Source organism: Lacerta agilis, chromosome 16 (genome assembly GCF_009819535.1).
Source record: "Lacerta agilis isolate rLacAgi1 chromosome 16, rLacAgi1.pri, whole genome shotgun sequence".
NCBI lineage: Eukaryota > Metazoa > Chordata > Lepidosauria > Squamata > Lacertidae > Lacerta > Lacerta agilis.
In genome coordinates, this window is record NC_046327.1 from 30689678 (window position 1) to 30833438 (window position 143761).

At 46.1% G+C, this 143761-nt stretch overlaps 2 protein-coding genes across 2 annotated transcripts; one reads left to right on the forward strand and one right to left on the reverse strand.

Moving 5' to 3' along the window:
* The first annotated feature begins 20567 nt into the window (after positions 1-20567).
* On the forward strand, positions 20568-49956 carry LDLR (low density lipoprotein receptor). Its single transcript, XM_033173007.1, has 18 exons — positions 20568-20850; positions 28685-28807; positions 31063-31185; positions 32263-32631; positions 34130-34252; positions 35986-36108; positions 37599-37718; positions 38951-39076; positions 40365-40536; positions 40758-40985; positions 42163-42281; positions 43938-44077; positions 45050-45191; positions 46257-46409; positions 46780-46986; positions 47163-47240; positions 48150-48307; positions 49755-49956. Exons 1-18 carry the CDS (start codon positions 20778-20780, stop codon positions 49788-49790), a joined length of 2613 nt encoding a protein of 870 aa, XP_033028898.1. The 5' UTR covers positions 20568-20777; the 3' UTR covers positions 49791-49956.
* Positions 49957-57617: 7661 nt separating this feature from the next.
* KANK2 (KN motif and ankyrin repeat domains 2) lies at positions 57618-107417 on the reverse strand. The gene is made up of 13 exons (XM_033172932.1): positions 107275-107417; positions 84771-84892; positions 75791-76458; positions 73849-74713; positions 71368-71481; positions 69444-69546; positions 68164-68400; positions 65499-65586; positions 64463-64682; positions 62295-62437; positions 61290-61490; positions 60173-60271; positions 57618-59768 (listed from the first exon to the last, which is right to left on the reverse strand). Exons 2-13 carry the CDS (start codon positions 84808-84810, stop codon positions 59709-59711), a joined length of 2838 nt encoding a protein of 945 aa, XP_033028823.1. The 5' UTR covers positions 84811-84892; positions 107275-107417; the 3' UTR covers positions 57618-59708.
* Positions 107418-143761: the final 36344 nt, after the last annotated feature.

Genomic DNA, 143761 nt, shown 5'->3' on the forward strand with positions numbered 1-143761 from the left:
ATTATTTGCATGATTTTAATAGACACAAATGCCCTCTGTCAGGCAGCCAATTACGGTGGCGGGCCTTAATGGTGGCTTACGTGGAAGTGCAAGGACACGGGTGGCGCTGTGGTCTAAACCACTGAGCCTCTTGGGCCTGCTGACCAGAAGGTTGGCAGTTCGAATCCCCACAACAAGGTGAGCTCCTGTTGCTCTGTCCCAGCTCCTGCCAACCTAGCAGTTCAAAAGCATGCCAGTACAAGTAGAAAAAAAGGTACCGCTGCAGCGGGAAGGTAAACGGCATTTCCGTGCACTCTGGTTTCTGTCACGGTGTCCCGTTGCGTCAGAAGCAGTTTAATCATGCTGGCCACATGACCCGGAAAGCTGTCTGTGGACAAACTCCAGCTCCCTCGGCTTTAAAATGACATGAGTGCTGCACCCCATAGTCACCTTTGACTGGACTTCAGCATCCAGGGGTCCTTTACCTTTTTTTTTTACCTTTACATGGAAGCTGAAGAGCTGTGACGTGTGCTGGACAGCTTAACCCTGGCAATTTCTCACAAGACCCCGGAGCAACCGCATGTTGAAAGCATTGTGCAAAATGAAAATGAAAATCCAGACCTAGTTGCTTGGTATGAGGAGTCCAGGGCAAACATCAGGACAGCAGTGGAGAAGCGTCCTGGTAGTGCCCAAAAGTGTCCTGCGGTAACATCAGACCTGTTGTGTATGTGTGTGTGGTTGTGGGACAGGGGGAGGAATATCCTCTTAGCAATGGAGGAATCTTCCTCATCCCAAAATACTCACTAGTTCCCTGATTCCTTTCCTTCAATTCACCCTCACAGAAAAAGTCACTTTAAAAAGTAACACACACACACACACATTCCTGAGGAATGTGAAAACGATTGGGGAGCAGGGCATTTTATCTCCTTTTTAATGGCATTGAAATGAGCCAGACAGACATCCTTGTGTACCCCAGGGGAGATGATGTAGAGAGAGGGGGGGTTACTCTGGCATTTGGGGAATGTGAACAAGAGGATCTGCCCCTGGGTTGCAGCTGCTCCAGGAGTCTTCGTAGCAGCAGAATCCTGGCACCATTAAAACTGTATCCTCAAACCAAGGCAGGCATATGTTTGGTTTTGTGTTGGTAAACACAAGCTGAACTCTGAACTCAAACAGAGGACAGGTTGAGAATGGCCCGTAGAAGGAAGATCCCTTTTCCCTCAGACAAATGACCCGGGTGGGAAACAAATAACAGATTCAATGCCGGGGGTGGAATACTAATCCCCCAGACAACAGCCGAGCTCTGCAACGTTCACCTGGTGCAAACGCAAGCTCAGCAGCAACACCGAGAATGGCTTGCAGCAGCCATCATATAGATAGAATCATAGAATCATAGAGTGGGAAGAGACCACAAAGGCCATCCAGTCCAACCCCCTGCCAAGCAGGAAACACCATCAAAGCATTCCTGACAGATGGCTGTCAAGCCTCTGCTTAAAAACCTACAAAGAAGGAGACTCCACCACACTCCTTGGCAGCAAATTCCACTGTTGAACAGCTCTTACTGTCAGGAAGTTCTTCCTAATGTTTAGGTGGAATCTTCTTTCTTGTAGTTTGAATCCATTGCCCCGTGTCCGCTTCTCTGGAGCAGGAGAAAACAACCTTTCTCCCTCCTCTATATGACATCCTTTTATATATTTGAACATGGCTATCATATCACCCCTTAACCTTCTCTTCTCCAGGCTAAACATACCCAGCTCCCTAAGCCATTCCTCATAAGGCATCGTTTCCAGGCCTTTGACCATTTTGGTTGCCCTCTTCTGGCCACGTTCCAGCTTGTCAGTATCCTTCTTGAACTGTGGTGCCCAGAACTCGACACAGTATTCCAGGTGAGGTCTGACCAGAGCGGAATACAGTGGTACTATTACTTCCCTTGATCTAGATGCTATACTCCTATTGATGCAGCCCAGAATTGCATTGGCTTTTTTAGCTGCTGCATCACACTGTTGACTCATGTCAAGTTTGTGGTCTACCAAGACTCCTAGATCCTTTTCACATGTACTGCTCTCAAGCCAGGTGTCACCCATCCTGTATTTGTGCCTTTCATCCCCCCCCCCCGCAAGTGTAGTACTTTACATTTCTCCCTGTTAAAATTCATCTTGGCCCAGTTCTCTAATCTGTTAAGGTCATTTTGAAGTGTGATCCTGTCCTCTGGGTTATTAGCCACCCCTCCCAATTTGGTGTCATCTGCAAACTTGATCAGGATGCCCTCAAGCCCAGATAGAATGATCACAAACTCAAAAGATGTGCAGATCTTTGCAGAGCCAAAAAAAAGCACCACCCATTCCACAAGCAAGTAGGAAGTTATCGCCTGGCATGATGGGGGAAGCCCAAGGTTTGCAGATGTTCAAAAATATCTTTCGGGGCGAAAGCTACATAGCACTTGCCCCTCACCTCCCATTGGCTCCCCCAGCCAGCCAACCACAATCGGTTTAAAAGCTGCTCTGCCATCTTTTTTAACTTAATTGGCAGCAGCCTAGGTCCATCCTTCTGTACATGCCCGGTTTGTCTCAAAACATTTCCCAGCGCATAACTAATCCAAACCTTGTCCACATATTGACCCTGCTCAGCTGTGGAACTGGCAGCATTTCAGAAAAAAAGCTACCTTGGACATTTCTGGCTTTCAGCCTCTTAAATAGCGACCTAAATCTTGCTTCAAGGACTTAACGCAACCCTATTTCCCCACATCAGGGGTGCCAACGAGAAACACAGACACTCACTTATAACTACATCACAACCCAGCATGCGCCCGCCCTCTCTTGAAAAGGGAGCAGTTGCTGTACACCAAAACATAGCTGTCAACCTTCCTTTTTCTTGCAGTGGGAAACGGCACTGGAATAAGGGAATTTCCCACAAAAAAGGGAAAGTTGACAGCTATGCAAAAGGCTCGTTTAATTTTCCACTGCATTGTACCAAATGGGAATTGAGAAAAAGGTGAGTCCGAAGAGAAACCAGCATCTTGAACGGGAATCAAGTAACTAACCGAGTCTAATGCGCCGTTGAATCTAATGCGCACCTGAATTTTCAGAACCTTGAAACCAAAAAAATTATTTGCTGGTGAATGCAAATGTGCCATCAAATCTAATGTGCACCTTAATTTTCGCAAATTAATTTGGCCAAAAAAGGTGAGCGTTAGATTCGAGTAAATAGATTTCAGTTGGGTCAGCTTCTGAGTATGATGGCCTAGACCCGACTCAATAATTTGAAGCCAGTGGCGTAGGAAGGGCAAGGCATAGAGGATGCTGTGCCCCGGGTTCCAGGGGAGGGGAGGTGACACTTGGTGGCTCCTCCCGCCACTCCCCGCTGTGGGGCTGCCCCGTCCGTAAAGCAGCACAGACAGGGCAGCCCACAAGCTGCCGCCCATCCAGCGGCCCGCCCGGTCGTCGTGGGAGCAGCAGTGTCGGGCCAATGGACTACGCATGCACGGCATTTCCGCACATGCGCAGCCCGTCACAACATGCGTCGTGACATCACGACGCCCCACTCCCAGGGGGGTCCTCCACACGCTGCCCCGGGCAGTGCAGAGGCTTCCTCCGCCACTGTTTGAAGCGACAGTTTAATCTCATCAAGCAGTAGCACTAGCAAGTGTTTGCTGCAACATAGGAAGGGATCCTAACCGCACCTGGAAAAATTAATATTTGGCTCGCTGTTGAGGAGCATTGCCTAATGTGATGAGCTCAGTGTGGCTGCCAGGAATTAAATGTTATTTCACCACTCTTGCTCCTTTGCCATTAAGAGCAACATGAAAGTGAAAACGTAGCAGGTGAAACTTTCTCCATCACATCATCTCCCTGCCAACAACAGCATACTTGCTGGATGAAGACAGGATTGTACACTCTTCTCCAACCTGGTGCCCTCAAGATGCTCTGAACTCCCATCATCCCTGACCATTGGCTGCGCTGACTTGGGCTGAAACATCAGGAAAAGACTAGCTTGGGAGAGGCTAACCTAGTGTGTGTGGAATGCAAATACATGCCAGTTTCACTCTCCCTTTTACACTGCCATGGTGTAAACCAACTTATGCTGCTATCACTGGTACGTGGGCAGAGTTTCAGCATGTCAGGGCACATCTGAAATCCTACGATCACTCAGAAATTGCTCCTGTCCCTGAAATTGGCATAATGTTCCTCCTGCAATTACCGGTAATCAATTAATCTCTGACACTGGTGTTTGGCGGATAAAACCTATTTAACAGCTATGGAGCACAGCTATGGAGTGACTCTGTTCTCCTCCTCCACATATTCTGTTAATGTAAAGATTAACTCCCTGCCGCCACATTCTATATGAATGGGGCAAGCATGTATTTCATGTATTGCCCTGCCTACTAGTGCCTATTCAGTTTGGCCCATGGTTAAAAGGAAGATAATGCCATTAAAAACAAGAGCTAATGCTAAGAGATGGACAGCTGCACTCCCGCAATGGACAGTTGGCCCTCCCATCCTATTACTGCTATTCTTCTTCGGCCATCACTTGTAGCCGAGTAAGATGGTCTTCCATAAACACGGTTTTAATAATGAGTCCGTAAGTGACTGTGGAGTCCATTTCTGAATCCACACGTCCTTCCACAGTGGGGACATTGGTTTCCGGGTGGGAGGTGATCACGGTGTGGATTTGTCAAGCGTGCCTTCCTCTTAGCACATTTCTCCCTTGCATCCTGAGTTCAAGCGTCTTCAAAGCCCATGACACCTTTGGTAAAGGCTGTTCTCCAGTTGGAGCATTTGCAGGCAAGTGTTTCCTAATTGTTGGTGTTTATACTACTTTTTTTATTGCCTTCAGACAGTCTTTAAACCTCTTTTGTTGACCACCAGCTTTACGCTTTCCGTTGTTAAGTTTAGAATAGAATAGTTGTTTTGAAAGATGATAATCAAAGTAAGGAGGAATTAAAGAACCTTTTAATGAGGGTGAAAGAGGAGAGCGCAAAATATGGTCTGAAGCTCAACATCAAAATAAACTAAGACCATGGCCACTGGTCCCATCACCTCCTGTCCTGGCAAATAGAAGGGGAAGAAATGGAGGCAGTGAGAGATTTCACTTTCTTGGGTTCCATGATCACTGCAGATGGTGACAGCAGTCACGAAATTAAAAGACGCCTGCTTCTTGGGAGAAAAGCGATGACAAACCTAGACAGCATCTTAAAAAGCAGAGACATCACCTTGCCGACAAAGGTCCGTATAGTTAAAGCGATGGTTTTCCCAGTAGTAATGTATGCAAGTGAGAGCTGGACCATAAAAAAGGCTGATCGCTGAAGAATTGATGCTTTTGAATTATGGTGCTGGACTGCAAAAAGATCAAATTTATCCATCCTTAAAGAAATCAGCCTGGCGTGCTCTGGTCCGTGGGGTCACGAAGAGTCGGACACGACTGAACAACTGAACAACAACAACAATCAGGCATCTGCACAACTTGACCAGTCCAACGAAGTTGATGTTGAAGAATCACTGCAAGCCGTCGGGAATCTCTTACTCCCAGCAGGGTCACCCAAGGCGGTAAGGTCAAAGGGAAGGAGCTAGAAAAAGAATGATCCAAGAAGTCCTTAACTGCAGAACAGGCGGATGATAACAAATGGTATGTTGCAATTATAGCAAAAGCAGCACCTGGCAGGATTTCCCCTTCTTTGCAACTCTTAAAGATACAAGAGACTCCAGCTCTTGTGATGAATTTTCTATTGAGCAGTAGTTTTCTTGGGAAGAGGCCGTGCTGTGTGTACCAGTTCTGTAAGACATGCCAAATAAGAATCTGCATGTGAGTTCATAGCTTTCTTTAGGAATCTCTTTGCTAGGCCATTCTCAACAAGTTCATTGGATTTTGTAGATACCTTGGGCTGGACGTTTTGTGGATAGACCCATCTAGCTTTGCAAATCCTTGGAACTTGCAGCCATCAAACTGATGTGAGTTATCTGTTTGTACTACGGTAGGCATGCCATGTTGAGCAAATACTGATGCAATGAGGGTGATTACTTAAACGGCTGTCATGTTATCCAATTGAGCTACAAAACCTATTTAAAAGCTATGGATCACAGCTATGGAGTGACTTTGTTCTTCTGTTCTTCTCCTCCGTATGTTCTGTTGATGTAAAGATTAGCTCCCTGCCGCCACAGAATGGGGCAAGCATGTATTTCATGTATTGCCCTGCCTATTCAATTTGGCTCAAGGTCAAAAGGAAGTGAGTGCCATTAAAATCAAGAGCTTATGCTCAGAGATGGACAGCTGCACTCCTGCAACAGACAGTTGGCTCTCCCATCCTATTATTGCAATTATAGAGAAAGCAGCACCTGGCAGGATTTTCCCTTCTATGCAACTCTTAAAGGTGCAAGAGGCTCCAGCTCTGTGAACTTTGCAGGTCTATGCCCTCTTGCTATTTTAATTCACAAGATTAACCCAGTTCCTTTTTCCTGTGCAGTGCATTTCATTCCATCCCTGTGTGAGAGGTTTTGTCCCAGCCGCAGTTCTGCCTTGGACCTTGCTTTATTTTATTTTATTTTATTTTATTTTTGTATATAATTTTTATTAAATTTTCTGTTTTACAATTTAAAACACTCATTTTTACATCCTTAAAATACCAACGACCCCTTCTTCTCTTTCCATGGTTCATTTTGCATATCATAAATCCCTGCGTATTTTACAAAAACTAAATCATTCAGTATTCCATTGCATCCATCAAAACTTTTTTACACTGTTGAATTTATCTCAGTGCTGCCAACGTTTTCAGGTGCACACAATCCCCCCCCCATATATTCAATAAACATTTTCCAATCTTCTCTAAACGTATGTTCTTCTTGTTCTCTCATTCTATATGTTAGGTCTGCAAGCAGCAGATATTCTGTCAACTTAAGTTGCCAATCTTCTTCGGTTGGGACTTCACTCATTTTCCATTTTTGGGCTCACAAAACATAGGCCACAGTAGTGGCATACATAAATAACACCTGGGAATTTCAATCTGAATTATCCCCAACAGAAAGGACTCTGGGCTGTTGTTGTTGTTTTGTTCTACCTTGAACCTTGCTTTCTTAATGCCTCCGCTGGCCTAGTACAGCTCTATGTGCAACATACTCCAGCATGGGAAATTGCTGAACCATGGGCACTTTCCATTTTTAATAGCATGCACCACTTTGGAAAAAGTAAACATGGAATTTGATCAAAACAAAATAAAAAATAAAAAATTCCTCCCAGTAGCACCTTGTTGTTGTTCAGTCGTTCAGTCGTGTCCAACTCTTCGTGACCCCATGGACCAGAGCATGCCAGGCACGCCTATCTTTCACTGCCTCCTGCAGTTTGGCCAAACTCATGCTAGTCGCTTCGAGAACACTGTCCAACCATCTCATCCTCTGTCGTCCCCTTCTCCTTGTGCCCTCCATCTTTCCCAACATCAGGGTCTTTTCTAGGGAGTCTTCCCTTCTCATGAGGTGGCCAAAGTACTGGAGCCTCAGCTTCAGGATCTGTCCTTCCAGTGGGCACACAGGGCTGATTTCTTTAAGGATGGATAAGTTTGATCTTTTTGCAGTCCATGGGACTCTCAAGCGTCTCCTCCAGCACCATAATTCAAAAGCATCAATTCTTCAGTGATCAGTCTTCTTTATGGTCCAGCTCTCACTTCCATCTATTACTACTGGGAAAACCATAGCTTCAGATACACAAAGTGTGCATGCACATGAAAGCTCATACCAATAACAAACTTAGTTGGTCTCTAAGGTGCTAGTGGAAGGATTTTTTTTTATTTTTTATTTTTTTTTGACTATGGCAGACCAACACGGCTACCTACCTGTAAATGGAATTTGATGTCACGCTTTGCTGGCGCAAGCACAACAACTTGGTAGACAGAATAGTCCTCCCCTTCCCTCACCCTGCGCTCTATTCTGGGGCTCCTCCTGACCTCTCCAGGGCCAGTGGCAGGTGTGGTACATGACAGGAAGAGGTGGGGAAGCCCCATGGTGCCTTTGGAAGCCCTTCCGCAGGACCTCCACTGACAAGGTTTGTTAGATGCCTCCTTCCCCATTCCCATGCAAAGTCAATGCAAGGGCAGGGTTGTGGGTGTCAGATTGCAGCCTAGAGATTATTTCTGCCCTTTTCTCTTGACTATTAAAGCAGGAAGGGGTGGTTTCTCTTTCTCCAGCCCATTTTCTCTCTGCCGGTCTTTTGTTCTATGAAGCCCACACACCACGGAACAGATAGGGGAGGCAGGCAAATGAAAAGGCCACGCAGGAGAAGCTGCGATTTCTCCATCTCCTGCTTTTGCAGTCATTTTGAAAGGACAAATAAAAATATCCAGACTGCAATCTGGTGGCTGAAAGCAGACTGTTCCATTTAAACAATGCAATCAATGGGGGGGGGGGGGAAACCACCTGGCAATAATATGGAAGGAACTCAATGTTACTCTGTCATTTTGCAGGTGCAAGCATTTTGGCTTGCCGTATGGAACAATCCCTCCTCTGCACCCCCTTGTGCTGTTCCAGGGGTACTCCTGACCCCACAAGAGCCAACTTCGTTTGGTGGGGTGGGGTGGGGAGGAGAGTGGAAGAAAGCCCCATTGCATAAGCAGAAGTCCTTGAGCAGAGCTTCCATCGACAGAACTCGTGAGTTGAATCAAGGGCCAGCCCAGGACATTGTGGCACCTCAAAATGATGCCTGACCACCGTGCCAGGGAAGAAACGGGGAGTGAATATCTACATTGGGAACAAGAGTGGGAGGAGGCCAGCATCACCTCCTATTTGCCAAGGAACCGATGTGCTGCAGAGGAGCGGTGTGATCCTATCTCCTGAGTTGCCTTTCTTTGCCTCAAGAGTGAACTGGCCCTGGTTGAATCTCACCCAAGGAATTGCAATTGCTATATAATTGAGAAGACACCCGATCACAGGGGATTAAAAACAAAAACAAAAAACACACACGCTCACACAACGAAATTGACAGGCCAGAGTTTGTAATGCTGGAAAATAATCAGTGATAACCTCCTCCAAAACAGCTGAAAAGACCAAAAATGTTTAAGGCATGGAGGGCATCCCTGTGGTCTCTCAATGCTGTTAGATTCCTCTTGACCGCCAGAAGTTATCTCACTCATAACGTACTTTCCTTGAATTCCCGGGCCTTGGACGCTGCTTTCTCTGGAAACATCGCAAATGATTCAAGGGCAGATAAACAATTAAGCTCACCAAGGCTTTCTGTGATGCTGTGGCAGGTCAGGAATCACAAGGACCTTCAGATGGGTGTTGCGTACGTCCCTCCAGAAGGATTGCTAGCCTGGTGATCAAAGACAAGCTATAATTCCCCTCTGCCCTTGGCCCTTCTTGTGGGGGGGGGGGAATGCCTGCTGCAATTCTTGAGGCAGCAGCAGGATACCCCATAAGGAAAGAGGAGCAGTTTTTCTTACAACAGAAGGATATAGGAAACATAACTCGCTACTTGGGAATACAAATATCTGGAGTTGAGGGCACTACTGTATGTTCGCTACCCATGTATTTAGCTTCTCTATTTAGGCAGCATTTGCTGGTCCATAGACAACGGGTGGCGCTGTGGGTTAAACCACAGAGCCTACGGCTTGCTGATCAGAAGGTTGGCGGTTCGAATCCCCACAACGGGGTGAGCTCCCGTTGCTTGGTCCCAGCTCCTGCCCACCTAGCAGTTCGAAAGCACATCAAAGTGCAAGTAGATAAATAGGTACCGCTCCAGCGGGAAGGTAAACGGCGTTTCCGTGCGCTGCTCTGGTTTGCCAGAAGCAGCTTTATCATGCTGGCCCCTTGTTGCGGAAGCTGTACGCTGGCTCCCTCAGCCATTAACGCGAGATGAGCACCACAACCCCAGAGTCGGACACTACTGGACATAATGGTCAGGGGTCCCTTTACCTTTACCTTTAGATAGCCCATACCACTCTGCACCAAATGAGGCACTGAAATCCATGAAAGAATTGGCAAAAAGATATTTCTAAATTTTTATGGCAAAGGAAAAGACCCAGAATTAAATATCTAATTTTAATTGATATAAAAGGCAGGAGAGGCTTTTCTCTGCCCAATCTGAATTGTATTATGATGCAGCCTGCTTCACCTGCTTAAAGGAGTGGTGTATGCTGCAAGATTCGGACCTCTTAGATTTGGAGGGTTTTCATAACCGATGGGGTGGCATGCATACTTGGTCTATGGGAAAGCTAAAGTTCATAGAAATTTTTCAAATCATATTGTCAGGAATTCGTTATTTACAATCTAGGAGAAATACAAAAACCTGTTTGAGCCCAAAGTTCCTTGGTGGATTTCCCCAATAGAGGCCTATGTGGTGAAAAAGAAAAATACTCAGGGAGTCTGGCCAACATATAAAGTACTCTTAAAGGAAGAAGATAACCAATTAAAGTTAAAAAGTTTTGAGGAAATAAGAGAGTACATATCTGATTGGTTCCAATACGACCAATTATTTGAGACATTCAAATCTGACAAACAGAAGGGTTTTGCAAAAGAGATTTCCAGATTCGAATCTGATTTGGTGAATTTCCAGATTCGAATCTGATTTGGTGAATTCCAAAACTAAAACCCTCTCTACGGTGTACCGACTGGGAAGTCAAGGAGGAGGAGGTCACAACGGCTATGGTTAAGTGGTCTCAGGATTTTGTGTACACAATAACCATGACCAAGTGGGGAAATCTGTGGAAAACAAATTGGAAATTCACAGCTTGCTACACTTTGAGAGAGAATTTCCTAAAAATGCAACATCGGTGGTACTTTGCCCCTTGGAAACGCTCTAAAATGTATAAAAGTGTCCCAAGCAATTGCTGGAGATGTAAAGAAAAATGAGGTACTCTATACCACATGTGGTGGCAGTGTAAGGAAATTAAGGTGTTCTGGGAGGATATCTGTCTAGAACTGGAAAAAAAATGCTAAAAATCTCCTTTAATAAAAAAACAGAAGCCTTCCTTTTGGGAATTATAGATTCAGACATTCCCAAAAAGGTAAGAGAGATCTTTTTATACGCCACAGTTGCAGCAAGAGTTCTTATTGCAGCAAACTGGAAGAGTGACAAAGTTCCTTCAAGGTTAGAATATGCAGAATTATATTGCATATGCAGAAATATGGCTGAATATGCAGAATTAGATATCTTGTAAACCAAAGCAGGTATTTATCTCAAAATGGGAAGTCTTCAAAATATATTTGAAAAACAATTATTGTACCTTAAAATATCAGTATTTATATCAAAAGAGGGAGTTGTGGTGATATCCCTTTAAGAGGTTTTTCATGTTTGGGAGGGAAACCCTCTGGGAGTTTATATATTTGGGTGGTGCCTCAGCAAGAGGCAGACTGCAGGTGGGGGGTAGCAGAGGTCCATGAGGAAAGTAATATTAACTTTCTCCTCCAATTGTTCAATAAATTAAACAACATTAGATTGAAGAGTTCCGACATCTGTTAGGAAGGGTTAGGTCTCCACCCTCCCGGACCAAAATAGGGTGCTGGCTTCATTGGACCCTTAAGGGGTGAAGCCAGTGAGAGTTGACACCACCTTTCACAATATAGATTTTACTCTTTAAAGGAGAACTACTTGAAAATGATTCACAGATGGTATTTAACTCAGAGCAGGCTTGCTAAGAGTGGGATGCAGGTGGAGCTGTGGGTTAAACCACAGAGCCTAGGGCTTGCCGATCAGAAGGTCGGCGGTTCGAATCCCTGCGACGGGGTGTGTCCCCGTTGCTCGGTCCCAGCTCCTGTCCACCTAGCAGTTCGAAAGCACGTCAAAGTTCAAGTAGATAAATAGGTACCACTCCGGCGGGGAGGTAAACGGCGTTTCCGTGCGCTGCTCTGGTTTGCCAGAAGCGGCTTAGTCATGCTGGTCACATGACCCAGAAGCTGTACGCCAGCTCCCTCTGCCAATAAAGCTTGATGAGCACTGCAACCCCAGAGTCGTCTGCGACTGGACCTAATGGTCAGGAGTCCCTTTACCTTTAGGCTTGCTAAGATGTATAAGACTGAATCAGATGAGTGCTGGAGATGCAAAGAGGTGGAGGGAACGTTCTTTCATATGTGGTGGACTTGTAAAAGGGAAAATAAGTATTAGGAAAAGATCCATAATGAATTGGGGGGGGGGTGGCGTTTAAAAGTACTTTCCCCAAAAAATCCAGAGTCCTTTCTGTTGGGGATAATTCAGACTGAAATTCCCAGGTGTCAAAAAAAGGTCATTTATGTATGCCACTACTGTGGCCTGTGTTTTGTTAGCCCCGAAGTGGAAAATGAGTGAAGTCTGAACCAAAGAAGATTGGCAACTTAAGTTGACAGAATATGTGCAGCTTGCAGACTTAACATATAGAACGAGAGAACAAGAAGCACATACGTTTAGAGAAGAATTTTGTTGTTGTTCAGTCGTTCAGTCGTGTCCGACTCTTCGTGACCCCATGGACCAGAGCACGCCAGGCACGCCTATCTTTCACTGCCTCCCGCAGTTTGACCAGACTCATGCCAGTCACTTCGAGAACACTGTCCAACCATCTCATCCTCTGTCGTCCCCTTCTCCTTGTGCCCTCCATCTTTCCCAACATCATAGCTTTGTACAGTTGAACAGGTCCTTAAGTTCCAATACTTGGGGATCTCTTTTCAATATAATCTGAGTTGGAAATCTCAAATTCAATATTTACTTACGAAGGGCAAATCCTTATCCCATGCACTTCTTCAGTTTTTCTTTGCGGATGGGGCATTACATATCCCCTCGGCTCTAAAGGTGTTTAACTCAAAAGTAGTTGCCACTCTTACTTATGCCGCCCCTCTCTGGGCCGCCTTGATAAACTTTGCACCCCTGGAGACGCTGCAACATCAATTCCTTCGCCGCCTCCTAAAGCTTCCTCCGTGTGTGAGTAATGCTTCCATACGGTTGGAACTAAAGATTCCCTCACTAGAGACTCTATTATGGAAACGAGTTTTTAATTATCGGCTAACTCTCTGGCACAGACTACCAAACCACCATCTTGCTCAACGTCTCTGGCGTGATGAATTTATTAGTCCTTGGGCCAGCAAAATCCACGCCAAACTTTGGCTGTTTGGAATTTCTCCGTCAGGTTCCCTAAAACTAGACCTTGTCTCAGCAAAAAGACTCATCAAACAGAGAATGGATGATAATGAGTTACATCGTAATATTACGTTGGGTGGGGGAGTCTGTTCGCCTCAGAACATGGTTATTACTCCATTACATCATGGTCCGGCATACCTATCCTCTCTCGCCACTGCTTCTCATCGATTTCCGTTTATTAAAGCACGTTTATTAAATTTGCCTTTCCCTCTAATGTCTTGAGACATAGATTTTCTAAGGGTCTAGTTTCTGCTTCATGTGTCTGTGACAATAAGTCGACGGAGTCACTTCATCACATAATCTTTTCTTGCCCTCTGCACAGTGAGGCCCGGGCAAATTTACTAAGACCAATAATTCAGAAAATTGTGGGTATGCCAGCAGAGTCTCACCTTGCCCTAATTTCGCAAGACAATGATCCTTATATAACCTTGCAAGTGGCAAGGTTTTTAAACTCTGCTTTGTCCCAAAAAATGTGAAACGGCCAACTACATGACTAATAAAGGTGTTTTTTTTTTAACATTTCCCTCTAGATTGCAGTTTTAATACTACCGGATGTAGGTTTACTTCTGACGGCCGTGGTACGATATTCTGTCATTGTGATTTCTGTGTATCCCAGTGTTTTTATGCTTTGTTCCTCGTTATGTTTATGTTTATATGTCTATATGGGCTTATAGCCGCAATAAAATTTCTGTCTGTCTGTCTGTGTACAGCTGAAAACGCTGGCAGCATTAAGATAAATTCAACTGTGTAAATAAGTTTTGATGGGTGTAATAATGGAATACTGAATGGTATAGTTTCTGTAGAATATGCAGGGATTTATGATTTGAGAAATCTCTATGTGGGATAAGAAGCTACAGTTAGAACTGGATATGGAACAACTGATTGGTTCAAAAATGGGAAAGGAGTACGACAAGGCTGTATTATTATCTCCCTGCTTATTTAACTTATATGCAGAATTCATCATGCGAAAGACTGGACTGGATGAATCCCAAACTGGAATTAAGATTGCCGGAAGAAATATCAACAACCTCAGATATGCTGATGACACAACCTTGATGGCAGAAAGTGAGAAGGAATTAAAGAACCTTTTAATGAGGGTGAAAGAGGAGAGCGCAAAATACGGTCTGAAGCTCAACATCAAAAAAACTAAGATCTTGGCCACTGGTCCCATCACCTCCTGGCAAATAGAAGGGGAAGAAATGGAGGCAGTGAGAGATTTTACTTTCTTGGGCTCCATGATCACTGCAAATGGTGACAGCAGTCACGAAATTAAAAGACGCCTGCTTCTTGGGAGAAAAGCGATGACAAACCTAGGCAGCATCTTAAAAAGCAGACATCACCTTGCCAACAAAGGTCTTGTATAGTTAAAGCCATGGTTTTCCCAGTAGTGATGTATGGAAGTGAGAGCTGGACCATAAAGAAGGCTGATCGCCGAAGAATTGATGCTTTTGAATTAGGGTGCTGGAGGAGACTCTTGAGAGTCCCATGGACTGCAAGAAGATCAAACCTATCCATTCTGAAGGAAATCAGCCCTGAGTGCTCACTGGAAGGACAGATCCAGAAGCTGAGGCTCCAGTACTTTGGCCACCTCATGAGAAGAGAAGACTCCCTAGAAAAGACCCTGGTGTTGGGAAAGATGGAGGGCACAAGGAGAAGCGGACGACAGAGGACGAGATGGTTGGACAGTGTTCTCGAAGCTACCAACATGAGTCTGACCAAACTGCGGGAGGCAGTGGAAGACAGGAGTGCCTGGCGTGCTCTGGTCCATGGGGTCACAAAGAGTCAGACATGACTAAACAACAACAACAACATGATATGTAAAATGAACCATGGAAAGAGAAGAAGGGAAGTCATTGATACCTTAAGGATGTAAAATGAGTAATTTAAATTGTGTGTGTGTGTGAGAGAGAGAGATGGTACCGCCTTGTTGTCTTCTGTTTGCTTATGACATTCTAAGGTTTCCTATCCAGTGTTGCCCCCTCCTCACACAAACCTCATTCAAGCTTTCCTCCCAGCATCACGAGGAGATATTGCTCTCCTATTGCTTAGGGCACCCGTCAGGTGTGCAGCTAACGCTGTCACAGAGCCCTGACAACAGATATTCCATGACAACCAGGTGGGATATAGGGCAGGGCCACAGCAGCTTATTCATCCTTGCCAGCAGAGAAAGGATTTTATAGGGGGGGGATCCTTCCAGGTCTGGTGACCAAAGGACTTACAATTCCTATCCCGATCTCAATATATGTTTTTTGAGGATGTGTGGCTGAGCCTTGAGTGGGCCATGTGGACCTTTGATACATCCAGAGATCAACCAGCTGTGGCGGCATTTGCTTGTGTGTCTGCCTAGTTGTGTATGACAACTCTTTAACGTGCCTCTTTAACTTGGAGGCTGGCCGATGTTCAAAAATAGACACTGAAGGGCTTTTTTGTGCTCCTTTCTCAAGGACCTTAGTGTACACCGTGATCTACACTTTCAAATACGCCAAAGGATAAATGGACATAAATCTGATATCAGGAATCACAAGACAGAGAAACCAGTAGGAGAACACTTCATTCTCCCAGGACATTCTATACAAGATCTCAAAGTAGCTGTCTTACTACAAAGGAATTTCAAAAATAGACTGGAAAGAGAAGTTGCTGAATTGCAACTCATTACCAAACTTAAAACCATGGAGAGACCTGGTATGAACAAATACAATGGATTCTTATCTCATTATACAGGCGAAACTCGAAAAATTAGAATATTGTGGAAAGGTTCGTTTCTTTCAGTAATTCCACTTAAAAGGTGAAACTAATATATGAGATGGACTCATGACATGCAAAGCGAGATATGTCAAGCCTTTATTTGTTATAATTGTAATGATTATGGCGTACAGCTGATGAGAACCCCAAATTAACAATTTCAACTTTGGGGTTTTCATCAGCTATACGCCATAATCATCAAAATTATAACAAACAAAGGCTTGATATATCTCACGTTGCATGTCATGAGTCTATCTCATATATTAAACTCCAGTAGCTAATGAAAACAATTGCTTTTCCATGATATTCTAATTTTTCGAGTTTCACCTGTACATGACAAAGCTATCTTTAGCCATCTCACCCCTTGCCTTTTCCTGTAAGACCAACTGCAGTCGTTAACAGTCGTCAACAGGTTTTCCACACCCATCAGCCAATCACCCATTCCCACCACCCTTCTGAGTAATACCCCTCCTCACTCCCTCACTATATATAAGGGTCTGGCGACTTCTGTTTCAGTGTATCTGAAGAAGAAAGCTCATACCAAGAACAAACTTAGTTGGTCTCTAAGGTGCTACTGGAAGGAATTTCTTTATTTTTTTAATTTTGTTTACACTTTCAAAAAGAGTCGTGGTGTTTTCTAAACTCTGATGATACTCTATGAGAAATCTATCACTACATGGCACTACATGGAGAGGAACATATAGTTTATGCGCAGATTCTATTAACCATAGTGGCAAAAGTATTATGCCTTTTTGCTAAAGTATGCTAAGACTCCTTTGTTCCTTCCACGTGACTTGGGAGTCTTGTAGTACAATCCTGTGCATGTCTACTTAGAACAGTGTTTTTCAACCACTGTTCCGCGGCACACTAGTGTGCCGCGAGATGTTGCCTGGTGTGCCGTGGGAAAAATTGAAAAATTCAAGATAATTACTTTATATATAGTCAATATAGGCACAGAGTTAAATTGTTTAACATTTTCTAATGGTGGTGTGCCTCGTGATTTTTTTCATGAAACAAGTGTGCCTTTGCCCAAAAAAGGTTGAAAAACACTGACTTAGAAGCACACATCATGGGAGTTAAGTCTCACTGATATCAGCTGAGTTGCCATCTGAGTAAATCTTATTGGCCCTGTGCTATTTAGCAAGCTTCTCCTCTGTGGCTTACGTTTACCGAAATCTTGAAATGAATGTTCCACAGTACAAAACAAACAGGAACTTCTTCATGTCCCAATCATCTTTTTCGGATGATGTTTCCTCTTTTGTGATGATAAGTAGAGTCGGTGTTTCTTAAACAGCGGGCCTTCGGATGCTGTGTGCCTCCTCTTTGTTTGACTCACTAGCCAAACCATAGGATTTGGGTGGTGAGTAAAGAGGAGTTTTAGGTAGGGAAGGTCAACCGACTCTCTGAGGGGAAAGGGCAGAGGAGCTGTTGAAGGAAATTTGAAAATGAGATAAAATCTTTATTTATTGCTTTTTTATTGAATTCATATACCACCCTATACCCAAAGGTCTGGAGAGCCAGTGTGGTGTAGTGGTTAAGAGCAGCAGACTCGTTATCTGGTGAACCGGGTTCGCTTCCCCGCTCCCCTACATGCAGCTGCTGGGTGACCTTGGGCTAGTCACACTTCTCTGAAGTCTCTCAGCCCCACTCACCTCACAGAGTGTTTGTTGTGGGGGAGGAAGGGAAAGGAGAATGTTAGCCGCTTTGTGACTCCTTCAGGTAGTGAAAAGCGGGATATCAAATCCAAACTCTTCTTCTTCTTCTTCTTCTTCTTCTTCTTCTTCTTCTTCTTCTTCTTCGGGGTGGTCCACAGAACAAAATCAAAATATAAAATATTATATATAATCAAAATAAAAACAACTCAATAACAACACCACCCCAAAAAGAACATTTTAAAAGGGCATAGGATGTCAATCAAATCAACCAAAGGCCTGATTAAAAAGGAATGTTTTTGCTTGGCACCTAAATGTGTATAATGAAGGCACCAGGCGAACTTCCCTGGGGAGAGCATTCCACAGATGGGGAGCCACTGTAGAGAAGGCCCCGTTCTCGTGTTGCCACCCTCAGGACCTCTCGAGGAGGAGGCACACGTAGGAGGGCCTCAGAAGATGATCTCAAATAATAATTGTTATTATTATTAATTATTAAGTTCATAAAATAGGAATAGAAAGGAAAGGAGTAAGAGAGGAAGGTTGTTACAGGAGGCAGAAGTGAATGTAAAGGGATCAGGAAGGAAGAACGGAAGAAACTGGTGCGGCCGAGTGATGGAAAGAAGGTACAAATTGAGTGTGAAAGGAGAATGGGAGAAGAAATTACAGGAGATGGGTAAAAATACTTTGAGAAGCATGAGAGGGTTCTCCACGTAGAGCCTCTGGACCAGCAAATGCTGCCTAAATAGAGAAACTAAATACATACAGTGGTGTCCTCAACTCCAGATATTGTTGGACTACAAGTCCCCTAATCTCTGGAAATCGGCCATACTGGCTCAGACTGATGGGAGTTGCAGAACCCCATGTTGGCTACCCATGCAATACCCCCAGAACCAGTGTCTGTACTTGGATTGAGGAAAAACTGAGCTTTGGAACTCCTTGCCACAAGGACAACACCGTGGCAAAGAATTTAGCCATTTCCATAGGTGTGTATTAGATATCAAGAGAAAGTGGTGTCAGTAATTGCCCGCTGATGCCAGATGCTGCCTCCCTCTGCCACTATTTTGTGATGGGTTTTGCCCTACGGCACCATTTTGTGGCTGGTGGGGCTCAGTAATTTCCAACCATCTGAAGTCGACCTTGGGGAGTAGAAGGTTTGAGAACCCATGAATTAGGTAACACTTGGGCTACTGTTGGGTTCACTACAATTAGGAATAAAAAAAAAATTCTGCGCTGCTATATTGATCTATATTGATTTTGGAATACAGCAATTCCCTCCTCTCCTTTTCGTTTGTGTCCCTACATCTCGGTGCCCCTCAAATATTGTTGGAGTACAGGTCCAATAATCCCTGACCACCGGCCATGCTGACTGCAGCTATTAGGAGTTGTAGTACAATAAATACAGTATCTGAGGGTCACCACGTTGACTATCTGCACTATATGAAAGCTCTCGTAGTCAATCGGCGATAATTCACAACATCATGAAGCCAGTCAGATTTGGGCAGGAGTGATGGCACTGAAGGCAAACTCAGGGCTTGTCTAAGTTTGGACATTTGGACATTGTCCACATGAGCTCAGTCTGTAAAGCATTGAGACTCTTAATCTCAGGGTCATGGGTTCGAGTCCCACATTGGGCGAAAGATACCTGCATTGCAGTGGGGTTGGACTAGATGACCCTGGGGGCCCCTTCCAACTCTGTGATTCTGTTATTAAACCATAGTAGTCCACACCCACACCTATTCGGATTGGTAGTTGAGGAGCAGCGGCATATGTACTGACAGGGCATACCTACTTTCCTTTTTAATTGCCCTGCCCAAGAAGTGTGCAAAAAGCACAAAGTCATGCAATCGTGAGTGAGAAAAAAAAGCACAAAGTCATGCAATCGTAAGTGACGGCCACTGTTAAAGTTTCGCTATATTATACTGCAATGTTTTCCTTCCGGCCCCGCTTGTAAGACTAAAGCTGGAGCTCTCCGTTCATACCGGAGCAAATTACGAGACTCCCCGAGCCGCGCCAAACTCCTCCCCGTGTTTAAAATGAAGCAGCCTCTGCAGCTCCTCCCAGAGCCCCCCTTTTCTTGGTCCCAAAGCGCGGTGGGATAGAATCCCACAACTGTCGAGTTGGAAGGGGACCTCCCAGGGTCATCTAGTCCAACCGCCCGCCTGCAATGCAGGAGGAAAGAGCGCGGGGTGTCAAATGCGTTTTGGCGTGTTACAGGAATTCTCTTAGATCTCAAATATAGAATAAATGTTGATAATCGCGCAAGGTAAACACACATACGTAAGTATATAAACTAAAATAGTACAGAACAATCCAAAAGCCATCTTAGCTCTCCTTAAAGCCTCTCAATATTTCCTCTGCCTCCTTAATTCCCCCTGCCTGAGAACAAGTAGGCAGATAGCAATCAGGGGAAGTTTCTGAATTGATTCCTATGAACCTCCTATTAATTGTCATTGTTTGTCCAGATAATTATAATTATAATTAATTATTATTTATACCTCGACCTGGCCATCCCGATTGTCTTATCAAATGCTAATGTTTTGTGCAAACTGTGCCTGGAACTATGTGAAACTTGCTAAATCCTCAGGAACAATATCCCTTGGCTTTATGTGTGATGTAATTCCTGTTTGTAGAGGAGATGTCCTCCTCCTTCTCTATGCCAAAATGCAAATCCTTAAAAGAGATGTTTGTTTCTTTTAGGTTCTGGCGTCTCTCTTGCCTCCTTGCCAGGAGCTCTGTTGCAACAGAAAAAGATCTGCCTTGCTTTCCCTGCATCCTGCCTCCATCCCTTCATCTCCGACCCATCGGGGGACGCAGAGTCCCATTAGGAGTTGGGCAGCAAAAGCAAACCACCCCTATATTTTTTTCCCCCTAGATCAGGCGCATAGGGTGATACCAGCAGGAAAAGAAACGCTCGCGCGCGTTCACACCCACCCTGGGCGCGAAGCAAGGCGGATATCCCCCACCCCACCCAAAAGGGGCGGGGCAGGGTGAGGAGAAGGGATCGGCGAAAGAAGGGTTAACTCGCTGACGTCACATGGTGCGTTCGCAACTCCTCCCCCACGCGCTTGCATTGGGGAGGTTTGAAAATCACCCCATTGGAAGCTCCTCCCCCCGCGCCGCTTGAATGGGGGAGCCGCGCGGAGAGGATGCTACAAATCTGGTTCGGCAGGGCAAGTGCGCGCACGTGCGAAGAAGCGGCGCTTTAGGGACCCATCGCCGGGCAGCCTCCCCTTTTGCGCGCCGCGGTTCTCCCTGCGGACTCTCCAGGTGGGATCGAGGACAAGGGACGCGCAAATTAAGCAGCAGTAGCCCGAGGGAGTCACGATGAGCCCCGGTGGATTGCAAGCGCGTTTGCTAGCCTTGGCGGTTGTGCTCTGCGCCCAGGTTTCTGGAAACGGTAAGCGCCTTATCCCGATCTCAAAATATATATATATATATATTTCCCTTTGCAGAACGAGAGTGCGGGACGTTGCTCTTTAAAATAAGATCATGTAGCAAAAGGCTTCCTTTCCCACTTAAGGGTGGGTTGCCTGGCGGGGACGGGGGCCAGGGAAATGTATCTATGTACAGTATTTATCTACTTTATTGTATTCGCATCCCCACCTTTCCTCCCCAAGAAGCTCAAGGTGGCGCGCATCCTGCCGCTCCCCCATTTTACCCTCGCAACAACCCTGCGAGGTAGGCCGGGCCTTCCGTGGCTCAGCCTGCTTCTTCCGAGATCTGGGTGGGGGTGTGTGCTTTTTTTGTGACTCCGTTCCCCGCAGCCCTCCTTTGAGTCCGCTTCTTTTAGATGGGGGGTGTGTGTGTTCTAAACAAGAGCATATCCAGTAACAACCCTCCCCAGATATCGGGCTCCTAAATAACGTCGACTGGAAGCTGAATGCTTGGGTGGGCTACAAATAGTTTTCTTTGCCCCCCCCGACTTTATCTGCCCACCCCACAGCATCGTCTGCTTTTGATTCTGCAGGTATGAACTTTGGTGAGCTTGGGAGGGATTGCTGGTTACCCGCGACCCCTTCCTTCCCCCCAGCCTGGACGTGATCTCTCTTCCCTACCTGTTTCAGGGCTGGGCCCACTGGAAGGACTGGGTCTGCTTCTGGTTGCCCCGCCCTGAGCTTATAGGGCGGCTCCTTTCCTGCCAGCGCATTGCCATCCATCCTTCAGGAGCAAGACCTCCCAAGTCTGAGCATCTCTTTAATGGCTTCATTGAGGGTGGGGGCCTTAGCCTGGGATGTGTGTGTCACTGTATTCCGCATTTTGCTACTGTAAATTTAATCAATAATAATGATAATATTGGGTGGAATAGATTCCCTCCCCAGGGATGATTTATTACCTGCCAGCCTTTACGGTTCTGTTAATGAGAAGGCTTCCCTGGGGTAGGTTAAATGATTTCACAATAGGATCCTACATGATTATTTTGCTCCTCCTTTCATTATTTCCTTTCTTGTTGCTCATTTAAAGACACAAATCTTCCCTGTGGGGAAGCTCATATTCTTTTCTCTCCCCCCCATCACCGTAAGGAGGGGTCAGGCATGCACATGGAAAGAAGTAGATAAAACTTGATTTTGAGAAGAAGCAAAGACACATGCAGGGAACTCTCTGCATTAGGGTTGCTAGCCTAGGCTCCAGGTGGGACTCTTTTACCAGGAGGGGATTGTGTGTAAAACAATATTGGGGTGGGGTGGGGAGGCGGGGAAAGCAAGAATGTTTGGAAATGCTGCAGAGCGTCTTGTGTCTTTTTGAAAATGGGCAGGAAGAGGTCTGGGAAACCGATGGTGGTTTGATGGCAGAGAGGAATGGCACCTCCTGGACATTTAAGGGGGAAGACCTGGGGAAAGGAATGACCGCAGGCCCTTTTGTTTTTAAAGGGGTATGGATCTCAGGACATGCAATGATGTCATTTACCCCTTTGGAAGTAGCAATTACTTGGGTGGAAGAAGGGATAGGCAGGGGAGCCGAGTGTCAGTGTTGGGTGGGGTTTATCGGAAGGTGCGTGCTGGAAAGGGAGGCACCTCTGCTCTTCAGCGGCACAAAGTCCAGCCAACCCGCTAACCGGCCCTCGCCCATTCGTTCCCCTTCCCCACACGCTCTGCTTCCCCATTGGCTTGTGGGCGAAACGGGCCATTTGTCGGCTTCTTTGCAATCCGCCAATGGGTGTCGGAGAAAGAAACACCCTCTCGCCTGGGCTTGGGAAGGCACCTCTGGCAAACGTGGGCTAAAGTTCCTTTAATGTGAAGGATTCTCTGACTGTTTTGTTTCTGTTTGGACCCTTCAGCCTATCGGCCTCCGCTCATTTCACCTCTGCCAGCCTCAGCATGCTGGTGTCTCATTGTGACAGCTAAGGAAATGTTTTAGTTTCCTTGGTGTCAAAGAGAGCGCAAGGTGTGTGGCCTCCTGAGTTCCCGAGTTGCCCTCCTTTTTTATAACTGGCGACAGAATCCGGCAGTCCTGGGCTCATAAGGCCTATTCACACATTACATTCAACAAGTGTACAATCCGTCTTCCTATGTGCACAGTTAGCTGAGCGGTACGCTTGTAGCTGTACAAACCAATAAGTGCTCGCTCTTGCAAACATTTGCATGTGTAGAGACAGCTTCTCCCATCTGTTCGGTGTAAGAAGCCTATGATGTCTTTCCAGTTCTTGATTGCAACTTAAATTTAAGTTTAACTGGTTCTACAAGACGCCGAACCATTAATATGTTGATGAAGAAATGAATGGCATCACTCCCATTAGGAGTGACCTAGATCCTTGCTGGTTACAGGTAGGTAGCTGTGTTGGTCTGCCATAGTCAAAACAAAATTAAAAAATTCTTTCCAGTAGCACCTTAGAGACCAACTAAGTTGGTTCTTGGTATGAGCTTTCGTATCTGAAGAAGTGTGCATGCACACGAAAGCTCATACCAAGAACAAACTTAGTTCGTCTCTAAGGTGCTACTGAAATGAAATTTTTATATTTTTTATTTTGTTTAGATCCTTGCTGTTATTCCAAAAGCTTAACACTATGCAAACTTTTGATAGTTGCATGTCAGTCTTTTAATGTGAAAGGCAGCATATCTCCTGTCATGCAGCTGTTAATTATTGAGGGACGGCGTTTCTGCCCCCTTGGGAGCAAAGTTCTGAAGGACAGTAGTGCCAAGTTTGGCTGCGTCCTGGCTATTTGCTTTAAAAACTTTGCTGTGAACTTCAGTCATGTTTACAAAAGGAGGTTGTTGGACATTGTAGTGAAACTCCACTTTGAAACCCCTTTTCGCCATTCCGGTAATATGAAGGTGCGACTCCCACAGCATGGCTTCCTCTTTAGGAACAATAGGAGTTCTGAGGAAATCGTTCTCTTTAAGTCCTCTCCAGTCTGGTGCCTCCCAGATGTTTTTGGACTAACGTCTTCATCCTGAGCAGCAATAGATGTTTGCAAGTTGCTCTTGGCCAACCTTCTCTCAACACTGCGAGGAATGTTGCTAGCCCTAGAATCAAAAGAGGAAATGGATAATTGTGAAAGAAGCAGCAGGCACGCCGATCCATCTGCCCTGCCCAAACCACGTCGTGATGCAGAGACCATCGCTAACGGTGTGGCCTTCCTGTTTGCAACATCCTACCCTGCTGCTTGCATGTGGTTTGGCCTCTTATGATGCATACTCCAGCCATTTGTTGTCACAAGCGATACTTCGTAGTTAGCAGCTTGTACAATCGTACCTTGGTCGTCGAACGCCTTGGTACTCATACGTTTTGGCTCCCAAATGCTGCAAATCCGGAAGTGAGTGTTCCGGTTTGCAAACGTTCCTTGGAACCCAGTGCTGCCTCTGCGGCTTCCGATTGTGTGCAGGAAGCTCCTGCAGCCAATCAGAAGCCGCACCTTGGTTCACGAACGTTTTTGGAAGTCAAATGGACTTCTGGAACGGATTAAGTTCAAAAACCAAGGTACCACTGTGTCGCTTTGGGTAGGGCAACATCTTGGTGGTATTGCTACTTCTCGGAAGCTAGAATCCTAACTGTACTTCCCTGGATTCAAATTTCTTCCAATACCCGTGGTTAAAATCAGGCACTGTATGCGCTTATGCTGTACGTTCTTGATCTTACTCATTCTTACAACAGCCAGTGTGGTGTAGTGGTTAAGAGCTGTAGACTCGTAATCTGGTGAACCGGGTTCACGTCTCCACACCTCCACATGCAGCTGCTGGGTGACCTTGGGCTAGTCACACTTCTCTGAAGTCTCTCAGCCCCACTCACCTCACAGAGTGTTTGTTGTGGGGGAGGAAGGGAATGGAGAATGTTAGCCGCTTTGAGACTCCTTTGGGTAGTGAAAAGCGAGATATCAAACCCAAACTCTTCTTCTCTTCTTCTTCTTCTTCTTTGAGGCAAGATCAGGTGATATTTGAGCTCATCCAAGCCCAGTACACCATTAACCACTGAAAACTTCCAAACTTGGATTGGGTGTCTTGCTGCGGTCTGACAACAGCCTGGGGTCACCTTCCAGCAGAAAGAAACCTCTTTTTGCTTTAGTTTACTGTCGCCTTGTGATCAATGCAACTCAAAGCTCATGACTCTGGTACGCTTTTAAAAAAGAAACGGGGGCGGGGGCGGAAATGAACATAAAAAGCCAACTATGTATGGGCCACATGAATTCCATGAGTTTTAGTCTGGGGGTTTTTAAGAGCAACCCAGGACCCTCGCATCCACTTGTGTAAGGAAAAGTTCCCGGTCTGTATGCAAGGAGAAAACTTTGAAAATGTAAGGGGACCAAGAAGTGACAGAATTGGAAATAAATTTGTACCAAATAAAAACAGGGCCAAATGGATTTGGGTTTTCCACAGTAGTGTTTCAAGGGTAGGCCCAGGTGTTTTAGGTTTGAACTCCCTCAGGAGTTTTTAGGTTTGAACTCCCTCAGGTTTACCAATCCAGTTCCCTGAGGGACCTGGGAGCCAAGCCTAATCTAACAAGTTTTCTCTCCTTCCCCTGCGATTAAGGAGGAATGGCTGGATTTAGCAGTGCATTTTGTTATAGTTGCCAACTCCACTTGTTCGAAATTACTGAATTATCCTTGGTACTTCAGTCTTCGCTAGAGATAAGGGGTCTCGAAACCTATTACCCTCAAGCCCCACATGAGAGGACAGAAAATTACTGAGGCCCACCAATCGCAAAATGGTGGTGGACGTTCATGAAATGGTGGCAGGTGGTGACTTGCAAAAGCAGCTTGACGTTACTGATGCCATTCTTCTGTTCATATCTAATCCCTCTTTAGAATTTGCTAAACTCTTTCCCACAACAATTTCCTCTTGGCGGAGAACTCATCTTTCATATATGTGCACAGACCTTGGTTTTTGGGTGTATTTTGACTTGGCCTCTCCATTTTAGCTCTCCTTCACCCTTCCTCTCTGCTCCTTACACCATTTTTTTCTTAGAACACCTTTCTTCTCCTACATGTCTAAAGTAGTACAGGAGAGCAATCCAAAAGTCACCTTGGCTCTCCTAGTGACTCTCAATATTTCCTCTGCCCCCTTAATCTCCCTTGCCTGAGAACACAGAGGCAGACAGCAACCAGGGGACGTTCCTGAAGCGATTCTTCACCTATATCTATGAACTTCCTTTGTATTAATTGTAATTGTTTGCCCAGATGTTCTGCATTGAAGGATGTCCAACCTGGGCATCCCAATTGTCTTATCAAATGCTAATGTTTTGTGCAAACGGTCTGGAACTCCAACTAAGTTTGTTCTTGGTATGAGCTTTCGTGTGCATGCACATTTCTTCAGAAGTGTGCATGCACACGGAAGCTCATAGCAAGAACAAACTTAGCTGGTCTCTTAAAGTGCTACTGGAAGGAATTTTTTTTATTTTTTATTTTGTTTTGACTATGGCAGACCAACACGGCTACCTACCTGTAACTGTCTGGAACTCTCCGAAACTTGCTAAATCTCCCCTTGGCCTGCCTGAGCCACAGTGACCTCACCTTAGGTGTGATGTAATTTCTGTTCGTAGAGGGGATGTCCTTTTTTCTCTTGGAAACCCTTAAAAGAGAAGTTTCTTCTTGGGTCTGGGTCTCTCTTGCCTCCTTGCCAGGAGGGAAGGGAACTCTCTTGCAACAGAAAAATGAAGATCTGCCTTGCTTTCGTGGCCTCCTGCCTCCATCCATCCATTCATTTCTGACCAATCGTGGACTTATGGGACTCAGAGTCCCTTGGGGAGTTGGGCAGCAAAAGCCCTATTTTTTTCCTAGATCAGTGTGGACGTTTTAACTACACTTGCCCTGACATATTTCTCCTATTATTGAAGTTTCTGACAAACAGTTGCAGCAAATTCTTTCGGGCTTTCTCTTGTTGACTTTTTCTCTTTCCCTACATCTCCTCAATAAAGGACAAACATTTGCAGATAACGATTTAGAAAACATTCAACACATGCCGTTCAAACGGATGTTGTTGTATTTAATGTTGGTACAGAACTGGTCTGTATCTGAGCACCAGGGATAAATAAGAACAGGAAGGATCAAGCATGCAGATGCTTTGAATAATGCCCTCCCCCACAAAACCACCCTTGTAATTCAGCTGAGGCTTAGATGCAGATGTGTAAAATGGTTCTCTCGCTTTCAGAATCCATTGTCCAGCAAATGTGCAAAATGGGTGAGGCCCGGTTAGTGATAAAGCTGGGTGTGTCCCTATATGGTTGCGTGTGCTGCTTGTAGAGAGGATATCCTTGTTTGTCCTTTTTAACTCTCTTGGTGGAGAGAGCTGTTTGCTGAGCAAGAGTCCTGTGCAAATACCCATGAAAGCTGTAAAAGTGTTGGGGCCTCCCATCGGCCTGTCAATTCTCTGTCTTATGCTAATAGCGGTGGGTGGAGAGAGGACCGAATCTCCTCCTCCTCCTCCCTACTTGCGTTGCTGACACTGGCAGAAAACCTTGCGCAAATCGAATGGTTTTTAATCGCCTAAAAAGAGAGCGACCAGTTTAATTAGTTTTCCTCGTTTTGAGATGAGCATGTTTCCTGAGCCGTGCATCCAGTTTTAAGGATTATAGCTTGCTGGTTTTCTTTTCTTTTTTTTAAATAATAATATTTATTAAGGTTTTTACAACAAACATACACAAAAGAACGCTACATAAACAACAAATAAAAACAAAACATAATAACCTACATTATTTCTTATACCTAATATTACTTCCTCACATTGTGATGGGACTTCCTTCTGCCCCCTCCTCCTGCGTCCCTTGCGAATACCTTTTCGTAACTTCTTAGATTCCCAAACATTCATAATCTACCTTCTAATTACTAAAATTCCTTAATATCTTATACCTCTTAACCTATATTATAACATTGCCTAGTTAATTAAACTTATATCTTATCTTAATCCTTATCTTCAAACTTATTCATCTATCTTCTACTCTACAGCCTATTTTATCCTCAAATTATATCTAACTTTCAAGATATATAGCTTGCTGGTTTTCAACGAAACAGAGCATTTTTGTAAGCTAAAGGCACAGTTCTGAACCTTGAGGTATTGCTGTCCTGAGCCATATTAGGTCAAAACAAGCACTTTGAAACAAATTGGCAGCCAGTGCAGTTGAGCCAGGATCGGTGCAATATGCTCAAACTGTCTTGCCCCCCCAGTGAGCAACGTGGCTGCCGAATTCTGCACCAGCTGAAGCTTCTGAACTGTCTCCAAAGGCAGCCCTACGTATAACGTACTGCAGTAATCTAACCTAGCGGTGACCAGAGCATAGATGGCAGAAGTTAGGCTACCCCTGTCCAAATAGGGGTGCTGCTGGTGGAAGGCATTCCACCTCACTGAGGCCACCTGACACTCCAGCAACACAAAAGGATTCAGAAGTAACCCCAAGCTACATACCTACTCCTTTAGAACAGAGAGTAACCCCATCAGGAGCAGACAACCTCCTAGCCATCTGGGAGCACGACCGGTTTGCTCGCACCAGGTGCCGAACCTCCGGGGCACCTCGACCGGCGCCGCAGTTGCGACGCACAACAGCAGGCGAGAGGCAGGGTGTGTGTGTCAGAGTTTGGCGTCGCAGAGGGCGCCACTGAAATTTGAGGCGCTGCTGCGTCTGTTCCAGGGCACCACCTACAAACCGTGCCTCAACCTTATCAGGGTTGTGCCTCAGTTCGTTGGCTCTTATCAAGCTATTATGTTGGCACAATTCACCCTGCGATTGCAGCAATGGGAGATCCTATGAGATCATTGTTTTACTGGCTTTTCTGGCAGCTAACAATATTGCTTGCTTCTCTCTTGCAGGTGTGGAGAATTGTAGGAGGAGGGAATTCCAGTGTGGGAATGGCGAATGCATCCCTTACAAATGGATATGTGATGGCAAGGCTGAATGCCAGGACGGCTCTGATGAATCCTTGGATGCCTGCAGTAAGTTGACTAGCAGTGACTCCTCCCCTCTCTCTCCCAACTCATCCTACGTAGGACGGAGCTGAGGGAAAACCTCTGTGTCCATGTAAGAAAACACTCCGGGTTTTCCTTGACCCTGCCAATACTGGAACACTTAAGGGCTTCTAACCTTGTAGATTATGCTCCAACCTCCTTAACCCTTTGAGCAATCTCTTCCGCACCCCTGTGGGATCTAGAGGAAGAAAGCAAGACTTGGACTGAGGGTGGGTGACTAACTTAACTGCTAGGTGAAATAGGGATTTTTGAAAGCCAAGTGTGGGGAGAGACCTGTTAGCTTTACCTTACTGGGAACGTGGGTGGCGCTGTGGTCTAAACCTCCGAGCCTCTTGGGCTTGCCGATCGGAAGGTCGGCGGTTCGAATCCTCGCGACAGGGTGAGCTCCCGTTGCTCTGTCCCAGCTCCTGTCATACTAGCAGTTCGAAAGCATACCAGTGTGAGTAAATAAATAGGTACCGCTACAGCGGGAAGATAAACGGTGTTTCCGTGCGCTCTGGCTTCCGTCACGGTCCTCTGTGCACCAGAAGCGGTTTAGTCATGCTGGCCACATGACCCAGGAAGCTGTCTGTGGACAAATGCCGGCTCCCTCAGCCTGAAAGCGAGATGAGCGCCGCATCCCATAGTTCCCTTTGACTGGACTTAAGCATCCAAGGATCTTTTACCTTTTTTTTTAACCTTCTACCTGAAATCACACTAGGGCAGGTACACCTTGCCTTGGAACGGACTTAATTCGACAAATGAGGCTGCAGCCCTGCGGCTAGGGAGCCCACTTTGAGCGGCCTCACCACACTGTGAAAACTCTAAACCATGGGACATCAAATGCTAGGCAGATGGATTTCCATTGGACGTTCGAGGGATTGTTGAGACATGTGGGCTATGTGCTATTGACCCAAAGCAACAGTCGATTTATTAGATCAGTTTCCATGCCCGTCCGTTGCAGCAAAACAGCAAAGTGTCTTGTGGCCCCTTGAAAGTCATGAGACATTGGTTCAGGTGCCTCAAGACCAGTGTGGTGTAGTGGTTAAGAGCGGTAGACTCGTAATCTGGGGAACCGGGTTCGCGTCTCCGCTCCTCCACATGCAGCTGCTGGGTGACCTTGGGCTAGTCACACTTCTCTGAAGTCTCTCAGCCCCACTCACCTCACAGAGTGTTTGTTGTGGGGGAGGAAGGGAAAGGAGAATGTTAGCCGCTTTGAGACTCCTTCAGGTAGTGAAAAGCGGGATATCAAATCCAAACTCTTCTTCTTTTTGTGTCAAATGGATCGGTGCCGAAAGGTCTTTACATTGACCTCGGCATCTCTCTTGGTCAGCAACCTGCTTCCGTTCAGACATATAAGGAAGGAATAACAAGAATGATGGGCATTTCTTTTCTCTCCCTCCCCTCGCAGTCAAGAGCGAGCCAAGCAAGCATTGATGCTTTCCTTATAAATGCAAAAGTGCTGCTTCTCTGATATTTTCCTGCTGTTCCCCCTCAAAGTCGAGAGTTAACCTTTCCAGATGCATCGGAGGGTATTACCTATTTTATGGGTTTCAGGTTTTCCTGTCCCGGCTGCCCCCAAGGAACTTGAGAATTGACAACTTTGGGTCTGAGCCAGGACTTGTTTGCAGTAGGGGTTCCTTAGGAAACAGCCATTCACAAGGTTGGCAAGGGAGCAGAAATGAATACATTGCTTTGTCTGTTGTGTGGACACTCCCTAAGGCAAAGCAGAATCAATCTGATCAACAGCAAAGTTTGTTTTTATCCCAGATGGTTTAGTATTAGAGGGTTGAGTGGAGATGCGTGGGGGGGGGGTTTAAAGTCCCCGAAGGAAGGGTGCAAAAATCCTGCCAGAAATAGGGGGAATGTATCCACTTGCTGTGTTTGGATGCAACAGGAAGAAAATCGCCCCTCTTTTCTTCCCCTGGCCCAGTCACAATATATAAAATACATGGGGTGGGAGTGGAATTTGGCAGTTGTGTGCTGATGTGGCATGAGGATTCTGTTTCATATTATGTGAACCTTGGACTTTTGGCACATCCTTCCTGTAGCTTGCACTTGCCCCTTGACACTATTGGTTTTCTGTCTTCCTAGCCTAGCAGAGGCTGACCTATAACGGACATTGTAGTGCCCCATAGCCGCTTGATGGTTCTGTGCCATCCATCCAAGAGCAAGCACAGAGCCCCAGTCCAATGCTGGCGATAGTGAGGTGGCACCTAAATGTTCTGACTTGTCTTTTCCAGAGTCCGTGACCTGTGAGCCAGGGCAGTTCAGCTGTGGCGGCCGCATCAATCGGTGCATTGATATGTCCTGGCGGTGCGACTCGCAGATCGATTGTGAGAATGGCTCCGATGAAGAAAACTGCCGTAAGTGGGCTTTGCAGCTCTGTGTTAGTAATGGGGCTTTACCAAAGTGTTGCACAGGGTCAAGGGGGCGGGAAATGGTGGGCAAAACTCCTGGATTCTGCTCCTCTGTCTGGATTCCTGCTGAGTTTGGAGACTAGCATTGTAAAAACCCATGCTGCAATAACACTGTGAAATTTGAAGCCATTGACCAGTTCTTCTACATCAGTAATAATAATAATAATAATAATAATAATTAATAAATGTATTATTTGTATCCCGCCCATCTGGCTGGGTCTCCAGGGATAGGCAACCTAAGGCCCATGGGCTGGATACGGCCCAATCACCTCAATCCGGCCCACGGACGGTCTGGGAATCAGCGTGTTTTTACATGAGTAGAATGTGTGCTTTTATTTAAAATGCATCTCTGGGTTATTTGTGGGGCATGGGAATTTGTTTATTCCCCCCCCCCAAAAAAATATAATCCGGCCCACTACATGGTCTGAGGGACGGTGGACCGGCCCACAGCTGAAAAAGGTTGCTGAGCCCTGTTCTCCATCAAGGCCTATTGCCTGTAACTGAATTGGCAGCCTAGAGCCCCCCTGCGTGACCAGTAAAGTTTACGGCAAATAGAAGAGCTGCTATCTTTGCCTGTCTGTAGCTGCTCAGTTAAAGCTTTCACATTGGTTTTCAAGAGTTGCTTCCATAGCACAGAACTTCATCTATTCTGTCCTGTTGTAGTCTAGGGAAACAGATATAGCAGCCAGACCTCCAAACCCATGATTTTCCTTTTGGGGTACTTTTTTTTTATTGATATCCTATGCCCTTTTAAAATTTGTTTTTTTTGGGGGGGAGGGGCTATTGGGTTGTTGTTTTTTATTTTTATTTTGTAATTTGTGTTTTTATATCTTGATTTTATTCTGTGAACCACCCTGAGACCCCTGGGTATAGGGCAGTATATAAATCCAAGAAATAATAATAAGTCCTTTGTTACTTGGTAAAAGCCATTTGTGTATTGATCATGCTGTTTTTAAAAGGGCAGCACACCGTAGCCTGCATGCACAGAACGTGACTTGATGTTCTTGTCTTTCGCCCTTGCAGCCCCTAAACATTGCGCCGACAGCGAGTTCCAGTGCAAAGATGGGAACTGCATTGCTTTGAGTTTTGTCTGCGATGAAGACCGCGATTGCGAGGACGGCAGCGACGAAGAAAACTGCTCTGGCCCGACCTGCAGCCCCGAAATGTTTCACTGCAACAGCTCGGAGTGCATTCCCAAACTCTGGGCCTGCGACAAAGATCCGGACTGCAAGGATGGGTCGGATGAGTCGCCCGAGCATTGTGGGAAGCTGGAGAAAGACAACCCTTGCTCTCCGCTGGAGTTCCACTGCGGAAGTGGCGAATGCATCCATCAGAAATGGAAGTGCGATGGGGGTTTTGATTGTGCAGACAACTCAGACGAGGCAGACTGTGGTAAGTTCTGGGTGCCGCAGTGTGCCTATATTTGCTTTCCGAATGGGTTAATAATAATAATAATAATAATTTATAATAATTTATACCCTGCCCATCTGGCTGAGTTTCCCCAGCCACTCTGGGTGGCTCCCAACAGAACATTAAAAACACGATAAAACATACGGTGAATTAAAAAAGATAATGGGGATTTCTTTTATTAAAAGACCAGAGACGTTCCTATTGAGATAGATAAAGAAATACCAAATAAATTGAGAGAGGTTTTCTTGTATGCACTAGCAGCGGCCCGAATAGTAGTGGCAAAGGGATGGAGAGACCAGGAAGTGCCAAAAATCACTGGCTGGCAAAGTAAATTACAAGAATTTGCTGGGGTGGCCCTCCTAACAACCAACCTAAGAGGAAACACAAAGCAAATATTCGTGGAAAAATGGGATGTCTATAGGGGAGATGTGATAAAATACAACAATAGTTTTGTTTCCATGCCAGCATTTGAGAAATGAAGGAAAGGGGGGGAAATGGAGGAATGAATGTGGAGGCGTAACTTTCTAAGAATGTATTGGAGTGTAGTATGTATATGAGATTTTATTGTGTTGTAAACATGCAAATTAAGGTAAAGGGAGGTAAAGGGATTTGACAGGAAGTCAGATCGGAGGAATTAGAAGTAAAGTGTGTGAAGAATAAATAGAATAGAATCTTTTTCTTTTTTCTCTTTCTTACTCATTAATTTAGTTCACTTTTTAATTTATGTAATTTATGTTTAACTGTGAAATCAAAATACAAACAACCAAAATATTATTGTTTGTAACTTTATTTTTAAATTGTGTTGGTTAACGGTTAGATTAAGATATTTCTTCGTCTTTTTTTTCTTTTGTAAAACAAAACTATTCAATAAAAAAAAACACGATAAAACATCAAACATTAAAAACTTCCCTAAACAGACCTGCCTTCAGATGTCTTGTAAAAGTCAGATAGTTGTTTATTTCCTTGACATCTGGTGGGAGGGCATTCCACAGGGTGGGCGCCACCACCAAGAAGGCCCTCTGCCTGGTTCCCTGTAACTTTGCTTCTCGCAGTGAGGGAACCGCCAGAAGGCCCTCTGAGCTGGACCTCAGTGTCTGGGCTGAACGATGAGGGTGGAGACGCTCCTTCAGGTATACTGGGCCAAAGCCGTTTAGGAATTTAAAGGTCAGCACCAGCACTTTGAATTGTTGTAGGGGCTAAATGAGAGGTTATGGGGCTAAATGAGAGGTTAAGGTGGATGTGCCTCATTTTGCACTTAATACAGTGATAGCCCTTACTGCTTTCTGTTCACTGCAGCCCACAGTTAGGGCCAGCAGTTCACATGCTGTTGGGGTGCTATTGTTATTATTATTATTATTAATTGAATTTACATATGATGTGGAATCATATTAAACTCTACACTGTGAGGAGTTAGGCTGTTGTGTGATTAAAATCTCAGCATAGTGGCGCTCTCTCTAAGTCTCTGCTTTTCACCCCCCAGCTAAAGTCACATGTCGCCCAGATCAATTTCAGTGCAATGATGGTACTTGCATCCATGGGAGCCTGCAGTGTAACAAGGAGATTGACTGCAAAGACAGGAGTGACGAGGTTGGCTGTGTCAACGGTATGTAACCCATGCAGGTTTTGTGGGCCTAGGGCAGATCTGAAGCCTGGCTTGAGCCAGCACTGCTGTGACAACTACTACATCGACCCAATTATAGGTCACACCCTTAAAATGAGATCTGAAGCCCCCCCCCCATTTAAATTAAGATGTTTTACTCAGTTTAATCAACCTGTCTCTTCGTTTAAAAAATCTTCCTCAAGTAAAGACCCTTTAATCTGCTCATATTCTCACATTTGCTCCAGTGACTGTCGAGAAATCTTAAGATTTCTGTCTGCTTAAATGGGACGGTGCCGTTTATGTTATCGTGGCATTAGTGGGACAAAAATAACCCCCAGAAAGTCATTTAATAGCAAGCAGCAGCGGGTTTCTTCTATGAGAATCTGAGAGGTGTTTGATTTTTTTATATGTAACGGCAGTGCAGCTCTCAAGCTGTTAACGTTGAGCAGAGTTTGCAAGCAGGAGAAGAATTTGCTTCTCTCCTCCCACTGCTCCGCTCTTTTTGGCTTGGTGCCTTTTCCCCCCTCAGAAGCTATTTTAACTGTTGGACTTAGGAACCAGTTAGGGCTTGGTTGGACTGTTTTCTTCCCACCTGTAAGTCTCAGCAGTGATCCTAAGGCAACAGGCCCTCTATTTATATAGAAGGCCAGCTGTATTCTAGCCGTTTAAGCTTGCTTCCCAATAGGATCGAGTTGCAGAACATGGAAATAAACGGGACAGTCTATTTGCAGCCCCAGCCTTTGCACGTTTGCATGGAATCAAGCCGTAGTGTGTTCAACAGAGCTCACTTCCAGAATTGCCGCAATCCTAAACCTGTTTGCTTGGGAGTAAGGCCGCTTGAGTTAAATTGGACTTGAGTAGATATCGCTAGGATTGCACTCTATAAAAACTGGATTTAAAAGTAGGATCTCAGAACCAGCCGCCCTTCTCGCAAAGCTTTCCCTTATTAGGTTCTTATTTCTTCCCTGTGAAGAAGGAAAGACTTTTCTGCGGTCTGAAACCCAACACTAGCTCAGCAACCCAGAGGGAAGGCGAGGTGCGTTTTGAAGGATTGACTGCCCAAGGCCCTGTATTTGCTTGCTTGGCTCACTCAATTCCATGGGGCTTATTCCCAAGCAAGTGTTGTAAGCTTTCCTAGACCCTACCTCAAGCTACAGTAGCTTTCTCAGGGCTTGTTGTTCAGTCGTTCAGTCATGTCCGACTCTTCGTGACCCCATGGACCAGAGCACGCCAGGCACGCCTATCCTTCACTGCCTCTCGCATTTTGGCCAAACTCATGTTAGTAGCTTCGAGAACACTGTCCAACCATCTCATCCTCTGTCATCCCCTTCTCCTTGTGCCCCCCATCTTTCCCAACATCAGGGCCTTTTCTAGGGAGTCTTCTCTTCTCATGAGGTGGCCAAAGTACTGGAGCCTCAACTTCAGGATCTGTCCTTCTAGTGAGCACTCTGGGCTGATTTCTTTGAGAATGGATAGGTTTGATCTTCTTGCAGTCCATGGGACTCTCAAGAGTCTTCTCCAGCACCATAATTCAAAAGCATCAATTCTACGGCGATCAGCCTTCTTTATGGTCCAGCTCTCACTTCCGTACATTACTACTGGGAAAACCATAGCTTTAACTATACGGACCTTTGTCGGCAAGGTGATGTCTTTGCTTTTTAAGGGCTACTGAAAAGGAAATTGGTTCCGAAATGCAATGACGGAATTAAAAACGTGCTTTCTTAATTTTGTAACAGTGACAACCTGCGAAGGACCAAACATATTCAAGTGCCATTCTGGAGAATGTATCACTATGGACAAGGTCTGCAATGCGAAGAAAGACTGCAGGGATTGGTCGGATGAGCCCCTCAAGGAGTGCCGTAAGAATTTTTAATACTTGTCTCTGTTGGTGTGCTGTAATAAGGCTGCCTCGCACCTCCTCAGGCTTGGACTTTAAGGTCCCTTCCAACACTACAGTTCTGTGAAAGTGATGTATTGCCGTACACCTGGGACTCGGCTATACAGCTGCAAATTAGTTGGGACGTGGTTGGCGCTGTGGTCTAAATCTCTGAGCCTTGCCAATCAGAAGGTTGGCAGTTTGAATCCCCATGACATTCTGCCAACCTAGCAGTTCGAAAGCATACCAACGCAAGTAGATAAATAGGTACCACTGGCAGGAAGGTAAATGGCGTTTCTGTGCGCCTCTGGTTTCTGCCACGGTGTTCTGTTGCACCAGAAGCAGTTTAGTCATGCTGGCCACATGACCCAGAAAGCTGTCTGTGGACAAATGCCGGCTCCCTCGGCCTGGAAGCCAGATGAGCACCGCAGCTCCATAGTCGCCTTTAACTGGACTTTAACCGTCCAGGGGTCCTTTACCTTTTAACATTTATAACGTTTTAAGTGCATTATACAAATGTGACACTAGATAGCGATAGTGGGCTAAGGGCAAGGGCTTTTCAGTAGCCTTGGAAGTAGAAAGAAGGATATGAATTGAAAATTGGGTACCGGTTGATATTGCAGTGTAATAAAGACATACATGAAGATACATGGATATGTTGAAATACACTCATAAGTAAGAGCGAATCATATGGTTGGGCTTGATAGGAAGTTGGATGGGTTTGGGAAATTCGTTGGTATTGCTTTTTTAATTTTGGGGTGTTCTGGGGGGGTGTTTCTGTTTCTTTTCTTTTTTCCTTTTCTCTTTTTTATGTTTTCCTTTCTGTTTAATGATATGTTATTTTTGATTTATATTACTTAAATTATTATGGATTCATTTGTAGTACTCTATAAGTGTATAGAATTGGATACCGGTTAGGGGTAATAACAAAACTAAGCAAATATAGCAATTGTAATTATTTTTTATTTTTATTTGCATCTGGAACATTTATTGTACACTTTTGCCAAACGTATATCTGATAAATAAATGATTAATTTTTTTTTTAAAAAAAGAATATTAGAGGGGCGATTCCAGCAGATTCCACATGAAAAATGCTTATGTCCCTGTGGGGATGGCAGTCCCTTCTGGCTTGCCCTCTTTATAAAGACTTGAGGAATGAGATTATCACCCCTCTTTTATTGTCCATTCCGGGTTGCCCAACCACTGCCACAGTGTCCTTTCTCTTGGCAGATCAAGATGAGCAGGTGACAGCAAAGGTTGCAAGGTTTTTAGCCGGGGCAATCAGAATAAGGTCCACTATTTGACTATTGATTCAAAACCCCAAAATGTATTTTATATAATTGACTTTTTATTTCTATTCTTTGTATATTGTATTGTTGTTTTATTGCTATGGCTGATGCAAATAAAAGATTCATTCATTCATTCATTCTCTAAGAATAGCTTCATTATATGCTCTTTGTTATCCCCTTCCAGGAACAAATGAATGTTTGGATAATAAGGGTGGTTGCTCCCACATATGCAATGATCTCAAAATTGGGTACGAGTGTTTATGCCCTGAGGGATTCCAGCTGATTAACCAAAGAAAATGTGAAGGTAAATGGGAGAGTTTTCTTCCTCTTTCCACAACAGCTTTTTTAATGCACCTCTAATTACCGTATTTTTCTGTTTATAAGACTAGGTGTTTGTTTGTTTTTAACGAAAAAATTAGATTTAAAATAGGGGCTTGTCTTATACACGGGTAGTGCTGAGGGGTGTTTTCTTAATTTGGAGTTCCCCAAAATATATACTTGGGGGCATCTTGTACATGGAAAAATACGTTAATTCATATCTGTCACCTGGTTGAAAGTTAATGAGAGTCAGGGAGGTTACTGTGTTTATCATATGTTTTCTTTGGGAAAGCAAGGTCAGCACCAACACTGAATTGTGCTCGGAAACGTACTGGGAGCCAATGCAGATCTCTCAGGACTGGTGTTACATGGTCCCAGCGACCACTCCCAGTCACCAGTCTAGCTGCCCCATTCTGGATTAGTTGTAGTTTCCGGGTCACCTTCAAAGGTAGCCCCATGTAGAGCGCATGGCAGTAGTCCAGGCGAGAGATAACTAGAGCATGTACCACTCTGGGGAGACAGTCTGTGGGCAGGTAGGGTCTCAGCCTGCATACCAGATGGAGCTGGTAGACAGCCGCCCTGGATACAGAATTAACCTGTGCCTTCATGGACAGCTGTGAGTCCAAAATGACTCCCAGGCTGCGCACCTGGTCCTTCAGGGCCACAGTTACCCCATTCAGGACCAGGGAAGTCCCCCACACCCATCCCCCCAAAACAGTACTTCTGTCTTGTCAAGCTTCAACCTCAATCTGTTAGCCGCCATCCATCCTCCAACCACCTCCAGGCACTCGCATAGGACATTCACCGCCTTCACTGGTTCTGATTTAAAAGAGAGGTAGATCTGGGTCTCATCTGCATACTGATGAACACCCAGCCCAAACCCCCGAATGTGCCTTTCTCCTCTTACACATATGCAACAAACTTTGTCACTTGATCCTCCCGAGCTGCTGTCTTAAGTTCTATAAGATGTTTTTTTGCGCCTCTGCTACATTGACCTGGTCGTGGAACTGTAGGCTGATGCTTCTTGTGGAAAAAATCTGAGTAGTTCAAAGCCCAAGACCATTATGGGATACTTCCTGCTCCTCTTTGTTTGGGAGGTTCCAGACAAGTAGCAGGTTGGCCGCAGTAGAGCAAACTCACTTGAGCCTCGGAGACCAAATGTATTGTTGTACGTTTCCCGACTTCAGGCGATGAGTATCATCCTCTTGCTTTTCCTAGATATCGATGAGTGTCTCAACCCTGATACCTGTAGCCAAACCTGTGTGAACTTGAAAGGAAGCTATAAGTGTGAATGCAATGAAGGCTATCAGATTGACCCTGCCACGAAGGCCTGCAAAGCCATTGGTAAGTCTTGGGCGTGTTCTACACTAGAGTATCACTGTAACCATTGCAGGGTGGTAGCAAAAAAAGTTAGGGTACCTGCAGTAGCCGCCCTTCCCCTGGGAATACCGTATTTTCCAGCGTATAAGACGACTGGGCGTATAAGATGACCCCCAGCTTTTCCAGTTAAAATATAGAGTTTGAGATATACTCGACCGCAGATTCTCCACCCGGCATATAAGACGACCCCTGACTTTTGAGAAGATTTTCCTGGATTAAAAAGTAGTCTTATACGCCAGAATATACAGTACATCCAGCCCCAGAATCTTGTTTTTGCAGTTCCTTTCTTTTTAATGTAATATTGGGGACCTGAATTTACTTCTTTTCCTCCCCCCTTTCCTTTTTATTAGGTCCATTATAGTGTAAGATGCTTTTTTAACTTGTGTCAAAGTGGGTTTGATTTAAATCAAATTGATTTAAATCACTAGTCGGTAAGACTTGATTTAAATCATTTTTTTTTAACAGAAAGACATTCTTGCTGGTAGAATCTTAATATTTGCAACCAGATGAAGGTTTCGTTTTTGGAATAAAAAATTTTCAGAGTAGTTTTTACAGTTATATCAAACATTACTGACTTGGTTATGCTAAGAGAAATACATAGACAGATAATTATGAAATTATTGTGAGGTGTGGTAAGTTACCTGTTTATATTTGGACAACTTTTCTGCTGTACTTTATTGGCAGGAGAAATATAATCATTTCCTTAATACCAATTTCAACAATTTATTTAACTAAAACAATAACATTATAGCATATGTATCCATGTTTGTTAACTGATGTACTTAAACATTTATTTAAAAAACAACAACACCACCACACATCTTAGACTAGTTTTAGCACACATGAAAACCTTAAAACGAAACCTTATTTCCTGATGAATAGCCTTTGGACTACAATGTAACAAAAATAGAAACTATCTTTAGGAAGATTTTTCCTCCAAAAGCATTTTATTTTGAAAATCTGATTTAAATTTTTTAAAAATCTGATTTAAATAAAAAAAATCCGATTAAAAAAATAATCTTTATCCACCCTGACTTGTGAAATGACTTGAGTGCATGGACAATTGGAATGTGTAGTAAACAACTATTTATTTAGTGAACTTTGGACGCTGGGAAAATCCACTTATTGAATTGTAACAATTCCTTCTGGTGACCTTTTGATCTGCTTACCTGTAGTTGCTTTCTGGAAACCGAGAGAGCAGGTTTAAAAGCCGCAGATTTCCCAAGACCCCTTTTCTTGCTCCTTTCCCCAGGCACCATTGCATATCTCTTCTTCACAAATCGCCATGAGGTCAGAAAGATGACTCTCGACCGCAGCGAGTACAGCAGCCTCATCCCCCGTCTCAAAAACGCGGTGGCTTTAGATATGGAAATAGCCAGCAACAAACTCTACTGGTCTGACAGCTCTCAGAAAAAAATATACAGGTAAAAATAGATGAGATGTGTGCACTGCAGACTGGAACTGGTGGGGCTCAGTAGTACTGTACTTGCGTTTTAAATTGCATCTGGGCGCAGATGTGATCCAAAACACAACTACTACTTAGAGAAAACCAGTCCTGCAAGGAATGCTGCAGCCCATGAAGTATGACCCCCTCTCTCGCCTTCCTTCATTTCAATGGGGCTTTGTTTCTTTGTGATGCCTGCAGCACCCCAATAGACAAAGCAGACAACCACTCTCACCACGCCACTGTGATCGACAGCGGTATCAAATACCCAGATGGCCTCGCTGTGGACTGGGTGCACAGCAACATCTACTGGGCTGACTCTGCCCTGGGCACGATCTCCGTGGCCAGCAGTGAAGGCTTGAGGAGGAGGACCCTGATCAAGGAAGTGGACGCCAAGCCGTGTGCCATCGTGGTGGATCCAGTCCACGGGTATGTGCTGCCTTAAATGTTTCGGAGACACTGTGGGGATTTGCCGAGTCTGTTGAGGAGCTGGGCTCTTGTTTCTAGGGACATGCCCTAGCGAGAGGCAAAAGATATGTGAGAATGAGGCTGGCCTTTGAGATGGGACCTCAGCAGTGGATTAGTAAGGGCAATGGTCAGTGTACGTTCTTTGCATGCAAAAAAATCCCAGTTCCGATCCTTGGCATCTCCAGATTAGGCTGAGAAAAGACTCCTGTTTTCACTGCCCAGGGTTTTAGAGAAAGGATGGCAAACCTTTGGCTCTGCAGATGTTACAAGGCTACAACTCGCATACTCTTTGGTTCTTAGCCATGCTGTCTGGGGCTGATGAGATTTGGGGAATCCAATAACATCTGGGGGACTCCCCAGGTCCCCATGCCTAACACAAGACAGCACCGAACTGGATGGACCAGTGGTCTGACTATACAAAGATAGCTCAGTGGATCTGATAGCATTTTGGGGCAATTTTGACTTAAAAAGAAAAGTGCTTCCTTAGGATGCTCTCCATGGTCAAAAGAAGCACGAAATTTTGAGAGAAGAGAGAGGCTTTGCCTACATACATAGTCTAAGCATGCGACCATGGCTGCATGGATGTTACTGGCCCAGAGAGGAAAGAAGATAAAGTCCCTGCCAGAGAACAATGGCAGATGAAGTTGATGGACTTTGCTGAAATGGCTTAAATGACCAAAAGCGTTAGAAATCAGGAGGACCGAATTTTTTATAAGGAATGGGGAAGTTTTATAACTTAACCTTAAAGACCATTGTAAACAGTTAAAATTGTTTGTAGGGTTGGAATAACACTTCTAGTTTACAAGGGTGAGTTCTGGACATAATGGAAGAGGTTAAGGATTTGGAGTATTATAAAAGATGTGGGAGAAAATGATTAATAACAGAACCCACAAAGGGGGAGGATGGAAATCCAGAAGATTCCTAGGAATCTTGTTTTTATTATGTTCGATATATCTCTGTAAATTTTTAATTTAAAAAACCAAATAAATTTGTATTAAAAAAGAGGGGGGTCTTTGCCAGGTGTGCTGTCAGTTGAGGAGGAGGGGCTTAGAGTCAACCCCCCCCCCCCAAGGACGATGTTGCCCTGTAAGAGTTGGCTTAAATTGTGTGTTTTGTTTCTCCCTTCTCCTCATGTTAGGTTTATGTACTGGGCCGACTGGGGAACGTCTGCGAAAATTGCCAAAAGTGGTCTGAATGGGGTGGACAGCTTCCCCTTGGTGAAAGAAGGCATTCTTTGGCCTAACGGAATAACTCTAGGTAAGCTCTGCGTAGCTCAGGGAAGACAATTAAAAGAGCAGGCTGGAGGAAGGCGAGGCTCCGTTGGCTCTCGGTCCAAAGGGACTTGCTTTTTCGTTCAAATGTGGGGCTTGTTCGAGACTGATCTCTCTCTTCCTGCTTCTGTGCTGCTACAAAGTTCACTCATAGGCATCCCATTTGCAGCTGGATTAGCATCCCACTTCTAGGCAGTGCTGTCATCCTCCCTGACTCAGTTGTGGTGATGGAGTCAGGGAGCACATACATAAACACAGGGGCCAGGCAAGGCTTAGCATATTTATCGGGGGGGGGGGGGCGGCTGGACAGAGCAACCTCCGATCCTAAGAATATCTGAAGCTCTTGAGTTGGATTCATAAACATTTTTTGGGGTGGTGCACGAGGAGAAAAGGTGCATTGAGAATTTCCCTTTAAGTATATAGTTGTTAAGGGACCCAAGGTGGCGCTGTGGGCTAAACCACAGAGCCTAGGGCTTGCTGATCAGAAGGTCAGCGGTTCGAATCCCTGCCACGGGGTGAGCTCCCGTTGCTCGGTCCCAGCTCCTGCCCACCTAGCAGTTTGAAAGCACGTCAAAGTGCAAGTAGATAAATAGGGACCACTCCAGCGGGAAGGTAAACGGCGTTTCCGTGCGCTGCTCTGGTTAGCCAGAAGCAGCTTTGTCATGCTGGCCACATGACCCGGAAGCTGTCTGCGGACACACGCCGGCTCCCTCCGCCTATAGAGCGAGATGAGCGCCGCAACCCCAGAGTTGGACACGACTGGACCTGATGGTCAGGGGTCCCTTTACCTTTACCTATATAGTTGTTAAAAGTAAAGGTCATAAAGGTGATCAGTTAGGTTTTTGAGTGCAGATGATTGACCGTTTCCCCCTTGTAGGCCTGGCTTTTGGGGGGGGCGGAGTTCTAAACAATGGCAAGTAACCAAAAGCGCTCTTGAGAAATTGTTAGGGTAAATTGTTTCTGAAATCCAGCAGACCAAAAGCCAAGAACACTTTCTTGGGAATGGGCTGGAACTTGGGTCTAAATAAAGCAGAGCAGTCTGATTTGGAGGGAACCCTTCTCATCTGAAAGCTGTATGCCATGGGTAGGCAAACTAAGGCCTGGTGGCCGGATCTGGCCCACGGACGGTCCGGGAATCGGCGTGTTTTTACATGAGTAGAATGTTTCCTTTTATTTAAAATGCATCTCTGGGTTATTTGTGGGGCCTGCCTGGTGTTTTTACATGAGTAGAATGTGCGCTTTTATTTAAAATGCATCTCTGGGTTATTTGTGGGGCCTGCCTGGTGTTTTTACATGAGTAGAATGTGCCCTTTTATTTAAAATGCATCTCTGGGTTATTTGTGGGGCATAGGAATTGGTTCATCCCCCCCCCCCCCAAAAAAAATAGTCCGGCCCACCACAAGGTCTGAGGGACAGTGGACCAGCCCCCTGCTGAAGAGGTTTGCTGGCCTCTGCTGTAGTTTGTTGCAAGTATCAAAGGCGTTTGGGGATGCAGCCCTAACTTACAACCCCTCTTGACCAGTGTGTCTTGTTCTCTGTTCTGAACTTTCTTTGTGCTTGCCTCGCTCCCTTTCATATGAATGGAAGGATGTGTTCCTCTGGTCATGTGACACTTCTGACACCTTCCGTCTTCTGCGTTTAGATCTGGCCAACCAGCGCCTCTACTGGGTAGACTCAAAGCTCCACTCCATCTCCAGCGTAGACGTGAATGGGAGAAACCGAAAGACCATCCTTGTGAACGAGGACAAGCTGGCTCATCCTTTTGCCATCACAGTCTTTGAGGTGAGGCGGATTCAGAAATGGCCGAGTGCACCAGGAATGGCAAATGGTTAGGATACACTGTCTTAAGACTGTGACAGTTGCATCTCTAGAGTCTCTTCTCTGGTGCATCCCCAAAGCATCCCTCCTTCCTTCTAGAAGCATAAATGTAAGAGATTGGTCTCTCCCTTTCCCCAGGTGAACCATTCCCTCTCTGTCCGAACTGGTCTCTTTAGCCTTGAACCCCAGGACTATTGGAATAGCTGCTTCCAACTCATCTCCTTGCCAAGAGTGCTCTGAACAGCTGCTAGCAGTTACAGCAGTAAATTAATTAAGGGTGTGAAGCTGCAGAAGGGCAAATCCTGCAGCAGGTGGAGCACTCAAGGTGGAAGCTCCAAGAGTAAACACAACCTTAAAACTGGACTTGCTCACAATGAGTTAGATGGAGGTAGTTCTAAACTATCAGAGCATACTAATCTGGGTGAGACACAGCAGGTTTCATAGAAAAGCCAGGCTTGATAATGACTGACCCTTTTCTGTAGTCGGCACAGTTACTGCATCCCTCTATAGCGCATGCGTCTCTATGGCAAGGACTGGTTAACCTGCAAACATATTGTGCATGCATCTTCCTGTTACTTTTTGAGCTGACAAGCCAATGATATAGAAAATTCTTTCCAGTAGCACCTTAGAGACCAACTGAGTTTGTTCTTGGTATGAGCTTTCGTGTGCATGCACACTTCTTCAGATACCAGAAAATTCATACCAAGAACAAACTCAGTTGGTCTCTAAGGTGCTACTGGAAAGAATTTTCTATTTTGTTTTGACTATGGCAGACCAACACGGCTACCCACCTGTAACTCAAGCCAATGATATGTTACCCATGTGTTGCTTTGCTGGGGTTTTTTGCGGGGGTGGGGGGAGGTTGTTATATTCATGGTGTTACTGTTGAAAACCAATGGAGAACATTTAAAAACGAACCACTGAATCTTCACCCAGGATAAAGTGTTCTGGACAGATGTCATGAACGAAGCCATTTTCAGCGCCAACCGCCTGACCGGCTCCGATATCGTCAAGGTGGCAGGGGACCTGTATTCGCCCCAGGATCTGACGTTGTTTCATTCTGTACGGCAGCCAAAAGGTATTTGATCATGACCGCCTTCCTGCCGTCACATCCCTAAATACATTTTCCTCAATCCCTTCCCCAGACCTTTTTTCTTTTGCTTTGTGCTTTTTGGACTGTAAGGTGAGGGCCGTGCTTGTGCCGACGATAACCAATTTAGCATGCTGCACTCTGCTGCCCGGGAAACCCCTTACTTTCCTGCAGCAGAGGAGAAGAGCCATGTATGAGCTTCTTCTTCCACTTCCTGCAGAAGGCAGGGCTATTTAAGCGTCTTTCTCAATTCCTTCCTGGGCGGCAGCATCTGCCTCCAGCCCTTGGCCAGCTTCACTCCATCTCTGCTCATCTGCCAAAAAGGAGAGCCCTTTAGGCAGCTTCCGCCCCATTGCTATTAGCGGTGGTGGTTTTTGCTCTGTCTTGGAGACTCCCACTGGGTGGGAAGGTGCAGTGTTTGTGTCGGGGACTGGGCAGAGGAGAAACAGTGGAGGCCGCCTCCCCAGCCTGACCCTTCCAGAGAAGGGGACAGTTCAGAATTACAGCGGGTTTGAGGGAGGGCACAGCTCATAGGCAGATGAGGGGGAAAGCTGGGAAATAATAGGGGAGGAGGAGGAAGAAGAAGCACTAGGGGAGTGACAGCTGGCAGACTCACTGTCTTTAGAAAGCATTCCAGACCCCCGCCCCTCTCCCAGAACACGGCGTGCCTTGAAAGTAGGAGAGCAAAGAGCTCAAAGGCAGAGGGCACTTTTCAGCACCCGTTGCAATGACTCATGAGGAAGTGGGAGAGACGGAGGGGGTGGAGACTCACTCGGAGCAGTGCCATTATTCCAAGAGGCTGCGTTCGCAAGCCTCTCTCTGTGCACATAGAATAAAAGCAGGTGTTAAGGACTTTTCCTTGTCTTGACCATTCCTGGCGACCTGCTGTGGGGGTTGGTTCCTCTGCCGCCTGACAGTTTGAGATGCCGTTCAGCGAGGATAACCTCTGGCTCCCCTCGAATTCCTCCTGGGTTCATGAAGGTGAAGACTTGTGCAGGCACTTGTTCCATCCCGAGTCTCCTTTGTACAACAGCTTTCCCCCCCTTTTAACAGGTGTCAACTGGTGTGAGAAGAACGGAACTCCCAATGGAGGCTGCCAATACCTCTGTCTCCCTGCCCCACAAATCACTGCTCACTCTGCCAAGTACACCTGCGCCTGTCCTGATGGCATGCACCTGGCCGCAGACATGAGAAGTTGCAGCGCAGGTAAGCGGGCAAAATGGGTGAAGCAAGCCTTTGTGTAGTGAGCAGCTGGTGGCCAGGGTACAAAATCTCTGTGTGTGAGTGTGAGAGAGAGAGAGAGAGAGACTACCCCCATTTCCACAAAATGAGTACAGTCGTACCTTGGAAGTCGAACAGAATCCTGTTCGACTTCCAAAATTTTGTCGCTTCTGATTGGCTACAGGAAGCCAATCAGAAACTGCGGAAGCCTGGGTTCCAGAAGAACGTTCGCAAACCGGAATAATCACTTCCGGGTTTGCGGCATTCAGGAGCCAAAATGCCTGAGTTCCAGGGCACGACTGCAGAAGTGTTTATTTGGAGAGAGAATTGATAGGTTGTCGTCTCCGCCACCCAGACACTGTTCCCGATGCTCCTGCTTCCGTTGCTGCCACAACAACTCAGCAACCTCCCTCGAGAACCACACCTTCGGGCCGGCTGCTCGCCACAACCGGTGCCCCGAGGCAGGAAACGGAACGCCTGCCTGCCGCCACCGTTCTGAGCAAACTTATCCCAGGCATCTCTGAGCGTACCACGCCTCCGATGGTCACCCTGTCGCAGCAAGGTAAGCGGCTTAAGTTTCAGCCAGTTGCACTGAGTGTGCAAAGTGCCGCGCACATAGGAAAACTTACTTGGGTGCGGCTTCTCCTCCTCCTCCTGTTGCCCCTTCCTTCCTCTCTGCATGTTTAGCAATATTCCAGACTGGAGAGGGCTTAATTTTAAGTTTCCTCTATTCCCCAGCGCGAAACGGCATTGCTGCTGAAACGGACGGGGCAAGGCAAGGGGGCCCCCCAGCGCTCTCGATTGTCCTACCACTGGGTAAGTTCCTCGCCAGGCAAAAACGTTCCTTTTTAACCAGACCTTTGGTTGATCTGATTTACATCCTATGCCCTTTTAAAATGTGTGTGTGTGTGTGTGTGTGTGTGTGTATATATATAATAAATTGTCCAGTAGCACCTTAGAGACCAACTAAGTTTGTTCTTCGTATATGCTTTCGTGTGCATGCACACTTCTTCAGATTTAAAATTTTGTGTGTGTCCCCGGGGGGGGGGGCTATTGGGTTGTTGTTTTTCATTTTCATTATTAATTTTGTGGTTTTATATCTTGATTTTATTCAGTGAACCCTGCTATAGGGTGGTATATAAATTCAACAAATAAATAAATAATACAGTGCTACCTCTGGATGCAAACAGGATCCGTTTCGGAGCCCCGTTCGCATCATGAGCAGAACGCATCATGAAGTGTCGCGTCTGCACATGCGCGTGACGTCATTTCGCACGTCTGCGCACGCGCAAACCGCCAAACCCAGAAGTAACCCGTTCTGGTACTTACGGGTTTGGTGTGTTTGTAACCCACAGTGAACGTAACACCAGGTATGACTGTAGTAATAATAATAAATAATAATAGTTGCGGGCAAGGCAGAAGCCCAAATCAGTAGTCTTCCTCAGGATGCTCTTGAACTAAATATAATACTGGTATAGCAAATAAGTCAAGGTGCATATTTTATTCTCCATTAATTTTCTTAATAGCGGTTCTCAGGTGTGTGTATACTGTATAGCGTATTTAGATTGTAAGCCTCTTGGGATACAAGCCTGTCATACGTTCTTTGTGAAGCCCCCACGCATGCAGATAGTGCTATATTCATCATCGTCATCAGTGGTCTCCTGAGCTGTTAGGAGAGGTTGGTTTAAAATAACGTCCTGCCTTCTGGGATTTCTTTTTTTCCAGTGCTGATTTGTTTAATCTCCTTTGGGGGTTTCCTCATTTGGAAGAACTGGCGCCTGAGGAACATCAACAGCATCAATTTTGACAACCCTGTCTATCAGAAAACGACGGAGGACGAGGTTCACATCTGTCGGAGCCAGGAGGGCTACACCTACCCATCGGTAAGCTGACATTCAGAATGGTGGGGACTTTGCAGTTTTCTGTACTGCTGGTGGGTGCTTTGTGTTCTTTGATTTTAGTGGGGGTTCCAAGTCACTCTCATCCTGCCCCGCTCCTTAAGCCCTCCTGCCCCCATTCCTTCCTGCCATGGTAACATGAAGCACACAGTGCCCTTCAGGAAAGGCCTCGTGCAAAAGTAGCATGAGTACATGCTCATTGTTTGTATAAATCCATAATGTGAATTTTCAGGGTCTGGTAAAATGACTCCTTTCCCCCCTGCTCTTTTTAAAAAAAACTTTTTTTATTATACTTTTCAAGTTTATACATTTCATTAGTTTTACAATCATTCATTTAACTTTCCCGTTTAATTATCTACTGTAAATATATACTCTTATGAAACTGCAGGTTATTACAATAATCCTGCTAATGCTTTTATCTGTTTACAATTTACCTGTAAATATTCAATAAGCCATTTCCATTCTTTTATAAAAAGTTTTTTTTATCTTGATTTCTGATTCTTCCGGTAAGTTTCGCCATTTCTGCATATTGCATGAGTTTTTTGTATCCATTCTTCCTTCACTGGGACTTCTTCTGCTTCTTTCCACTTTCAGGCAAGTAGCATTCTTGCTGCTGTAGTAGCATACATAAATACATTTCTTTACAATTTAGGTAGTTCTCTCCCTATAACTCCCAAAAGAAAAGCTTCTGCTTTTTTTAAAAAGTTATTTTGAACATCCATTTCAATTCATTGTACAGTTGCACCTTGGAATTTGAATGGCTTAGTTGCTGAACGTTTTGGCTCCCGGACGATCGGAAACCGGAAGGGATTGTTCCGGTTTTCGAATGTTCTTTGGAACCCGAACGTCCGGCACAACTTCCGCTGCTTCCGATTGGCTGCAGGAACGGATTCCGATTGACTTCCAAGGTACATCTATATATCAGACATGACCAGCAGGCAGATCGTGACCTACCGGTAGATCACTGGACGTCTGTAGTAGATCACTGGTAGATCACTGGCTGCTCCCAAAGTTCAAAAATTTTGGCTCCCCTTTAAAAAGCTCAATTTTTTTGCTCTGCACCTCCCCCAAAATGGGGCTTTCCTTCTCCCTAAAAAAAGCTCAACAACTTTTACCTGAATGCCTAAAAAACGGGCCTTCCTTCTCCCCAAAAAAGCTCAACAACTTTGACCTGAACTGTAAGCAGATCGCCGCAGTCTCTTGGGAGTTGGCCACCCCTGCTATATATCATTTCCGAGTAAGCTTTAACCTTACTACAAGATGACTCTTGAGAGAGACCGCAAAACACTCTTCTTGAGTAGATTGGTATCTGTTTCTCTCCTCAATCAGCTGCCTCACTTTTTATCCCTAATTGGGACATTTTGGCTTCTACGGTTGTTCCGCCTAGCTAAGCCATTTGAGTAACTTCCTTTCAAATCTCTCTCCCCAACAGAGACAAATGGTAAGCCTGGAAGACGACACAGCGTGAGCCCAACGCAACGCCTCCAAGTGCCTCTCTCCAGACTTTTGCTGCTGCTTTTCTGAGAGAACACGCATGCCCTGGCTTCCGTTGTCTCTCAGCCGTCTGATGCCACTTCCTGAGTGACTCGATGGACCTTTTCCCTTCCTCAGTCCCCCCACCTTTCCCTTTTTTTAAAGGAAGAAACTGTACGTCGGTCAGCAGCTGTCTTTTTCAGGACAGAGCAGACGAACCAGGGCCACTTTGTTGAGTTTTTATGTTTTCGATATATTTATTTTTGTATCCAGTGCTGCCACGGCATTGATACGTCCGCTGTGCCCTGAGTCTCATTTTTAATCTGGGGCTGGGTCACTTCTTATTACTTTTTCACACACGTGAAGGACGGTAACCTGACAAAGGCAGTGGCTGTTCTCTGGATGCACACCTGGGTGTCTCGGGGTCCTCTTCACAAGCTGACCTTTGTGCCCGGCCTTATTCTCTCCAAAGGCCCAACAGGCAGGCATGAAGCAAGCTTGGGAGGGAATCGGGAACATGAGCCTTTGCTGAGAACTCGCCTTGGCCTTTGTGAGCCTCTGGGCCCCTTTCTCCCAAGCTAAACTGGAGAAAATTTTAAGAGTGGATTTTGCCACCCGTGCCGCAAAGAAGAAACCGTGACTTTGCTCTCTTACGTCCAAAGAAAGGAAGGACAACACGGAAGTGTCCTGTCTCCTGCCTGGATCCCTCTGTGGGCCCTGAGCTGCTAGTTCTCTTTCAGCCTTCCCCTGCCACTTTCGTTTGATTTCTTTCCGTTTATTTGTGACCCGTGTAGCTTGTAACCCTTGCATTTCCTGTATTTGCACTCGATTCCTTTGTTTTTGGCTCTCTTGTCACGTGTTGCCAGGAAAGGGGGGGGGGGAGAACTGAACCAATGAGACAAGCAGGCTGACTTTAGGGAGGGAAAAGGGGAGGTTGTTGCATTTTGCTCGGTGCTGGTCCTTTTTGTGCCTTTCGGCAGGTGGACAAAGGGCAATAGATTGTGCTGGCCAAGAAAGCAGGAATTGAAGCCATTCTCCTGTGTCTTCTACCTTCGTCACAGGTTTACAGTTGCCTTATAACTGCATCTCTCTATGCCAGGTACATTTTTTACAAATTTTCTGTCCTTGGCTTTGCCTTATTTTGTATACGGTTATCCCTTCTCTTACTAATGAAGGGCTTCTTAAGTAAGGCAGATGCACAATGGACTCCCCGCCCCTTCTAGAGTTGCACTAAACTCTGATTCTGCACCTTAGTTGAAATATATAAATATATTGCATGTGACGCTTTTTAAGCTTTTTGTGAATGGAAGCGCCAGGTGGGCTGAATTTGAGCTCTTGGTGTGCTCTTTGGCTGCCGTTCACCAAATGAAGGATCTTTACATTTTTAAAGGAAGTAGAATCAGTGTCAATTCCAAACGTCTGCCGCAGCTCAAGTCCGTCCTAAATTCAGTAACGAACAAGCAGAAAATACCCGCTTATCCTGCAACCCTAGGATAACAAATGGCAACTTTATTTTCTTGGCCTGACACATCTAGTTCCCTTCCTTTGACGGAGGGGACAGCACACTACATACCAAGGAAAAGCACTCACACCCTTTTGACCTGAAGCTGTGAAAGATTCCAACCACTTCCTCTGATTGTGGAGCATGTAAATGATGTATAATGTTTGAGATATATATTTCCTTTGCACAAAACGTTGCATTCTGTATGTACATAATGTTCATAAAATACATGACTTATTTATTTATAAGTTTTATTTTCTTATGGTTGTTGATAATTTGGCTTTCTCCCTCACCCCACCTCTCTCCGTTGGGATGTTCCCAGATTCTCTGCAGTTAAAACCTGAGAGCTAACTGTGATCAGCTAAAGTTTGGTCCCAATCTGAAGTAAGCGGGACTGAATGAGGAGGCTGCATTTTGCATGTCATAGTAAACCAAACCTTTGCGGTTTGCCATGAACATGGGTGTCTGAACCAGGGACTGTGGTTTTGTTTCACTCCAAGCAAACCGCTGCTCTTACCAGTTCTTTCAGCAGCAGTGCCCAAATGTTGGGGGGGGGGGGAATGGGACTGCAGCCAAAGAGGGATTAACTTTTGCAATATTTATTCACGTATTTAATGGGGCATATTTCCCTTCTGTTTGATCACTGTCCACACATCTTGCCAGTTAGGTACAGCCTGATTTTTATCAACCCCACCCCACCCCACCCCCGCTTTTCAGGCATACAGCATGTTTTTTGCTGATTTAGCATGGGTCGATTGCAATTGGAGATGACTATCATTTGCTGCGTCCCCTTCTCCTTTTGCTGTTGCATTGTGAATAATGCTCATGTCTATATCATATAGGGACGCGGTTGGCGCTGTGGGTTAAACCACAGAGCCTAGGGCTTGCCGATCAGAAGGTCGGCGGTTCGAATCCCCGCGACGGGGTGAGCTCCCGTTGCTCGGTCCCTGCTCCTGCCAACCTAGCAGTTTGAAAGCACACCAGTGCAAGTAGATAAATAGGTACCGCTCCGGCGGGAAGGTAAACGGCATTTCCATGCGCTGCTCTGGTTCACCAGAAGTGACCCGGAAGCTGTACGCCGGCTCCCTCGGCCGGTAAAGCGAGATGAGCGCCGCAACCCCAGAGTCGTCTACGACTGGACCTAACGGTCAGGGGTCCCTTTACCTTTACCTTAAATCATGTTAGCCACCTTGCATGGAGCAGTCAAATTTTTAAAAGCACAAGCCAGTCATAGAATTGTGTGTGTTAATTTGTAAAGAAAGTGTTAATGGCCTGAATGGAATGCTCAGCTGTGCAGAACTGACTGCCCCAATGGTTTATTGTGTTAATGTCATTGGCTGTAGTAATTTGGGGGCCTTAAAATGAGCACTGAATAGATTTTTGTAGAAGTAAAATGTAATATAGGGGAACACCGCCCCCCCCCCCAAAAAAAACCTTAAGGGTACTTTTATGTGACAGCAGGGCAAATACAGTCTTTGCTGTCACATAAGAGTGCCTTTCATTTGTCATGCTGATGAAGAGTCCTTTGGGTTCTTAATGGCTGTTTTAATGTCTCATACTTTTTTCTTTTTTAAGAGCAGCAAATCACTGAAATGGGAAGACCTCTGAAACCTTTTGCTTAGTGCCTGAATCTTGTCAGTGGCCCAGACAATAGGTCCTCTTCTGCTTCTGGTTGCCTTGAAAATTCCAAAGTAGGAAGCAACTTTCCTAGACAACGGGCAGTAATGGTGCTACTTTGAACAAAAGCAGTTGGGGATTTTGAGAAAGAAGTGACAAGCTGTACCTCTTGCCCTTTTTTTGTTAGCCTGTGTACGGAGTGGTCCGGTGATCCCCTGCTATAGCATACAAAGCTGTTAGGCTCTGCAGGGTTGAGGGGGCTCCTTGGTGGAGCCCTGTTTGCATGGGGGAAACCACCATAGAACACACAGCTCTATAAAACAATTGAGCTGCATTTGATGAAGTCAAAAATGTTCCCTGAGCTTCAGGGTGTTTGTGCTAGAAGCTCAATACACCTTCCATTATGTAATTAGAATGCGGGTGGCGCTGTGGTCTGAAACCACTGAGCCACTTGGGCTTGCCGATCGGAAGGTCGGCGGTTCGAATCCCTGTGACGGTGTGAGCTCCCGTTGCTATGTCCCTGCTCCTGCCAACTTAGCAGTTCGAAAGCACACCAGCGCAAGTAGATAAATAGGTACCGCTCTGGCGGGAAGGTAAACGGCGTTTCCGTGTGCTCTGGCTTCCATCACGGTGTCCCAGAAGCGGTTTAGTCATGCTGGCCACATGACCGGGAAAGCTGCCTGTGGACAAACGCCGGCTCCCTCGGCCTGAAAGCGAGATGAAAGCCACAACCCCAAGGTCGCCTGACTGGACTTTTCTGTCCAGGGGTCCTTTACCTTTTTTAATTCTGTAAGGACAGAGGTGGGGGAGTGCAACTTGGAGCTTAGGGAACAGCAGGATCGTCTCCCCATTGGGGCATAACCCCTGTGTCATGCTTGCGTAAGTTGCTGCTTAGTCCTTGCTGGGCAGGACAAGCAAAGCTCCTTTAATAGCTCACCTGAAATTCTGCTTCTGCATAGTAGTGAAGAGCAGCAATCCATGTTTGTTTCCTAGATGCCAACACGAGATGCTGTAGGTCCCTGGACAGCAGGGGGAAGCTGTCTTTAAGCCTGCATTCACATAGCAGTTTATTCCATTTCCCTGGCTGTTATGTATTATAGCTGAGCTTTCACACAATGTAAAGGACACTTCTAGAAGTCTAGCACCACGTTTACTGCTTATTTCTGTGTTAATCGCTTCTGAGGGGCTAGGGTGGCATCCGTCGGCAACCCCAACGTCTTAGAAAATCAGAGGTGTTAAAGTGAGGAGATTTGGGGTAGTTATGCCAGCATACAATTCTTTCCAACCATTTTCATGGGTGAATTGAGGAACAGAAGCATTCATGTGCAGGAGTGACGTGGCCCGTTGACATTCATTGTGTCACACCCAGTGGTGTGAATGAAATTTGGTATATTGGTCGAGAGGCCGCAGTTCTTGAACGCAACAGGTACAGCATTGGGAAAGGAACCATTAGCAAAAGGGAGAGAAGTGCTAGCATTACAATCGGGAAAACGTGACGCAATAAACCGAAATGCATCTATAGCCCCTGGTTCATTTATGCCCCCGGAAACCGTCTGGGAGAACCTGGTTCTCTTACACAAGTTTTGGGAAGCTCTACAGGTGAACGCCTGACCATTGAGAGGTTGTATCCTTGCAGCTGCACTAGGTTATATTTTATAAAACGTTTTCTTCTCTGTTCCTTGATGAAAATCCTTGGGGGGGTGGGTCTTTCCCCAGATCGTGAATGAGTTTAATAAATATTTAAATACACTGAAAATATTTCGTTTGTTCTTTCTTGGCCAGTGTGAAAACTGCTGTCGTAGTGGAGTTATTACTGGTGGCACCAACAGAACAACCCCAAAATGAGGGGTTTCAGGGGAGGGGAGGGAGGTGGGGTGGGGTGGACTGATGCAACATCTGCTACCTGCCATGCTGTCCTTGCTACGTCCACATGATGGCAAGGGGCCTGATCCAGGCCTCTCTGCCGCGCCAGCCTAGAAGTGGTGGGGACTTGTCAAGCCCTGTTGCTGCTGGCCAGGTGTTTCAATTGACCCTCGAGTGTATCTTCAAACATATACGTGGTTTCTCCCTTGTTGTCACCCTAATTTGTGATCCAGTGTACTTTCAGGATGTTTTTCAATAAAGTATCTCACCAAAGGTTTGGGCCCTGGGAAGAAGGGGTGAATGTTTATGGTCATTTAAAAATGGGAGGGGTGTCCCCACCCACTTCTGCCTCTTAACTGCCCGTCATCTGGATTTGAAGACTGAAAAAATAATGGTTTATGGATGATAGAATGGTTGGGTCTTAAGGAATGAATAGCATATATAACTGCAGGCTAGAGAAGTCCTATTATTTTCTTCTGTTTCTTAGATTTTTTTCTTTTCCATTTCCCCCTCTTTCGTTAGGTTTCTGCTCGTCTTTTCTTCCTTCTGCCTTAGCTGCTTGTACTGAGATAAAACTGTTTTCTTGTAGACTATTATAAAACGATACTTCGTGATGGGTATTTATTTTTGTATTTCTTTGAATATCAATCAATAAACTGAAAGAATAGGGGATGATGCCCACAACCCTCTTATTTCTTTTCTTTCTTGGCTGTACACTTACCCCACCCAGAGACTTGTGCTGCCGCCACAAAAAAAGAAAATATATTTGCAAGTCGTCTTGCTGTCAGGCGGGCTGGCACACTGCTTGTCTCCTGACTTCTGCACAGAACAGCTTCCTGGAAGAGCTTTTGTGAGCTATGCTAAGGAGCGGCAGTGAGGGACACAGTTGCCAGCGAAGCCACGTGCCCCTCCTTCATCCCCTGCAGAGATGAATGGCGTCCTCTCCTTCTCTCAGGGAGCAGCACCAGTTCCCCAGTCTTCAGAGCCAAGTTGCCTGCAGGCAGGCAGGATGCAAAGGCAGGTTCACTTTTATTCAGCTGCTGCCAGAGCCTGGAGCCAGCTCCTTAAGACTCGAGAGCAGCCGATTAGCTGCTGCTGCAGCAGACATAAGCCCTAGACCACAGGAGCATAATCACTGCTTAAGCCAATTGCCCAAAGTGGCTATTAGAAGCTTGTTAGCTTTTTAAATGAGGGAAGCTGTTTCCCTTCCCAGATTCTTCCGCAACAATTAGGGTGGGGATGGGGGGAGAGAGTGTTTATTTCAGCTCTTGCTTGAATTTAGAGGTGCTGACCTTTAAAGCCCTAAACAGCCTTGGTCCTGTATACCTGAAGGAGCGTCTCCACCCCCATCGTTCAGCCCAGACACTGAGGTCCAGCTCTGAGGGCCTTCTGGCGGTTCCCTCGCTGTGAGAAGTGAGGTTACAGGGAACCAGGCAGGGGGCCTTCTCGGTAGTGGCACCTGCCCTGTGGAATGCCCTCCCATCAGATGTCAAGGAAATAAACAACTACCTGACTTTTAGAAGACATCTGAAGGCAGCCTGGTTTAGGGAAGTTTTTAATATCTGATGTTTTATCGTGTTTGAGGGCTTGCCGATCAGAAGGTCGGCAGTTCGAATCCCCGCAACGGGGTGAACTCCCGTTGCTCAGTCCCTGCTCCTGCCAACCTAGCAGTTCAAAAGCACATCAAAGTGCAAGTAGATAAATAGGTACTGTTCCGGTGGGAAGGTAAACGGCGTTTCCGTGCGCTGCTCTGGTTTGCCAGAAGCGGCTTGGTCATGCTGGCCACATGACCCGGAAGCTGTACACCGGCTCCCTCTGCCAATAAAGCCAGATGAGTGCTGCAACCCCTGAGTCGTCTGTGACTGGACCTAACGGTCAGGGGTCCCTTTACCTTTAATATTTTCTAGACTAATGAATAATCTACAGTCAACAATGTCCCAAGATCAGTTGTCTGATCTAAACATTCTCTGCATAGAAAATGATAAACTGGAACTTACTGATTTTAATGCTATAACTGATAAGTTGCATCCAAAAGAACTCGAGAGAAACTGCTCTGACTTTGCATGTAGTGTGAGGTTATAAAATAGCTATGGTTCCCCTATGAATTCTGTGTGAATGCCTTCATTAATTCCATACTTCGATCAGCTTATTAAAGGTTACAAATTCATATGCAATCTTTTTACCAATGCTAAAATTTCAGCAATGTTCAGCTGAGAGCCAGCATGGTGTAGTGGTTAAGAGCCGTAGACTCGTAATCTGGGGAACCGGGTTCGTGTCTCCGCTCGTCCACATGCAGCTGCTGGGTGACCTTGGGCTAGTCACACTTTTCTGAAGTCTCTCAGCCCCCCTCACCTCACAGAGTGTTTGTTGTGGGGGAGGAAGGGAAAGGAGAATGTTAGCCGCTTTGAGACTCCTTCAGGTAGTGAAAAGTGGGATATCAAATCCAAACTCCTCTTCTTCTTCTTCTTCATTGAATAGATAAGAGAACAAAAGGGTCCGAGATAGGCAATTTTTGTAGAGACCTACCAAAGGTTACTCAGCATTCATTCCCCTTGAGTTAATCTGCTCCTCTGTGAAAAATCATACTTTTAGTGCAGGGAAAAAATGTTATGGCAATATTACAGATTTCTCTCTCTCAAGTTGCTATAAGGCAGGCATGGCCAAACTTGGCCCTCCAGCTGTTTTGGAACTACAGTTCCCATCATTCCTGACCACTGTTCCTGTTAGCTAGGGATGATGGGAGTTGTAGTCCCAAAACATCTGGAGGGCCAAGTATGGCCATGCCTGCCATAAGGGAACAGCCCTTTCACAGTAACACCGCTAGAAACAGAAAGAGTCGCATCTGATCATTTTATGTTTATTATTATGGCTATAAATGACCTTAACTTCCTTTAAAAGTGTAGAAATATCATCATATGACAATCCTAAAAGAGATTACATTTATCCGAGGCGATATCACAAGTACAAGTTCCAAACACACTCCTAAAGACATGCAGTTTTCTAAAGCTTCCTTCTTGCCCGTTCAAAATGTCTGCTTTGGGGGCAGCGACAGAAAACCATTGCCAGGAAGAAAGGCTTGTACTGCCTGTGCGTTCAGAGCAACACAAGAGCCAACTGGCTCCAAATAAACATCTGTTTTCAAGCCCAACTAGTGTCTAATGGCTTTTACACAAGGCAGAATAGAGACTGTGCAAATATATCAGCCGGCAGATTTGCAGCTTAAGACAGTAAGTCCTTCGCCCTGCCAGTCACAACCCACCTCAACATTTTGGACGTCGTCTCCTCTAGAATTCCTAAAAAACATTCTGTGCACTAAAATAATTTATATAGTCATTTTCTTGGTGTATATTAATATATATATATTTATATATTTATATAAAAATAGGTTGTACCCTTTTACTATTTCAAATTATTGGCATTAAAAAAAACACCAAAAACCACTATGGTTTATCTTAATTATTATACTTTCCCCCCTCCCCTACTGATCATTGGTTGTTAGGAGAGACAGACATAAATTTTGGTATTAAAACTCCAAATAATTAATAAGCAAAGAGGACTTTTTCAACTTGCATAGCATCCATGAATGAATTTGGTGCTTGGGGAAACCCCAAAGAGGGAAACTGTTTGGGTTTGCCTAATTAGAACTGCGTTATTTCGATATTTTTAGGCAAATAATAACAGTTCGATATTCTCCTCAGATCCCAGTCATCCAACATCAGTAAATCAGATTGTAGAGAGTAACTGACAAGGACAGCTGATTAGCACTCTGGGCAAAGGGTTGAATTCACTGGGAGAATATCTCCTGTGCAAACGCTGTTTAACTGGAGCTGTGCAAGAGCCCATCAGCATTCAGCCACAACATTTCCTTGTGCAGAAGAAATAACCTGCAGCATAGCCAAATAATGGTTATCATTTTGGAGAGAAATCTAATCCCATCTACCCCACCCTACCCACTGAAAATTTACTATTGCTCCCATACCAAGTTGCCAAACTGAGTGAGAATTCACATTTTGCCAAATTTGCAAAATTCACTAATCCGAACCTTTGTGTCAAATACTCATTTTAGTTCCATTGCAACGTTGTTTGTATTGCAATCACACACATGTAGAAACGCCTCCCCAAATGAAGAAACATTGATTCAAAACAGGGCCCTGTTTCACGCAGTGTGGCCTCGAAAAATTATTTCAAGTAATGTCGTGTTTAAGTACGGATTTCTTGTCTTGGAAAAAGAGAAAAGGAAAATGGATTCTGTGTGGAGTTGCTTTAGGCAGGCCTCTTAAAAATACATCAAGTCTCATTTTACAATGAGGAGGAGGAGCCTAGACAAAGATTGTTCAAGAAGAGCGCTGCAGAAGCATATTTCTGGCATCCACTCTGTCTCTCTATAGAAGACAAATGGATTCTCCGTAACCCCAGACTACCCAAACTCAGGCTAATAAGATGGCAGTTGCCTCCTGCCAGTGGTCTCTCATTGCACTGCTCAAGAGACATCTCTCACCTTGCAAAGTCTTTTACTCCTGCAATGGACTTGGGTGAAAGTGGGGCAGAGATGGAAACATGTCTTTAGAAAGCAGGGAAGTCTTTAAGCCATGCCAAGTTGGCCGAGAAGCTGTATCCAGAAGTCCTTCGCCGATTCTTCCTCTTTGGCTCAATAGCTAGCAGAATTGCAGCTGATCAGGCTAAAGCAGCCGCCCGGAAACTGTAGGGGGAGCTCCTCCTCCTGGAAGGCCAACCAGTCCACTGAGTGTAGCCCATGAGAGAGATCCCGGCTGATGGGAGGGGTCGAGGGAGGCCGAGATCAGACAGCATTTCTTGGGAGAATTGCAAGCTTACATTATGCGTTGGATGCTTAGGTTCTGCAGTCCTTGACAAGTTCTCAGGTACTTCTTCAAAGGGAAGTGTAAGACAGACAGGAAACCGCCTCGTTTTGTGTTACTGAGCATCGCCAGACATAGATGCTGTGTTCTCATCTTTGGGCTGTTTGGGGGTCCCCTGAAAAGTGCATTTCACGATTAGTCTTCAATTAAACAGCCCTACTTATCTCATTTTGCCTCCTGTGTTGCTTCTCAGCCCTTCCCTTCGCCAGAAACAGCCCCCTGAACTCAAAACTGACGCTCGTGCAAATTTCCCTGCTCACTTAGGCACAGCATTTGGACGGCAGAAGCGGCAGGTGAACAAGTCTGTGCAGAGCCAGCCCATCAAATTTGATTTCTAAAAACATCGTTCACCACAAAACATACTGAGTTGAAAGATCGCATTTTAACATGGGTGACCCCCAGTGCATTAGACCCCCATTCTTTGTCTGATCCGCAGGATATCATGCCTCAAGCGGGGAGCTGGACCAACTGCCCTACAAGGCCGATGCAATGATTCCTTGACTATACATGGCAACTCACCGGAGACGAGGCTTTGGCAAAGTTCAGATGAGCATACAGCATGATGGCAATGTCATTCTGGCCTGCTTCCACTGCGATGGAGAGAGCTGTGCTGCCATCCTGCAGGAGGAGAGAAAATTCAAAGTGTTGGCGCTGGCCTTCAAAGCCCTAAACAGCCTCAGTCCCGTATACCTGAAGGAGCGTCTCCACTCCCATTGTTCCGCCCGGACACTACGGTCCAGTGCCAAGGGCCTTCTGGCGGTTCCCTCACTGGGAGAATGTCCTCTTAATGTGGCAGTTCATTTCACCATGTCAACACAGTCCATCAATTTCATAAGCCATTTCTCCTTAGTTGGCAATCCTTTCCACTTCTGAAGCACCCCGAGTTTCATAGACCCCATAATAGATTCGGTAAATGGGCGCTAATAATAATCACAATAAATTTATTATTTATATCCTACCGATCTGGCTGGGTTTCCCCAGCCACTCTGAGCAGTTCCCAACATAATATTAAAAACATGATAAAACATCAGACATTAAAAACTTCCCTAAACAGGGCTGCCTTCAGATGTCTTATAAAAGTCAGAGAGTTGTTTATTTCCTCAATATCTGATGGGAGGGTGTTCCACAGGGTGGGTGCCACTACTGAGAAGGCCCTCTGCCTGGTTCCCTGTAACCTCACTAATGACAAAGTGTTTAAGGAAGAACGGAGAGCACTGGTGGATTATCTATCAAATTATCACTTTCTGTTCAGCCTGCCATGAAATGGGAGACAAGGGGTTTGTGCACTGTATGTTGTGATTCTATCCTGTGAACTGCCCTGAGACCTGCAGGTACATTGGTACCTTGGTTCTCGAACTTAATCCATTCCGAAAGTTCATTCGACTCCTGAAACTGTTCAAAAACCAAGGCGCGGCTTCCGATTGAGAGCGGGAGCTTCCTGCACTCAACTGGAAGCTGCGGAAGCCGCGTCAGACGTTCAGCTTCCAAAAAACATTCACAAACCAGAACACTCACTTCCGGGTTTGTGGCATTTGGGAGCCGATTTGTTCAGGAGCCAAGCCGTTCGAGTACCAAAGTACCACTGTATAGGATATGGGACGGTATACAAATTTAATAAATAACAAAAAGGGCTCACATTATCGGAGAGGGCAACGTCACAGCCAGGTGTGGCCAAGAGAAGGCGGACGATCTCAGCATGGCCATGTTCACAGGCACACATCAGCGCTGTGGAACCATCGTCATCTTGCAAGTTGACATCCGCTGCGCTAGCTAGCAAGGCACGAACCATGTCCAGACGCCCGTGGCTGACGGCCAACATCAGCGCAGTTTGCCCAGCCTGCAGGAACGGCGAGGAGAAAAGCAACAGTGTATGTTGCAGCTATGTTGATGGTGAAGGCTACTGCAGTCTCTGGTTCATCAGGAGGAGGAGTTTGGATTTGATATCCCACTTTTATCACTACCCGAAGGAGTCTCAAAGCAGCTAACATTCTCCTTTCCCTCCCTCCCCCACAACAAACTCTCTGTGAGGTGAGTGAGGCTGAGAGACTTCAGAGAAGGGTGACTAGCCCAAGGTCACCCAGCAGCTGCATGTGGAGGAGCGGAGACACGAACCCGGTTCACCAGATTATGAGTCTACCGCTCTTAACCACTACACCACACTGGCTCTCAGAATTGCATGCCTCTGTTTAGTGCACAAAATTGAATTGCTGGGGGAGGGGGAAGGTCTTGATTTAAGCGTGATTCGGCACCGTAAGCTTGCAAAAAAAGAAAAGAAAAGCCAACTGAGAGTACAAAAATCTGAAAAGCGTTTCACAACTACCTTAACTTGCAATCAAGCTGGGGCCTGCAAAGCTTTCAAGAAGAGCTGTTTTGCAAAGAGTGTTGCTTTGCTTTGACAGGAACATTTCCCGAATTGCCAATGATACTGTTTATGAAACCTCAAGTAAGGCAAACATGTGCAAATGAGGAATGGGGGAGGAGAATCAGGCTTTAAAATCTCATTTGTGCCCTAAGAGAAGAAGAGTAGGCGGTTTTGAGCACCCCACCCTGGCCAAAGCAGAAGCCTTTGCAAGGCTCTCTCATCCCCTGACTTCCACATCCACCTCCCTGCCCTGCAAGAAACTGCTAACCCTTTGGATACCTGGCTGGCTTTGGCATTTACGTTGCCCATTTTCAGCAGCTGCACAATTGTGTCCATATCACTCTCTGAGCGGGAAGCAGCCAGTGCCGTCAGCATGATGGCCGTATATCCGGCTTTGTTCTGTTGGTCCACGTGGCACAAACCTAGAAAGGCAAAGGAATCAACAAGAAGCCTCATCCCTTTGGAACTAAAGATTTAGAGCGAATGGATTGTGTAGCCCCTAAGGCTGGCCTAAGACATCGCCAACAGGCACCTACCTGAGCCTGTTTTCAAAACTATCCATGGAAAAAGATCCCCCCCAACCTAGCCAGATAGTTGCTGTGATTATTGTGAGCTACATCCTCATGTTTTGCCTAGAGCTTCGTTCTACCACTTCCTGCACAGACCAACATCAGTCATTGCACCCACTTCCCCTTAATTTAATCCACCCCCCTTCTTATTCTTATTCATTTCATGTTTATACCACTTTATATTTTTATGGGAAAAAATCTCAAAGCGGTTAACAACACACCCAGACATCAAAGTATACATTCAAGGCAACACAATTAACGGGAAACTAAAATATTAAAGATTTCAAAATAAAACACTGCAAAGGAGGTCAACTACGGAACGCACATTTAACACAGCAGAGTTAACCAAAAAATAAAATAAAATAAAACCATACTAAAGGAAGTCTATTATAAAATTCACATTTAAAACAGCATAGTTAGCAAGAGAATAAAATATTATCATAAGCACAGAACATATCAACTGGGCAGTTGCTGTGGAAGCTCAGGCTCAATGACCTGGATCTGCACTCAGAGACAGCCAAGATTGTCTGAAGATAAAACTCCCAGCCGACCCCTCTTTCTCCCTCTCTCTCCAGTGGAGTAGAGTAGCATTGGGTTCTGGTGTCAGAAAGCCAGCTTCAAATCCCCACCAGGGCCAGTGCGTCCATTTAGACGAACTAGGCAATTGCCTAGGGCGCCAAAATGGAGGGGGCACTGGCCAGGCTTGGGCGGGACGGGCTAGCAGCAGCTTCACCGCTGTAGCGGAGAGGTGCTGCTTGCCCCCTACACCACCCCTCCAGCTCCCGCTAAAGCAGGCTTTGGTGGGGGGCGGGGCGGGCAAGCAGCAGCTTTGGTGGGGGCAGGGCAGGGGGGCCAGAAGGTGGTTCGCCTAGGGCGCAAGAAGCCCTAGCACCGGTCCTGATCCCCACTCAGCATATAGCTCACTGGGTGGCCTTTTTTATGTCACAAGGTAAGGTAAAGGTAAAGGGACCCCTGACCATTAGGTCCAGTCATGGACAACTCTGGGGTTGCGGCACTCATCTTGCGTTACTGGCCGAGGGAGCCGGCGTACAGCTTCCGGGTCATGTGGCCAGCATGACAAAGCCGCTTCTGGCGAACCAGAGCAGCGCACAGAAACGCCGTTTACCTTCCCGCTGGAGCAGTACCTATTTATCTACTTGTACTTTTGACATGCTTTCGAACTGCTAGGTGGGCAGGAGCTAGGACCGAGCAACAGGAGCTCACCCCATCGTGGGGATTCGAACCACCGACCTTCTGATCAGCAAGCCCTATGCTCTGTGGTTTAACCCACAGCGCCACCTGCTCTACAAGGTTGTAGAGAGGGCTAAAGACCCACTCTAGCTCTTGGGAGGATTGATGATAATGAATGTAATGAATCAGGAAGGGCAATATGTCGCCCTCCAGATGCTGACTGATGCCCAATGCATGGCCAATGATTAGGGATAATAGAATTGTAGAGTTGGAAGGGTCCCTGAGGGCCAACTAGTCCAACCCCCTGCAATGCAGGAATCTCAACACATGGTCTCCCATCCAATTTGAAACCAGAGCGGACCCCGCTTAGCTTTGCAAGTGTGCTAGCAGTTTTATTGCTGCACCACTAGGAGGAAGATGGGAGGTATAGTCCAGCAACATCTGGAGGGTACCAGGCTCCCCATCCCTGCCATAAATAGCTAGCCTGATTAGATACCCAAATGTCCAGGTGGCAGGCAGGAGCTCCAGGCCACATGGAGTTCCAAAGGTCCTGAGCAGTTGAAGCACAAGAAGCTGCGGCAAAGGGGATGCCCCAGTGAACCACCAAGCTGTGTCCAGGTGGGCCAGCCCTCCTCAAAGGGCTCCCTTGGATTCCAGATTTCCCCATTTCTCCCTATGTCCACCTACCTGTCTCAAGAAGCTTTGTGACCACTGGGAAGTTGGAATGTGAGACAGTGTAGTGGAGGGCCGTGTTGCCGTTGGCGTCGGCCATATTGATGACGAATTCCAGCAAGTGTGGGGAGATGCACCGGAAGGCAGCCAAGTGCTGAGAGACCGATTCTGGATCCGCTTCTTTGTGGCAGGAAAGCCTCAGCCAATAGTGGAGCACAGCAGTATAGGCCAATTTCTATGGAAACACAGGGAGGAAAGGGCAGCCGTGGCAACTGTCAGGCGTGTGAAGCTGTTACGTCCCACTTTTTTGTCTTCTTTGCTAAATGCTTTTTGGGTCTCCTCGGGGGTCTCCCCCTCCCAAAACACCTTCCTCTGGCATACGTGCATGGTGAACAGGAGGAGCAGTCCCAACTAGGGGTTGGGAAAGAGATTGCATGGCAGACTCACTATCTCATCGGAAGCCCTGCCAGTTCCTGATAGCCAGGGTGGAAGACAGTGGTTGTGGGATTCCTTGGTTTTGCTTTCGCAGCTGAGGAATCAAAGGACTGGGAGCACTGGGGGCATTGACAAGGTCTTAGATCCCATCGGTCCGAGGCCTCTGGGCCCTTGATCTGTTGAATACTGCTGGGAGATCTGTGTCCGGCCCCTTCTTCTGCAGCAAAGCTCCCCCTCCCAGTTCCACCCCAGCAGCACTCCTCAGCTCCCCACAAGCGATCAACTTTGGGGCACTAGGATTACAGACTTAATACACTTTTAATATGGTTTAACCAGCATGGTTTCCAACCCCAGGGAACCGCGGCTCCGTGAAGTGGCAGGGAAGCCCCTGTGCAAATGGCAAATCTGGTAGTTCCTTTCTAACAGATAACCTCCTCTCCATGAGGATAGGGATCAAATGGTTTCTTTAGGTCTCTCTGAGCCAACAAAACGCCTTTCCGTGAAATCAGGAGCCTCTACAGTATCACAGACAATGACAACAAATGAGAGGCTCCCATTTTAAGCTCCCTTCCACCCTCCAGAGCTTCCGCCCTCAAGAATGAGAGTGCAGGTATACCATTTCTTCATCCATGTGTTCATTGGGGCTCTCCAGGTATTTCTGAAGGACTTCGCAAGCTGAAAGCAGCTCCTTGCTGAGTCCTGTCCTGGAATGGGTAGACAGGAAGAAGAACATGGGGAAGGTTAGTTTTTGGACAGAGGTCACCAGCCGACAGTAAGTCCCTTTGAGAGGGGAAGACAGGAAATATAAAAAGAAATGTAATGGACATTATTATTATTTGTATAATTCCCTTCATCCATAGATCTCAGGGTGGTTCACGACATAAAATTACAATATAAAAACTACAAAATCTCTCTCTCTCTCTCTCTACATATATATATATATATATATATATATATATATATATATATATATGTGCAAAACTGCTGGGTTTTTATTAGGCATTAAAGGTACAGAAATTAAAAAAGAAGATCTAAAAAAATTTCAGTATGCAGTGATGGCAGCCAGAATCCTAGTGGCACAAAAATGGAAGCAAGACCTACTACCGACAAAAGAAGAATGGATAATGAAATTAACAAAGTACGCAGAGTTAGATAAAATGACAGGAAGACTTCGCGAACAGCGAGACCAAAAATTCATAAGAGACTGGACTAAATTTACAAATTATCTGATAGAAAAAACTCAATTAAATACGTTAATAGGACTACAAGAGGCTTTGTAGTTATAGAAGAAATATTGTTGTAAAATGAAATAAGTAATAATGATGTTAAATATGAATAGTAAAGCAATGACAGACTTAAGAGGTATAAAAACAAAAAGAGAAATAATTTTTGAAACCAGAAGGAAGGATTGAGGGAAGTCATGGCTACAAAAGCCAAAGTATTAGATTGGATATGAAGTAATAATATGTATTATTGTAATGTACTGTATGTTTGTAAAACCAATAAAAATGATGAAGCAAAAAACAAACAAACTGCTGGGTGTGTGTTTCCTTGGTGATCAGAGGGGTGCAGGAGCCAGCAAGCTTCCACTCCTAGCTTTCAGAACTGTTTTCCCCTACTGCTTGCCCCTGGAGGGGAAAAGGTGCGTGTGGACTGAACAAAGGGACCTCCAGAGCAGCCTCATTGCTCTAAAAAATTTTCATGCATCTTCACTTAAATCTGCCTCTCTCCTACTTGGAGAGCTTTTAGACGGAAGGCCAGTTCACATATCCCCCGTGTTACATGAGAGAACCCTCATTTGCACATGCAAGTCAACACCAGGGAGTGGAATGCTGGGCCACACTATGGTGAACATCCTGACAACACAAGAAGAAGAAGAAGAAGAAGAAGAAGAAGATTTTGGATTTGATATCCCGCTTTTCACTACCCGAAGGAGTCTCAAAGCGGCTAACATTCTCCTTTCCCTTCCTCCCCCACAACAAACACTCTGTGAGGTGAGTGGGGCTGAGAGACCTCAAAGAAGTGTGACTAGCCCAAGGTCACCCAGCAGCTGCATGTGGAGGAGCGGAGACGCGAACCTGGTTCCCCAGATAACGAGTCTACCGCTCTTAACCACTACACCACCACAAGCATTGCAGCTTTCCGATGCCTTGTTCTGGGGGTTCTCGTGACACCCACCCCCGAGCCAATCTTGGGAGGGGTGCATGGGGAAAGGACAAAATGGGAGAGCCCCGCTGCACAACCCTCACAAAGGGCTTGAATTGGTGGGACCTGTTAGATGAATTCCTCCCTTGATGCTGTAGTCATCGTGTTTTAAATACGCATGTGTGCCCAGCTCTGTAACTCACCCCAATCTGGAAAGCAATTCAAAGTGAGTTGAGGCTCGGACACAGGTCGCAGCATTTGTAAAACCAGTTCAGCAGCTATAGCCACCACCAAAGAAGTCCATTAGTGTTGCCATTTTGTGCAAATGGGCCTTGACTGACATGGGCTCGTGCGTAGAATTTGTGAGGCCTGGTTTTTGTGGCTCGTTCAAAAAAGAAAAGTGCTTTCTTGGGAGAGGGACTCATTCCCTCTAATAGCAAGCTCAGGTGACTCAGTGTCCACAGGGTTGGTGTCAAAGTGGAACCACTGAGAAACAAGAGGGAGATATAAGCATGCTCAGGGGACCCCAAATTGTGCAGAAATACAAAACATTAAAAAGAAGTTGTCGTCCCGATGAGGACTGAATATGTTCAGTGACCTTCAGGAGCCATGGAAACCGGGTTGGGGGGTTAGCATGCTTGACCCCCTAACGGCTATTATTGTTAAGTGCCTGAACAGAAGCCCACTTGTGAAGGCGTGAGGATATACTGAAACTTTTTGTTGCAGATTCTACTTGAACTTTGTAGCCTGACTTCTGAGTCTCATCAGCTATGCGCTATGAGAATCTGACTTTCTACGACTTTCCTGTCCAGAGTAAAAGAGAGATATCTGAACAGCGACTGAAGACGATATGTGCAAAGCTTCAGTGACCTCAACAGTTCCCTTTCTGCTGCCTCACTTTTCCTCCCTGTATTCTGGTTTTTAACAAATTGCCCTTCCTTCCATTCCCGATACTCCAGTTCTGGCCAAAATATTAGCAAATGGTATTTGTGAGAATTAGCAAGAGGCAGCACACGTTCTATGTGTATTGAATCATTCATTCTGGGTGTAAAGTTTTGATTCTCCAGAGAAGAGGATGTGGAATAGTTTGGGCACAGAGTCATGGCAGCCAGGAAGATGCCCAAGCTGATTGTTACCCTGTTTTGCCTGGCGGCTCCTTGCTGGGGCTTTCAACGGCTGTCATCTCCCCGCTCTCAGCAGAGACTCCAGGGCGAGATACGGCTGCAGCTGTTCCAGGCAGCTTTGGGGGCTCCGCTGCCATTGCCTGTGCTGCAGGGAGCCCCTCACTCGCCTCGTGGTATTCGCTCTCGGTGCTTTCATTGTCCGAGACGTTCTCAGCTGTGCTGGAGTCTTCAGAGGAGGTGGACTCATACCTGGGGTGGGGTGGGGGAAACAAGGGGGTGAGAAGGAACAACAGAGTCGAGAAAACAGCCCTAGGCTTCTGCACCCCCCCCCCCCCGAGCAGAGAGGAGAAACAGGGAAACCTAGAATCATAGAGTTGGAAGAGACCACAAGGGCCATCCAGTCCAACCCCCTGCCAAGCAGGAAACACCATCAAAGCATTCCTGACAGATAGCTGTCAAGCCTCCGCTTAAAGACCTCCAAAGAAGGAGACTCCACCACACTCCTTGGCAGCAAATTCCACTGCCGGACAGCTCTCACTGTCAGGAAGTTCTTCCTAACGTTTAGGTGGAATCTTCTTTCTTGCAGTTTGAATCCATTGCCCCGTGTCCGCTTCTCTGGAGCAGCAGAAAACAACCTTTCTCCCTCCTCTATATGACATCCTTTTATATATTTGAACATGGCTATCATATCACCCCTTAACCTTCTCTTCTCCAGGCTAAACATACCCAGCTCCCTAAGCCGTTCCTCATAAGGCATCGTTTCCAGGCCTTTGACCATTTTGGTTGCCCTCCTCTGGACACGTTCCAGCTTGTCAGTATCCTTCTTGAACTGTGGTGCCCAGAACTGGACACAGTATTCCAGGGGAGGTCTGACCAGAGCAGAATACAGTGGTACTATTACTTCCCTTGATCTAGATGCTATACTCCTATTGATGCAACCCAGAATTTCATTGGCTTTTTTAGCTGCTGGAAAGTTCCTGAAAAGCTCTGTGCCTGGCTCCTCCTAGCTCTGTGCCATTAGAGCACCTCGGGGCAGAGGATTCCCCAGGTGCCAGGTGTGCTGATCTTGGATCACAAGCCACACGGGGACTGGAAAATACCTCCCAGCTAACAGCAAATGGAAATCCTGCAAGTAGCACGACTCTAGCGCAAAATCCCACACCTGTGTGTGTTTTGTTTTGTGGCGGCAGCGACATTTGATTTCCTACAGTCCAGGTTTAGGGTGAAATCAGGCAACCAGGAGTGTGGGAAGCTGCAGAGGCTCTAATTTGGGAGCAGAGGCTTCGTCATACCCGCCATTGACACCAACAAACTGCAGGCTCTTCTTGCTGGCCAGAAGCTCCGTAGGATCCTCCTTCTTCTTCATGATCGACCGAATCCCTGCTACGAATGAAGCTGTGGGGAAATGGAGGAAGGTGGCAGCAGTCCATTAGAGTGTATTATTATTATTATTATTATTATTATTATTATTATTATTATTAGAGTTTATATACCTCCCTATACCTGGAGGTCTCAGGGCGGTTCACAGAAAAGATCACAACATATATAATCAGAATAAAAATAACAACCCAATAACACACCCCCAGAAAAGAGGCACATTTTAAAAGGGTATAGGATGTCAATCAGATCAACGAAAGGCCTGGTTAAAAAGGAACATTTTTGCCTGGCGCTTAAAGGTGTATAATGAAGGTGCCAGGCGAGCTTCCCTGGGGAGAGCATTCCACAGACGGGGAGCCACTGCAGAGAAGGCCCCGTTCTTGTGTTGCCACCCTCCAGACCTCTCAAGGAGGAGGCACACAAAGGAGAGCCTCAGAAGATGATATCAAATAATAATTTGTTATTATTATTATTAATTATTAAGTTCATAAAATAGGAATAGAAAGGAAAGGAGTAAGAGAGGAAGGTTGTTACAGGAGGCAGAAGTGAATGTAAAGGGACCAGGAAGGAGGAATGGAAGAAACTGGTGCGGCAGAGTGATGGGAAAAAGGTACAAATTGAATGGGAGAAGAAATTACAGGAGATGGGTAAAAATACTTTGAGAAGCACGTGAGGTTTCTCCACTTAGAGCCTCTGGACCAGCAAATGCTGCCTAAATAGAGAAGCTAAATACATACAGTGGTGTCCTCAACTCCAGATATTGTTGGACTACAAGTCCCATAATCTCTGAAAATCGGCCATACTGGCTCAGACTGATGGGAGTTGCAGAACCCCATGTTGGCTACCCATGCAATACCCCCAGAACCAGTGTCTGTACTTGGCTTGAGGAAAAACTGAGCTTTGGAACTCCTTGCCACAAGGACAACACTGTGGCAAAGAATTTAGCCATTTCCGTAGGTGTATTAGATATCAAGAGAAAGTGGTGTCAGTAATTGCCGGCTGATGCCAGACGCTGCCTCCCTCTGCCACTATTTTGTGATGGGTTCTGCCCTACGGCACCATTTTGTGGCTGGTGGGGCTCAGTAATTTCCAGCCATCTGAAGTCGACCTTGGGGAGTAGAAGGTTTGAGAACCCATGAATTAGGTAACACTTGGGCTACTGTTGGGTTCACTACAATTAGGAATAAAAAAAAATCTGCGCTGCTATATTGATCTATATTGATTTTGGAATACAGCAATTCCCTCCTCTTCTTTTCGTTTGTGTCCCTACATCTTGGTGCCCCTCAAATATTGTTGGAGTACAGCTCCCATAATCCCTAACCACCGGCCATACCGACTGCGGCTATTAGGAGTTGTAGTACAATAAATACAGTATCTGAGGGTCACCACGTTAAAACTTAAAGTAATAATTTGGACAATTTAGAACCTTTTTTGTTTTATAATTGGAGAAATAATTTGGAATGTAATTTGGAATGTTTCATATGATATTGTTTTATTGGAAACCACAATAAATATGATTTGTAAAAAAAAAAAAAGAAGATTATCTCAGGGTCCAGGTAGGTTGATATGGAAAGAGGCGGTCCTTGAGGTATTGGGGTCCTGAGCCGTTTTAAGGCTTTGTAGGTCAAAACCAGCATTTTGAATTGGGCCGAGAAACTAATTGGTAGCCAGTGCAGTCTGACCAGGAACAGTGTAGTATGCTCAAACTGTCTTGACTCTGGTGAGCAACTGAATTCTGCACTAGCTGAAGCTTTTGAACCGTCTTCAGAGTCAGCCCTACGTACATGGAGGACTCTCTATGGAGGAGCCCACGGCACCTCTCTCCATCCCAGTCCTTACCTTGGTCCTCTCCCTCATTTTGTGCCTCTTGTTGAGGCTCCTGGGATATGCAGGGAGCTGCTTGCTCTTTCTGGAAGGAGTCGGGAACTGATTTCTCTAATGACCCATGAAGTTCTGGAAGAAGAGGAGAGAGGCAACTGCATCAGCACTAGCTTCTTTGAGGCGTTACTCACCAGGTAGGATGTCATAGCTCCTGTATTGAGGTGGGCATCCTGACTTGGGCTCTGGCCCTACCTTACAGACCCTCCTCTTGCAATCCCTCCACCCCACAGGCTGCCCACAGCTGCAGCAATCCAAGGAAAGAGGGTGATCTCTTGTTGAACTGGTCCTGTTGGTGTGAGGAGACCATGCAAGATTTTGAGCTGCACCAAATCCTCCAGTAAGATGAAAAGTCAGGTTCGGAGATTTTGTTCACTGACTTCCAAAGGGGCAAATCTCCCTGTACGAACATTCGGCAACAGGTGTTGTGAGGTGGGGAGTACAGATCGGATGTTTCATGCCCCAGGGGAGAAGATGCTTTCAAAGGATTCTGAGAAAATGTCCTCCAACCATTGTGTTTTGTTTTTTCTGCCTACAGCATTTCGTTTCTGGTTGGTTCTAACAAAGGTATTGCCCAACTGTGAACATGTACAATGGCAATGTGTGAAATCAGCTTCAGTTCTTTCCCCCCCCCCCAAACCTCTGGAATCCATGCAGCTGGATTCTCCACCAAGCAGCTGAAAATAAACTTGGAAAATCTTAACCATTTAATACAGCGCCCACAATAACCTCCTCTGGCTCATGCCCATATCTGGGCATCAAGCTCTCAGCAGCTCATCCCCAGGTGGCTACGAGTTCAAATCCAGATTATTCCGGAGCTTCTGCTGTGGCCTTTATATGCTGAGCAAATGATGCACCCAGTTCCAAGAGAATTAGGAGGGACACCACTCTCTTCTTGGGCTCTCCAGGGACCTGGAGCTCAGGCTGGTTCTTGACTCGTGAGAGCTCTTTTTCCACCAATTCTTTGTGGCAAAGCTGGCTCATAAATGGAGCTTCCAATCATCTTTTCATTCCAGAACCTTTGATCTCACCCTGGGAACATCACAGACTATTTTAAGAGTTTCTCTTTCCCTTGCTCCTGCTATAAACAGCTGGTAAAAATCAGCGTATTAGTTACACAAAAGCCTTTTACGGGGCAGGGAGAAAACAGCCGAGCGTTGCCACTGATTTGTAGTCCAGAGAGAGGGAGAAAGATGAGGGCGTGCATTTTCTGGTAGGCCCAGACAAGGAAGAGAAAAAGGGGCTGCCAGGACTCTCTTTCCCTGGACACTCACCAAAGCTGGCACTTTTCCCAGGCCGTTTTAATTCGACTGTTTTGTTCTCTGGCAGCTAGAGTTAAGCTGGTATGGGGGGTCATTTTAATTTGATATAGAGCTTTATACTTAGTGGGTTAAAAAACAAAATCAATCAGTTCAGAGAATGCACCCAACACATTTTAGCTTTTACAGGGTATTCCTGGCACTCCCAATTCAAAGGCGGCAGGGAAGCACAACATCCAATCCACAAGTAAACAAAGAGAAGCATAGATTTGGGAGGTAGGGAGGAAGGAGGGTCAAGCTGCTTGTCCTCTTCTCTTGGCCAAGATTTTGGGGTCTCACACGACAACAGCACATCTGATGTGCTGCAAACTGAATGGAAAGATCCTTACCACCATTTCCCCATATATATTTTTTGCAGTTTTATTATGTACCCTAAGGACTTGGATGAAGAAATGACAGAAAAGTTTTATTTAGAGTGGGGAGCCCTAGTTTGAGGACTGGTGGGATTTGTGGGAAGAGTAACAGAATTGTAGAGCTGCAAGGGACCCCGAGGGCCACCTCAATTTATCCCCCTGCAATGAAGGAAGATGCGACAGATTTTCCACAGTTGGGGTGAGTGTATTCTCCTTCAGAAACACACACACACACAGAGAGAGAGAGAGAGAGAGAGAGGGACATTAGACTTTTCCAATACGCTGTGGCTGCAGCTAGAATTCTTCTAGCACAAAAATGGAAACAAGAGGAATTACCGACGGTAGAAGAATGGACAGTGAAACTGACTGAATATGCAGAAATGGACAAATTGACAGGAAGAATCCGGGAGCAGCAGGACCAGAAGTTCATCAAAGACTGGTTAAAGTTTACAAATTATTTAAAAGACAATTTACAATTGAATACGTTAATAGGATTTCAAGAAGCTTTGTAGTTAATTTGTAGAGTTATCATTGTAAGTAGGATAGAAGTAAAAAAAAAATTTGTTTGATAGTGGTAAGCAATGGTTGATTTAAGAAGTATAATGTTAAGATATAAATTAGAAAGCCATGTGAAGGGGTTGAGGGAAGTCATGGCTTGTTAGCCAAAGATGATTGTAAGAAATTTTTTGTTTGAATGTGGTATTAATTGTAGTTTAATATGAAAAAATAATAAAAATTATATATAAAAGAGAGAGAGAGAGAGAGCTTACCCGCTGTATCCTGCTGTCCATTCCCCTCTGTGCCAATGATGCTGATCTTTCTCACGGTGTGGAAGGTGGTAGCTGTGCTCTCTGCGCCAGCATGGACTGGGAACGTGGTCTCCATCACCTCGTTGCTGCGGTATGTGGCATAGAGCGGCACCACTGCTTCTTCCAACCCTGCGTCTTTGCCCACCAAAGCTTTGAGGCTGGCATAGGACTCCTTGTTCTCCAAGCTCTGTGCCCTCTGCGGCCTGTGGTCCAGCCCTGTGGCTGTGCTGGCGGCGACCTCCGGCTCCCTTTCCACTTGGACAACCTTGACCGTATCCACTCGAATGGGGACTTCCTGGGGCCTCTGAAACTCTCCGCCGCCCCCTTGCCCAGGACCCTCTCCCCCTACTTCCCATTCTCTCAGGCCACCACCGGACGTTCCTTTGCCCTCCTTCTCCTTGCCCTGCAGCTCCAGTTTCTGCTGGGCGGCTTGAAGTTCTTGGAGCGCCCTCTTCAGCTGCACCTCTAGCACGGAAATCTTGGCGGACAGGGCCTGAACAGCCTGGCGCTGGCTCTCCTCCTCCGGAGAAGGCAACCCCAACTCCTCCTCCCTGACCGCTACCCCAACATCACACCTCCCCACCTCTGCCTCTTCGGCTGACATGCCCACACCCACTGACCTCACTTCCTTCTTGTCCAGCCTGCCTCCTGCATCAGGCCCCGCGCTGCCTTCCTCATTTCCACCAGCCCCCTCCTCGGGGATATCTATGTAGAGCTCCCCCCTGGATTTTCCCTTGCCGAACCCGCCCGGGTGCCCCAAGAACTTCTGGCTCTTGAGCTGGACACTCAGTTGCCTCTTCTCCTCCTGCAGCACCGAGATCTTCACCTGCAGCATATGAAAATGATGTATCGTTGGTACTTAACTCCGAGTAAAACAGCAAATATGTATAGGAGAAGTTCAAACATTTGCTGGAAATGTAAAGAAGAAGAAGAAGAAGAAGAAGAAGAAGAAGAAGAAGAAGAAGAAGAAGAGTTTGGATTTGATATCCCACCTTATCAGTACCCGAAGGAGTCTCAAAGCGGCTAACATTCTCCTTTCCCTTACTCCCCCACAACAAACACTCTGTGAGGTGAGTGGGGCTGAGAGACTTCAGAGAAGTGTGACTAGCCCAAGGTCACCCAGCAGCTGCATGTGGAGGAGTGGAGACGTGAACCCGGTTCACCAGATTACGAGTCTACCGCTCTTAACCACTACACCGCACTGGCTCCTTTTCCGCTGCATATTTTAAATCACTCCAATTTTTAAGTACCCCGTATCTCCCTAGTTCTTGAAAAAGAAGGCACCTTTCACCATATGTGGTGGAAGTGTAAGGTCGTAAAAGAATTCTGAGAAATGTTATATAACGAATTTTAAAAATATGTTTAAAATAACTTTTGTTTTTTAAAAAAACCAGAAGCTTTTTTAGGTGCAGAAATACCGAAGGAGCACAAAATATTGTTTCTGTACGCAACGACAGCTGCACGGATGCTCTTAGCCCACAGATGGAAGGAAGACAAAGTTCCCACCAGAGAGGAATGGCAGACCAAACTGATGGACTATGCAGAGATGGCGAAAATGACTGGGAAAATCGGAAACCAGGAAGACCAGAATTTCAACAAAGATTGGGGGAAATTTATAATTTACCTTGGAGACCACTGTAAACACTTGAACTCTTTAGGAGGATTTGAATAACACTTGCAGTGTAACAAGAACTAGGGATATATGCGGTACTTAAAAATTGGAGTGACTTAAAATATGCAGCGGAAAAGGACTAGCGATGGAACCCATGGAAGGGTGGGGGGAAACCCAGAGATTTGGGTGAATCTTTGTTTATTTACCTTTTTATTACTTATGATTTTGAATGTAAATTTTAATTTGTAAAACCAAATTTAAAAAATCATTATATAAAAGAGAGATCTTCACCTGCAGCACTGGGATCATCTTGACCTGCTCCTCCAACTGGCGCAGCTTCTTCAAGGCTACGGCCATCTGCTCCCGGACATGCTGCAGGTGCCCTGGCGTTGGGGAGACTGGGGTGGAGAGTCCTGAGCCGATGGGTGTGAACTGCCCAGAGGCGCCTTGCTGTGAGCCATTGTAGGAGGTCTGGCGGGAAAGGCACTGGCTTCCCACCAAGGAGCTTGTTGACCCAGATACGCTGCTGTGGAGGCTCCCGAGGCCACCTGCCCTGGTCCTTTCTCCGTCTCCAGAATCCGCCTGGTCTTCTAGCTTCTTCCTGGCATCCAGCAAGGTCTTCTCCACACGGGCATTGAAGCTGCCGGGTGTGGCGTACTGTGGGTAGAAGCTGCGCCCGCAGTAGGAATAGGAGGAGTGGCGGCTATCCATGCTGGCATTGGAGCAGAGGGACTCGGTGGAGGTCCACCATGAGCCAGTGTAACCATAGCCTCTTGGCAGGGAGCTGTAGCGTGGTCGGCGGTGGACCGGAATGCGCTTGATGGTGTGGCCCTTCTCAATGTCATCCACGTATTTGAGGAAGTCCAGGTCCAGGCGGTAGCCATAGGGAGTCTCCACGGAATAGGGCAAGTCCTGCTCCTTCCCATGGAAGGCCGAAGCAGAGGTGGGATTGGCCTTCCCTGAAAGAGCACAGGGGAAAAGAGATCAGCTTAAAACATTTCTTTGTTTTTGTAATTAGTTGAGTACCCTTGAGAATGCACTGATCATCTCAAATACATGATGAAGTCGGGACCATCATGCCCTGGCTCAACAAGCATACTTGAAGGAGCGTCTCCACCCCCAACATTCAGCCCAGACACTGAGGTCCAGCGCCGAGGGCCTCCTGGCGGTTCCCTCACTGCGAGGTTACAGGGAACCAGGCAGAGAGCCTTCTTGGTAGTGGCACCCACCCTGTAGAATGCCCTCCCATTAGATGTCAAGGAAATAAACAACTATCTGACTTTTAGAAGACATCTGAAGGCAGCCCTGTTTAGGGAAGTTTTTTTTTTTTTTTTTTTTTTAATTTTAAAAGTCCTTTATTGTTCCATTAAAATATAATTACATACAAGCATGTGCATATACATATACAAATACACTCTCACACATACCTAAGAAATAATGAAATAAATCTCACATATCTTAGTTAACTAGAAAAAAGCAAAAAGAAAAGAGGAAAAAGATGTAAAATTAAAAAAAAAGAAAGAGAACAAGAAAAGAAAAAAGGAAAAGAAAAAAAGGAAAAGAAGGGCAAAGAAAAAGTAGAAAGGCAGAGAAAGGAAGAAAAAGAGAAATAGAGAGAAGAAAAAAGGAGAACAAAAAAAGAAAGAAAAGGATCTTCAGAGATGAAGATCAGGACCAGATAAGTCATCAAAAAGAAAAACCTTTACCAATACTTTCTACATATACTTCCGCTGCTTTTACAACGGTTCATACATCTAGTGTAATACTTATTATATCTGTCATTTTTTACGTTTTTACCGCTTTATAAACAAGTACAAATTAAATACAAATATAAATAAACCTCAGTTTTTTTAAACCATAATTCGTCCTATTATTCTAAACACAACCAAAATCTTCCACTTACTTCTTGTTTATTCAGATAGTCATTAAGGTACTTCCATTGATTTTTAACCATATCTCTTGATTTCCCTCTGATAGCATCTGTTAGCTTCGCAAGTTCCAGATATTCTGTCATTTTACTCAGCCACTCTCCCTTTGATGGTATTTGATTCCCTTTCCAATATTTAGCTATAAGGGTTCTTGCGGCTGTTGTCGCATAAAGCAGGATGTTTATTCTGTCTTTTGGAATTTCATTGTTCATTATTCCTAATAGATATAGTTCAGCTTTTTTAACAAATGATATTTTAATCAGCTTTTTAACTTCTTCATGGATCATATTCCAGAAAATTTTAATTTCGGGACAGGTCCACCACATATGAAATAGCGTTCCAATTTGATCTTCACATCTCCAACATTTATTGTTTCCAGACTTATTTATCTTGGCTATTCTTACTGGAGGCAGGTACCATCTGTGATGTACTTTCATAAAGTTTTCTTTTATTTGGTAGGAGGCCGTAAAATTGATATTTTTTGTCCAAAATTGTTTCCACTTTCCATACTCGATTTCATGGCCTATATCTTGCTCCCATTTTATCATATTTCTGTTTTTACTTTCTGACTCCAATAATCCTGTACTTAATAATCTGTATACTTTAGATAGCATTTTCTGTTTGCATGTTATAACCTCATCCAATTTGGTATCCTTATTTCCAAAACCTCTGTTCTTTAAGTCTTTTTCAAATACTGCTCTTAACTGAATATATTCTAACCAACTTACCCCTATGGTTCTTAAATCTTCATATTTTTTAAGTTTTGGAATTTCTTTTATTTCCTCTACTAATTCTTTATATGTGGGCCATTTCCTTTTGGTCATATTTTTAAATGTTGCCATGGCTTCCACCGGTGATGTCCACCATGAAGTTTTTTGCATCATTCTCCCTTTAGTTCTTTCCCATATTTCCAGCAAGGCTTTCCTTACCAAATGGTTATTGAACCTTTTGTGCATCTTTAGTTTTTCATAGAATAGGTACCCATGCCATCCATATAGCTTATCCCATCCTTCCAGTTCTAACAATTCTTTATTCTCTAATGTTATCCAGTCTTTAAGCCACATCCAGCCTGCTGCGTCATAATATGTTATCAGATCTGGAACCCCGAAGCCACCTACTTCTTTAGCACTAGTCATAATCTCCTGCTTTATCCTCGCTTTTCTCCCCATCCAGATAAAATTTGCGAGATCTTTTTGACAGTTCTTTAAATATCTGGTTCCGATTATTACAGGTGCTGTTTGAAAAAGAAACAGAATTTTTGGGAGTATCACCATTTTTGTCATAGATACTCGACCGAGCAGGGATAAATTTAATTTCTCCCATTTTTTCAATAATTCTTTAACTTCCTTCCATAATCTAACATAATTGTCTTTAAATAAATTGGTGTTCTTATTGGATATCCACAATCCTAGATATTTTGCTTTGGATTCGATTTTTAATCCTGTTATATCTTCCAGTCTTTTTTTTTCCTTATCCCCCATGTTTTTCGTTAGTAATTTGGATTTTTCTTTATTTAATTTGAAGCCTGAACTCTTCCCATATTCATTAATTTTCTCCAGTGTTTCCTGTATGCTCTCTAATGGGGACTCTACTGTAATGATCACGTCGTCCGCGTAAGCTTTCACTTTATAATTATGGTTCCCAATAGTTATCCCTTTAATTTCTCTTAGAGTAACTAGAAAAATTTCCAACGTTATTATAAATAACAGTGGGGATAAAGGACAACCTTGCCTGACTCCTCTTTCAATATCAAAACTTTCTGTGAGATCATTATTTATAATTAATCTTGCGTTCTGTTTATTATATATAGCTTTAATTCCATTCATAATTTTTTCTCCTATCTCCCACTTTTCCAAATTTCTCAGCATAAATTTCCAGGAAACACTGTCAAAAGCTTTCTCTGTATCCACCAATAACATTGCAACTTTTTTGCTGGGGTTTAGTTCAGCATATTCCCAAATGTCAATTATTGCTCTTGTATTGTCTTTAATTTGTCTTTCAGGAAGAAAGCCTGCTTGGTCTTGCCCTATAACTCTCATTAATACTCTCTTCAACCTGTTAGCCACTATTCCTGTGAATATTTTATAATCAATATTTAATAGTGATATTGGTCTGTAATTCTTTGTTGAGTTCAAATCTGCACCTTGCTTAGGGAGTAGTGTTATCAAAGCTTCCTGCCACGATTTGGGAGTTTTTCCTTTTTCCAAGATCTCATCAAAAATGACCTTTAATTTGGGTATTACTATCTCCTTAAATTTTTTATAGTATATTACCGGTATCCCGTCTGGGCCTGGGGATTTTCCGATTTTTAGATTATTTATTACCTCCTCAAGCTCTTCTGTTCTAATTCTTGCATTTAACATGTTATACTCTTCCTCTCTAATGTCTGGTAATTTTTTTCCGTTTAGATAGTTATGTATTTCACTTTCTTCCTCTCCTTTATCCTCATATAGGTTTTTGTAGTATCTCCAGAAGCTCATTTTAATTTGTTCGGAGTCTGTTAATTCCCTTTCCCCTTCTACTATTTTATTTATCACTCTGTCTACCTGTCTTTCTTTAGTCAACCATGCCAACATTCTGCCCGGCTTATTTGCCTGCTCAAAATACCTCTGTTTAGTCCATAAAATCTTCTTTTCTACTTCTTTGTTTATCATATTTGATAGATGAGATTGTAGATTTTTTATACTTAATCTTAATTCTTCATTTTTTGGGTTTTTGACCAATTCCGTTTCTTTGTCTCTTATTTGTTTGCTCATTTCCATGAAATTATTGTTATTTTTTTTCCTAATTTCCTTCATTTGTTGGATGCCATACCCCCTCATATACGCTTTACTGGTATCCCAGATCACCATATTGTCCATTACTTGATTTTCATTTAATACAAAAAATTCTTTAAGTGCCTCTTTTGCTTTATTTGCTCTTTCCTCCTCCTTCCATAGATCTTCATTCATCCTCCATCTCCCTCTTGTACATTTCTTAAATTTCATATATACTGTCACAGGGTTATGATCAGAGATGGATTTGTTTTGTATTTCTGTTTTATCCACACTCAACATTAATTTTTTTGAGGCCCATATAGCGTCAATCCTTCCTCCGGATTTGTGCACTTCAGAATAATGGGTGATATCTTTCGTATTTGGGTTTTTGGTCCTCCAAATGTCATATAAATTTAAATTTGTAACCAGATTGAAAAAGGATAAAGGGAGTTTGCCCGAATTAGACTCTTTCCCCCTATCTGTTCTATCCAAATCAATAGAAACCACCCCATTTTGATCTCCCATGAAGATAATCTCTTCCCCTATATAATCCCACAATTTGTCCTCTAAGTTTCTATAGAATTCATCCTTTCTGTTGTTAGGGGCATAAAAACCTACCAAAACGATTTTACCCGCTTCTGTTTGTATCTCCACCACTAATATTCTCCCTTCCTCGTCTTCAAATAATAGTTGTGGCTTTAACTTGGGATTGATATACATCACTACACCCCTTTTTTTCTCCCCTCCCGCTGATATAAATTCTTTTCCCAATCTTACATTCTTCAGAACTCTTATGTGAATTTTAGATATATGAGTTTCTTGCAAACAGATGATGTCCCATTTCCTTTTTTTCAAAATGCACTCTACCCTGTTCCTCTTCAACTTACTGTTCAAACCGTTTACGTTCCACGATATACATTTCAAATTCATCTCTGTATAGCTACCTTTATTTCCCTTTATAGGGTTACCAAGTAAGAAATAAAAAACTCAGAAGGAAACTGAAAAAACAAAAAACAAAAAACGAAAAACGAAAGCAAAAATCAAGCCAAAAAATAAAGAAATGAGATCCACCGCCGATTTCTTGTTTTAAAAATGTCTTTCCCTTGATTCAGTCTGTCGTCTGCCGAACCAAAAGGTAGGAATAGATACCAACAGAGTGCCTAAAAAAGTTTAGTTCTCTGTTGTTTCACTATAATTTCAGCCACGGCACTCGTTGTTTATTCAGTCACTTTGGATACTTCTTTCGGGACGTTTTTCGCCTCCCAGCTCTTCCCAATACTTTCTCCAAAAGATTTCAGTATCCTCAACTGATTTAAAAAGTCTTCTCCTGTCCTTAAAGGTAAACGAGAGCCCTTCAGGAAACTCCCACTTAAACAAGATTTTGTTTTTCCTCAATGCCGACGTCAAAAATTTATAATTCTCCCTCTTTTTAAGCAGACGGGTCGGGATTTCTTTCATTATTTCTATTACATTTCCATCAATTTGGAGCGGTTCCACTCTCCCCTTTAACAAAAGTTTATCTCTCAGCAGCCTTGAATTGAGGAATATGAGGCAATCTCCTGGGCCTTTTCTAGTCTTATTCTTATTTACTCTTATTCTAAATATCTTTTCTATATCCAGTCCCAACTCCTCCGCTGACACCTTCAGCCAGTCCGCCAAGGATTTCGTAATAATTTCTGAAATATCCTCATCTCGATTTTCTTTGATCCCCCTCAGACGGAGAATCATCTCCTTCTGCCTCATCTCCAGGACAGCAAGAGCATCAAAGGTGTCCTCTTGAATTTTCTTTAGTTCTTCTAGTTCCATCTTGTCTTTTTCCTGATATCTTTTCATTTCTTTTTGTTCTTGCTGCGTCTTTTTAATATTCTCCTCTTGTTTCTGCAACTTTTCTTTTACCTCTTGTGTTGTTGTATCTAATTCTGTCTGTTTTGCAGTCATTTGATTTACTTGGCTTGACAATTCCATTATTAAACTTGAATTTTTCTCAATTTTATTCCCCATTGTCTCCATCCTATTCCCCATCGTCTCCATCTTTCCATCCAAAATCTTAATGTTTCCATCCAACGTTGTTATCTTATCACCTATATTTTTTTCCATTCTCTCCATTGCCGCCATTAACTCTTTCAAATCCATATTGGTATCACTTTCGATTATTGAAGTCCTACGTTGATGATTTAAAGCTGCTGCGTGGCTGCTGGAGGTTGTGAATTTTTTGGATCCCATCAGAGTTTCCCTTCAGATTGTGTATTTGTAACTTTTTCTCCCTTGCTTTGCTGTCCCTTACCACGTCTTTCTTTTTATTGGGAGTTTCCCTGGGGGTTGTTATTTAGCAACAGTCCATTTCCCCCTTGCAACCTTTTAAAAATGTCTTTATAATTCTCCTGTAGCTCTCAAGTCTTCCACTGGGTGGCAGAAAACGCGTTCCCTCTTTTTCTCGCTATTTACTGTAGTACTGCTTGTAGCCACACGAGGTCGTGCTTTTTCTCTCTTATCTTTCTCTCTCCTAGCCTTCTCTCTTTCCTTTTTATGATCTGCTTTCCAGCTCCTTCCTTGCTTTCCACTTCCGTCTTCTCTCCTCTCACCCACTGCTTTCAATGGAAGTTTTTAATGTTTGACGTTTTATCATGTTTTTAATATTCTGTTGGGAACTGCCCAGAGTAGTTGGGAAAACCCAGCCAGATGGGCAGGGTATAAGTAATAAGTTGTTGTTTTGTTTTGTTTTGTTTTGTTTTGTTGATGATGATGACTATGATTTCTGGGTCATGGAAACCTAAGATAGGAAATTCTGTTGATGGATTCCTGGGGTGGGGACCATTTTTTACTCCAGTGGCCTAATCTTTTCCTGGCCCCACCCCATGGGTGGGATAACCCACCTGTTAGTCACATGGTGTCATTATGTCACATGATTGGCATGTGCTTCATGCAACCCACCTATCAAAATCCCTTGCACGGGGCTCCCAAGCAACTAACAGCCGACTCAGGTGAGTCAGAAGGCTGCATTTTTCAAGCATCAGCTACATGAGGGGAAAAGTCTATCTTGTAGAGGATGCCTGAGAAAACCAAAGAATTTGGGCTGCTTGCAACCAGACTAAGCTGGGAACAGGTATCCACAGCCAATGTAGAACTGACCCTCTGCTTCTGACCATCAGCGGGTGCCAGTTGATTGGCAGGTGGCTGTGGTTTGGGACAAATTGGATCCCCTGGCAGACCAAGACTGGACTGAGGGTTGGAGAGTCCTCATCCCAATGTATTCGCAGAGCCAGATGCATCTGCCTCACGTACTAACTTTGCAGCAATTAAGGCATTTATGATTTTTCAGTGGCGCCACAGGAATTCCTCCACTGGCAAGTGGGGCCAATTTCAAACAAGCGAAGGATGGGCGAAAATGACAATTTTGATTTCTCTCAGTTCTCATTTTCCCAGTCTGATATTCACTTCTCCACATTTCTACCTGTCTGCAATTTTTTATTTTAAAAGTCATCAGCATTTCTCCCAAAATACTCATTTTCTAATGCAAGTTCTCCTAACATAGCAGTGTTTTTGTATGCTGCTTTCACTAATAGGCACATTTCTATGTATACTTCACCTGAGTATTTTACATTTTTCCTTTCCGTATACACACTCTGGTCAGTGACCGAAATAAATCTATTCATTCATATCCGTACAAATTACTTGAATGGCAAAATCTGGAGGAGTGTGGATTTTGAAAGAAGGTGGTGTTTTGGAATGTGTGAATTAAGTGGATTTGCCTTTGAGTGCAAACAGGCCCTTATTTCTCCCCATACGTAAAGGTTTGAAGTCTGTAGCCTGTATTTTTCCTCAGTTGTGTGTGTTCTGTTTTCTTGGCAAATCAGCAAGTCTTTCTTCTTCTTCTTTTTCTTCTTCTTTTTCAACAACTATAGAAAAAGCCAACTGATGTTTGCTCCAATTCGGTGCTAAAAAGAGGGTTATCCCAGCAGAAAGTGGAACCCTAACGTTAAGAGCTTTATTTTGAAGCCTCAGCTTATTTCTCTACAACTGTCCTAGGTGCCGTAACAGCTGATGACAGCAGACCGCCTACATCAGCTCAGGTGATCCCCATGTCTCAGTAAATTCTCTTGTTTCTAGTATGGTACTGATTTCGTGTGGAGGCTCAAAGATGCACCAGACATTTTCCAAAAGTAGCACAAAATATTTTAAAAATCAAATTGAGGAAGTTACGAAACCCACAGGGAAAATTGTAAAATGGTGTACACAGACTCTGGTGTGCAGGACTATTCAGGGCCACAATACACTTTGAAAGGCTAATAGTTTTCCTTCGATTTTGGAGTAACATTTCTTTACACAGCTGCATTTCTTGATTTTGAGAACATGGGGTGGGGTGTGAGATTATGGGGACTGCCCTGATGAGCTCCTGCACTTCAGAATATACCACTACTGCTTCCTATCAACCTCTGCATCAAATACCCTCTCCCTATCAAATCTAGGAAATGGATCTTCATAATTTTATCTGAGGGTTGGTCTTACATCACATCCAGCAGGCCTGATGCCCCCATCTTGCACCTTTATCTGTCCAAATAAAAAGTGTTCACGCACATGCACGCATACCTGGGAAAGCAGTGGTCTCCATGTGCAGAACCTGCGCCATTCTTGAATTTTGACCCCAGTTCAAAATGTGCGTCCAAAACAACAAGGAAGTCCTTTCAGAGCACAGCAAGGAGCCACACAGCCTGCAAAGAAAAGCAGGTTAAATCCACATGTGCTGGATATGAGAGTATATTATGAGGCATCCTGTCTTTGTTGGTTGAAGGAATGGATGATGTTAGAGAATTCACATATTTTAGACCTAGAAGGTCATGAGAAAAATTTTGGTTGGCATGCTTATTTCTGATTTGAAAAGGTGAGACAGTTCATAAAGGATTTACAAATCATATAAATTGAAAATTATTCCGATGGTGAACGATGGAATTCATTGCTACAGGAGGCAGTGAGGGCCACCAACCTAGTTGGCTTCAAAAGAGGGTTAGGCAAATTAATTGAGGAGAGGGCTATTGCTGGCCACTAGCCATGATGAATATGCTCTGCCTCCACAGTTGGAAGAAGCATTGCTGCTGGAAACTGCAGGAGGGGAGAGTGCCCTTGTGCTCAGATCCTGCTTGCAGGTTTCCCACAGGCATCTGGCTGGCCTTCATTTTCAAATGAAGGCAAATGTCCTGCAAATATATAGAAAATAGTATTAAAAAAAGAGAAAAAAGATAAAGGGCCCCGTACGGTTAGGTCCAATCAAAGGCGACTCTGGGGTTGCGGCGCTCATCTCGCTTTCAGGCCGAGGAAGCCGGCATTTGTCCACAGACAGCTTTCCAGATCATGTGGCCAGCATGACTAAACCACTTCCAGCACAACAGAAACACCATGGCAGAAACCAGAGTGCATAAAAGTGCCGTTTACCCTCCCGCCACAGCGGTACCTATTTATCTACTTGTACTGGCATGCTTTCGAACTGCTAGGTTGGCAGGAGCCGGGACAGAGCAACAGGAGTTCACCCCCTCGTGGGGATTCAAACTGCCAAGCTTCTGATCGGCAAAGCCCAAGAGGTTCAGTGGTTTAGACCACAGTGTCACCCACGTCCCATGCAAGAAGAAAAAATACTGGTGGGAAGGAGGACTGATTGCTACAGAGGCATGAGAATAGGAGGACGTCAGGATCAACAATGGGGCAAGGAGGAGTAGGAGGAGGGCTGAATGGTATTTATTGTTTTCTAATGACCAGCCAAATCTTAGGCTGCAGCTCCCCAGTATTGTTAACATTTCTGGGGGAATCACTGAGAAGCCATTAAAATTCTTTATCTCCTTATCCATTTTCTGCATTCTGGCCTCACATTCTCTGGCTGCAAAGCACAACCACAAGGAAGGGGGTGGGTGGGGAAGAGAGACTTCATTTGTGCGCTGTCTTCTCTCTCCCCCCCCCATGTCGGAACCCCCAGCCCAGCCCCAGCGCTGGGTCAGCACTCCTTTCTTCCAGCTCCTTTCCCTGCCAAAACCTCAACGCCACTAGACGAACCTGCTGCCTCAGCCCTGCTGTTCCCACCACCCTGCTCCTTCCACGATGGAAGCCGGGGGCCTGGCAGATAGCGAGAGAGCACGAGGCTTCCCAGCCAGAATTCCTGTGTTGGAGCAAAGGAGGACCACAAAAATGAGCATCGAGAGCTGAGGCCTGGAGCGGGAGGTGCCACGACTTCAGCTGCAGGCGGACGGCCAGGAAGGACTCTCTGACAAGGGAAGCTGCTGGGACTCCTCTGGTCTGGAAGCCCTAATCCCAGACAGGAGCAGGGGTTTGGAGAGGAAAACGAGCTCTGTGCATGCTCAGAGTCCCTCGCAGGTCCAGGCATCGTGCTCCCCACTCCCCAACCTGCAGGCAAATAAAGGACCACAAAGACTGGCTTGGATAGAAACAGGCCACAACTTTTCATGGGGCAGTCAAAAATACTTGCCCACCAGAAGTGACACGTAGGTCAATCCAGGTGGGGAGGGGGAGTTCCTCAGACTTACATCAAATAGGGTGACCCCCCCACAGGACCACTCCCCCCAATCCCTTTAATGGGATAGCCCAGGATTTGGAGGGGCAGGTGGAGACTAGAACCTCCCCTTCACCCAAGACAAAGGACGGCCCCAATGCCCAACTCAGTTGTGATGACTGCTATGAGGTAGGCAAAACCACCGGGTTGGAGCTAATTGCTCCATTGGACAAATTCCTACCCAGCCCCATAAAACGGCAACCACCACAGCCACAGCAAAGTCCTTAACCATCAGCTTGAACCAAGGGAGGATTTGTGGGGAACCAGACGAGGGGAAAGCATGTAGGGCCCCTGGTGAGGACTGTTCAAACGGCCAGGGAGCAGACCTGAGGGAAGACTTCCTGCTCCATTGGCTCCGCCCCCAGCCCAGTATGTGTCCCAGCCTGCTTCCCTATTTGCCAATCTGGGGTGCAGGCTAGGATCCGGCTTCTGATAGGCGGCGTGGGCTTAAGTCCTCGCCCCCTATTTGGAAGCGACGCCAATGCCGTGATTCCCTCTTCGGAGGCCTTGGAGGAGCCTCTGCCGCCCTGCAACACCCCTGCCCTGAAAGGCTGAACGGACTTATTATTGATAGTCATTTCACGTGCTTTAGGGCTAAACCCTGGAGAGATCCATAATTGCCATACTATTTGGTGTAATAAAGTGTGGCAACTACCTTGAATGGCACAAATTCCTGGAGTAGAGATGGCCTGTCGTCTGCAGTTAATCATGAGAGCTAAATGGAACCACCCACAAGGGCACGGCAGAATAAGTGAGGGTGGGGGAGCAGCTCCCCTCTCATGTGATTGGTATCACATGGAATACATGAATTGGTCTTTTGCAGCATACACCATCTGAAAGGAGGTTCTGGCTGAGAGCTAGAACTGCATTCAACCAGCAATGTCATATTCAGGGGCGGCGGGTGGAGAGAATGCAAGGATATGGCTTCACTGAGCTGTGATTCCTGCATTGGGAGGGGGTTGAACTAAATGGTTCCCTTCCAACTCTACAATTCCACGATTCTATGATTCACGCTTACAAAGGAACATCCAGGAAACTTAAGAGGGTCAAATGCAAGCCGTACGTACCATGTCTACTGAGGTCAGATCCAACTGGCATCATAGGCTGTCAGGTGACTGACAAATGGGCAGCTCCACCCCCTGTCAAATGTGGCCTGTTGAGTTGGCCACCATCTGATCTGGCCTGCTGGCCAAAAGTGGCTCCCCACTCCTAGACTGGAGTCCTGGGGCTACTCACCACCCTGTCCAAAATGCATTGGTGGGGGCAAATGTCTTAGAAGCTCTCACTCCTATACAATAATCCCAGTTGGAGAGGAAATGTGAGTTTTCCTTCCCCTAAGGCCCCCCGCTTCACTTGGGTGAATGAATGAGCAAAGCTTTGCTGCTCTAAAGAGGGAATGGGGAATCACTTTATTAACGCACAAATATTCAAGGAGGAAAGGGCTTTGTTGTTGTTCAGTCGTTCAGTCGTGTCTGACTCTTCGTGACCCCATGGACCAGGCACGCCTATCCTTCACTGCCTCTCGCAGTTTGGCCAAACTCATGTTAGTAGCTTTGAGAACACTGTCCAACCATCTCATCCTCTGTCATCCCCTTCTCCTTGTGCCCTCCATCTTTCCCAACATCAGGGTCTTTTCCAGGGAGTCTTCTCTTCTCATGAGGTGGCCAAAGTACTGGAGCCTCAACTTCAGGATCTGTCCTTCCAGTGAGCACTCAGGGCCGATTTCCTTGAGAATGGATAGGGCTAACAATGCCTATTAGATGCCCTGGCTGGGCATGGTGAGAGGTGGTCGCGTCAACAGGCCTGATGCTTGGATTCAACAGCTTTTCTCTGCAAGCAACAGCTGGCTCATCTCATCCGCACTGCTATCCAAACAGCCTGAAGCACAAAGCCATTACTCAGACACAGAAAGCAGCCAGATCCCACACATCTTCAGGCTGGGAAGTGGAGGCAGGAGGGGGCATGATGTACTAAGTCATGGTGATGGCTTAAGGAGGAGCGAGGGGGCTTCACGTCCCGGGATCTTGCTGGAAGAACTCCAGTTGACCCTATTGCTGCCGGAGCGAATGACGGCATCCTTTCCAAACCAAAACCACCTGCAATCCCTCCCTTATTTTGGTTTCTGGGGCTGGTGGAAATGCAACAAGCCTTTCCGAAAGAGGGGCTCGTGTGCTGCGATTTGGGATGCGGCCAGCCATTACACCACAGCCACGCCTTTGGGGCTGCGCAGGCAAGGTGCTTGGCAGATGCGAAGAGGACACATCTGGGAAATCTCCTGACAACTCTGCCTACCTCAACTCCAGTCTCGGAGGGTTTGCAAACCCCGCACCCTCCTGCATATGGGCAGCCATAGTTCCTCTTTGCTTCCTGGCTGCCAGAAAAAGCTCGGCCTGTGGAATGTGAGCTGGCAAAGGCTGTGCAAATGGGAAAAGGTGTGTGTGTGTGTTTGAGAAAGAGAGACAGAGATAAAAAGGAACAGCCTAGGCAGCAAAGCAAATGATAGGAACCACAGTAGTCCTTGGTCTCAGTAAGTAAGTAATATGACAGCTCTTATGTTGTCACAAGTATGAGTTCCAGGCAGGCTAAGCCTCTCTGCATATTCCTACATTGCAGGGGGGTGGACTATGTGGGATGTAAACACAGAGCAGCCAAACCCAACACTGCTAGAGTGGACATGAAGGTAACTCAGTCCTCCAGGCTTAACTTCCTGTTTACCTGGACTGAGTTACAGGAACCAGAAGTAGGTGTGGTCTTACCTGGGAACAAGATCCCAAAGAAGACTCCCCTTTTTGCCTCGTCCTCTGAACAAGCAGGATGCTCTCTCTCAGCTTGCAGCTGAGAGAAGCGGGGGTGAAGCCTGTTCCCCTATGGAATCAGCTTCACCACATGTAAATATATTTATCTAAACTCATCTGCCTCTTTGAGCCTGTACTGTGACTCTTGGATGTCTGTAAGTAAACCCTTTTATATCTAATAATCAGTATTGTGTTGTGTCTTTGCTTTTAAGAGGGAAGAAGGGGAATATACCAGGAATATATATTTCTTATAGAGGCTTTAGCAAGCCTATGCAACCGTTTTCTGCTGTGTTTTAAAAGGGAATGTAACTCTGCTAAGTTTGGAGCTTGCTCACACAAGCTGGGATTGAGATATATAAATAATATATACTCATCCACACTCCTAAACATTCCCACAGACTAGACACTAGCATTCTATGAATCTATGAAAATCAACTAATAACTGAGAGGAGGAAATGCAATATTGGAGTGTCGTGGTGTGCTCCCCAGGCCAGGAATAGGATCCAGGAATGCTGGATGCTTATGTGTTTTAATCCATCCTTCCATGATTGCTGAACTTCAGCTGCCTTTCCAGGCGCATAAGAAGATTCAGTCACAATTCTCAGCTTTGCTAGTAACTCCCTTGCAGAGCCTGGGGCAGCCAGCCAGCCAGCCAGCCAGCCAGCCAGCCATCCGCTTGGCTCTAAACCCCCAGCTCTTCTTCCTAACCTTCACAGAGGCGAATATTGCCAGCAGGGTCTCTGGCCCAGCTGACTGTGAACAAATCTCACTCCCTTAAATGCAGGAGCACAGCGTGGAAAGAATTTCGGCCTGGTGGCACATTTAGTCCCGTATTATATCAGCAAAGCATCTGTAGCCCAGGGAAAAGAGGGCTGCTTCCCATGCAAGCCAAGACAGCCACGAGGTTTCTTTCCAGAGCTGTAGCCAGGCAGACCTGCAACTCCTAGCAAAATTCCATGTGGTTTGGTCACACACAAACACAAAACCAGAGCCACTGCCAGGGATCTGGAAAGTCTGAGGCAGGCAGGCGAGTGACACTGAGTCATGGTTACGGATTTCATGCTTCTAAAACCATGCAACAAGCATTTGACCTCATGAAATAGGTTTCAGTTTGAGATGTCGGTTCTACTTGGCTTGAAAGGAACCAGCCTGTGGAGGTGGCTATAGGAAAGGACTCACCTGTCATACCTGGGGACTCTGCCCTGATAGTAGGAAGGAGGCTGAGCCAAGGTTGCTCCCAAAGCAGACCTTGGGCATGGAGCACATATGCTTCCACTGTCTGTCCATGAAGCCACTACATCTTGTATGGAACTAAAAGCTCATATCCACAACCTGTACTGCCATAAAAGCCTGACAGGCCTCATAGTACCGGCTCGTCCTTGAATTACATGAAAGAGTGCATCTGAGCACACAAAGAGCACATATCCTAATTACCAGAGGCATACCTAGGCTCCCTTGCTTCCTTGGCAAGTACCTCCACGGCTGGGGCAGACCATGGACCAAAAACTCAAAAATATTGCTTTTTGCCGCATTTGGCACCCCACCAGTGACTCCCTCCATGGCCATTGGGGTTGGGTCTGCTCTGCTCGGTCTCATCTCCTCTTCCTCTGTCAGTCTGTCTGTCTGAGCACGCAGGCAGGTGGGCTCCTAGCCACTCTGAGCTAGGAGTTGCGGCGCTCATTTCGCTTTATTGGCCAAGGGAGCCGGCGTACAGCTTCTGGGTCATGTGGCCAGCATGACTAAGCCGCTTCTGGAGAACCAGAGCAGCGCACGGAAACGCCGTTTACCTTCCCGCCGGAGTGGTACCTATTTATCTACTTGCACTTTGACGTGCTTTCAAACTGCTAGGTTGGCGGGAGCAGGGACCGAGCAATGGGAGCTCACCCCATTGCGGGGATTCGAACCACCGACCTGCTGATCAGCAAGCCCTAGGCTCTGTGGTTTAACCCACAGTGCCACCCGCGTCCCTAACCTCTGCTTAAAAACCTCCAATTAAGGAGAGTTCACCACCTCCCAAAGGAGTCCATTCCACTGTGAAACAGCTCTTACTGTCGGAAAGTTCTTCCTGATGTTTAGCCAGAATCTCCTTTCTTGTAATCTGAATCCATTGGTTCGAGCCCTACCCTCCAGAGCAGCAGAAAACAAGCTTGCTGCATCTTCCATGTGACAGCCCTTTAGCTATTTGAAGATGGCTATCCTTTCTCCTCTCAGTTCCCTCTTTTCCAGGCTGAATATATCCATCTCCCTCAACCATTCCTCACAAAGCTTGGTTTCCAGACCCTTCATCGTCTCGGTCGCCTTCCTCTTCACATGTTCCAGTTTGTCAATATCCTTCTTAAATTGTGGTCCCAGAACTGGACACAGGACTCAAGGTGGGGTCTGGCCAAGGCAGAATAGAGAAAGCCAACCAGTTTAGCTTATACAATCAGTTAAGTCAAGATAAGCCCCATGACAAGACTTCATTCTCCAGTTTGTTTCCATGACCAAGAAGAACCGTTCTTCCCTGGGAGTTCAAAGCACGATGAGCAATCAGATAAGCAACTGCAGGGTTATCTTGCAAATGCAGAGCCAGGTGAAGTTCAGAATGCAGTGCGAGTTAACAGTGACCTTGGGCTGCCAGCTGCACAAACAGAGCATGCCAAATTGATTTGGGTGGGCCAGGAAAACAAACGGTAGGCAGAGTTTGCAAATGAGCACACAGCAAGAGTGCAGTGTTTTGCACCATGACAAAACCTCACATATAAAGAATTTTGCTTTGGAAGAGAGGGAGAAAATTGTGCCGCAAATGTGAAAAGGAAGTATGTTTGCAACTTATAAATAAAATACGAAAGTTGACTAATGTGGTCATGGGCTTATTGGGGAGAAAGACTGAAACATGCTATTCTGTATATGTGTGTTCACACACATGGTCTACATGGCATTTGGAACTCCTGACAAACTCAGCATTTTTTTTAAAAAAATGCCCTTTCCTGATAATTATTGAAGATGACATCATAGCCAAAAGTGCCTATGACATTGGACAGGCACAGTTCGGGAAATTTTGGCAAGCAAGGCTGCTTGACTTGTTGAAAGAGATCACAGGTCCAAATCTTGAAGGACTGTTTCCAGCTATTTGAGGAGGAGGGGAAAAAAGATGAAAGAAGATGCTGTTTCAAAAGAGGAGGAACAGAGCACTGATATGAAGAGGGACCTGAATTTGTTCTCAGGACTATTCATCACTTTCCATTCACAAACAGGAAATCAAAGAGACTTCAAACACAAGCACAATCTCTGGCTACCTTCTATTTCAGCACCCAGAGAAGTCTGGTGCAAATTCTTACGATGAAGCATCTCTTTTTTGCAGCAAACAGCAATGCTTTTCCCAAGAGTGATGCAGCAGTTGTTGTTTATTCTCTGTTGGTAAATTTGTGCAACTTTGACACTGCTCGAAATTTCCATGAGTGTGCCAAGGTAGGTCTCCTTGCCAGGCACCAGCAGTGAAGCAAACTGATAGCATTTGGGATGTGCATAAGAAAGACAGCTTGCAGAGAAGTGTTCAAGAGAACAGGGGTGCAAGTGTAGAGTGATTCTCTCAGCATGGCTCTTTACCAACTGACTTCTTAAGAACTGATCCTTAAACCAAGACTGAACTGCTCAGGTTTCTTACAGAGAAAATCTCAAAGCGCACCTGCAGAAGCTCATGACCAGCAAACATGGAAAACGAGTCGTTTTCAAATATCAGCCATTTCAACATGGGTAATGTTGTTCCATGCAACTATGAATAAGTCCATTCGAGAATAATGCTCCTAGCTAGCTAGCATGGGATGATGCTGTTGCTGCCGCCGCGACCACTCATGTCTTCTCAAGATTCCTGATATAGTCTTTGCCCTTTGAGTCTTTCTGTAGATTCACACCAAGGTACTGCTGGAGGGCTTTGGTACTGGGAAGAACTACAGACACTAAGCTGCTCTACTGGCTGCCATGAAAGGGGAAGACTGTGGCAGAGCCGTCCTTCTCATATAAGCTTTGGTATCAGATCCAATTCCTTGGCCTCGTGGCGAAACAGCTACTGAGTAATTTTTGTGAGCTTGAGGCTCAAGCACAGAGAGTCAAGGTTTTTAAGCTCTTGTCCCTGTGACTCTCAAGTGATCGTCAATAATGTTCTCTGGTCCAGAATGGTTGGACTACAGAAGTAGTGGCAGCTGTGTTACCTTGCAGCAGGGTTGGTTTTCAACTCTGGTCCCTTTTTTCAAAAAAAGAAAAAGGTAAAGGACCCCTGGATGGTTAAGTCCCATCAAAGGCGACTATGGGGTGCGATGCTCATCTCACTTTTCAGGCCAAGGAAGCTGGCCTTTGTCCACAGACAGCTTTCCGGGTCATGTGGCCAGCATGACTAAACTGCTTCTGGCGCAATGGGACGCTGTGACAGAAACCAGAGCGCACGGAAACGCCGTTTACCATCCCACCGCAGCGGTACCTATTTATCTACTTGCACTAGCATGCTTTCGAACTGCTAGCTTGGCAGGAGCTGGGACAGAGCAACGGGAGCTCACCCCATTGCACGGATTCAAACCACCAACCTTCTGATCAGCAAGACCAAGCGGCTCAGTGGTTTAGACCACTGCGCCGCCTGCTCCTTCTGGTCACTTAGCACATACTAAACCAACAAGGGCCAGCTTCCAGGATTTGGGGACCCCAGTCCTTGACAGACATGGCTAGCTTTGTAATATTCAATGTGTTTTGTAATATGATGAATCTACTAATTTCTTCTGCTGCTACAGATGAAGATCTTAATCCTACCTATTTCCTCTGCACACTTCTGTTTTCTCAGCATTTCCTGGTTCTTTGTTTACCAAGGTATTTAATTCTGACTCTCCAAATCAATATGTAATGTTTTCAATAAAACATTTTTCAACTGCTGTTTTGAGGGGAAGTTATCATTACAGGATGAGGGAGAGCTTTTAATGTGACAAGATAAATGGTATTGACTGCAAAGCAGGGAAAAGATGCAATGTTAAAACAAGCCTTATTGTGCAAAATTTAAAGTTACCCATGAACCTTACTTACTTATTTCTCAGTAAAGGAAGGAAGAAAAAAAGAACACAACAATGATTTTTTTTTAATTAAAAAACCTATTAAAAACTGCAAGTATTTAAACTTTTAAAGTATGTAAAGAATTTGTGTTGAAGAAATGATGGGGAAGACAAGTTGTTCCTGGGGGGAAAAAACCTACTCTAGCCATGAGACTCTGACTCAGGTGACTATTTTCACCTGCTAGCAATACTAATACAACCAAGCGTATAAGAACATGTGAAACATAGGGAAGTCTCACAGCTCAGTAAATACTCAGTAGAGATTCCTGCATTGCAGGAATAGATGGGGCCCCTTCCAACTCTATGATTCTATGACTCCAAACTACCATGTATGAGGATGTGTGGCAGAAAATAAGTGCACGATAGACTAAGCAATCATGTGACAGAAAACTTATCATGTGATAAGCTGATTGGCTCTACTGGCTCATTGCTAGAAAAGGAGGAATCAAGAATGGGACACACCAGCAGTACTCCCAGATGGGATGGGATGGGATGGGATGCAGGTGGCGCTGTGGTCTAAACCACTGAGCCTCTTGGGCTTGCCAGTCAGAAGGTCGGTGGTTCAACGGGTTGAGCTTCCATTGCTCTATCCCAGCTTCTGCCAACCTAGCAGTTCGAAAACATCCCAGTGCAAGTAGATAAATAGGTACCACTGCAGCGGGAAGGCAAATGGCATTTCCGTGCACTCTGGCTTCCGTCACAGTGTTCTGTTGTGCCAGAAGTGGTTTAGTCATGCTGGCCACATGACCTACAAAGCTGTCTGTGGACAAACACTGACTCCCTTGGCCTGAAAGAGAGATGAGCACCGCTACCCCATAGTCCCCTTTGACTGGACTTAACCATCCAGGGGCCCAGTGCTTTTTTCTGGGGGGGGGGGGACTCAGGTGTATGCATACCCCTAAACATTTTGTGAATCTAAGTTTGGCCTCGTTGAGGGACAGTACTTCAATATGGTTTTCCCAGTAGTGATGTATGGAAGTGAGAGCTGGACCATAAAGAAGGCTGATCGCCGAAGAATTGATGCTTTTGAATTATGGTGCTGAGTGAGGAGACACTTGAGAGTCCCATGGACTGCAAAAAGATCAAACCTATCCATTCTGAAGGAAATCAGCCCTGAGTGCTCACTGGAAGGACAGATCCTTAAGCTGAGGCTCCAATACTTTGGCCACCTCATGGGAAGAGAAGACTCCCTGGAAAAGACCCTGATGTTGGGAAAGATTGAGGGCACAAGGAGAAGGGGACGACAGAGGATGAGATGGTTGGACAGTGTTCTGAAAGCTAGTAACATGAGTTTGACCAAACTGCAGGAGGCAGTGGAAGACAGGAATGCCTGGCATGCTCTGGTCCATGGGGTCACAAAGAGTCGGACACGACTAAATGACTAAACAACAAGGAAAGTGAGAGCACCCCTAAACATTTTTTTAAGAAAAAAAGCACTGCTTTTACCTTTACTCCCAGATCACACAGATAGGCTCAATTCACTTTCAACACTGAAAGTCAAGGGAGCTTGAGCAGATCAATTTCTGAGATGTTCAGATGTGGGGACAATAACTGGTGAAGAAACATGCTGGACTGGATGACACAAGAAAGAAATCACGTTTGAGCTCTCCTCCAAAGGTTCCGGATGTGTGCTCTGAACCAATTTGAGATGGATGTTATAGAAACTGTTTGTGTCAGAAGAATGAACTGTGTCAACAGCACAGCACAAAAGACAATGACATTTTTTTAGGTTGCATCAACCAGAAGTCTCATTGCCAGACGTTGGAAATTATACTATAATAACTCAGCCCTGGGAAGACTTCTTTGGAGCTCTGTGCTCGTTTCTGGGAATCACAGTTCAAAGAGTGCTACAAGACTGGTACTAAACAGCAGTCTAAATCACGAATTCTTTGAGAAACAGCTGAATGAAATGGCTATGTAGAGTCTCAAGGCTGAAATAGTTAAGGACTTATAAAACAGAGACATGCTACAAGAGACCCAAGACACATCTGGTCCAAGTGCTCTCTTCCCCACAGTTTCCTACCACATGCCTTCAAGGAGATAGCTCAGTCGGTAGAGCATGAGACTCTTAATCTCAGGGATGTGGGTTCGAGCCCCACGTTGGGCAAAAAGATTCCTGCATTGCAGGGGGTTGGACTAGACGACCCTTGTGGTCTCTTCCAACTCTACAATTCTATGATCAGGGCCGTCTTTAGCATATGCGCCACCGGGGTGCAAAGATCCGCCCAGCACCCCCATATTTTCACACGACTGATCTCGTCACTATTTCCTGCTTTCCTGCCTGGGAAAGCAGGCAAGAAACTTACACAGGTAAGTTAGGCCCACTAACTACAAAGGGAAGCTGCAGCAACTAGGGGATAAGCCCCCAACCCAACAGTCAAAAGGATGCCCAGTTACAAGGCTGCATGCAGCTGGAGGTCTCTATTAACTGAATTTGTTAAATCTGCTTACTCAGATTTATCTAAATAGTCTGAGGATGGGAAAATGAAAATAGATTTAGTACACAAAGAGCCAGCTTTGCAAAAAACAAAAACAAAAAAAAATCCACAGTGCAGCCGATCGCACCCGATCCCAGCAACAGGGCCTCCGCATCACATTCCCTTCCCCAGAGGCCATGAGCAGATATAGACAAAAGCAGCTGATTGGAGACAGGAAGGGTGGGTGGGCATCCTGACCCCAGGGGCTTCCTGCTCTACTAAAAAGTATAATCCATGATCAACAAGCATCCACTGGAAAAGGCAAACAGAGCTTTTAAAAATAGCAGCATGAGGCGGAGAGGAGGATTTTGCTTTTGAGGCACAAAGACACTCAGAAGTTGCAACTGAAAAGGGAAGGGCAGGCTTGGGGGACTGAGATCAGGGTTCGGAAAAACAACAAAAATCCCACTAAAGAAGAGGATGGGGTTGACAATGGAGTTGGCCATTGCATGTGATCATTCCATGCCCTCTCCCGGGAGAGTCTGGTGGACAATGGGCTTAAGCCTTGCGTGTCGGATCCTGAGCAGCAGTGGAAGAACCATCAACAAAGAGATGTCAGAAGAGTTATGCTCCTCACAAATGGATCTGCTTCTGTAAATTCCCGTCCTCCCTGCAATGTATTTAACTGAATCGCTTCTTTGACGAGTCTTGATCCAGCCTTAGTAAACAGAGAATCTTCAACAGAAAGAGACTAGGTCCAGGTTCTCCACTCCTGCACACTAGGTCACTCACTACATACATATACCCTCCGACATTTCTCCGATGAAAACAGGGACGTCCTAAGGAAAAGCGGGACATCCTGGGATTAAATCAGAAACTGGGATGGCTTCTGTAAATCCGTGACTGTCCCTAGAAAATAGGGACACCTGCAGGGTGTGCATTTATACAATTTCCTGCATGTTGAAATTTAGCATATCGTGGGAACGCCAAGACATAACTCTTCTCCCAACAACTTTTCTACATGGAAGTGTGTGCACGTGTGTGCATGAGAGAGAGAAAGAGAGAGAGAGAGAGAGAGAGAACATTCAATTGCAGTCTGAAGTGGTACAGCACAAGCACATGTTTGCCACAGTGAAATTCAGAAAACAGGCTACCAGAAACTTTAATGGCGTAGTGTTGCGGGAGCAGAGGAGGGAACTTGGGAGTGTGCCTAAAATCTCAAGAGATGCAGCGCTTAGAATTCAGAGTGGCAGCCGCCAGTTGTGGCTCCCTCACTTGGGGCTTGTTTACGAAGAGGGAAGGAATACACATGTCAAAGGGATAGGATTTCACTGGAACCCAAATAGTAGAATGAACAGCGATAGGCACCCCTCGGAAAAGCTCCCTTCCATTTGTGACATGGACTGAATGAGAGGCATGATAACCCCACTTTGAAAATACATTTGGGTGTAGCTTATCTCGGTTGTGGGTGCACTGAATGGGTTTAAACACCAGAGGTCCAGCTCCAAAACGCACACCCACACCCTTCTTGGGAAGGAAAGGAAACAGCAGCTTGGGAAACCCCCTGAAGGCTTGGAACTGGAGACAAAGTGGCCTGTTGTACAAATGGCCAAAGTAGATTTTTGTTAGGTTGGGAAACATTGGCCCAAGGAAGGGCCACTTTTAGAAAATGGGCAATGCTGGCATAAGGCATTGTCCCAGCTCCACTCCCCCTGGTCCTGCTGTAGTGAACGGTGGGTAGTCTCTAAGTATTGCATCCCAGCATCCTCTTCCAATTCATTTCAAAAAATATTAAGAGAAATAAACAAGAAGTAAGTAATATATGAAAAAATAAAATAAGAGTGAGATATAACTAATCCACAATGTGTTTTCATTGTGAGGCATGCCCTAGGTAGCAAGCATATACCCTTCTATGAATTTTTAGGTAGTCTAGGGCATACTTATTGGATCAAGTGGGTGACTGGAATTATTTATTATGTCTTATATCCCACCTTCCCTCCAAGGTGTTGTATTGTACAAGGTTCTCTGTCCCCCACCCCACCCCACCCCCTCCATTTTATTCTCAAAACAGCCCTGTGAGGAAGGCTAGGCTAAAAGACTGTGATTGTCCCAAGGTCACCTGGTGAGCTTTGTGGTCAAGTGGGGATTTGAACCTTGATCTCCCAGGTCCTAGCCTGGCACTCTGACCACTAGGCCACACTGGCAATCCTGGCAATGAACTCACTGTCGCAGTTGTCTTAAGAGGACAACTGCCAGTCAATGGAGAAGAGTCCATGGGGTGCTGGGGGTGGGCAGGTGGGGGTTAAGAGAAAGAACTTAGCTGTTAAAGTATGTGGACAAAGGCATGGGAGAGAGGAGATGAAATGCAGGGAGTGCCCTTTATTTACTTATATCTGTACACTGTTTTTCAATGACATTCTCCAAAGGAGCTTACAAAAACAACTCATCTGTACGGCTAGAAGCAATAATGATGCTTCTCAGCAGTTAACGCGGGAATGGGGGGGGCGTCTTGCGGCCCCCTGATGTCGATGACCCCCAGGGTTCCCTATCCCTGCAGAAGAGGGATTCAATCACAGCCACAGAATGAAGTCAGCTTCAACCGGAAAAAACCCAAAAATGTGTTCTGCCAGAAATAAATAATGGGCAGCACCAGCCAAGTCCCCATGGGGAGAACTTTTCTGGAGCGGAGGTGCCACAACTGAAAAGACCCCCCCCCTCCTAGTAGCCACCTCCTTGACCCAAAGAAGGGCCTCCAAACACTCAGACAGGTCCATGTGGAAGAAGGCTTCACTTCAGGCACCCAAGTTCAAAGCTTTCCAGGACCTTAAAAGGGTAACCAGCAACCAGCAGTTTGAGCTGAATTTGGAAATGCACCAGCAGTCAGCGAAACTGTTGTAAAACCAGTGAGATATATTTCATTGGCTGGGCCTAGCAAAGTTGGACGCGGTCCATCATCTGAGCAGTGTTCAAAGGAAGCCCCACATCCAAAAGGATTGCAGTAGGGCCCCCTTCACAACTGATGTGGTTTGCATGTGTTTTATTCTTGGACATTTGAATCCATGCCTGAAAGCTGGTTTTATGTGGTTTTATTTTTAGTGACTTTGCAAAACCTGAGCAGCTCAATACCTCAAATATGGTCTAGCAAACTTTTTTTTTGGGGGGGGGGTGGACAAAAAAAACACGCAGTGGCCAAACATCATCAACATTCCCATCTACTGCAGTAATTAATAAATATATTCAATGCACCATCTGCATGCTAGGTGCTGTTCAAAAGCATCATGTTGATAAGAGTAATCCAGGGTGCTTGATTTCTGCATGAAAACCTGAGTTTCTCCGTGGCTTATTAGTTCAACCCACTCTTTTCCATGCAATTGGAACAAATGGACAATGGCTATCTTGTTGTTGTTGTTGTTGTTGTTGTTCAGTCGTGTCTGACTCTTCGTGACCCCATGGACCAGAGCACGCCAGGCACGCCTATCCTTCACTGCCTCTCGCAGTTTGGCCAAACTCATGTTAGTAGCTTCGAGAACACTGTCCAACCATCTCATCCTCTGACATCCCCTTCTCCTTGTGCCCTCCATCTTTCCCAACACCAGGGTCTTTTCCAGGGAGTCTTCTCTTCTCATGAGGTGGCCAAAGTACTGGAGCCTCAACTTCAGGATCTGTCCTTCTAGTGAGCACTCAGGGCTGATTTCTTTGAGAATGGATAGGTTTGATCTTTTTGCAGTCCATGGGACTCTCAAGAGTCTCCTCCAGCACCATAATTCAAAAGCATCAATTCTTCGGCGATCAGCCTTCTTGATGGTCCAGCTCTCACTTCCGTACATTACTACTGGGAAAACCATAGCTTTAAAAAAAACATGGCTATCTTACCCAGATGCTAGCTTAAGAGCCAGTGGGCTGATAAAGAGAGAGCAAGTTCAAGAGTTGCTGGGCAAGAGAGGAAAAAAGCTGGGCGTTCTTATTTTATGGGTGGACAAGCATGTGGCAGCATCTGAAAGGAGCAGAGTAAGGTCCTTCAAGAGACAGGCAGAGCAATTCTGGCCCTTTCCCCCTATATGGAAGCAATTTTCCTCCAAAAATAAACAATTTTGCAGGCTGCTACATGAGAACTTCCTCCTGCTGACAAAGAAATCTTGGCAATGATGGGGGAGGAGCGGAGGATGAAACGCCAACCCAGTGGGAGAGCAAGGAAGTTCGGGTTTCGGCAGCCAAGCTTTTTCCCCAGAGCAGGAAGCTGGGGTGAGGGGCGGGGAGACACATGCAGGGAAGCAAAGAGTTTGCAAGCAGAGTGGAGCTGAAGCAGCGAAAGCTGAACTTGGGAAAGTGGAAATAGGACTTCCCTTCTGGGGTCAGTAGGAGAGGGAGGGCTGAGCTGGGTGAGCGATCATAAAATCACCCTCAACGCTTCTGAGGGTCAGTGATACGGTAGGAGGCTTTGAAATCTGGTAAAAGCAGAACTTGCAAATAAATAAATAAATCATAGAGGGCTGCTTGAACCTCCTGTCATGGGAGCAAACTGCTACCCAAATAACCCTAAACAAAATTGGAAAGGGGAGAAGATCCCAACAATTGAGGATTGGCAGATTAAATTAGTAGAATATATGAATTTAGCAAAGATGACAGCAGTGATTAGAAATGTCCCAAAACAAAAAATTAAAAGTGAGTGGAGATATGTGGAGGATTACTTGATTAAAGAAGGTATAAAAACAGAATTGGTGATTTGTCTAGAATGAGACACATAAGGGAATATATAGATGGATAGTATATTATATGACAGATTGATGCATTTGCTAGATGGTGGTATTGTATTGTATGGTGAGGAAAAGTAAGAAATGTTAAAACGTAGAGGGAAACGATATACAAATGGCGGGGAGTCATTGTTTTTATTTTTCATTTTTCATTTTCATTTTGTTGTTTTTTGGGGGGTTATTGGCTATCTTTTTTGTGATTGTGTTTGTATTGTATGATTTGCATTTTCTTTGTTGTATATTTGTGTGTGAATGTATTCTTTTAAAATATTTTGAAATAAAGATTATTTATTATAAAAAGAAAATAAATAAATAACCCTAAACAGATCTGAGTGGTGGCATGCTACAGGCAGGTACGGTATGCCTCTGAACACTAGTTGCTAGGAATCACATGAGGAAAGAATGCTGGTTTTTGTTCTTGCGTGGAGAGGCGGAGTCCCCCCAAACCCCAGGCGACCCCCGAGCAGAATAATGACACCAGACAACGTGCTATGGGATTAAAATTGGCCACAACTTTATTAAGATTCAGGTGTAGGGAGACCTTGGCTCAGACATTGGGCGTTTATCCTTCCCTCTAGCCCCCAGCCGGGGATCTGGGAAACTTCAGGATTATCCTGAATGTGCGGGGATTGGGCTAGCTCTGGAGAACGTATGTTCAAGCAGATAGCCTGCCTGCCTCCCCCCCCCCCCGGTTTGCCGCCACTGGTGGGGGAGAGCAATGACAATTTCTCGGCGTATGGTCAATGCCTCCCCCCAATGCCCCTTTAATGGGAACCCTGGTATCACTGCCGCACTGGGGGTGTGGAGTCACCGCCCCCCACACCCCATTTAGGAAGATGACTAAAGGATTCCACCCAAGGCCTGAAACCGCCAAAGTTGTGACGAATTGCTACAGGAAAGGCAAAAGGTGCCAATGCAGGGAAATTCCTTTCTGGCCCTTCAACAGCAGCCTTGAAATAGCAGCGCCTGCGTACCTGTGGAGAAGAGGTTAACCTGCAAAAATAAGTGTTAATTGAGGGAGTGGAAAGTGGGAGAAGCTCTGGAGCCCGACTGCTGCTTCCTGGTAAGCTACACCTTCTATTGTGTGAGCTAGGTAGTCCCTCCCCTTACCTGGCCAGTCCCCTGGCAATGCCTCCCCTAGGCAGGATAGGGCGCTTAGCTGGGGTAGCCGGAGACCCCAGGTATCCCTCCTGGGGGAAGGCGCAGCCAGTCCAAATACCAGGCGTTGCCTAGAAGCTCAAGGGGCTGCACGCGACCACGCAAACGTCGCCCCCCCCATTTGATGTGGGGGGGCGATCATTGTTTTTATTTATACCCCGCCCTTCCCGGTTGAGAAACCCAGGCTCAGGGCGGCTAACAACAAATTTAAAACACTTAATTGTAATACAACATAAAAGCAGCATAAAATACAGTATAAAAGCATGAATAACAATAAAATTCAAAGTTCAAAAATCAATTTGGGGGAAATCCATCCAATAAACATTGTATAGTCACCAGGGCTAGCTGGCTAAATTAGTCCTACTTGGGCCAGCAAGGAGGCCAGGGGAGAATTAGCTGTGGGGCCCCAGAGCAGGTAATCTTCATTAAAAAGGGGAGGGGGGAGAGAAGGGAAATAAAAGATCAAGCTGAGTTCAAATTAAAGGCCAGGCGGAATAGCTCTGTCTTACAGGCCCGGCGGAAGGAGGTTAAGTCCTGTAGGGCCCTGGTCTCATGGGACAGAGCATTCCACCAGGTCAGAGCGATCACTGAAAAGGCCTTGGCCCTGGTGGAGGATAGTCTGACTTCCTTAGGGCCTGGGACCTCAAAACTATGGTTATTCATGGACATTAAGGTCCTCTGCAGGGCATACCAAGAGAGGCAGTCCTGTAAATACGGCCCTAAACCACAAGAGGCTTTAAACCTGACCCTATTCTCCACCGGGAGCCAGTGCAGTTGGTAAAGCACTGGGTGAATATGCTCCCATGACAGGGACCCCATGAGGAGCCTCACTGCAGTATTCTGCACCCACTGGATTTTCTGGGACAGTTTCAAGGGCAGCCCCACACAGAGCGAATTACAGTAGTCAAGCCTGGAGGTGACCATCGCATGGATCACTGTGGCCAGATCGGGGCAGGAGAGGTAAAGGACCAACCGCTTAATGTGGCGAAGATGGAAACATGTCGCCTTAGCTGTTGCTGTAACCTGCGCCTCCATGGAAAGGGAGGCGTCAAGGATTACACCCAAACTCTTAACGGAAGGCACTGGCACTAATTGGGCCCCCGCAAGAGAAGGGAGTTGGTCCCTCATCCCCATGCCATCCTGACCCAGCCAGAGGACCTCTGTCTTTGAAGGATTTAGTTTCAATCAGCTCCCACGAAACCATCAAGCCACAGCCTCCAAGCATCTGGTCAGTGTGTTCGGGGCCAAGTCGGTGTGGCCGCCCATCAGCACATAGAGCTGAGTGTCATCAGCATATTGGTGACAACCCAGCTCAAAGCTCCGGACAATCTGGGCAAAGGGGCACATAAAGATGTTTAAAAGCATCGGGGAGAGGATTGTGCCCTGCGGCACTCCAGACACCAAGGAATGGCGCGACGACATCTCCCTCCCTAGCGCCACCTTCTGTCCCTGACCAGAGATAAAAGAGCACAGCCATTGTCGAGCTGTGCCCTGTATCCCCACGTCGGTGAGGCGGTGGTCCAGAAGATCATGATCGACCATATCAAAGGTTGCTAATCTAAGAGAATCAGCACTCCCGTCTCGGTCCCGAAACCAGGGCGGAAACCAGACTGAAATGGATCCAAAGCCGACGTTTCCTCCAGAAACTTGCCAAGCTGTTCAGCAACCGCTCTCTCAATTACCTTACCCAGATACGGAAGATTCGAAACTGGGCGGTAATTGGATAGATCTAAAGGATCTTCAAGAGCTGGTGAATTCATGCCCTGCTTGTGGGCTTCCTGTGGAAATCTATTTGGCTGCTCTGAGAACCGTAAGCTGAACTAGAAGGGCCAAGGGCCATTGACCTGATACAGCAGGATCTCATATTCTCATAAGTTTATGCCTTCCAAAACACAGCCAGCTCAAACAACTGGTTCCCAACAAAACTAAACATCAGTTCAGGCAGAAAGCAAGTCACATTCACACGCTCAAACTACTCAACGCCAGCCTTCATCTGAGGTCTTTACAGTACCTCTCACCTGATAACAATCCTGCTCACCCTCACCTTTTCAGATTCTTTTCTTTTCATTTTTTTTCCCCATATTTATTTATTAATTATTTGCATATTTTAAAGTTTCCACATACAAAGTTCCAGCATCTCAAATACAACAAGCGACAATCGTGGACAAAGATTTTCCTCTCAACCTTATAGAAGCCAGAATGACAACCATCTCTCACAGAGCCAAAACAAATGCCAAATGTTCATTTCCATATAGATACATAAACTCCACGACCATCATTCTAGTTACAGGTTTGTAGCCATGTTGGTCTGCCGTAGTCGAAACAAAATAAAAAAAAAATTCCTTCCAGTAGCACCTTAGAGACCAACTAAGTTTGTTATTGGTATGAGCTTTCGTGTGCATGCACACTGTGTATCTGAAGAAGTGTGCATGCACACAAAAGCTCATACCAAAAACAAACTTAGTTGGTCTCTATGGTGCTACTGGAAGGAGATAGATAGATAGATAGTCCACGGCAATCAGTTCACCCCACAAAACAACATCTAACCTGGCATTACATGAAAGTTCGTCCTTATAAGAAAAGTACAGATAGAAACTCTTTGTTACATCTTTGTTCAAATTATCCCAAACATCTCCAAGATAATCTTCCTCTAGGTCAATTTCTAAGATTAAAACACAATACATCGGACCCACAGGACTTTAAAGCCCATTCAAAGATACTTTCTGCATCTTTATTAAAACGAGGCTATCCAAATTCTGTAATAACAACTGCCATCCAAAAAACGCAATCAAGAGAGAGGTTGACCCTTCTTACATCCGGTTCACATGTCAACACAAGATCCACGCGTATTTACGCCTCCCTAGAATACAACCATATGACTTTTGAAATTGAGAAAATTATCAGGCGACATTGGCATATTCTTAAGGACACCCCTGGATGTGATATGATCAGTGGCGTAGCGAGGGGGCAATGGGGGCACTGCGCCCCAGGTTCCAGCCTGGGGGGGTGTCACTCGGCGCCACCCCCCTACAAGTGCGACTCCCAAGCCGCCGCCTGGCACCCCTTCCACGCGAGCAGCCGCCGCACGAAAGGGGTGCCGGGCGGCGGCTTGCGAGTCCAGACAGACTGGGCAGTCCCTGTGGGCTGCTGCACTTGCGCATGCAGTCCATCCGGGCTGCCAGGCCAGGAGCGAGCGGCTGCTCATCCGTGCAGCGGTAGCTGCTAGTGGTGCAGCAATAAAACTGCTAGCACATTTGCAAAGCTAAGCGGTATTTGGTAATGGTTGAAACAAAATAGAAAATTCTTTCCAGTAGCACCTTAGAGACCAACTGAGTTTGTTCTTGGTATGAGCTTTCGTGTGCATGCACACTTCTTCAGATACACTGAAACAGAAGTCACCAGATCCTTAAATATAGTGAGGGAGTGGGGAGGGGTATTACTCAGAAGGGTGGTGGGAATGGGTGATCAGCTGATAGGTGTGGAAAACCTGTTGACGACTCTTAACGGCTGCAATTAGTCTTGCAGGGAAAGGCAAGGGGTGAGATGGCTAAAGATGGCTATGTTATGTATAATGAGATAAGAATTGGTAATGGTTGTCCACCTTGAGGAGCCTCACCAAGAGGGCAATCTATCTATCTATCTATTGATCGATATATACACACACATATATACAGTATATCAGTTTTGGTTTATGAAGCAGGGACGGGACCCGAACTCATCACAGTGGAATTAAGCTGAAATTAGCCAGGAGGTGGATGCTGAGCCAACCCCCTTTCAACAGCCCCAACTCAAGCACCTCCAGCCACTTAGGATATCACTGCCACCTGACAGAAAAGGAGTCAGCTACTGCCACCTTATTGCTCCCAGGAATCCCTCCCAGCAAGCCAGACAGTAACGTCCATGCATTGCCCTTGGGAACAGAAATAGGTCTAGGAGATTTAGATGCAGGGCTTGCTAATCCACAGCAACTTTTCCTCCGCTCTTTCTCGGCACAGTCCATGCTTTAAAGCTCCGTGTCCGAGTGCCTTTCTTTTTGCCCTAAAGCTTTCCCCATGAAGACCTGCTCTTTAAAGCTGAATTGGAGCAAACGTCAACCCTGCAGAAAACCTGAATCGATGTTTGCTTTGATTGAGCTCTCAAGAGCGGGTTTCCAGGGCAAAAATAAAAAATAAAATAAAAACCACGTATAGACACGGAGCAGGGCAAAAGGTCAGTGTGGCTAAGTCCATGGTCACAGAGTTTGTAGTGGCAGCATTGTGAAGTAGCAAAAGGGCTAGCAATCTGCAATTCCTAACATTGCAGAAGAAGTCCCAGTTGTTGTGCGCACCGAAAAGGTTTCTCTCACCTCAATCAGTGCCTCTCCCGTCTCTCTCTCTGCAGCCTGGAGATAAGGCAGCATGCCGATTCCACAAGTATGCCTCTCTCTTGTCCTCCTTCTCTAGCCAGCAGACCCAGTGTGTATCACTGTCCTTTGAAAAGAAAATAGGAAAAGGTCATTTCCTCACCTGCAGCTGGTCCAGAGAACTCAAGAGAATAAGGAGGGTGAACCCAAGGCCCTCCAGGTGTTGCAGGACTTTAAGTCCCATCATCCCTGAACACTGGCTGTAACTAACTGATGGGAGCTGGAGTCCAACATCATCTCCTGAAGGCCAGTCTTCCAAGAAAGCAACATTCACCCAATCCTGTAAGAGATCATTTTCCTCTGCTGGTTTAGGCAGGAAGAACATGTCCCCAAACCCTCATCATTCAGCATCCGTTGCTTCAGTGCTGCCTCTGACTAAGCCCTGGACTTTAGCTGATGCTTTCTTAAAAGCCCCAAACCTCAAGGATTCTTGAAACCTCAAGCATATTTCTGCCATCCACCAGCCATCTGGAACTCAGGACTGCTGCTGCTGCTCCCATCCAGGCTGCATCAAATTGCTGCACGACTCAGCCTGTCTGGTTTTCATTTCTTGTAACATGGCACTGACAACACAGAAAGCTTTGATGCTGCTCTGCCACCCGGCCCCAGAAGGAAAGCACCAGAGAGGTCTTCCAAGGAGGAGGTCAGGAATCTGGAATTCATACTCTCTCTCACATCTAGACACAGCATGGGCTTTGTGCGCCGATTTTGATTGGAACAAAGAAGCCGATCTTGTGTCCAGGAGGCGCTAGTATTTTACCTCTGAGTAAAGCCAGGATTACTTATGGCTGAGCATATAAAAATGCATCAACACACATGCATGCAACACACATGCATCTAAAGAAGACTTTGCCCCCCAGATGTTTAGGACTGCAACTTCCATCAGCTTCAGCCAGTGTGTCCAATGGGAACTGACATTCAACATCTGGAGGGCACCAGGTTGCTGATTTAAAGGAAAATTCCAAAACATGAGAAAGGCTATCAAAAGGCCTTCAGAAAACTAGACATTGTCCAGATCTTTAACTAAGACCAACAACAGAACCACATGATGCAAAAATGAAGCACATGCTAGCTTTTAAATCGTCACCTCACATAGTTTCCTGACTTGGAGCAGCATTTTTAAGGTTGATGATTGTCCTACTTGGTAGGACGATCTACTTGGCTCTCAACATGGACCACGTGGACAGTTGTGGTGCAGTCACATGGAGTAAGAGCAAAGGGCTGAAGTTCACCCAGTGACAGCAGGGAGCCAGAGACTAAGAACTCGTTGTAAGCAAGACAGGACAGAGTTTGGAAGTCCCAAGCCGGCAATTGTCCAACATCAACAGGAAGCCAGGAAGACCTCTCCGGTTCCACACATCCCCTCAGTGTAGCCAGAGGCCCAAACATGACCTGATGCTGGATCCAGGCTTGCAACATTGGCTGACAATACTTCCCCACCTGCTTTGATATCTAACCTCCTAACTTGCAAGAGTCCAAAACAAAAGCCATCTCCAACTGTTTTTCACCCTTCCATTTCATAATAAAATCATTACCACTGACCATGGTGCAGCATTAGCAGCAATAAATGAATAGTCAACTTGATACATGGAATTTAATTTAAAGATTATCAGAAAGATAAATCACTGTTCATCAGTCTAATTAAACTTGTTGTATAAGCAGATGTGAATCTGTTCAGCTAATTAATCTTATTCTTTTAAATTCTGCAGTGTTCCAGATTAACTCAACAATTTAATATTGAGAGGAAAATGTAACTAAACACAGAGATTTATTTAAAAAAAAACTGTTTAGTCCCATATGGTTTGGGGGGGTTACTGTGAAGTAGCCCAAAAATTGTTCACAGTCACCCCAAGCTATTTTGTGACTGCATGCAGAATCAAAGAGATACACACCAGTATCTTAAATTCTAGTGCAAGAGAGCTTGGGGGTAAACCAATTGTGACTTTGCTTATACTGAGACTGTGTTCATCTCACCCAAGGATGTGGAACTGGTGGCCTGCTAGACTACCACAGCTTTTATAATACCTGAGCATTGACCATGGTGCCTTGGGCTGATGAGAACTGACAACATCGAGAGGGACACAAGTTTCCCATCCCTTATCTAGCTCAATATTACCTTCTCTGGCTTGACGGCCGGTCCCCATGGTCTCTTTTTCCCAGCATCTGCTTCCTGAGATTCTCTAACTAGGGATTGAACCTGGGCCATTCTGCATGCAAAGCATGCACTCTCTACAAGGGTGCTAAGGAATTCTATCCACAGGGCAACATGTCTTGACTCACCCATCCTATTATCTTGGTGGATGGGGATGGTATTTCAGAACTCGGAGAATGTCAGCGGTTCAAAATCTGAAAGGACTTCGGTACAGCACAACCACAGAGAAAACAGCATCTCACTGAAGTGTCTGCTGTAGAAGTGCCATTTAGTGGCAAGTCAAGGCAAATTACATTGGATAAGCTGAGCCCAGCTGCTTTTGCTAGAACCAGGGGGCTGCAAGGGTTTCAGAGATCATGAACATCTTCCATGCAAGCCACAGCCCTGAAGACTGAGTAGTCAAAGAGTGGGGAAACATCTAATGAAGTCTGTGTTGTAGGGGAGCCCCAGGAAACACAACATGTTAGTCCCTGAGCATGAGCGAAACTTCATTCCCATGGTTTTTAAGGACTGCTGTCTCCTGTCCCCTACGGGGAAGCAGCAGGCAGCTAGCATTATGCTTTCTGGCAGGGCCTCATATTTGAAAATGTCATGTTCAGCGAATGTTCGGACACAGAACTTTAAAGTGTGGGCCTGTGCCCAGAGACGTAGCAGAAAGAGAAGTCTGGATGAGCCCTAAGGCTACCTCCTCAGTTCATGGCTGGGGCAAAATCTGAGCTAGGAATTTGCTGATTCTTAACTTAGTGCAACCCCAAATATGTAAACTCAGAAGCAAGTCTCACCGAGCTCAATGTCCTGACTACTTAAGCCAGTATAGGACAGCAGCCTCAGTCTCTTCCAGCGGAATTCGACACAGAGGTATGTGGGGTATTTGTGCTGGTATGAGGTTTGCTCATGCAATGGGACTTCCCCCCCCATGTCCCCCTAAAGCTGTTCTGGGGGTTTCCCCAACTCTCCAGAGCAGATTTAGGGGGGCTTGGAGAGAGGAGGGTGAGGAAGCCCTGTTGCATAAGTGGACCTCATTCTGTGCATGCAACAACTTAGTGGAATCCCACACATAACACTGGAAAGAGTTCTCTTTTGAGCCCATGCTAGAAAGCCAAGATTATTTTACACCAAGAGTAACTGGGACCTTGCAGTTGTTGCCGGACTTCAGCTCCCATAACTTCTGACATTAGCCATACTGGCTGGGACTGATTAAAGTTGGTGTGGAGCAATATCTGATGGCTCCGTGTTGGCACACCCAAGATTTACACCTGGACATAATTTTGTGTAGCTACAACATTGCTGGCCTTGACATCTCAGCTAGTTCTCAGATTTTGAGATGAGCCAGTCCCTAGTCGCTCCTTCCTAGGGTTGTGAAAGCCACAATATCTACATTTATATATAAATTATGGCATTGTTCCATATGCTGTATAAAGATAAATCTAGTATAATATATGCAACACGTTAGCGGCGCACAATAATCCCCAAGTCAATAATATATTCTTTATCATATATTGATCATCGAAATTCTGAAAAGTATATATAAAGTCTTATACAATAGCCACAAGGCTTTTAACCCGACAAGTCTGAAAACAGTCTTACAGATGTTAAACACAGTCTTTAGATTTCCTTTAGATACCTGAAGATATCAACGAAGGTAAATTCACTGAGATTTCCAATAACGTGAGGAGTAGATTATTTTCCAGACAAATGTTAATAAGGATGTAGACAGGGTGCCAGCGTTTTTCACCTGTTTCGCCCAGGCGAACTAGCTTAAGCCAAGAAAAAGTTTACTTTATGAATTTGAAAATTTGTGTATATATATATCAGAGAGCGCAAAATATGGTCTGAAGCTCAACATCAAAAAAACTAAGATCATGGCCACTGGTCCCATCACCTCCTGGCAAATAGAAGGGGAAGAAATGGAGGCAGTGAGAGATTTCACTTTCTTGGGTTCCACGATCACTGCAGATGGTGACAGCAGTCACGAAATTAGAAGACGCCTGCTTCTTGGGAGAAAAGCAATGACAAACCTAGACAGCATCTTAAAAAGAAAAGACATCACCTTGCCGACAAAGGTCCGTATAGTTAAAGCTATGGTTTTCCCAGTAGTAATGTACGGAAGTGAGAGCTGGACCATCAAGAAGGCTGATCGCCGAAGAATTGATGCTTTTGAATTATGGTGCTAGAGGAGACTCTTGAGAGTCCCATGGACTGCAAGAAGATCAAATCTATCCATTCTCAAGGAAATCGGCCCTGAGTGCTCACTGGAAGGACAGATCCTGAAGTTGAGGCTCCAGTACTTTGGCCACCTCATGAGAAGAGAAGACTCCCTGGAAAAGACCCTGATGTTGGGGAAGATGGAGGGCACAAGGAGAAGGGGACGACAGTGGATGAGATGGTTGGACAGTGTTCTCGAAGCTACTAACATGAGTTTGGCCAAACTGCGGGAGGCAGTGAAGGATAGGCGTGCCTGGCGTGCTCTGGTCCATGGGGTCACGAAGAGTCGGACACGACTGAACAACAACAACAATATATCAGAGTCTTGAGAACCACTGAAGAAGCCCGAAACTTTTCGTGGAGTGTGCCACATGCAAGCCCCAAATAAAGGGCCCCATTGGGGGCAAATAACGGCCTCCTAAAACTACAGGACCATCCTGTGCCTTTAAAATTCAACTCATTATTGGGGGCTGAATCGGATCTGTTAAAAATGAAGCTTTCCCCATTCACTACAGTGAACCTACACTCACATTACAGAAATGAATAAAATTTGAGGGCACAGCAGCTCCTCCAGATTAAGGGATAGATTAAGCCTGCCAAATTGCAGGCACATAAAGAACCTTTAAAATTTATGGCGTATTCGGGGGGGTGGGGGTTAAAAAGAAAAAAGAAAGAAAGTAAAGTTCTCTTTTATTTTATGCCAGAATTGGATGCAATTTGCAAGCATGATAAGACCTTATGAGGGAATGAAGCCTGCCAAATCTCAGAATGATAGCAGCAGAAAAGACGGAAAGGAAAGGAAAGGAAGAATTATGGCTGCAGGGTTCCTATTTTATCATTTTGGGGTGGGTACAACAGAAATCATGCAGATGAGGGAGGGAGAAAGAGCATGGAAGAAAATGTCAGTCCCTCTCATGGACTCTGCTAGTGGTTGATTAAAAATAAAGTTCCCAGAGTGCACCGGAGAATTAGTAAGTCCTTGATCTGACTCTAGATCAGAGCTATAAATCTTCCTTTTTCTTTTTCTTTTTTGTACTGGGAAACGTCCATAGCTGTCAACTTTCCCTTTTTTGTAATGGGAAATGGTGCTGGAATGAGGGAATTTCCCGCAAAAAAGGGGAAGTTGACAGCTGTGCTCTAGATGCCTTGTTAACAGCACAATCCAACAAAATTATGAAAACTGCCCCTCTATGTGCCCCATAATTTGAGAAGTACATAGGGCCAACACACATTCCTAATAAAAATTAATAAAAGTTAGTGTGAACTTGTCACATGAAACATGGGATATGTTCATTCAAGCATCTAGTGTTTTAAAAATAAAAATCAAAGCAAGTTTAGGACTTAAAAATTATTAGCCCCCTCCTTCAATAAAAAAGAACACACACACAATTTTACAAGCTAATTCTAATTCAGTGTTTTTCTGGTGTTGCCGTGGGATGTTGCCTGGTGTGCCGTGGGAAAAATTGAAAAATTACTTTATATATAGTCAATATAGGCACAGAGTTAATTTTTTTAACATTTTCTAATGGTGGTGTGCCTCGTGATTCTTTTCATGAAACAAGTGTGCCTTTGCCCAAAAAAGGTTGAAAAACACTGTTCTAATTAACGCTACTGTTCTGTGCCTTTCCCCCAACTCCCCCTCCCAATTCATTTCAGAGAGAAAGCAAGAAAGTCTCTCTTCTTCACAAAGCTGAACAAAGCAACTTAAAACTGCCTTCCAAAAACCCTCGTGAAAAGAAAACTGAAACAATTTTACCACAACAGCAAAACTTGCAGCCATTTGAAACCCCACTGGGGAAAGAAAACTCAAGCCGCCCGAACTTTAAAGCAGAGGGCCAGCTGTTGTATTTATTATTCTAAGAAAAAGGGATGGGGGGGGGGGTTGGATTGTTTCACCTGGTAAGTTTTCTGTGATATTGAACAAAGACAAAAGCACAGTACAAGGCAAAACCATGCTGTAGGGTGTTCAAAGCAGCTGGGACATTGTCTTCTGCAGACAAGAATAAAAGCAACTGCAAGACCCATGTATGAATACATGCAAAACAACCAAAAAGGCGAAACAGAGATTCTCTAGGGATTTGCACTACAGTGTCTGACAAAAGTATTCCTAGGATTTATGAACATACAAAATACAAAGCTTTGGCTCAGTGAGTCTGGATGGCTCAGTTGGTTAGAGGGCTCTATTGATAGCTGTTGTCTGCAGTTGCAGTTGCTTGGTGCGCCTTCAACAAGTCTCCTGGACGGCCATTAGAGCTATTCTGCATGCTGGCTCAATTACCCCCAACCAGTAGTGTAGGAAGGGTGGGGCGTAGGAGGCATTGCGCCCTGGGTTCCAGGGGAGGGGCTGACACTTGGTGGCCCCTCCCATCACTCCCCGCTGCCCGGCACCCTGTCAGTGCTGCTCCATGGACGGACAGGGCAGCCCCATGAGCCGCCGCTTGCCCGGCGGCTCCCCTGGTCACTGCGGGAGCAGCAGCGCTGGGCGGGATGCACTGCGCATGCCTGGAAATTCCGGGCATGCACAGTGCATCCAAGTCAGCGCCGCTGCTCCTGTGGCGACCGGGTGGGCTGCCGAGTGAACGGTCGTTCGTGGGGCTGCCCTGTCCATAAAGCAGCACAGACGGGGCAGCCCACAAGCCGCCACCCGCCCAGTCATCGCAGGAGCAGCAGCGCCAGGCTGATGGACTGTACATGCGCGGGAAAGCCGGACATGTGCATCCCGTCATGACGCATGCGTCGCGTTGTTCCGCCCCCAGGGGGGTGCCTCCCCTGGGTGGCGCGGAGGCTTCCTCCGCCACTGCCCCCAACTAGATTTGTGCAAGCATGCACTGCACAGATGAGGGCTGTAACTGAATTTCAGTGTGCTGCAGCGAACGTCGGGGCAATCCCATACCACCCCATCATTTTAGGAGGGCAATTCGTGGGGACCCCCACCACCACCCCACTGACCCTGTCACTTGCCCCCTCCATGCTGCCAATCCCTTCCTCATCCACCCCGTCTCTCCCTCCACAACCTCCTATTTTTGTCCAGCGCTGCCTCTTCCCCTACTCCTCTAGCACTGCAGACAAACCTTTGGTGCTGCCATGGAGGAAGGAGGTCAAGGTAAGTTTTCCTTCCTTTTTTTCTTTTTTAATCTTGCACTCTGGTGTGAGCCAGCTGACTCATGCCACAGCACAGAACCAAAAAGCCCCGGTCTTTGGGTCCCTCGCTCTGGCGCAACCGGCACAGGGGAACAAAATTGGGGCATTTGGGATCAGAAGCGGCTTCTGTTAATTTGGGCTGTCCCGGTTGAATTGGGACACTTGAGGGGTACGCAATTGCGAGGGGCGTGCAAAGGTGACACACCGCAGAGAGCTGCTGTCCTTCTAAGTGCTCCATAATGAGGATAAAAGTCTACAAATAGTTCCCTCTTGGCACTCTGCAGCATACCATGGTACGGTCAAATCTAGCAATTCCTGCAGTCCGTCAAAGGTATTTCTAATGACAGGAATATCAAGAATCCACCGCGGTATCTCGCCCAGTGTGGGGGAGGCAGCAGTCACACCATCACCCCCTATTCCCCCCCCAACCTCCAGCCCCGCCTCCCATCTGCCTCCAATATAAATAGACAAGGGTGGGAGGAGAAGGAAGTGGCTGGTGGGAGAGAAAGCCATGAACTACAGTCTTGGTGACCTTTGGCTTTCCGACTTGGAGCTATAGACAACACTTTTGGCAATGTGCCTCCCTGGCTCTCCTCCAGCTGCATCCCTATTCCCCTAGGAGGAGGAGGGATGTCTTCTGCGCCAGGTCCTCGCATCCAGTGCCTCGGAGGGTCTGCAGCTTCAACTGCCACGGCTCAGGGCTATTCTTAGCATCCGAAACGCTAGAGTGGAAAGGAGCCAGAAAGTTTGCAGTACAAAGGCCTGCTTGTCCGAGGAAGAGATGAAAAACAGCCTCCAAAAGCTTGGAGTTTAAGGAGGGATGGGAGAGGTTTGGCCCAGGGTGAAGGGGCGGGGAGAGAAGAGCTTCTGGAAGAAAAACAGAAGAAACACAAGGGGAGGGTTGAAAACCAAGAAAAACAAACCCTTCTCAGCAGACGTATGAGTAGCCACACCCCAAAAGCAACCAGAATTCCAGCAAATAATCTTATTCCTCTGGTCCTTGCCTGTGAGTCACTCTTGGCTCCTCCCTAGAAATTTTGGATATCAAGGAAAAGATGACATTCTGGATAATGGTCTGGGAAATGGTTGGGGGGAGGCCTGGGGGGTGATTGTGACGGGAGGAGAGAAAATGGCAAGAAGGGGGGTAGGGTGAAAGAATATATATATGATTAACCAGGAAGGCTTATCACGGTACCCCGACGTCAGAGAGTAAAAATTGATCTGGAATAGAGAAGAAATACTAAGACTTGTTATGATATTGTATTGGTTTAATACTTTATAAGGTATGAATTAGAAGTAATAAGAGCAGCAGTTTTATGGAACTAAGAGAAAGAAAAGGTTATAAGAAGTTAAGATTTGTAATATGATGTGGTATTTTTTTTTTATTTAGAAGTTAAATGATATAAGATGTTGAGACAAAGAATAAGAGTGATGGTGAATGAATAGTTAAAATAATTAGAAAAGTTACTAAAGTAAATTAGAATTGAATGCAGGAGAGAGAACAGGGGAAGTCCCCCCAATAAGATTTGGAATAAGATTATAATTAATAGTTGGTGTGTTCCTGTATGTAAGGTATGTATTTGTTTTCTTTTATTTTGTTGATGTTGTTTGTAGTATTTGTTTTTTCTTTGAATGATTATTATTTGTTGTTTCTTTGTTGAATTTGTTCTTTTTGATGTGGAAAACCAGTAATTTTTTGTTAAAAAAAAAAAAAAACTTGCCCAAAGGCCTGGAAAAAAAGGACTGCTTTGCAAGGGTCATGTGGCCCCAAGCCACAGGGGAATGCTGGAACTGGGTAGGGCCCCTTGCCTTGCTAAAATCACAAGAACCAAGAGTCCAGGGACTGAACCAAATGAAGTTGCCATGTGATCGGTTTCAAAACAGGCCCAGCTGCCCATCACTGCCAATCCTCACCCCCAATCTGATTCACTCCCAATCACTGGACAGTTTTAATTTCTGCTTGTGTCAGTCTTCAGAACTCCACACAGATAGTTCGTAAAGCTGTTCATAAAGCTGTTTGTTGCATGGAGGTCTGCAGCCCTGCTTGTGGGGGCAGAAACACAGAACTAGCCCAAATGCGTAGTCAAAGGGCAAAGACACAGCCGTGACCTGCATGGTGGCAAAGAAATTTAAAATGCAGAGTTAATATACAGTGGTACCTAGGTAGTTGAACGGCTTGGCTCCCGAACAAATCAGTTCCCGAATGCCGCAAACCCAGAAGTAAGTGTTCCAGTTTGCGAATGCTTTTTGGAAGCCAAACGCCCAGCGCTGCTTCCGCGGCTTCCGATTGAGTGCAGGAAGCACCTGCAGCCCATCGGAAGCCACGACATGGTTGTCGAACGGTTCCAGGAGTCGAACAGACTCCTGGAGCGGATTAAGTTCGACAACCAAGGTACCACTGTAATTCCAGCTGTCAACTGCCAACTTTGCAAAATACATTTACTACATTGGGGATGGTGCTATGGGGGGGGTTTCCCCCTTAAGTAATCTCTAGAGGGGTTTTTCAACACCTGGAATGGGAGACAGTGGGCAGGTCAGAAGAACAACAACAAAGAAGGTGTTTGGGTCGAATAGGGACGAAGGAGGAGTTTGGATTTGATATCCCGCTTTACCACTACCCGAAGGAGTCTCAAAGCAGCTAACATTCTCCTTTCCCTTCTGTGAGGTGAGTGAGGCTGAGAGACTTCAAAGAAGTGTGACTAGCCCAAGGTCACCCAGCAGCTGCATGTGGAGGAGTGGAGAAGCGAACCCGGTTCACCAGATTACGAGACTACCGCTCTTAACCACTGCAACACACAGTGTAGTGGACCCCCACAACTCTCGCTGCCAGGAGTCAGAATGACACGTGGCAGATATACCCTCCAACATTTCTCCGATGAAAATAGGGACGTCCTAAGCAAAAGTGGGACATTCTAGGATCAAATCAGAGACCGGGACGGCTTCTGTAAACCCAGGACTGTCCCTGGAAAACAGGGACACTTGGAGGGTCTCAGATATGCAAAAGAGCAAGTTGTAATGTCAGAATCCAAGTCAGGACTCGGCCCCAGAACCTACTTTCATTGAAACTCGAGGTTAGCTGCTGAGCTTTCCAGAGGGCTAAGTGGACAGCAGGGGTCACTCCCCATTATCAGAGGGTTTTTTTGTTTTTGTTTTGTGTACACCGCTCAGTTACTCTTTGGATGGTACAGACGACCTTGTATTTTCCTAGCACTCAAACTGAAACAACTTGTACTGTATCTGGGAAATAGTACTACTTCCCCCAGGATTGCACCTTCACTGCTGTTGAGGAACGAGCAGTAACAGTTTATAGAGAGTATTGCTTTTGACATAGTTAACCCACAAACAGACACAGCTTCTCTCTGCATAGTTGCTTAGAAACAGGATACTGGGTACCTTCTATCACATGTGGTGGACTTGTAAAATAATAAAAGCTTTCTGGGAGATGATATATAATGAAATTTTAAAAAATGCTTCAAATAACTTTTGTTAAGAATCCTGAAACATTCTTATTAGGAATTGCAGGTATCGACATACCAAAGGAACAGAAAAAACTACAGGTATGTATGGAACAACAGCCACCCGGGTGCTATTAACTCAGAGTTGGAAAGAAGACAAAGTCTCGACCAGAGAAGAATGGCAGACCAAGCTGATGGAATACGCTGAGATGGCAAAGCTGACTGGAAAACTCAGAAACCAAGAGGATAAAGACTTTATAAAAGAATGGGAAAAATTTGTAAGTTACCTGGGAGACTACTGTAAGTAGATGGAAACAAGAGCAGGATTCTGACTCACTTGTAGTGTAAAAAAAATATTAAGCACAATATGGTTTGATATAAAAATTGGAGTAAGGATGAATGGGCAGTTGTAGATGCTTAAAATTAGACTCCATGGAGGGGACGGAGGGAAGTCTCGAGATTCAGAGAATCTCCTTATACAGATATGTTCTTATTAGTTTGTGTTTATTTGAACTTTGTACTTGTAAAACCAATGAAAATGATTTATATAAAGAAAACAAACAGGAACCTGGACAGGATGAGCAACTTGTCAATGAAGCTGTTCTTGAGGAGAAACTCAAAGTTGCACATTTAGTGGACCAGTGCAGAGGTGCTGTCTCCCGTATCCTTCTTTGCTTTGCCTCTCGTGTGGTTGGATCCTGGCTAAGTCATGTTCCCCTTTAACCATCCACACATAGCAGTTGCCTAGTTTCCCCTCTGCTTCCAGCACATGGCAAGACAAAGGCAACCAATGAACCACATGTTACATAAGGTACTTGCATAACCTCATGAGAGTTAAACTACCACTGCAGGAGGAGAGACGTGACCATTGCATTCCTTGAACGCAAGTTGGCCAATGGAAGGCAAACTTCAGATTTCCATGAAATTTAATTTCATGGTGGCCAAGAGGGAATATTTGGTTCAGTTTCACAATGGACTTCAATGCTGCCACTGGACACTCTAAGAGAAAAAGTCACATGTACATTTATTCCACGAAATGTGCATTCGTATCGTTTTTTGTATTTGTTTTTCCAAAAAGAGAAAGAAAATAATAGGTTTTAGAAAGTTGAGAAACTGCTCCATGGGGGAAAGTGAGGTGGTTCATCCGTTCCACCAATCAGTGAAGTGCACAAACAAGTTTCTCTCAGAAACACAGAGGACCAGTTTGCTCCAAGACGGATCTCGGAGAGAGAAAATACCAGTTGAACAAAATCTAATCTGTATGCTCAAATAATGCATGTTTGAATGTATCCTGGATGTATTAACCAACTTCAATTATTTTCATATTTTTATGGAATTGTATGAGTGTTTCATTGGTGGAATTTGCTTTCTGATCACTCAGTCAGGCTTGCAAAGTCCTCATTTAGGGCAAAACATTGCACGCTAACCCATACAACAAACCTAGATAAAAGCTGCTTTGGAAGGGAGCGATTTGGAGTAGAGAAGTAGGCAGGGGGGTGTAAACGATCAACTCTTGCCCAGCCAGCCATTTGTTTTTGTTCTAAATCAGCCACAGACGCTGCTTGCTTCTGTGTTTCAAATACACACATGCAAGGGTACACACACATTTGGAACTGGGGGGCGGGACGGGAGGGAGAGAGTGTGTGGCAGACGTCATAAAAAATGCAGCTGAAGAGGTAACAGGGTTTAGTGAGCAGGAAGAGGCTGTTGCAGAAAGCAGTCCAGAATCGGAGGCAGAAGTGGAGGCAGGCTGCTGAAGAAGCCAAGGAAATCTCCTCCTGCTGCTGTGAGAAGCTCACCTCCTGCTTGGTCTCCCAGACCATAGAGAGCATTGGGAAGGCAGGGACCTTCGATCCTCACAACTGCCTACTGATGCAAGACCAACTGGGAAGGGTTGCAGTGATCACTAGGCCTGTGCTGTTTCGGGTTCTTTGAATAAACACAGTTAGCTTCTCGGGCACCAGGTGTTTGATTGCTCACCTGTCCCCAACTCTGGGTCCTGAAGACAGCTATGACATCCCCAACATAATCTGCCTAGTCTCTGCAGCGTGCTCGGTTCCTCGTGCAGCATCAGAGCCCTGGCATGGGGAAAGGGGCTTCGCTTCCTCTGCCCTCCACTACAGTCTCAGTCACGATCAGACCCCTACCCCTGGCCTGCAATTCACAGTGGGGGAGAGGAAGCTCCCACTAGATTCAGATCAGGTCCCCACACAGGCAATTCATGAAAGGAAAAGCCTGCGCTCAGAGGCAAAGGGAATGACAAACATCACGTGTCGCCTGTCCTTACTATCCAAAATAGCAAACCCAGCCACGTTTGTGAACTGATGCACATACAAGATGTCCAAAAACGGGGAAATCCTTTGTGGAAGATGTCAGAAAGTGGCCGGGGGGGGGGGGAGCGGACCCTCTCCGGTGTGCATAATATAGTTGCTGTTCTGAAATTGCTCATTTAGTAATTGTGCATCTTCCACACTTGATTCTGGATAACAATGGAATCACAGTATATGGATGAGAGTGGGAGCCAGCAAAACGTTTTCTCTTTCTGCAGCACAATACAAGGTTCCCTGGTGGGGTGAGGAAGAGCCAAAGGAGAATGATGGGGACAGCCATGCTTGCTATTCTCCCATTTGTCTCATTCACACTGAAATGTATCTGAATGCATGTGTGCCTTAATTTTCACATCAAAAGCGGCACACAGGTGAGCAAAGACAAAAGCTCCTCTCCTGTGGTCTGTCTCCAGAATTCCCCCCCCCCAAAAAAACGCCCCTTACTTCCAGTATCAGAGCTGGGAATAAAGTTCCTCAGACAACAGAGCATGAGGTGGGAAGGCAGGCTCAATGCCCATGTAGCTGCAGCCATCTTTTCTCCACAGCCAATCACAAATGAACAATCACACCATAGGCCAGGAGTCAGCAAACCTTTTCAGCAGGGGGCCGGTCCACAGTCCCTCAGACCTTGTGGGGGGCCGGACTATATTTTGGAAAAAAATATATGAACGAATTCCTATGCCCCACAAATAACCCAGATATGCATTTTAAATAAAAGGACACATTCTACTCATGTAAAAACACGCTGATTCCCGGACCATCCGCGGGCCACATTTAGACGGCGATTGGGCCGCATCCGCCCCCAGGACTTAGTTTGGGGACCCCTTCCCCTAGGCCAGCCCCACCCTCTCTCACCACCAAAGGAACACAAGTGAATAGCAGAGAACCAGCACAAGTGATATTGACACAAAACCCCACATATATTAAGTAAAATAGAAAAATTGCCACCCGACCCCACCCCCACTCACCTCTCCCCCCTCCACCTCTCTCCCCCTTTTCTTCCTAATGTCTCAACAAATGAAACTGATCTGTAAAAGAGAGAGAGAGAGACATTGCAGATTTGTAAACCAAGAAAATCTTTATTTTTCTTTTTAATGTATTTTTATTAGACTCCATGAGATGGGAGGAGAAGGGGCTTTTATGCCTCTCGTATTATGCTACGACGGCAGCAAGAATAGTAATACAGTGGTGCCTCACAAGACAAAATTAATTCATTCTGCGAGTCGCTTCAATATTGCGAAAATTTCGTCTTGCAAAGCACGGTTTCCCATAGGAATGCATTGTGCGAAAAAAATCGCAAACATTTTCGTCTTGCGAAGCATGACCATAGAAAAATTCGTCTTGTGAGTCACCTAAAAAACTGCAAAACCCTTTCGTCTAGCGAGTTTTTCGTTGCGCGAGGCATTCGTCTTGCGAGGTACCACTGTAGCTCGAAATGGGAATAGTGAAATAGTACCAACAACAAAAAAAATGGCAGGATAAATTATTTGAATATCTCGAATTGGCAAAAATGACGGATGCGATTAGGAGACAATCTAACCCAAAATTCCAAAAGCAATGGGAAATTTACAGAGATTATTTTTAAAAAAAAAAAAAAAAACAGTGTCCCCAGGTTAAAACCTGGATTTGCTTTGATTAATTTTCGCAAAACACAACATGGATTACAACGCGTTGTATGTGGAAAACAGTAGAAATGAAGGAAGCATAAAAGGAGCAGTTTTAAAAAATAGGCAAAATAGACCTGCGTTGAGGAGGACAAAAGTCTGTTAGAGAAGAAAAGGAATTGGGATTAAAGAATAGGGTGACATAAATCCGTATGTAAGAATTTTTGGATTTATGGTTGTATGTACAGTATGCTTTTTGTATGTTTTTTCTTTTTTTCTGTCCTCCCCCCTTTTTGTTGTTGTTGTCATCACAGCTGTCAACTTTTCCCTTTTTTTAAAAAAAGGGAAATTCCCTTATTCTGAATAGGATTCCTCGCAAGAAAAGGGAAAAGTTGACAGCTATGGTTGTCATTTTACTATTTTGGTTATTTTATTGCAGGGTGGATTTGATTTAAATCAAACCGATTTAAATCACAATTTAAATCACGAGTCAGTAAGGCTCAGGATTTAAATTTTTAAAAATCTGATTTAAATTAAAAAATCAGATTTTTTTTATTTAAATCGGATTTTTTGATTTAAATCGGATTTTTTGATTTAAATCCACCCTGAGCCTTACTGGCTAGTGATTTAAATCGTGATTTAAATCGGTTTGATTTAAATCAAATCCACCCTGTTTTATTGTCTGTGTTTGTTCAAGTAAGAAAACTAAAAAAAGAGATTTACCCAATAAATCGTGTCATTTAAAAAGTGGGGGGGGGGGGGAGTTCTCATATTGTGCATAACAGAGAAGCACCAGCAAGTTGATAAACTCTCAGATTCCACAAGGCTGCTTTGAATTCTCTTTTCTTTCCCACCTAATCTTAATTTATTATAAAAGCAACAAAGAAAAAATATACTGGTATACACTCAGTGCCATATATGCCTTGCTCTTCCCTTCTGAATGGAGAGATGCAGCCATCTCTGCTTCTGATCCAGAAGCTTTTTAAAGGCAGAAATGGATATCTGTCTCTCTGCTTTCCCTCATTTCTGAAGCTGGGTGGGTGAGGGAACACAGCACATGACTATACGGAACATTTTTCATCTCTATGCCTTGACATCAAGACATCCAATAATGTTTACAATTAAAAAATTGTAAGAGGGGTATAAAAATGCAAGTGATGTTGTGCAATGAAGGAAGTAAAGAAAAAGCTCTTGTCCCTCTGTAGACACCACCAAATAAAATAATATTTTGAAGGGATGTAATAAATAATCCCAATTACTAACTGTTTACACATAAGACCTGCATTAAATTTATCAAAAAAATAGACAAAAATGCACAGCTTAGGGTCTAGGATAACACAAGTGTATTATGACATTTCATCTACCATTCTGATGCACACTAACAAGTTAGGGGGCAGAGCCGTCTCATCCATAGAGGCCGGTGGCGCGGCGCGCCAGGGCGCAGGGCACCCCAGGGGCGCCCCCGCGAGCCCACCGGCATACCGGGCTCCCCCTCCCCAACCCGCCCCCGCCCCCACGGCCCGCCCGCCCTCGCCTCCCGGAGCCCCAGCTGGAGCGCTGAAGCGGCGCGGGGCTTTGCGCGACCTTCCAGCACTCCAGCTGGGGCTCTGGGAGACGAGGGCGGCCGGCTTGCAGCCCGCCCGCCCTCCCGCCGGTGCGCGAGCGCCCACCCGCTCGCCCCTCATCCTCCGCCCGCCGGAGCGCGGGCGCCCGCTCCAACGCCACGCCTCTCATCCCCACTCGCCCACCCCCCCTCCCGAGGGGCGGCCAGCGCGGGAGGGAGGCGGGCGGAGAGGCGGCAGGCTGGGGGCGCCGAGGGATCGCTGCGCCAGGGCGGCCGATCACTCTAAGACGGGCCTGTTAGGGGGTTTGTGCTCTTTGAAATTCCACATTGGTCTGGAATTTAATGTGAGGAGGATGCAGGTCTAAGAAACTTCGGTATGTCTTTAGACTTTTTGGGGAGGGGCAGGTAAGTGTAAACTTTGAAAGCAGCAGAGTAGGGAGCAGAATGTTTAGCCTTTAACCAAGAAGAGCCGAGTTCAAATCCCAGGCTCAGCCCTGAAGCTTCTTAAGTGACCTTTGGCAAGTCACTCATCCATTGTAAGGATTGATATGGGATAAACCCCCTGCGTTGCTGACGTCATGCACACACACACCCCAAAGTTCTTTGGATGAAGGACAAAGGCATCATTGCAACAGCCAACACAATTTGATCCTTTGGCTGCAAGCGAAATGCCTTCTTTTTGCATTGTGTTTTCAAGCTTGCTTTCCGCTTTCCAGAACAGCTAATCCAAAACAATCTTAAAATATGCATCTTGTTCTACGACTTGTTGGGAGGGGATGAACAGGCAAGCTAAGAAGCCTTTGGAGAGGCCAGTGGCATGAGTCACTCACTCAGCCCCACTCCAGAGGGAAGGAAAGCACTTAAGAGGTCCCTGGAGGCTCAGGATACGGGCAGCTGCTTCCTGAACAGCACTCATGGGGCAGCCCACTGGGCAAAAGGTAATGATGCTGGCACAAACCCAGCTATGCTAATAATCTCTGCCATTGCTTGTCGCACCTTTTTTACCCTGTAAGCTGACGTTTGCTGTCATGCATAATGCCAGCTGGTGTCTTGAATGGGCCCTGTAGTTCTCCAATGGCAGTCTGGGCCCCGAACCTGGGATGGCTGCGTGAAAAAGGTCAAACTTTATTGCTTAAAAAGCTCCGGAAGCTTGCCCGGGTTGGACTTGAGCAAGAAGGTGGGTGAGCCGTCAGGAAAGGGGAGCCAAAAAGATCAGAAGGTAACTGAAACCATCAACAGAACTGTACGGAACAACCTTACATTTACAGAGCAAAATGTCCTCTTGAATTATATACCCAGAGCATGGAACCCTACAAAAGGACAATACGGGTGGACTCTCCCTGCCCTTTCCACAGCAAAAAGACTGGTACTGGTGAATTGGAAAAATAAAAATGTGGCTCTCTGCTACAACTGGATTGAAGACTTATACTAACTCACAGCGTATGAACAACCTGCATATAAATGCAGACTTGCCATGGACAAATTCAATGATATTTGGAATCCATTCTTACAAATACAGTCGTACCTAAGGTTACGTACGCTTCGGGTTGCGTACTTCTTGGGTAACGAACTCCGCTAACCCGGAAGCGCAATCCGAAGTGAGCACGATTCACGCATGCGCAGACGTGTTTTTCCGGTTTGCGCATGCACAAACCGAATTTTTCGGGTTACATACTTTTCGGGTTACGTACAGCGACCCGGAACCAATTAAGTACGTAACCCAAGGTACCACTGTACTGTAATAGGTTAAGACATGGGTAGGCAAACTAAGCCCCGGGGGCCAGATCCGGCCCAGTCGCCTCCTAAATCTGGCCCACGGACAGTCCGCAAAGCTGCATTTTTTTACATGAGTAGAATGTGTCCTTTTATTTAAAATGCATCTTATGTTATTTGTGTGGCATAGGAATTCATTCATTTTCCCACCTCCAAAATATAGTCCACCCCCCCCCCCCAAGGTCTGAGAGACAGTGGACCCTCCCCCTGCTGAAAAAGTTTGCTGACCCCTGGGTAAAGTGAAGTAAAGTATACAGTTTGGTGGGGTTTTCCCTCCCCCCTTCCCCCCCTTCTACATGGGTTCGGTTTCTGTTTCTCTTTTTCTTTTTCTCTCTTTTATTTACATCTCGCCATGTTTAGTGCACATATAATGATGTGCTTTTTGAACTTTCGATAAAGATGCTAACTTAAAAAAGGAGGAGGAAAGAGGGCCAAAAGATCAGCAGCCAGACTCAGCACTACCCTGTGAAGAACATAGGCAGCACATTTGTTTCCATGTCAAAGCCCTCTGCTCAAGAGTCACTTTCTCCCCACCTCAAAATGCAGCTCTTAAATGTCTTCCAGCGTGTAAGGGGGCTGAAGCACCCACCCCCAGCCCTCCCTCTTTGCAGCTAAAAGTCTCCCAGAACAGGAAGCAGCTGGTAGTGGTGGGCAAATGGGAATGGAAGAGGGCCTTGGTTGGGCAGAACATCAACACACATGGTGCGCTGATTGTTACAGTGTGTGGGCGATGCAGCTGTGGAATGCTCCCCACCCAGTCCCCTTCTGTTTCTCAGAACTGAAGGGCAGGTATGGGGCATTCCATGGTGCCTATTCCCCTGCCTTTGCCAGCCTCTCCTTCAACAGTGGGGTGGGGTGGGGTGGGGAATCAGTGACTTGCTTACATGATGTGCACACCCAGCACATACAATGAAGATGCTTGCACAAGCACTGGGGAGAAGAAATAGGACGGAAACCTCCATAACTCCTTCTCATCTCATGCCAATATTTCGCTCTCCAGCACTGAATTTTCTCTCAGTGGAGAGACCAGTTCTTATCAGAAATCTCTCTCTCTCTCTCTCTCTCTCTCTCTCTCACACACACACACACACACACACACACACACACACTTTTCAGATTCATACATTTCAATTATTTTACAATCATTTCAACATTTCAAAACTTGGCTGCCTCCCCTCTCCGCGGTTTCTTATTTTCGATATCTTCTGCACATCCAAATTAACTTAATTTGCTCATTTATTCATCTTCTTTAAATGTACACTCTTATGAAACTGCAGGTTATTACAATTTCTCATCAGAAATCCAAAGGAACTGCATCCCTGGATTCCAACATTGGAAGTTACCGTCGGATTGTAGGCAAGATGGAATTCTTTCAGCCCTGAGCCAAAATATTTAGCCCTGCTGAATTTTTGGAAGTTTCATAGGTGAAAACAGCACAGTAGTAGCAGTGGGGGGAGGTTTAATTTAAATAATGTCTGGCTTTCCGTAAATATGAGGTGGCAGAATTTTTTCTGCTTTTAAACCAGAAAAAGAACCTCTTGCCATTGTTCAGCATATGTCCCAGTGAGGCTGCTGTGCTGCGACAACAGAGTCATTCTGTCTGAAGAAAAGAGTGTGGCCAGGATCTGCCCAGCGTTGACCTGAAGCAATGGCAAGACTTTTTTCTGGTGTAGGTGGTGGCAAAAAAAACCCTCATATTTAAGGCAAACTAAGGACATGGGTGGCGCTGTGGGTTAAACCACAGAGCCTAGGGCTTGCCGATCAGAAGGTCGGCGGTTCGAATCCCTGCGACGGGGTGAGCTCCCGTTGCTCAGTCCCTGCTCCTGCTAACCTAGCAGTTCGAAAGCACGTCAAAGTGCAAGTAGATAAATAGATACCACTCTGGCGGGAAGGTAAACAGCGTTTCCTGTGCTGCTCTGGTTTTGCCAGAAGCGGCTTAGTCATGCTGGCCACATGACCCGGAAGCTGTACGCCGGCTCCCTCAGCCAATAAAGCGAGATGAGCACCGCAACCCCAGAGTCGTCCACGACTGGACGTAATGGTCAGGGGTCCCTTTACCTTTACCTTTAAGCATTGTAAAGATTTGCTTGCCCACCCCTGAAAATCATTGAATATCCCCACCCTCTCTTTCATTAGGATCAAATGATTCCATGATAGTAAGGGTGGGGGTGGTATTAACACAACCATAACTTCTCCTTGGATATATCCAGCAAGCTAACTGTGTTGCTGTCTTGCTCTAGCATTTGAGGCCAAATCAACATGTGGTTGCAGTCATGCTGCCTTGGATGAGTCATGGGCCTTGGATGAGTCATGGGAGGGCCAGAAGACTGAAACTCAATCCTGGCAAAACAGACAAACCACAGATGGGTGGTTTGTGTGACCAGGAAGGGGATGCTCAACCTGTTCTGGATGGGGTTGCATTCCACCTAGGTAAAAAAGGTGAAGTTAAAGGACCCCTGGACAGTTAAGTCCAGTTAAAGGCAACTATGGGGTTGCGGTGATCATCTCGCTTTCAGGCCGAGGGAGACGCCGCTTGTCCACAGACAGCTTTCCAGGTCATGTGGCCAGCAGGACTAAACCGCTTCTGGCACAACGGAACACCGTGACGGAAGCCAGAGCGAACGGAAATGCCGTTTACCTTCCCGCCGCAGCGGTACCTATTTATCTACTTGCACTGGCGTGCTTTCAAACTGCTAGGTTGGCAGGAGATGGGACAGAGCAACAGGAGCTCATCCCATTGCAGGGATTCGAACCGCCAACCTTCTGGTCGGCAAGCCCAAGAGGCTCAGTGGTTTAGACCACAGCGCCACCCGCGTTTCCACCTAGAGAATCAGGCTCACAGTCTGGTGCTGCCAAGGGATCCACTTGTGTTTCCTTGGGACCGCAAGCATGGTATGCCACAGCTTTCAGCATCCAAGGCTCATGTGCCAGCTATGACCCCTCCTGGATTTAAATGCCTGGCCGTGGTTCTCTGTGCTCCTCTAGATTCGACCATTATAAGACTATAATCTGCCTTTGAAGACTGCACAAGTTATTCAAAAATGCAGCTCTGAGCTAGTAACTGGGACCAGTCAACGGGAACCAGTTTTAAAACAGTTCACCAGCTTCGGCCTCAGCCTAGTATACCTGAAGGAGCGTCTCCACCCCCCCATCGTTCAGCCCAGACACTGAGATCCAGCTCCGAGGACCTTCTGACGCTTCCCTCACTGCGAGAAGTAAAGTTACAGGAAACCAGGCAGAGGGCCTTCTCGGTAGTGGCGCCCACCCCGTGAAACGCCCTCTCATCGGATGTCAAGGAAATAAACAACTCTCTGACTTTTAGAAGACATCTGAAAGCAGCTGCGTTTAGGGAAGTTTTTAATGTTTGACGTTTTATCGTGTTTTCAATGTTCTGTTGGGAGCTGCCCAGAGTAGCTGGGGAAATCGAGACAGATGGGCGTGGTATAAATAAATTATTATTATTATTATTATTATTATTATTATTATTATTAAACTGCTCCCCTGGCTGCCGACAAAGGTCCATATAGTTAAAGCTATGGTTTTCCCAGTAGTAATGTACGGAAGCGAGAGCTGGACCATCAAGAAGGCTGATCGTCGAAGAATTGATGCTTTTGAATTATGGTGCTGGAGGAGACTCTTGAGAGTCCCATGGACTGCAAGAAGATCAAACCTATCCATTCTCAAGGAAATCGGCCCTGAGTGCTCGCTAGAAGGACAGATCCTGAAGTTGAGGCTCCCGTACTTTGGCCACTTGATGAGAACAGAAGACTCCCTGGAAAAGACCCTGATGTTGGGAAAGATGGAGGGCACAAGGAGAAGGGGACGACAGAGGATGAGATGGTTGGACAGTGTTCTCGAAGCTACTAACATGAGTTTGGCCAAACTGTGGGAGGCAGTGAAGGACAGGCGTGCCTGGCGTGCTCTGGTCCATGGGGTCACGAAGAGTCGGACACGACTGAACGACTGAACAAGAACAACAACCTGGCTGCCAGTTTGCTTCTGGGCAGAATTCAAAGAGCTGATGCTTACCTTTAAAGTCACTAATGACTTGGGAAGCTGGTCCGTGAAGGAACACTTTCACCCACTGCCTGTACACTAAGTTCATCAGAGATGGGCCTCATCCAGGTCCATCTCCCCTCCCTGCAGGCTGGTAAGTTCAAGTGAGTGGCTAATTCATGACAATATTAGCCTCTCCAGGGAGGTCTACTAGATAGAGTAGCCCTTCTGTTTCAGAATAAGACTAAAGACTTTTAAAGATCTAGATTGCAGCTGGCTTTATTTTGTTGCTGTATTTCTCCCCCCACCCCCACCCCCTTTATTCCCTTACTCCCCCCCCCTCTCCCTGGTAACTTTTCATTTGCTGCATAAGAAACGCATAGCTTTATACATAACCAATTAAGCATCTGAGAAAAGTGTATCACAGAGCTGCTGAACGAGTAAAAAACGGCAAACCGGAATACAGAAATGCAGCTGTGAATTTAGAGAATGTCAGATAGAATGCATATATCCCATTTTTATTCCCTTAATGACTTTTTTATCCCTTGTTTTATTATAAATATATGATTTTTTATATTTTTTTTCAGTTGTATTGAAATTGGATTTTTTTTTTGTAAACCACTTTGAGGGTTTTTAATAAAAATGCTATATAAAATCCGTAAGAGCATAACTAAATGGCACTTTGCTCCACTCAAATAGCCTTCACTTCATCTCTAGGGCTCCCTTGCTTCTGCCTACATATCCCCACACTTTCTAATTTAGACTAGAGGGGGGGGGGGCTTTTCATTAGATTGCCCTCCCTGGAGGCTCACCCAGTTCCAAATTTAGGGTGTCTCTCCAGGGCCAGGTGAATAAGACCTTCCTGTTTTGCCCAGATTCCAGAAATGTCACCTACTCTGGCTTTAATCCAGTGAGCGCTTATTGATCCTGAGGCTCTTTGTTGCTCTGAATTGATTCTGTGTTCTGCTGTGTAAATTTTATATCACCATAACTGAGTTTTGCTTGATAATGCTTTTATGACTCTGTGAGCAGCATCAGAAGCAGTTCTAAATAACACAAATAAAGAGGTTGGCATGCTAAGTCTTAGGTGGAATCTACACACATATAAGAACCATTCTGAAAATGTTTTTTTAAAAAGCATTTTTTAAAAATTAATTGAATTTTCCATAAGGCTCATCATCGCCACCTAGTGTCACGTTGTATATTGCACTTAAAACACACTTAAAATGTTTTATTTGCAGCTGTATAGCTGAGTCCTTAGTCACATAAACTCTGGCTGGGAGAGCAGGGGTTATCTCTTAGGCAAGCAACCTCTCTCCCAGCAACACCACCAAGTTAGCTCAAGCAAGAGCAAGAATGATATTCCTAAGCAAACTCTGGATCTGTACACAATCCCTGAAACCTGAGGAACAGGACAAAACTCACGATTGCTGCTTCCTTCTATGAGTTGCTATGAGACTCAGTGGAGCCGAGCTGGTCAGATGCAATCCTGCCTGCCTGCCTGCCTGCCTAATGTTGCTTCAAGCCTGTGCCTTTGCCTTGTGAGCTTTCTTTTTCACATTATATTCATTACTGCACATTATCATCACTTCCATGCAACTGATAATGCTCTTGGGACGCTTGTGTATGCATGCAAATCTGTTTTCAGTACAATAACTTCCCTGAGCATTAAAAGAGAGGTGCACAGCCAATTGTTCAGTGCTATCATTATATACCTGAGCGAGAATACCCACCAGTTTGGTCTGATCCCCCTCCTCCATACCAAACCAGAGCCTGAAGGAGGAGGAGGAGAAGAAGAAGAGTTTGGATTTGATATCCCGCTTTTCACTACCCGAAGGAGTCTCAAAGCGGCTAACATTCTCCTTTCCCTTCCTCCCCCACAACAAACACTCTGTGAGGTGAGTGAGGCTGAGAGACTTCAGAGAAGTGTGACTGGCCCAAGGTCACCCAGCAGCTGCATGTGGAGGAGGGGAGACGCGAACCCGGTTCCCCAGATTACGAGTCTACCACGAAAGGCATCTCTCCAAAAGCCTCCAACAGAAGGCAGCCTAGTGCCTCCAAACCATTTTCAAGTGAAAAGTGAGTCCAAACACTGATGGACACGCACCACTTTCTATGGTGTGCAATCAGCATGGTTGGACTATAGCTGGGGGTCACGAACAGCACCTCATATCTGTCCACATCTCCAGGCCACATCAGAAGTGACCAAATGACCCCACAAAGTCCAATGTCTATCTTTCTAGCTGGTTAAGTTCCAGGGAAATCCCCTCCAATGCCCTAACAAGGAATGACGGCTACTTCCTCCCCTTCCCTCCATGCAGATGCCTCTTGGCAAAGATTTGGGATGGATCTAATTGCAATAACCAGGCTTGGATCTCGTACAGAAACCGGTTGCACTCAGACATATAAATCTGGCCATTAATGCCCCGAGGGAGGACTGGAACAAAGAACTGGATTGCTTTGAGTTGAAGGTGACTTGAAAGGGGGGCGACTCTGGTGCTGCACTCGTCTTGTTTTTGCCTCTAGTAAACAACTTCCATCATTATTATGTTTTTTTAAAAAACGTTAAGTCTAACAACGTGACAGAGCGTGTGTGGGTGTGTACATACTCATGTGTACACGATGGGGGCCGATGCTTTGCTTAAACCACTTTCAGCTCTCACAGAACTGAAATTCCTCTGTCATCTGTTGTCTAAAACCATTAAAATGGGGGCATTAACCCTTTGCTTTAAAGAGAGACTGCTCGTGGTAATGTTATAAACACAGCTCATTTATTATAAGTCACACCCCCAACTCTTCTTGAAGCAGCCACCCTTTTTTCCTTTCTTTTCCCCCCAGTAGTCTTCCACCTCCCTCCTTCCTTGGAGGTTTTTAAGCAGAGGTTGGATGGCCATCTGTCATGGGTGCTTTAGCTGCATTGCAGGGGGTTGGTTGGACTAGATGACCCTTGGGGTCCCTTCCTTCCAACTATGCAATTCAATGATTCTATAATTCTACTGAGGGCTCATCCACACTTAGCTTTTGCCCTGCAATTTCTAGGCACAGGTCTATGCTTTAAAGCTCCACGTCCAAGCACTTTTCTTTTTACCTGTCACATTCCCCTTTCCACTCTTTCATGCTGAATCGGAACAAACGGCAATTCACAGTTTCCACTGATTGCCATTTGCTCCAATTCAGTGGTAAAGAGTGGGTTTTTCTGGGGAAAGCTTCAGGGTGGGGGGGGGGGTTGCCCAGACCCAGAGCTTTAAAGCAGACCCGTGCCTGGAAGCGCAGCACAAAAAGAAGTCTGGGTGAGCCCTGAATCTGAAATGGCGAAAAGAGAGCCGGGGAGAATGTGTTCTAGCACCTCCTCCCCAGCACAGCCTTCCTCCTTCCCGCCCCCCTGATCTGACAAACTCCTGTCTTCTGATCCTTCTCCCCCTTCTCCCACAGGTGCAGCGGCCCCTTTAAGACAGCTCTGTCCGGCTGCCAAGCACACAAGGATCCAATTAGGTCCTGCTTGCAAGACCTGGAAGCTCGGCAGCTGGGTGGGGTCCCCCTGGAAGCCTGCCTTTCTGGATCAGCTTCTTCCACTCAGATGGTATGATGACATAGAGGGGTGGGGGTGGAGGGGGGCTCCACTTGCATTGGGACTTCATGGCTGGCTGGCAGGCCGGTGCTGCTGGTTCATAACCAGGTCCATCCGTCAGCGCCAAGATGCAGCTGAATCTGGCATTGTGCATTTGAAAAAAGAACCCTTCAGGCCTCCCTAACCTGCAGAGGCTGGGAGAGGAAATTCTATTTCCTGGATGCCAATCTGGAGTGAGGTGACAGAGATATAAGAACCTCCCCTTAGCATTTTTAACGAAAATACAATCTGCGGACGGTTTGCCTGTTCATAACCAGGCGTGTGCCTCCAAGGGAGCCCATCCAAGTCACAACTGAAAGCCAGAGAGCACGGAAGAGGCAAAGAAGGGTAAAGCAAGGGAGATTCTCCACTGCTCCTCTTCTAATCTCTATGGATTAAGGGCAAACTGAGAGTCAGGGCCGGGAGCCTGTTCTGTTCCTCAGCAAATAACATTCAGGACAATGGAGGTCACCCGGGACAATTGTCAAAGCAGCCACAGGCGCCCTCTAGACCTTCCCACCTTGACCTGGGACTCAGGAGCCTCAAGGTGGGCTGGAGGGTGCGTAGAGAGGAATCCATCCTCCTGCCCAGCTTTGGTGAAGGCCAGCCGCTTCTGGGAATCCATTGGGACATTAAATGTTTGCCCCCTTTTCTTTCTTTTTCTCCCTCTTCCTTTGCATCAGCCATGGGGACCAGAAACAGGGTGCGCTGTGAATGCCAAGCCACTGCCTCCACCCGGAAACAAAACAAGGGGAAAGTGCAGAAACTCTATAAATATTTTCTGCCCAGCCCACCTGTTCATCTTATGCCATTCAGGAAGAGAGCGCAGTTGAAAGCCAGAGCATTGTTCAGTGAATATGAGGACGACCAGGTGGTGCTTTGCTCCTTGGGCCAAGCATTTTTAGAAGAAAAGAGCTGGTATGGGGCCCTCTGCACTGAATGGGATTGCAATGGCTTAAAGCTTCCCTGCCTGCCTGACCCTCCCACCAGGGTCCCAATCCGGAAGAACCCCACACATGCTGCTGGCATATAAAAAAGCATTTGCACCAATCACTGTTACGTCTCATGTGGCCGCTTGGTCTGAAAGTCAGTCCCAATGTAGAGGGTTGACCCAACTGGAGGAGTTCCCTGTCTTGGGTCACCAAGGGCTGCAAGGGTGTTCAGCAGCTTGCCTGCACAGGAGGCAGTGAGGAAGAGTTACCTCCATTCGGTAACAGTAAAAGTAAAGGACCCCTGGACGGTTACGTCCAGTTAAAGGCGACTATGGGGTTGGTTGCAGTGCTCATCTCGCTTTCAGGCTGAGGGAGCCGGCGTTTGTCCACAGCTTTCCGTGTCACGTGGCCAACATGACTAAACCACATCTGGCGCAATGGGACACCGTGACAGAAACCAGAGCACACAGAAACACTGTTTACCTTCCTGCCACAGTGGTACCTATTTATCTACTTGCACTGGTGTGCTTTCGAACTGCTAGGTTGGCAGGAGCTGGAACAGAGCAACGGGAGCTCACCCCGTTGCAAGGATTCGAACCGCCGACCTTCTGAGAAGCACATGAGCCATTTCAGCAGCAGGCCTTTGAAGAGACCTGAGTAAGGGGGTGGGGAAGCTTCTATTAGAAATTGTGTCTTAGTTGATAAATCACAACAACTAAGTTATTAAGGTTTGCAGCGTTAACTGAAGAGGAGAAGAATTCCATCCTCTACCACTAAGGACTACAAGTATGAGGAGGAGGTGAAGGAATGCTAAGAGGTGCCCATGTTGCAGCCTAACGGAGTGCCTCTGGAGAACACACCGTGCCTTTTCTTAAGGGCTCTCTCTACTGTCCTAGTGTGCAGTCATGCTTGTGAAGGGCAAGTGGGCATTTGGTCACACGCTCACAGCACACGCAAGACAAGGGGAGGCCTTTGTATTAGGGAAGGATGCCCACAAGCATCTCTTGGGGACGGAGGGGAAAGTCAATGGCCTGAACTGTTTTTTTGCTGGGAGTGTTAGTGGAAAGGAGCAAGTTTCTAGCTTCAGGGCAAGAGGAGTGGAAGTGCAAGAGAAAAAGCCCATTTGAGCTCGGCTGGCCACTCCCTAAACCTTTCCTGCAGTGTGGGAGATGGGCAGGGGAGAGGAGGAGGAGGAGGAGGAGGAAGGACTAGTTTTTAATAAGAGTCTCCTCCGGCTGGCATGAAAGAGCCAATTGTGTGATCTTGCCGAACTCCCAAGACCTCCTTATACAATGAGCCCCTTCAGCCCACAGAGCTGAAAGCTGCCACCTTTTGCCCTGCAGGCAACGCTTGCTTGCTTCTGGAGCTCTGCAAAAGCATTAGGCCCCTTCCGCACAGCTCTTCAGAGGAACAGGTGCTGCCCCCTAGGGAAGAGGGGTGTAACTGTGCCATGGCCAGGGCATGAGGTTGGTGTGGAAAAACACACAGCAGCAGGGGTGGGAGGTTTGGGAGATGGACGTTCATCACAGCAGGAAAGAGTCCAATGCTGAACAGAATCAGGGTGGAAGAAACACACCATGTAGGTTTTTTGCTTCTAAAAAAAGAAGACAATCTTGATTTTGTCATCTCCACCTGCTTTGCTCTGGGACATGATCATTGGCTATCACTCCAAGTGAGAAGGCACCTGTTCTTGTGAAGTCAATAGGCCACTCAGGAGCTGAGGAACGCTGGGCTGCAGAAGAATTTCGACTCAGGTCTCAACCAGCTGAGTCGGGAAGAGATGGTAATTCCCTGTCTGTAGACATCTCTTGCCAAACCTTCTTTCCCTAGATCTTCCTCCCTGCTAACCTATCAAATTAAGATTGCAAGAAAGTTCCCAAGTGGAGAACCATCAGGCAAAAGGAACCTATCTGTGTATTTTTGTGTTGGCCTGCTCTCATTTAACCCGATAACATAATCAGCACTTTCTTGGTGCTGAATTTGCAATTCATTGGCACAGGACTTCCTATGCTTCAGTGCAAAATCATTTTCAAAGCGCATATGGGCCATGGCTTCTCTCAGATATAAACCTTACACTGCATGCCATCTTCTTCCCTTGAATTTCAAACCCAAGTGCAATCTTTCACTTCAGTATCAGTAAAAGCGTGGTCTATGCATTCTAAGATTCAAAATTAAAGCGAGTTGGCTTGAGATATGCTCAGCTATCATCTACATCACCTTTTGAGGGTGCCCAGTTCTGCCAGTGTTGACAGCAAAAGTAGTCCCCACTGAAAGAAGCTGCCCCCCCTCCAGTTTAAGTTCCTGGATAATATTTCTCTGGTGGACCATATAGAACTGATCCCATTTCACCTTAAGCAAGCCTGTTTCTCAGCTGGACAATCCTGAGCGATACTAGAGAACTTGCTGGTGGGAAGCCAGACCCACCCAGAGGAGTAATGGCCAACTAAGAATGGGTGGACTTTAAAACCAAGAGGAATGCGAGTGTTTTACAGGATCTTCTTGCTCCCTCCCCCTTAGGATGAAATTCTAAGTTGGTGCTCATAACATTTCCCACCCAATAGCCCTGCCCTATGCATCCTCAGATGTAGGGCTGGAATTCTAACTCAAGCAGCAGAGAGGCCCCACATCAAATTGTGGCTCCTTGCAGGCCCTCATTTGGCATTAATCAAGAGACAAGCCAAACAAACATACACCAAAAATATATATTGGAGATTTTCTGGAGTCTGCTGCAGTCTATTTAATTGGGCAGAGAGACAACATGGGTTTGTGCGTCTGTCTTTTGCTTTCAAACAAATTAATGAACTAAAAGTTAGTTTTCTAAATATTTCACTTGCTCTCTCTTTCTGTTGTTTTCCACAAACCTAACTCAGGTGTTCAGTACTCGGGCTGTGTTCACACTCCCGTTTCCTGTGCAGTAATTTCTTTTCCAGTGCAGGGTTTTAATCCATGTTCACACGGCACTATCCAAAATGCACACGTATCCTGTTGTTGGCATCTGTCTGTCTCAAGAGACAATGGATTGTGCCTCGAAATACTACTATTTGATGTGTTGTTCCTCAAACCGACTGGAGTTCTTAAGCTGTTCCTCTAGGTAAGGGGCGAACGCCCTTGCACAGGGTAAAGACATCCCAGCTGGCCGATGCTCCCTGGGGTGAACCCAAACGGAAGCTAATCTGACACTAACGAAGCTGTGCTGACATGAACAGCTAGAGAGTAAAGCGGAAAGAGAACCTTCGCTACACTCTAATGTGGTGATGTGAACAGACCTGAAGACCCCAAGAAAACAACAAGGTAGGCTGGACCCACCATTTAAAATAAGTAGATAGGCTGGTCCCACTGCACCCTCTCTTCCAGAATTCCAACCCCGCCCATCCATCCAGTAAGTGAAGCAATAGAGCTGTGAGTTAAGAGTTGGGGCACTACACTCCTCTGCCACAGCACAAAAAAATTTCTTTGTGTCTTTGGCTAATTTGGAGTTGGGACAAAATCTATGTTGTTACTTGCTGCATTCTGCAAAGATCTATCTATCTATCTATCTATCTATCTATCTCTCTATCTGTGAAAGGACAGCTTCTGGGCCAAGGCAGTAGGGGAAACTTAGATACATAAGCTAGGCGCCAAATAGCTCTTTAAACCAGGGCTACATTTGCCAAAATGGAATGCCTAGTTGCCATTTTGGGGCCAGATACGGCTTTGGGTTCCTGAAATTCATTCTGATTGTGCAGATAAAATATAGCAGATAGAATTCCACAGGAAACGTTGCTAGTGTGTAAAAACAGTCAAGATCCAAAGACCCCCAGGCAGGCATGCAACTCCAGATGGTGGAGACATCAAGTGCCATCCTGGCACCCGGGCATCTTCACTTGGTCGCAAGTGGCCGATAGTGTCACGGCCCAGGCTGTTAGCAAACAAAGTCCCAGCAAGGCACGTCAGGACCAGGGGCAAGATGGCAGGAACAAGAGTCCGAAGAGCAGGGGTCCGAGGGTTGAGAAGCAAGCGGTACAAAGTCACAGTCCGAGGGTCAAAGAACAAGAAGCACAAAGTCGCAGTCCGAGCGTCGAGGCACCAGAAGCACGAAGTCATGGTCAAGAAGCAAGGCGGCAAGCAGCAAGGCAGGGAATGCATTGCTGTGGCAAAGAGCTGAGGGGGAAAGCTGGCCTTATATCCCCTGCCGGCTCTTGCCACCAGGTGCAGTGAGTTACCAAGCAGCCTCACCTGTGCGGCCGCACCCTGCCTCTCCAGAACAAGCTGAAATGGGCCCCAGTCCTATGCAGCCCTGCTGGTCCCAGGGCCTGGCTCCTGCACACACTCCTGACAGATAGCCAGGTTCAAAATGTACCTGCCGCCTGGCAAATTTCAAATGCTGGGCCAGAGTGACACTTTGAGAGCCCTTCCCTCCTTGCTGGAGAATTTGGTGTGACCCATTCTCATGCCCTGAGAGTCAGAGAGACAGCATCATTTTGTCAGACAAGACACAGCGCACACACACATGCACAATCATAAACCAAAAACCTCCTCCTCTTCATTTTACAGTTGTATGTGTGTGCAAAAGTGCTTTCTACAGCCACTGCCTGTCACCACCAATAAGCCAGGCTCAATTAGACCTTCAAGCCACCCACAGAAGGCCATTAATTAGTTAATTCTTAATCACTCTCTAATCGGCTCATCCCCCTGCCCCGCTCCCCCAGCTGTGATCCTGCTCCTCACACAGCAGGGGATATCTGCAGGTCACAAGATCAGGGTGAGGCCAGGACACAAACCACTGCTCCAGACATGCCTGCTTTCTCACGAACTGGGAATGCCACCATCTTTATCACCATGTCCCCAGGAGGGCACAACACAGCATGAGGCTATGCCAGCTACCATGTCTTGACAAACATGGCCAGTGATCCCAGGATGATGGGCATTCAAGTCCAACAACAGCTGGAAGGAGACAGGTGGATCCAGCCTTGAAAGAACAGCGTGACCAGTTTCCTTCTCCAAAATGCTGCTAGGCAGGTATTATCCAAGCCAGAGAGAGCTGCATTCCTGAACCACACTAAGAAGCACGTTACTGAGCCAAAACAATATTGCAGGTGTGTGTCCAAACAATAGGAGGATGCCTCAAAACTCTCTGTACCACTAATATCTAACAGGCTAACACCATAGGAGGAGGAGGGAAGTTTTGCGGGTCACCTGGTCCAACACCTGTCCAAATACATAGAATACAGAGCTAGAGCGTCAGCCGCTACTTGAAGACTTCCCAGCAATGGCGCTGTGATTATCTGGCCAGGAACAGTCACTTACGCTGTTGACCAACTGGAGGCTGTCGGTTTACTGCACATTGTGCATCCCACCTGCACTGCTCCTATCTTTAAGGAAGGCACTTCCGTGCACCAATCATCCACCCCCATAGCTGCCCAGAGGGCAGCCAGCCAGCCAGCCATGCTTATTCCCTTCTCAGAAGCTGGGAGGGAGAAAAGGTGCTCTTAAGCCACAGAGCAAGTCTATGACTGAGTCAGGAGTGGAAAGTAGTTAATGAGAATCACACCAGGCATCACAAAGATATTTGCGCCAACACAGCCCGAAAGTTTCAAAGGATGCACACATACAATTGCTTCACCTTTTTTTTCTAGAGATCAGAACCTTCAATTCCAGACATTCTGCAAACTGCACCTTATGTCCTGGGAGTCCTGCTCCAGAATCCCAGTTGTGTCAGTGAAAAATGTCCCTTCCTGTCCACTCTTTCTGCGTCACACGCTAAGTCCTGGGACTGAGAAAAGAGACTTCTCTGGCTTGCCAGAGACCCTGCCTGAAACAAATACCAAGCAAGGTGGTGGTCGGTTTTACTCCTCCTGGGGGGCTCAAGGACACTCACAAATCCAGACTTGCTATTCTCCTACTTCTTGCCCTTTGGTTCCTGAAAATCTGCAGCAGCAGCAGCAGCGTTAGAGCCAAGGTGGGGAACTGCATCCAGCTGAGAACACTGGATCGAGAACTGGCCCATCCTCCATGGGCCAATTTGACAGGCAGCCTAACATGATCCAACTTTAAAGGAAGTTCTGAGAGCACACTCTGAATTCCTCTCTTCCTCCTTTGCAGCCCCAGCTTGAATTCCGCATCAAATGCTAGCCCTCTGACTGTGATCCCCTGGTGGAGCATTCTCAATGATCGGGCTTGTGTTTGGTACCAAACATGAAAAGTGTCAAATCAATGCAAGGCCTGCCCACTTGCAGAAGAACTCCTGGGAGTGTACTCCTGCCCCACCTGACTGTCATACGATGCCAAGTGGGTGTAGCGGCGCAGACGACTGTGCAAGCCAAATTAGGACCACTGGCAGACTTAATTTGGCCCACAGGCTAGAAAGTTTTGTGCATCTCTCTCCCTCTCTCTCTCCTTTGTTTCTTGGGATAATAAGGCAATACTCATGACCCACAACTGTTACCTCTTTCTTCTTCCTCTGAAGACAATACTGTACAAGCCTACAGTATCACGCCCAGAGACAAGCAAAGGGACAGAAACAATGAACAGAAACAAAAATACTCTTCCAGATCCAACTCGTCGTGGTAACTCAACTCTTTATTTGGGGGCATGTGCAAGGTTCAGAGCAGCAAGAAGCAACATCAACAAGGAGACATTTTAGCACTTGAACAAACAATCTGCAAGAGGCTTGCAAAGGACAAGCTTCCACGGTTTGATAACGGCAAGCGAGAGCAATAAACCACAGCCCTTGCAAAGCATCTGGGTGTTCTGTAGGGGTGACGCATCTGCATGCTCCCACCCTCTGGTTCTCCCGCTCCCCCTGCAGCTTGGCCCAGCCCCATATCCTATGTCAGTCTGTCTTCTCTCCCTCCTGCCCTGCTTTTCCTGCCTGCAGAGCAGAGGCACATTCTGAACCAATAATATTTTGTTGCAACACTACAGTCAAGAAGAGACCCCTCTTCGCATAAGCGTAGCGTTTTGGGGGGGCTATTCTACAACAAGGCCTGGGTGAGGCATTTCCCTTACACCCCCTACAAATTAAGTTTCTTCCAGCACTAAGCTTCTCTCCAAGTGAACTCCCGGGGAGACTTGCTTTACATGTCTGTTAGCTTTGCGCCATGAAACTCCACTGGGGAGCATTTTCAGGTCCGCATTACTCCAAACAGCTTCCTTCTGCAACAGGGCCTCCAAAGCTACCCAGAGGATAAGATTGCAATAGAACAACAGCAGTGCATGCTAATGCAGCTTCCGTCACACTGGGTTCACAGAACCATGCATGAGTAGGAGGGAGAGGGTTCTGTAGCAGGATCTCGACCCAGAAGCCAGCTCCCAGCATTCCATCCCAACTCTCTCAATGTTCTGGCAACCACTAGTGTGACCAAGAAACAGCCGAAGGAGGGGCTGTGCCAGGAGACTCAAGGCTGCCCATAGACAATTTACGTTGTCTCGATCTGGATTCTGGAATATTGTAAACAGCTGAAAGATGACCAGACGCCGCTCTCTGTTCACTAGGACAGCAGGAAGGTTTAGCAACCCCCCCAAAAAAAGTTTCCCAAAATGCACCCTTTTATTTTTGCTTTTGTTGGTGAGCAACTACCACCCACTCCATTGGGTACAAAATAAGGACTACAGCTGGTGGCAGCATTGCAGCAGGAGAAAAACCACTCTCTTACACAGACCCACAGACTCTGGGTTTCCTGGCCTCTAACTTTCACTAACAGGAGCATTATGAGGGTGTTAGGCATCCTTCAGTGTTGCTTTAGACACACTGCATCTCTCGCTCTGCAGTAGGATCTCTGCAATATAACAAAGTCCCCTCTGCATCCGAGATGGAAACTCCGGTCCTGGCTGCATGTTCCTGGACTCCAGTTCTCACCATTCCTGGCCACTGGCCATGCTGGCTGGGGGGTGCTGATGGGAGCTGGGGTCCAGCAACACCTGGAGGGCCTCAGGTCTGTCGCACCTCGATCTACACAATCTCAGCCCATCAAGGCCACCAGCAGTTTGCTGTTTCAGTGCAAGTCCGGAAACAGGGCGCACTTGGTGTGTCTTTAAGTTTGACTGAGCGCCCGCTCAAGTTGGAAAGGGTTCGCACCCAGCCTGCAAGACTCTCTGCCAACAGACGGGGAGAGAGAGCTCAGAATTTGGAGAGGGCTTTTGATAAAGGCAGAAGTCCTGGTCCAAGCTTCCTGTTGCTCAGCAAGCCCAGGGGCCCCAAGGAGGCAGCAGGACTTGCTTGAAAGGCGCTGAATGCCCTTCTCTCCCAAGGCTGCTGGAGGTGGGATATAGAGCTACCCAGCCTGCTCTGGTTTCCTGCAGGATGGCTATCCAGATGTTCTCAATTACACTTCTCTCTCTCTCTCTCTCTCTCTCTCTCTCTCTGCACCAGCCCACCCCCGTCCGCCCCGCTGGCTATTTTCCGGGGAGCCCAACCAACCCCCCCCCCCAGATTCCTTCAGATCTTTGCCAGAGATTTGACAGTGTGGGCCTTTTCCCCTCCTTTCTCCCTCCTCCGGGTGCCAAACCCCGCCACTCCCGTCTGCTTGTCCCGGCTGCTGCCCCACCGATTCTTGCGGGCAGAGAGAGAGAGAGAGAGAGAGCGCTCCGATGCCAAGCTGCCCTCCCCGGAGGTCCCCAAGCGAGGAGTTGGGTGGGGTGGGGTGGGGTGGGTGGCCGAGAGAAAAGGCGAGGCGCGGAAAAACAACTTGGAGAAGCCGAGTTCTGCCTGCTGCCAGCCCAGCGAGGGCGGCTCTCGCTAATGGCCAACAGCTGGACGCCAACCACCACCAACCACCCCGTGCCCGAAAGCGAGGGCGGGAGAGAGAGGCAACTACACAGATGTCATTTGTTCCTTCGCTCCGGCTATTTCTTCCCTCGCACACATGGAACGCGCGGGGGGGGGGGGGGGAAGAGAAGCAGCGGTTTAAACCAAATTAAAACCATGGGGGGGGGGAGTTGGGTAGCGTCTTCTTCACTCAGCGGGGGGGGGGTGTTGTCTTTTGCTTAGTCAGGGCTTTGGAGGCAATTGGCAACCCCCCCCCCCTTTTTCTTTTACAAAATAAAAGAAGCCAACTGAGGAGACTGAAAGCGCAAACTTCGCCCCCCCCCCCCCCCCAGGACTTACCCGGAGCGAGGCACGCGGCGGGGCGGAGGGTTGCCCGTCTTTCGCCTTCCAGAGCCGCCTTGCTCGGGGTCCCTTCCTAGAGTCCGAGGGGCGGGATGGGGGCAAAGAGAGAAAGGGGGGGAGGAGAGAGAAGAAGGGGGAGAAAGGCCGTTGAGAAGATGCCGAAGTTTGGGGCGGCGCCTGGGGAAGAGCGGCGACCCCGGAGCAGAAGGGGGGAAAGGGGTAGCGGGGTTAGGAGAGCATCCTTTCGGCCGCCCGAGGTACCTTCTCCTCTCGGCTCCGCGCTGGAGAAGCTGCCTTGCCTCGCCCGCCGTGCGGGGTCCCCGGTTACGGTACTGCGCGAGGCTCCGCCCCTCCCGCAGGGACTCCGCCCCCTCGCGCCGAAGCCCCGCCTCCGCCGTCGGAAGGGCAGCGGCGAGGAGAAGGAGAAGGAGAATCGGAGCTGCCCCGCGAGCGGTGCGGACGGCGCCTACCTAATCCTATGCCGCCCGGATCGGGCCAGAGGGGCCCCATCCAAGTCGGACGTCGTCTTCTGCCTGGTTGTTTGCGCGCTCGTGGGAACGCAGAGCCCCGTGAGACCATCGGGGTT

Excerpts from the sequence above, each read along its gene's own strand:
- LDLR (XM_033173007.1), top strand. The coding sequence starts at position 20,778 with ATGAGCCCCGGTGGATTGCAAGCGCGTTTGCTAGCCTTGGCGGTTGTG. Across the intron at positions 32,632-34,129 it reads CTCAGACGAGGCAGACTGTG|CTAAAGTCACATGTCGCCCA; the intron begins GTAAGTTCTGGG and ends TTCACCCCCCAG. Across the intron at positions 45,192-46,256 it reads TTCTGTACGGCAGCCAAAAG|GTGTCAACTGGTGTGAGAAG; the intron begins GTATTTGATCAT and ends CCCTTTTAACAG.
- KANK2 (XM_033172932.1), bottom strand. The coding sequence starts at position 84,810 with ATGGCGCAGGTTCTGCACATGGAGACCACTGCTTTCCCAG. Across the intron at positions 76,459-84,770 it reads GGAGACCACTGCTTTCCCAG|GGAAGGCCAATCCCACCTCT; the intron begins GTATGCGTGCAT and ends GTGCTCTTTCAG. Across the intron at positions 65,587-68,163 it reads GAGCCGCCAGGCAAAACAGG|GACAGGACTCAGCAAGGAGC; the intron begins GTAACAATCAGC and ends TACCCATTCCAG.